The 144,179-nt window shown below is 30.7% G+C and overlaps 6 protein-coding genes across 17 annotated transcripts; 5 read left to right on the top strand and 1 right to left on the bottom strand.

The window, feature by feature from the left end:
• Nucleotides 1–30,424: 30,424 nt before the first annotated feature.
• LOC111018230 (uncharacterized) lies at nt 30,425–31,095 on the top strand. Its single transcript, XM_022294246.2, has one exon. The coding sequence runs from the start codon at nt 30,740–30,742 to the stop codon at nt 30,926–30,928; it is 189 nt and encodes a 62-aa protein (XP_022149938.1). The 5' UTR covers nt 30,425–30,739; the 3' UTR covers nt 30,929–31,095.
• Nucleotides 31,096–50,274: 19,179 nt separating this feature from the next.
• LOC111018208 (calcium-transporting ATPase 10, plasma membrane-type) lies at nt 50,275–87,555 on the top strand. Of its 7 annotated transcripts, none has more exons than XM_088127429.1 (36): nt 50,282–50,444; nt 56,304–56,371; nt 61,879–61,975; nt 64,322–64,577; nt 67,688–67,804; nt 67,901–67,940; nt 68,925–69,031; nt 69,132–69,263; nt 71,522–71,611; nt 71,761–71,830; nt 72,465–72,535; nt 74,167–74,250; nt 74,328–74,405; nt 74,499–74,570; nt 76,325–76,408; nt 76,487–76,569; nt 76,677–76,785; nt 76,972–77,027; nt 77,341–77,383; nt 77,496–77,579; nt 78,766–78,903; nt 79,115–79,180; nt 79,266–79,364; nt 80,505–80,615; nt 80,845–81,015; nt 81,483–81,542; nt 82,528–82,692; nt 82,821–82,937; nt 83,198–83,296; nt 84,000–84,137; nt 84,229–84,329; nt 85,517–85,562; nt 85,656–85,787; nt 86,479–86,586; nt 86,665–86,756; nt 86,959–87,555. In XM_088127429.1, exons 4-36 carry the CDS (start codon nt 64,425–64,427, stop codon nt 87,068–87,070), a joined length of 3,228 nt encoding a protein of 1,075 aa, XP_087983555.1. In that variant the 5' UTR covers nt 50,282–50,444; nt 56,304–56,371; nt 61,879–61,975; nt 64,322–64,424; the 3' UTR covers nt 87,071–87,555. The 7 variants fall into 7 exon arrangements, with proteins under 7 accessions (XP_087983556.1, XP_087983555.1, XP_087983553.1 ...); XM_088127427.1 differs by having other exon boundaries at nt 50,284–50,444; nt 64,408–64,577; nt 68,919–69,031; XM_088127424.1 differs by having other exon boundaries at nt 50,284–50,444; nt 68,919–69,031.
• A 5,500-nt stretch (nt 87,556–93,055) lies between these two features.
• On the top strand, nt 93,056–98,225 carry LOC111018211 (plant intracellular Ras-group-related LRR protein 6). Its single transcript, XM_088127860.1, has 3 exons — nt 93,056–93,424; nt 94,904–95,073; nt 97,156–98,225. The coding sequence occupies exons 1-3, from the start codon at nt 93,233–93,235 to the stop codon at nt 97,838–97,840; spliced, it is 1,047 nt and encodes a 348-aa protein (XP_087983986.1). The 5' UTR covers nt 93,056–93,232; the 3' UTR covers nt 97,841–98,225.
• A 5,005-nt stretch (nt 98,226–103,230) lies between these two features.
• Nucleotides 103,231–105,412, bottom strand: LOC111018204 (ribosomal RNA processing-like protein). 2 transcript variants are annotated; one of them, XM_088128218.1, is made up of 2 exons: nt 103,998–105,412; nt 103,780–103,920 (listed from the first exon to the last, which is right to left on the bottom strand). In XM_088128218.1, the coding sequence occupies exons 1-2, from the start codon at nt 105,166–105,168 to the stop codon at nt 103,910–103,912; spliced, it is 1,182 nt and encodes a 393-aa protein (XP_087984344.1). In that variant the 5' UTR covers nt 105,169–105,412; the 3' UTR covers nt 103,780–103,909. The 2 variants fall into 2 exon arrangements, with proteins under 2 accessions (XP_022149903.1, XP_087984344.1); XM_022294211.2 differs by having other exon boundaries at nt 103,231–105,410.
• Nucleotides 105,413–109,894: 4,482 nt separating this feature from the next.
• Nucleotides 109,895–114,561, top strand: TBL5 (TRICHOME BIREFRINGENCE-LIKE 5). The gene is made up of 5 exons (XM_022294112.2): nt 109,895–110,601; nt 111,823–112,015; nt 112,534–112,727; nt 113,279–113,437; nt 113,788–114,561. Exons 1-5 carry the CDS (start codon nt 110,096–110,098, stop codon nt 114,122–114,124), a joined length of 1,389 nt encoding a protein of 462 aa, XP_022149804.1. The 5' UTR covers nt 109,895–110,095; the 3' UTR covers nt 114,125–114,561.
• A 1,524-nt stretch (nt 114,562–116,085) lies between these two features.
• On the top strand, nt 116,086–121,744 carry LOC111018191 (methyl-CpG-binding domain-containing protein 2). 5 transcript variants are annotated; one of them, XM_088127937.1, is made up of 6 exons: nt 116,086–116,515; nt 116,809–116,897; nt 118,994–119,620; nt 120,252–120,305; nt 120,869–121,011; nt 121,313–121,744. In XM_088127937.1, exons 3-6 carry the CDS (start codon nt 119,043–119,045, stop codon nt 121,486–121,488), a joined length of 951 nt encoding a protein of 316 aa, XP_087984063.1. In that variant the 5' UTR covers nt 116,086–116,515; nt 116,809–116,897; nt 118,994–119,042; the 3' UTR covers nt 121,489–121,744. The 5 variants fall into 5 exon arrangements, with proteins under 5 accessions (XP_087984063.1, XP_087984062.1, XP_022149874.1 ...); XM_088127936.1 differs by having other exon boundaries at nt 116,809–117,759; XM_022294182.2 differs by having other exon boundaries at nt 116,809–117,759; nt 118,991–119,620.
• Nucleotides 121,745–144,179: the final 22,435 nt, after the last annotated feature.

The following is a 144,179-nucleotide window of genomic DNA, read 5'->3' as shown; positions in this document are numbered from 1 at the left end:
TTAAAGAAAAAAAATATTTATATTAAGACTATTTGATGGACATATTACGTGATTAAAATTATGGGTCCATATAAACTTATTGACATTAAGAAATGTGACTTACTTAAAAGATATCAATATTGTTCTCGTCGTATAAAAATTACGTTTTCAATACCATCATGATGTGACCTAGTGGTCAGTAAGGATCAATGTAAATAGCAAAGGGCGTAGAGGAATGAGTTCAAGCCATGGTAGTCACCTACCAAGGGTTTAATATTCTACGAATTACTTAGGCGGAAATGTAATAGGGTCAGGTGGTTGTCCCGTAAGATTAAATCGAAGTGCAAGCAAACTGGCACGAACACTCACGAATATAAAAAAAACTATAAATATAGAATTATAATTCTCAATATACCATATACGTTATATGAGTTATTTCTTGTCCATCGAATCCGGTAGACTAGGGTTTAGGACAACATTAGGTTAATAGACATAGGACAGTTTAATTCTTCTTTATTATTTTGATTCTTGCAATTATTACAAAGTGCATATTCTTAAGAGCTTTAGGTTTTAGAATCAAAATAACATCTAGTTTTTGCTTTCTCTTAAATATTAAAAAAAAAATTTGTAACACCATCATGATAATTACTAGCTTTCTAGTTTTTCAAAAAAAAAAAGATATATATATATATATATATATATATATATATATATATATTGTAAACATGTGTATAGTTAACTGATTCTAAAATTGGTTATTTCATATTTCATATTTAGTTTATTTTTATTGAAATGAACTTGTTTTCTAGCTAGAAGCTCAACCTTCCTTCTCATGTCATCCACATGTAAAATAGTGATTTTTCAATTGCAAAATAATGATACTAACATTTATATGCACTATTTGAAAGTTGTTTCAGCCACAAATCTTTTAGCTTTCTGAACTCATGCTTGATGGTAGAAAATCCAATAAGGATCTACACAGAGAAAAAACTCCAACGCTAAACTTAAGTTACAGTTTGAGCTATTCACCCTTCGAGATGAACAATCAAAATTACGTACCTACATATGGAGTGAGTCTCGAGATTTATAGGCGTATACTGGTGGGTCCCACCCTCCAATTGCTTTCCACGATCTCGAAATTTCTAGTGCATGATCTACGTTTACGGTTAGGGAGTGGTTACGAATGATTATGGGGTATATCTCGACTCGACCTTTAACAAAATCGGAGTTTGGTCGAGGTTTTGTCGTATTACTTGTGGTTGGTTGGAGTATGAGGAGTTTTATACTTGGGGTCCTGACAACTTCTTTTTTTCGTGCTACATGGAAATGTCGTTTCATGCCTCCAAACCATTGTTTGTTAAATTAGTCACTAATTTTTCTTTATCATTAGAAAAATAATCCTAATAAAAAAAAGTTTTTCTTCTGTGAAAACTTAGAGTATGTTAGAATGTATTAAAAATACAAAAAAGTCATATATAGGACACGATTTTTGAAGCTATAAATTTAGTGTACAAGTAATCTTTTGTTAAGGATCCTACGTTTATAAGATAAGAGACCTAATAAGCTATATTGGTATCAGAGTTTAAAATTCCAAAAATGCTAAAAAAGCAACTATGTTTGAGGGTCATGTTAAATTAGTTTTGTTGGCTACCTCTCGTTATATTATTTATATATAAATCTCATATTGAATCTTAAATCAATTTGGGGATCGTAAATTTACAAACATTAAGCATAAAAAACATATTTAACAAAATAAAGAAAATTCGTAAATAAATGAATTATGAGAAATTCATAATAAGTACTAAATCATAAGGGAAATAAATTAAGGTCAAAACGATCCTAGCTTACGGGGAAAGAAATTAAGAACATTGCTAAATAGAAATCTATTACTAATAACAACTTAATCAAAATTAATAACTAAAAAAAAGATTCAATATCAATATGCACAATAAAAAAATATTAAAAGAAAAAAACCTTAAGGCTAAATAGTAAGCCCTAGAAAGAAAAAAAAAATAAGAACATGAATAAGTTCTCATCTTTTGAACATTAATTAACAAATAGGATGTAATTAAAGAAAATTAAAATAGAAAAGGAGAAATAGGAAATATATATATACACACATACACACACACCAATACCTTTTCCATTCAAAAGCTATTCTTGTCACTCCTTTCAAATACACTTTTGTCATAAGATTATATGAGGAATAAAATCCATCTTCATAAGCTCCATTCTCCTTCCCACTTTGTTGCAAGAAATTGAAAGAAATTAGGGAATGACACCAAAATAGAAACTTGATAAATGAAAAAAAAAAGAAAGAAAAAAAGACAGAAAAGAAGTGATGAGGTAATGTTGAAAGCAATAGAAAAAAAGTTGATAGGAAATGATACTGAAATAGAAAATTGATAAAATAAAAAGGAGATTGAAACAAAGTGAGAAATGATATTGGAATTGAAATCCGATGAAGTAAAAGGAAATTGAAAAGGAGGTATATCATATGGACATCGTGGCATAGGTGAATAATTACTAAGACTCTCACTTATATACTAAGAAGCACAGATACGGACACAAGACATGACACGACACAGATACAGACACAGACACGAAGATACGTCAATTTCTAAAAATATAGGATACAAACACGTGGAAAACATGTTACTGTTATATATATTGGATAATATATGCATATGCATTGACATAGTAATGCTAAATGTGGTCGGTCGAAGAACAGTAGCGGTGGAAGGCCAGCTGGGAGGCTAAGCACGGCAGCGATTGGGGACTCTTGTTCTTCATAATACAAATTACGGCTAGGTTTTCTGTTAAAAAATTATAGCTTTCTTATCTACTTTTAGAATAAGAGGCGTACTTTTAACATGGGCTCTGCCGAAATTTATTTATTTTTTAAATAGCCTTAAGTTTCTTCGAGTTTTTTTAGATAGCAGCGTGTCTGAACCGTGTTCCATATTAGAAATAAAAATAAAATAAAAATAAGACACATTTTTCACGTATTTGGCGCATGTCCAACATAGACATCTTATAAAAAATGAAGTGTCCGTGCTTCCTAGCACATACATTTCTAAACAATGCTGGACCAAAAATACTTACCCTTTTTAAAGTATTTTAGAGGCTTATTCCAAACAACTCAAATATGATTTTTGCTAATACATAAATCAATTGACCGTATTAATTGTCAAAATAAGCATAACTCAGCAGTAATTAGTATATATCTCTAACTAAGAGATTGTGAGTTCGATCCCCTATCCGATATATTAAAAAAATTGACTGTATTAATTTTATAATTAAAGAATAAATCCAAAATTATTGCAATACACACCAGAATATATTGTATATAAAATATACAAAGAGAAACTCATGTACTGTCCTAATTATCTAATTGAATTGGAATGAGTTGAATTGTTATCTCCTTTTTTGCTCTTTTATAAAAGGTAGTGAAAATTTTAACTTTTTTTTTATCCTTACTCTATTTCCTACCAAATCATAAATGTCATCGAACATGATCTATAAACTCAGCGGTAATTGACATATATCTCCAATCAAATAAAGTTGTGCGTTCGATCCCTACTTAAAAAAACTAGCCTGATATATAAGCTCAAATACATTCAAATTTAGTAAACTTTTGGTCTAAAGAGTAACTAAAATTAATTAAGTATAAAGGAAATTTATCATAATACATCCTCAAATTTATGTAAATTTACTGCTCCTTGAGTTGAAAAAGACAGAATTGAACCACAAAAATAGCCAAAAATATGAACTTTCACACTAAAATTATACTCTAAACCTTAGAGATTAAAGTCTAAGTATAAGAAGAAATACAAAGCATAAAATAAGAAGTCAGTTAGCACATTCCCAAACTTTAGTGAGTGATCTACTTAATTAGTGTAAAGAGAATATTGATGGTTTTATTTTCCTAGGCCAAGTTTTCTAAAAAAAAAACGAAAACTTAAGGTTAATATTTGCAACTAAATAGTCCATTGGAATAGCGCAGTGGCAAGGACCTTGGGCCTTGTGGTATCACCTATTACGAGCCTTGTGGTATCCTCCATATTTCTCTTATCTTAATATCTTTCATAAAACTTTTATATATATATATATATATATATATATATATATATATAATACAACACGTAGGGATAAGGGTTATCGAACTCACAACCTCTTAGTTGAACATATATGTCAATTACCGTTGAACTTGCTCGCTTTAGCTATCTTCCTATTATATTTAATTCTATAATATCCTATTAGCAAATCAACCTATTTAGACCTTCCAAATAAAATATTCTTATATTTAAAATTTATTCAAAAAAGTTTATTCTACTTTATGTCTATAATTCATGTTATAGTCAATCGTAAGGCCACCTAGCTCCTCTCAATTAATTAATCTTCTCATGAGGGTTAGAAAGAGGTTGAATTGAAATTTGTTCAAATTTTCAGAATTGTTTTATTGGTTACTACTATATATATTATATATATACAAGGTCTTAACCAGCCTCTCACTAAATATATATACACCGTTATTTTTCTTTTGGTATATTATTAGAATTTTTCTTAGGTTACAACTTCGAAACGCTTACCTTTTCAAGAATTTATCACCAAAAAAAAAAAAAAAACTTCCTATACCTCTATCGGTATGGATTTTTTCAAGATAAATAATATAATTTGAAAAAGTCAAGAAAGTAGAAAAACACTCTAGAGAGATTTACACAAGTTCACTCACAGTAGAGCTATATATCTTTTCTTCTATAGGCTCTCAACATTCTAGTGATGATTATAGAAAAATTGACACTCCATCAAGAATGTCTTATCCATCTTTACAAAAGTCACACAAATGTTTTCCCTTTTTTGATTAGGCTCCACAATCTTAACAAGTTGAGAGAACATACATTGAGGTGTGTGTAGGAAACCTTTTCAAATGCAAAAGTCATCACTTAATCGAGAAAATAAGAGGATCTATGACGTGTAAAAAAAACGGTCTTTGATATCGTAAAAACCTTTTACGATTGGGAGAAGTGTTATTTTATTCAAGGTTCCCCTTTCTTATTCATGCCTATATAAATAGTTAATTAATGAATGTATAATGAAAGATTAACTTAAACAACTTAATGCTAACCAACCAAAATTAGGTCATAGCTACAAACTTTATATGATAGGCAAAAGAAAGTGATTGGTCAAATATGAAATAGAAATTGTGACACAAATATTAAGACTTTTAGCCTCTATTTTCAACATCTCTATTAAAAAAAAAAACCTAAAAAAGTAAATAAATGTTTGCAATAATAATCTTTTTGAAAAAAAAAATCGAGATTGGAATTAGGGTTGATATCGACCCATTCAAAAAAATGACGAAGAAAATTTTCTCCTATCCCAACTCCAATCGCTTCATTTGATTTTACATGAGGGGATCTTGTGAAGATTTTTCTCCTCGATAATTATTATATTATTAATGTCATTAAAAAGTAAAAGTGATGAACTCGATCTCAATAGCACCTTGAATTCTTATGAAAATGGAAACAAAACAAAACTAACCTACTGTGAACTTTTTGGATGGGGAATATCAAATATGAGAGCAAAACAAGAAAACTTTTTTTTATCTTTTTCTTTTTTTAACGTAAAGGAAAAAGAAGGAAAAAAAAAAAAAGAAGATAAGTAGGACCCACCTATTGGAGCCTTGAGATTTGTAGTGTGAAAACCTAAAATTGATATTTTTGTTATTTTTTATTTATTATTTTTTTGTGTGTGAGTTGAAGAAAAGTAGAGAGAGAGAAAGAGGAACTGAAAGAAAATTTTTGGGGGAACTCAAAAGAAAGCTTATAGCGTGCTACTTTATACATTCAATTTTCTCTGTTCCAAAAATTTTCATACCAATCTTTTGCTTTTTCTTCTCTCTGTTTTTTTTAATGCATTTGGTGAAACATTCCCGATCCCTTTATTGGGAAATCGGTTGGCTTCTACTCTTTGCTTTTCCGCTATAATCTCTCTCCTCCCCTGAGTTTTCTTATCCTTCTACTTCTTCGAGTTGTATTTTTTTTTATATCCATGAGTATCTGGACTAATTACTTATCCCATCTCCATTAATCTCACGGGATATTCATTTGACTCTACAACGTTTGGTATCAAGAAACACATAGGAATTAATTTCTAAGGTAGTGTCCATCATGAGATTCTAACCCTCCTTAAATTGTATTTATTTAGGTGAGAAATATAAAAAATGATTAATGAGAAAATGAATTTCAAAATAAAGGGATTGAAATGTAATCAATATTAAATAGAGATGAAGTGACATTGTAGGAATTCAAACATAATATCATCTTAAATCACCAATTGACCTAAAATTTTAAGCCAACGGGTTAGGATAAAGTTAAATATCTTAACATTTTAGTCTATTTTTTAATTAAACTTTTAATCGTTTAGTTATTGAATTTTAGATTAAAAAATATATGAGGCAATTACATGAATAACATATATTTTTAAACAGAGATATTACAAATCAAATTAAGATAAAACACGTCAAGAAAAGTTGATCGAAAATTTTCTTTAAATGAAAGGTTATGATATTGCGTATGAATTTACGTTATAGAGTGAAATTTTTTAAATGATTTTAGTTCAAGTTATTCACCTTCTTTTCATCAAGAATGTGACATTTTTTTTTATTGGTTTGTTAATTTGCTGATGAGTAGATGTTACCTGATGTAATATTAGCTTAGATGTTAAATTTAAAAATCGACCATGTTAAGGATCCTACGTTGATAAAATGAGGGACTTTACATAGGTTTATAATAGACATGGACTACTTCTCTCATCACCAATTGGTTTTGAGACGGAATCCCATGAATATTGATAAACCCGAATCTAATGATGAGTAACAATTTTTCTTTTCTAATGCAATAATCTATTCTTTAAACCCCGCATTAGAAAGAAAAACTGTTACTTATCATTAAATTTGGGTCGAGTTTTAAATTTAACATCTATATAATTATAACCATCATGGGTGACTCATTGGTTAAATGACTAAGGTTAATTAAGAGGAAATGGACTCAAATTTCCCGATAGCCACCTACTAAGTTGGTTTGGATACTCACGCAAATATTATTATTATTATTATGAAAAGTCAAAGGATAAAAGATAGATTTTTTATTTTTGATAGAATAAAAGATAGAACATTTAAACGTTTAGAGATTTAAACAAGGTAAATATAAAAGTTTAGGCCAAAAAACCATCTAGACCATATAGAAACTATTATGGAATTTGTCCAATAATTTGCTACTTTTTTTTTTCCCTTGGGGGTTCCATTAGAATGAACTAAAACTGTACTTTTTTCTACGATATATATGCAAAAGGAAGATTTCACTTACATGTCCATGAACTTTCAATCCTCTAATCATTTGGACAAATAATATAATGAATTCATAGCAAGAAAATTTGTGTAGGTCCCAAAGTTTTTCTTTTCTTCTTTGCTCACTTCTACCTGTCCATTTTTAATCATTAAAAAAAGAACTATTTTAGAGTAAAATACACTTTTGATATCTACGTTGAAATCGATTTTTACTCGTTTCCTTTAATTTCAAAGTTATTTATCAATTTATCCATCATGGTTTGAAAAATAGGCTCAAATTATCCATAATTATAATTTCTTTGACGATTAACTTTAATGCTATAAATAATGTATCATTCTATATTGTCAATTTATATTGAATAGCTCGTTGTAAAATAAAATTTATGCTGGGAGAGAGAAAGAAAAGGTAGGGTTATAAACATGAAAGAAAATCTCACCTCTGAAGTGAATTTTAGGAGATAAGAGATGTAGCATCATGGTATAAAGTTACAATAAATCCAAATAATACGTCTTCATTTCACATTTTTTTTATTTAAAATTGTGAAGAAAACACACCTGCTGACCAATTCCACAAATTTCATAATAAATATATATAAGGATATAGTCTCACGGAAAGTTAAAAGTAAAAAGGATCTTAGGTCATATTAATAAAGACAACAAAACAAGGGTTTTTTTAGTAAACTTTAAAATAATATAAAAATCAAGTCAAGTTTAGACCTAAAAAGCATATAATATCATAATATATTGTGATAATAATAAGATTATTACATAGTTTTGCATCATTTCTAGTTTAATCTCTAAATTTTATCACATGATTTTGTTTTCTTTTTGACATAAACAATTTGGTATACTCAAACTTCTTAATAACATTTTCTAATATTCATCTTAACTCATTCCCCTACTTTTCTAACTAATGATGATCAGCTTCACGTCCATAAGTTATTTTAATCATACTTATACTAATTAATCCACAATAAAACAAAACACAACAATAATAATGACTAAATCAAGACTTACTAAAATTAAATGACTGAAAAATAATGTCTTAAATGGTATTAAAATTTAGTAATAATTGTGTTGTGATGTCATCCACTAGTTATTTATGGCAACAAGCATAAGTGGTGCATAATTGAAAGTTTTTTTTTTTTCGGAAAGCGCATAATTGAAAGTTATGCAAAAGGAGAAGATACAGAGGGCTGCAGTTAGAGAGAGAGAGAGGCTTTTTGTTACTGAAATCTAAGAAAAAACTGATTAAAGTGAGTGATCGAAAAGCAAAGAAAGTGAAAGAAAATAGAAAAAAAAAAAGTGAGAGAAAAAAGAAAGGTAGGAAATTATGTTTGTTTCTCCATTGTATGCAAAACGATGACAATAAAACTCATGATTACTGTCACTCTTTCTTTTGCTCTCTCGAATCCCTATGAATATTAATCTTTTTTTTTCTTTTTCTCTGTCTTACTTTTGTGGGAGTGACTTATTTTCTCTCTCTTTTTAATTTTATTTTATTAGGAAAAGATGAGTTTTCTTTGAGTCGATCGACACAGCTCATAAAGTGAATATTAACACAAGCAGCCGTTGAAAACGAGAGAATATATGGAGACAAACAAGATCTTGAGACTAATTTTGATTACTATCAATGGTTTAATTAGTTAATTAAACACTTTTCCATTTGTGAGTTGTACATGCTTTTTCCCTTTTTTTTCTTCTTGAAATGGGGGATAATTTACTATTTTATCTCTGTAATGGTCTGATATTATCAACTTTGAGTATAACCACTACTTTACTTTTAAGCGAAGATAATTAGATTTTTTTGGGTGAAACCACAAGCAAAGTTGCGAAGGTTATGTCATACTATATTGTGGAGATGCTTGAGAGTACGAAGATACCGTTGTCCTTAACAATTTAAGTAATTTTAAGTAACTTTTTGTGGTACGTTCACAATATATTTCTCTTTATTGTATTCATACGACTAAAGATCGAGGAGAGTATTTGTTTCTTCCTCTTCTTCCTGAAACAATTATGGGAGAAACTTCAAGAGCATGAATTAATGCAGGTCCCACTCTTAAAAGGTATTATTTATAGATCGTTTAGGAATTTTCTATCCCTTTTTAGGAATAGGCCAACGACTTACAAGGTGACTTCAACTCTTTTAATAATAAAAAATATATATTCTTTAAAATTAATCTAATGATGGGTCAATGCAAGCATATGAAAATAAGATCCCGGGAATTATAAGATATTTGAGAATAAGATGTTTGGAAATCAGAATAAATGATTTTTGTATTTGATGTTGCATAATGTAGAGTAATGCTATCAAATTTACAAATAAATAAATGATTTTTTAGTTCGGTTCACTTTCAACTATTTTATGTAATTATAAAGCATTAAATTTAATGAAAATTAAGTCCTACCAATTAATTTACGTGGGTTAATTTTAAATAATTAATTGTGGTTAGCTAATTTATTTTGATTAAGTTAAATAATTAAAATAATTTCAAGCAATTAGATTTTAATTTAATTTTATTCATTAATAAACTTATTATAAATAACGTACCTTACATTTTAAGTTGTTAATTTTATTTATCCATCAATCTAAAAAGAAATAATAATTAACTTGGCAATAAATCTTTTAATGGTAGTTAGTTCATGAAAAAATAAATATATAAGAAGAATAATAATTGAGAAAGTGAAAGTGAAAGAAAATGAATGAGGAAATGTAAAATAGCGGAAAAAAAACAAGATTAAATATAGAAGAAGAAGAAGAAATTGAGGAAGAAATGAGAAATAGAAAGCGAAAAAAAAAAGGATGAGAAATATAAAATAGCATAAAATTTTTAAAAAGAAATAAATATATAAGAAGAAGAATAAATGAATTAATGAAGAAATGAGAAAAGAAAAGTGAAAAGAAAAAGAATGAGAAAATGCAAAATAGCATAAGCATAAAAATAAAATAATAAAAACAAAATTAAATATATAAGAAGAAGAAATGGAGGAAGAAATGAGAAAGAAAAAGAAAAAGAAAAGAATGAGGAAATGTAAAATAGTACAAAAATGAAAAAATAAAAAAACAAAGGAAGAAGAAGAACGTGAGGGGAGGGTTTTCAACAAATCGTGGGTTTATTAATTGTTTAAGAAAAATTTTCTAGGTAAATAATTGCAATCCTCTCACCACAAATGAGTTATTATTAATGTTAATTATTTGTAGTATGTCAGAATTTTTGTTATAAAGTATAAATTTTATTACCCACTTCAAATCATATTATATGGTCGGTTGATAATAAATCTTTGATTTAATAATAATTTTGGTGTTTTGAGGTATTTAAGGTGTACGGAGACTCGAAAGACGATTTCAACACTCCCCTTCAATCACCCAAATCAAAGTTATAGCCAAAAAGAGATTGGAAAGAAAAATATATTTGGTCAGATGACATGGTAAAGAGGACCGATCAACAACTAACATGTGGTTGGGTGTGCTGATGTGTGGCATCTGACATGGCGCTCCAACCATCATATTTCCAACAATCATAGTTGCTTGAGATTTTAGGAAAGTTATAGAAAGAGCAAATATAAATCAAATCCAAACTTTAAAATTGTGTATGTTATTCAATGTTTAAAATTGTAAATATTTATCATCCCATAATCCAAATAGCAACAAGAAATTAATTTGCTTCCTATATATGAAATTGGCAAAGGAATTTGAATCCGTCTGGAAATTATAACGATTTTTTTTTTTTTATGAAATTGTAAAATAACTATAATAAATTCTTTGCTTTGGAACTTTTCCTATACATAATACATGGTCAATACGGCCAAATGAAGCTTCTTTCCAAATGAATTTATTGAGATGTGGTAAATTGATTCTATCAATTATGCTATGCATGAATCGTGATCTTAAGACTAAAAACGTCTGCATTTTTTGCATAAAAGATTAAGCCTGAAAATATCAACCAAACAAATTCTTTAACTGTGCATTTTGTTTCCACTTTCATTTCTTTTATCTACCATCATTATTATTCCATCCCTTACAATCAACTTCACCCTCTCTTTCTCTCACTTTCTCTCTCTTCCTATTTAGTATATATAAATAATGAATGATAGAGAATATGAAATGATTGAGATTCCACCGCACAGGCAAATAGTGACGTAGTGGGCTTGTGGTCGAACGAGGATATTCCCCTCTCCAATTCGAGTTCTGCAGGGCACGTAGTTAGGATTTCTCTCCTCATTCAGGGACGAGTCCCGCAACATTGGTTACACGATTGCATGACTGTCGACATCACTTAGTTATAGAGATCCAACTGGTAAAGTCACACCACATTGATTCCGAGCTATAAAAAAAAAAAAAAAAAAGAGAGATCCGACCACACACTTGCATGCATAGGGTTGGAATCTCTAAAAACGTTCGAATTTATAGAAGGATGAATAATAGTATGAAGATGAGTGTGGTAGATGATGGGGGCAAAGGGTTTTTTCTGCAAAGACAGGTCTGGTTTATTCTCTTTTGGGGTCATTCTATTTCACCCTTTATTCTGATATATACGTATAACTCTGACAAACTCAAAAAGCAACTTCCTATTAACGCAAACCCCAGCCTCAGTCATGCTTGTCTCTCTGTCTCTGTCTCCCCTCTGCTGCCTTGTCCTCACATCCTAGAGATATCAGCTGATAATTGATGGACAAAAGCTTGACGAGAGACCCGAGCAGCTTCGGCTTGCTTCCGTGCGTCGTAATTAGCTCTTGTCTCCGATATGTAAACATAGTCCCACGTGGGTTAGAAGTTAATAAGTTCGTTTCTTTTTAATGTCTTAGTGTTTAATATTAGAGTGGTTTTTCAATTTCTTTCTTTCTTTTTAATTTTCTAGGATAAATGCCGTGTGCCTTATGTTAATGGATCTCTACAACCAAGATTCGTTGTCTTAGTTGAGTAACAGTGTGACTAGTGCATAGCTCGAACTTAAGAAAGGTGGTGCCTCGCAAGGACCCAAGTGCTTGAGACCTTCAATTTATTCTGATGAAGAGTTTTAATTAGTCTATTGTGTTTTGATATTTTTTAATTGGACTCATTCTATTGATAAATTTACCTGGCAATATACTAATTAGCCTGAGTCGACAGAAGTTTTGAAAAAGAATTAGGGCACACTTAAAAGAGGAAATTTCTAATTCTTCCAAATTTCTTGTAGATTTCTTACGAGTTTGCAGAATTACATTTCAACTCTTCCTCTTTAAGGTAGCTTAGTATGTTCTTTTTTTAAATTTGTGCCCAAATCATAAGTATTATGTCATATGTTTTTCACAAATAGGAAGAGTATAATTATGAAAAATGTTAAAATATATTTGATTAAATTGAAACTTTGTAAACATTGGAGAATAAATAATTGAAAACCCACTCAAACATCATATATTAAAACATTTACTTAACCTCTCTTTTCTAAACTAAAAGTAAAATCATGCCGAGATTTAAATTCGATTATGTGCAAATACGAAAAAGGACTCGTTCATATATAGTTTCCAACAGTCAAATAAAAACAGAAAACAAAACAAAACAGTGGTGGATGATGATGATCTTTGGTGCTGTTGGGTTTCAAATAGACCAATGAAGGGAGCATGTTGAATTATGAAGACCAAATGAGGGGTGTGGGTTAACAAGCTGTGGAAAAACAGTGCATTTTTTAGGGTTTGAAATTGACATGTCAATGGGATTGCTCAGCTAATCTTAAGGTGCATGTTTTTGTTTCTTAGCATGCTTTGCCTTGTTGTCGTGAAACATATATATATATATAAATATGTATTATTCAACTCTTTCCTATTTGTCCACTTTCTTGTGGGTTTGTATGTGCTTTGCCCCACAAACTCATTTGCCTTTCATAAACATATATCTTCAGACACAACTAAGTTTCCACTTTAGGAAAGTGGAAATGTTAGGATAAGGAATTAATAAAAGATGGGCAAATTTTTTTAGGGTGCGATAAAAGATTTGTGAGATTTAGAGTCAATTTGGTAATGTTTTCGTTTTATTATATCAATGTTTTTTTTATTTCTTTAACAAGAATAAATGTTTCGTATTTGAGTATAACATATATGGGGTGGAGGATCGAATTCACAACCCCATAGTTGAAGATATATGTTAATTACTGCTAAGCTATGCTTCATTCGGCTAAATGTTTCATATTTATTTTTTGTTTCTCAAGCCTGTTAAATGAACATTTCTCTTTTTAATTTTTTTTTGTGTTTTTATTTTTTTTTCTTGAAAAAAAATCATATACATTTGGTACTATTTTTCTTTTAATTGTGTTTGGCAACGGTTTTTTTTCCCAAAAATAGAGTCAATACATAAATATATCAGAGAGAAAAATATATGTACTAGAGAAAGGAAAATAAAATTTTAGAGGGTTGAAGAGAAATCTTTTATTCTCCCATTTGGAACTGATCAGAAATGATTTTAAATTACAACATTTTAAATGATTAGGTTGCACACATCCTTTAGATCGTTTTATTTGTACTTGAAAAGACCCATCGGTCCGCTCCTTTTAAGGGACATTCTTAACTGTCCTCCGAGAGTCAAAACATGGATTTCAAATTTCTAATACCATTTGGAACCAAATGAATTTCATATCATTGAAATTAAAATTTATTGTTTGATCAATGTTCACGAGGAATGAAAAAGTATAATATTTTTACTGTTGTGACCTTATTATAATTTTGATGATATTGTATTAATAATAATATTATATTTTGATATGAAATAGTAATGTCTAATTAACTACATTAAAAAAAGATCAATTAATCAATTCAAATTAATAATTTCAAATGAAACAAAAAAGACACAGAAAACGACGTGTAAACCTCTCCATTCAATACATTAAAAAAATTAAAAGTTAAATTATTTCAAATCTAGACTAAAAAAATAAATATGTTTATTATAACTAAAAAACTTAAACAATTACAAAACAAGTCTTCAACTAATAAAAATGTAAAAAAAAATATAATAATAAAGATAGTTACAAAAGAGATTTAAATGTATCAAAACTACCCATCTCTTTGCAATATTCATCTTATTTAGAACGAGATTTTTTTTACCAAAATTAATGTCATAAAAATTGAAATAAAAAGAAAAGAAAATGATCAGGAAGACAAAATTAACTTGGATTTTACTAAATGGTGATCCAAAAAGATCCAAAAAAACAGGTAAGAGAGGAAAAGAGAAAACTAACTGTGGAGTCTACTTGCTTGAATAACAATTTATGTAAAAGAAAATACAGAAAATGCTGTGGTGAGATTATATTAGGTGTAAGGTGGAGTGATATGAGTAAATTAAAAAGATGAAAGTTCTATTTTTTTCTCAGAATTTATTACGTTTTAATTTGGAATTAATTTTATACTATTGTTATGTAATCTTCAATCAAAATTAATGGAAATATCATTACTATAATAAATGGCAACAGATTGAAAAATTATTTTTGGACACTTATATTCCAACTTTTTAATTATTATAATTTCAATGGTCATTATTGTCATTTTTAATTCATAACTTATCTATAGGTTTAGATCCTTTACTATATTAAAAGTGAGACAAATGAGAATTATTTTAAAGATTTTTCGGTTCCATTATTTTTATTATAATTGAAATAACATTTATGTCGTTATGTTCCTTTCAACAAAAAAAAAAGTGTCGTTATATAATAAAAATGAATCAAACTGTTATTGAAATTTTAATTAAAATTCTAAAACGAAGAAAAAAAAAGTTTACCATGTGTTTATTTTTTGAAATTCCTAAGATTACAAAAAACAACGTAAAAAAAATTTAATCAAATGATGATTAGGGTATTAAATTTCCCTCCATTCGTTATTTCAATAACACTTCTACATGTCTATGAATTTCACGACAACATAAGAATTAGGACCTATATTTCGATATCATTGCAAAAAATATTAACAAAACATCAATTATTACTAATATAGACATAATATAATAATAGGAAATTTTAACTTGCTTAAAATGATTGAAATTTTTATTTATTAGTTTAAATACTTTTACAAATTTTTTATTTTTACAATTTTATCAGAAATATTTATCGACATTGACATTTTATCCATATTTTAAACTAAGCTCTTGTTGGATTTAGATCTCAACATTTCGATATTTCTATCGACATCATATTTAAAACGATACATATTTATGTTCTAAAACTCCAAAACAAACGAAAAAAAACATGTGTAAAAATACGTCACACTGAATTGTTCTTTCTCTGTCTCCTCATGTTCTCCTTTTTTTCTTTGTTCCCATATACAATATTTCCAAAACAGAAGCAACCTAGAGAATGTGACACATTCGTGTCATCTCAATCACAAAAAGATAGAAAAAGGAACACAGAAAACTTGCCAAAAGGAATTTTTGGTGAAGAACAGAACAGAATGAAGCTGTAAACAAGCAAAAAGATCATCAAAAGGACAACCATCTGAAAAAAAAGTAATAAAAAATAAAAAACCTGTAAAAGAGATGAACAAAACTCACATCAACTTCCATCAATCTCTCAATCACTCCCATGATTAATATTACTTTCACCAATAAAAACCCAAAATTATTGAACTTCCAACTGAAATTTTTGCTTAAAAAAGAAAGAGAAATATCAGCTGGAAAAGTTAAGAAAAACCCTTGAATAACTCTGATGTTCTGTACTTGTTTCCTAACACAAGCAACCTCTAGAATATTCTCTGCATGAATTTTTATTTTTGCCATCGATGAAATTCAATTTTATGGCATGAGTATGACGAAATCAAATTTTATTGGCAAAAATAACTTATGTCGTATGTCGGTGACAAAAGAGAAATTCTTTCACCATTATTCATGACGAAAGAAAATTAAAGGCGATAAAATTAGGGACATTTGTGGGGTTGAATTTTTCTTTCTTTTTTCTTTTGTTGGCAGAGGGGTTTAATAAAACATAGCGTTTAATAGAAAATGCGGTGCTCGGGAAGTTTTTCTCGACTAATTCACTTCGTCATGAAAAATCATTCCTTTTGTTAAGGATTCCATGAATATTGATACTTTTAACCTTGACATTTCTTTTTCCTTTCTATTTTGTGGGATTTTTCCTACCTTTCATTTCCTTCCATGTGTTTCCCTTCTTTTTTGTTTCTCCCTTCTCTAACGTAAAGGTCTCCACTCTCTTGTCTCTCCTCTATTCGGTGTGGTAATTTTAATCTCACCTATACCCAACATGATGTCTCCAATCTCCGGCGGGTTAATCACTTTGTTTTTATTTTCGTTTACCATTTTATGAAGATCAATTGATTGGTTAATAGGTGTTTTAAGTCTGTGCTTTACGCTGGGCACTTTCTAGGTTGATTGAGAATATAAATGGCACTTAGTCACGACCACTTAGAAATATTTTTGTATGAGTTTGTACTCGTCCAAGAGGTGCTGGTGCGCTTTATATGTACCTTAGGCACCAAGGTACGTTTAGGATTTAGGCACGTTTTTAGGTGAGCGCGTAGTGCGAGATAGCAGTCGTGTGCTTTACGTTCACCTTAAGTCTTTTTCAGATTTGATTTGAGAGCCGAAATAACACTTAGGCACGTTATAGGTTGGCCGATTGTCATTATGACATTTTAGATACTTCCAATAGATTTGGAACATTTAGGCAACTTTATAGCTACACGGAATAACTCTTTGAGCACTTTTTGTTTTTTGTTCTATTATTAACATCTCATATGATTTAGGTACACATGATATATATTATTCTCGAATGCTACATATACTAAAGATTACTGAGACTTGATTAAGACGGAAGGGAGCCTTCTAAATTTATTAGGTGTATTTTATATTTGTTGTTCTGAATGTTTTACTTTTATGTTCGAACTCAAAAGATGTAAGAAAGTTTTTTTTGTTTAATGTAAATATCTAATTCTATGGTAATTATTTTAGATGCATGGACGTACCATTGATTTTAGGTTTGAAGGAAGTTTCAGTTTTTAATTGAATTTAAATTATTTTGTACATTTCATTATTATTATTTTTTTTGGGAAAAAATTTACTTTCATGACAAAATCTATTTTTCATCAGCGAAGCTAACATATGCTTACGATAGGTCTATACTGATGAAAATGAAATTATATCAACATAAGTCTACATATGTCAACAATTTTTATTTAATCATCATATAATATCTCTGTCCATGAATGACAAAATCTTCGACATAACAGATTTATACCAACGATATATTTTTTTGGTTGGCAATAGTGACTCCTGATGGTCATATCACCGCGAAATTGTTGACAAAAGTTTTCACATCGAAAATAGGTTTTGTTGACATTTTTTTTGTTTGATGGAGACGAAAGCTTCGTCGGCGAAAATTAAATTTGTTGCAGTGTCTTTTATTTATTTATTTTCTTTCTACAGTCATTGTTTTATGAAAGTTTATGTATATTTTGGTCATGAAAATTGGAAAGAAAAATGTTAGGCTATGTAAAGATTCCCAAGAATATATTCACATTAATATAAGGTCAGAATGTGTAGGGAACATAACAAAATTATTGACCTTGAAGTTGAAGGGGTACCCTATATGTATCAAGAAAAAGAAAGGGTACCCTACCCTATAATATGCTTTGGGCTTTGGCTCCTTTGGGGAGACATTGACTCAGATTTGAGAGCTATTAAATAGTGTTCAACTTGGTATGTCATGTTGTGCCTTCTTTATATTCTTTTACACATTCAAAATGTTATTGAACTAGAAATAGCTCAATTATTTTTATTTTTTTCTTTGAAATTATAATATTATTTATAAATGAATTGTCTGAGGGCTAGATCATAAACTTCAGGTTGATAACTCTTACATCTATTAAGATACTGAATCTCTTAATAATTCTACAATTGAATGATATTGTACAGATGAGTTTCATCCTTATCTTTTCAAAATAGGATCTTTAATGTGCCCTTCAAGATGGTGGTTCTTTTGGGCTTGTTTTTAAATCGGATGCTCGTTTGAGTTTGTTGGGTTTCATCTCAAATTCAATTTACAATAAGAGGAGTAGATCATATGTGTTATAACCCTTTGCTAAGTCTCTTATCTTTTCAACGTGAGATACTTAACAAAACACATAGACCTAAGTTCGCATGGTTTTACTTTTGGTTTCACCGAGAAAGGCTTGAACCAATAAAGATAGTTATTGTTCTTCTCTATTCCCACCAATAGTAATTTTTAGAAATTAAAAAATAAATAGTATATTTTGTTTATGAAATTAGTCATGAACTTTTAAAATTAGTTGAGGAACTTTTTGACAAGTTTTTATCTTTATAATAATTGAATGCAAGTTGGTTAGGTTTGAGTTCGAAGTTGAAAACTACAATTCAATTTGCTAAAAGAAGGATTTCACACCTATGAGTGTTAATCTTGACCTTGAAAGTTTCAATGCAATGCTAGCGTACCAAAATAATTTCATATTTAATTCACTTTTAAACGTGAACCTCGAGGTCAAGATAATAAACTTCAACCTTCCTAAATCTTTTTTTTTTTTTTTTACAACTCAAAATATAGCGTGGATTCGAACCTCTGGTATTTTAATTAAAGATATATGCCTTTAACTTATTAAAGTATGTCCAAATTGACCAAAAATTCTAAATTTTAAAATAGGTCATGGTACTAGTTTGCGCCTTACGAATTATCGATTAATAAAAGAAAGCTTTTAAAGGCTTTGATTTCACCTAATTAATCTCTTTTAATTTTAATTACTTTATGTTGATAGTGAATTATCCAAAATAAATCATTAATTTTTCTCCAGCACTAGGAAAACAAATGAAAGTTGAATAAAGATTCATAAACATTTTTATTAAGTGAACATGTACAATGATTAAACATTTTTTTTATTATCTAGGAGTCGGTAGCCCTTTGGCCTTTATGTCCCGAAGTATGCGCATTGTCTCTATACCTGCACATATGCAAGGAGTCATTGCTTGGTGGAAGTTGCGTCCCATTAAACGGTGGCATCCCGAACTATGAGACAAAAATTCATAAACATTTTTGTTAAGTGAATATGTGGACTAAACATTAAACGACAGCATCGCACCAGTTCTAAATTTCTATGTGCAAGTGAATCTCAGGCTATGAGACAAAGACATATGTGGCATCCGTGGCACCATTCCAACATTGGCATCAAGCACTTAATATTTATCATTTGTTTAAGAGAAGAAAGTTCTAGTCAACCCTATGGTACGTAGGTTTTATTAGAAAGCATACAAGATTTTATTTGAAAAATGACTTTCTTTTTTAAGTACAATAAATTGGGGTATGAAGATTTGAACCGCCTATTTTAAGATAATGAGTAGATGCCAATTACTATTGAGTTATGTTCGTGTTAGTAAAAATGATGACGTTAAATAAATAAAACATAAAAAATACACACCAACCCCAACCTAACGTTAAGAAAATAATAATCATAAATATGAAGGACCTAAAATGCTGACTCTTGCTAAAAACAATTGAGTTGCCAGAAACACTTCATTTAATATTTATAGCTGGTCCTTTTTTTTTTTTTGGTTGAAACTATTGGACCTTTGTTTTTAACCAAGTTAGGAAACAAATTGAATTAATGGATAAGAATATAAAAACATAATAATGAAAAAATGGATAGCTAAAAATCACAATAAATAAAATAAATCTTTTTTAGTACAACATGTGGGGTGGGGTTTGAACTCACAACCTCTCGTGGTTGGAGATATATGCCAATTACCGCTGAATTATACTGGCTTTGACAAATAAAATAAGTTAAACAATGAAAAATAAATTAAAATCAAATTAATTATAGTAGATCTAATTAATATTAACAGTAAATTAGGTAGGAGAATACTTGATAGAAGTGAGAAAAAGAAAAGAAAAAAGTTAGTTATTTCACAAACATATAAGTGAAGAATAGAGTATCCTCTTCATATACATTGCTAATGCACTAATAATTACTAAAAACAAATTAAATATAAACCTATTCAATTTATTAATTAAAAATGTGCAAATGAATTAAATAAAGCAACAAGAAATAACAAAAATCGATTAAGAAAAGCTTAGAATTTTAATTTCACCAAACTAATATCTCTAAACAAATTAATTTGCTAAAAGCTAGTTTCAAAACAATTCCGAATTAGGGTAAATCATCTACAAATTAATTAGTACCTCTTCTTTTAAAGAGACAAAACCAAAAATCGACCCTCCAATCCAACGGACAATAGTATGGAGTAAAAGTACCATAATTTCTTACATCATTTTTAAGAAGTACATTAAAATTCAAAAGAAACCCATTATAACCCCTTAAAAAGTAATTGTATGTGTGGATGTATATTAGATCAAAAAGTAATCAAAATATAAATTTTTGGTTCTTTATTAAAACACATAATATATAAATATATAATTAACAAGTTACTAAGTATATCCGTTTTCCCATATTGTAAAGAAAAAGTATCTTTAAAGAGTTTTTTTTTTTTTTTTTTTTTTGGGGAGAATCACAAGAGTGGTTGGTTAAAAAAGAATAGAGAGTAGTACACAACTACAACATATTGCAATAACTTTGAGGCCAAAAGGGGTTTTAGAAAGTAGAGCATTAAATAATCAAGAGTGAAAAAGTTCTGTATTACAGTCAAAAAAAAGCTTTTTTTTTCCACCTTTTACTTCTTTTAATTGTAGCTCTCACTTTATTCACTTAAAATACTAAAATAAAAATTAAAACAAAAAAGGAGTTCTTAAATCTAAATCATTGGACTGGGGAAAACGAATCAACTAAAGCTTTTTTTCTTGGTTTCCCAGTTTTTTTTTTAATGTTCTTGAGGCTGTCTTTGTTTTGGAATTCATTATTTAATTAAAACTCAGCAACTGCAGATCAATAAAGAGATATTTTTAGCCTTTTTGCTTGTAAAGATGTAAAAGATTGTTTTATATGGTATAGTTTTTAAATCTATTTTGACACTGTCACTACAAAAATCGGGACTTTCAGCGATGAAAAAAAAAACATCGTTTAAAGTCATTTTTTAGTTTGTTTATTTTAAGCTATGAGTTTGCTAATAAAAATAGTTGCATAAATTTTTTATTGTCATAAAATCCATTTTTTAAAGTAATTAAATACTAAATTTTATAAATCATGAAGTCACACATCAAATACTAAGTTTTAGGTATTAAACCTTCGGTAAGAGTTTGCTTATTGCTAGTAATTTTTTTATTAAGTTATTCCCTTTTTAAAAATATATTAAAGTTCTTACATAAATTTCAAATAAAAAAAAAACTAGTCTTTCTAGTTTTAAAAGTTCGTCTAAAAACTTAAAATTTTTTGAAGTAGATTAGTGGAAATAAAAATAATAATAAAATTGAACCATCTTGATATTTTTAAAATTCAATTATAAACGTGTACTCATTTTTATATGAGCATTATGTCTAACAAATCTCTAAACTTTACAAAGTTTCATTTACATTATCACTAAACCTAAAATTACATTTTGATTTAGTTTTTTATTAACACTAACTGCTCTCATTGCATAAATTTAAATTTTAATTCAATTAATATGATGTGGTGATAATTAGACAAATTAAATTTGGTAAACATATCACACAAATATTTACATTGATCGCCTTAATAACAAGAACTAAAGTAGAAGGATTTATGATTCAAAACGCTAAGGGAAAATTAAAACTTTATAGAGTTAAAAACCAAATAGATACAAAAATTTTGGAAATAATCAAAAGGAGAAGAAAGGTGTTTTTTAATTTTGATTATGAGATTGATGATGAAGAGGCATGATTCATTTTTGTTTAAAAAATGAGAAAAATAAATATATAATAATAAAAGTAAAAAGTTAGAGAGAGAGTGATAAAAAGGAAAGAATTAGACTTGACACAAAGGAATAGAAGGGAATGTGGGAAAACTCCAAAAGCAAACAACACCCACTCCTCCCTTCCTCTTTAATTTAATCCTAACCTCGGTATGATATTCTCGATTTGATCTTTAAATTTTTAAATATTACGAGTTAATATTTGAATTTTACGTAAAAACAATCATCCATCTTGACCGGTAAATTATTTAGCAAAATTTAATATAGACATGAATTTTATTTATCTAAATATATCAATCATGAGACGATATCATAGATATATATATTCACATATGATAGGAGGGAGGGAGTTATTGAGTTTCCTAAGGATTTTGAATATTTGTCGAATAATTAATAAAAGAAATTAACAATAAAGATGAAAATAGATTTATTTACAAAAAATTCAACAACTCATAAAAAAATTTTACTACCCAAAAATCGTCTACCGTTTAACTTAACCCCTTTGTGAGGCACCTTATAAACTGATGGTATCTACAGCTACCACCAAATTACCTAACATAAGCGGAAGTAGGACTCAAACTTGGATACGGGATACCAACATCCAGTCCTGAGACCACTCCCCCACACCCGCAAGTGCTAAAACAACATAGCGATTAAGAGTTAAGAGTCGAAAAATGGATCAAAATGTAAGTTTGTTAACTCAAGTATAGCTCAACAAATATGGCACCGATTAACCTTTTCACATAGTCCGTGTTCAATCTCTTTATCCTATATTTATTGTATTTTTCTCTCTCCTATATTATCTCTCTTGGATGATGTTGGTGTGGCTCAGCTTTTGAAGCTCTCTCTCTCTCACCCAACATGGATTCCCTTTGCTAGAGCAAAACCCATCACTTGTCTCAAGAGATGGTACTAGATTCTGTGTTTCACAAACTTTTTCTCTCTCATAAATTCTAATTGTGAGTAGGAGAGAGAGAAAGAGAGAGGATTATTTAACCCTTTTTTATCATCAAAATGCATGAGCCCCACTTCCACTCTTATCATCATCATTGCCAAGCTCAGGTGGTGGGGATCAATGGGGGAATTTGCTTTGTTTTAAAAAATAAAAAAGAAAAAGAAAAACAATTCTCTGGTAGGGCTGAAGCTGAAGGGAATGTTTCTTTTCTTTCTAATGGTTTTTTTTTTTTTTTGCCTCTTTTTTCTTTTTCTTTCTGCCTCCACTTATCTTCAATTTGACCACTTTTTTGTCTGTGAATTTGAGGAATATTGTCACTCATCCCACACCCACATTTCTTTTCCACTCTATATACCGGTTACACATTTTGTAACGTTTTTGTTTTTCGTGATTGGTTCTTTTTTTAATGAATAAAAATAGAATGGTGTTTGATGACTATTTATTGTTTTCTAGTGTAGAAACAAACAAAAACATGTTTAGTACAGCGTAACTATTTTTTATTACTTGTTCTCTAGAATTGCAAATTAAATTAAAAAGAAAGAAGTCAATTTTTTACATGAAAATTAATTTTTTTTCATGTTAAAAATTCAACATTTTTATGTTATGTTAATTTTTTATTATTTTTATGCATTTTACAAGCAAAGAAGGGTAGAATAATGCTTTTGGTTTATGTTTTAAACAAAAATAGAGACGAAAAAAAGCAACAAACTCAATTTTGTTGTTTCCAAATTAAAACTTCAATACGATTTTTAAAACGTTTTTTAATAATAAAAAAATGAGAAAAAAAAGTTATTAAGTGCTTATGTTTCTTACTTAATGGGCGGGTATATTTCTATTTAAAAAAAAAAAGAAAAATCATGTATATTTCTCTTTTTTAAAAGAATTTGTGGTCGGTTCAATTTAATAATGATATGTTCGATTATAAATTCAACACAACACAAAATAAATTTATGTGGGATCGTTCCAAATCATTAAAGATACATTGTATATCCGTTTTGAGTTCTATGTTTTTCAAAATTTACTAGTAAAACCATTTTTTTGTTTGACAATCTATTTTGATTTTTGAGAATGTTGTTAAAACTATGACAATTTTAAGGACTAAATTAATAATAGTTTTTAGAAATCTATTTCTTTAAAAAAAATCTTGTTTAAGATTTTAAGAGTGTTATAAAAGTTAAATAAATAGTTTAATTTTTAAAAATGAAATTAACTATGAAGTCAATAACTACTACACGTATTTCTAAAAATAAAAAGAAAATAGCTTGTCTCTAAAAGAGATCAAGTTTAGGGTATGGTCATAATATAATCGCTATTATATATGATATTTTACGTACCTTTTTTTAGTAAGATTTGTGATTGAACCTTCAACTTTTAGAAAATGAGTAAAATGACTTAACCGTTGAGCTAAACTCATGTTGGCGTAAAATTTATTTAGATCTAAACTAACCATTGTACTTTAAACGATATCCAAATTGAACAAGATTTACATTAACACGAAGCTATATTGAGGCTCTGGGCCAAGACATGAAAAATGAGCCAAAATATTACATTAATATAGCTCATTAATTTATTCTTACAACAATTATTTGATAATAAAAGAGCTTATTTATTGACTGACAAGATTACTTGAGAAATTAACCTCAAAAAAAAAAAAAAAAAAGATTACTTGAGATATTTTTCTGATCTTGGGCTTTTCCAACTTAGACTCAGTAATCCTTGGCCCAACCTCTTGAGGAGCAGTACTGCATATTGGGCTCATACATGCTTGGCCCAAACACATATAACAGGGCCCATGAGTCCATCCTTAAGAATAAATTTGGATTGGACCTGGTTTGTTTTCATTGTGTGCGAGGACATCAAGACAATAAAATAGGATTATAACATTTATTGAGTCATTCACTCATAAAAAAAATAAAAGGGCATAGTTGGAAGTGCATTTAGAATAAATGATTTTAGCTTTATAAGTATTGATCATGTAAGAAGTGTTTGATAATAATTCATTTAATGTTTGGTTTTACACCTTTAAAAGTGATTTTGTTATAATTAAAGTGTTCTTGAGAAAAAATAATCAAATTAATAAAACGGAATTACATTTTAGAGGGGAAAAAAAGAGTAAAAGAGAGTAAGAGACATAAGTGATAAGGAGAGGGAATAAAATTTGAAGAGACAAAAATATTGGAGAAAAAAATCGAATTAGAGAGAAATAATTGAAAGAGAAAGAGCGACGAAATCGAAAGAGATAATGAAAATTTTTAGAGAGGAAAAAGAAGTCTAAAAAAATAAAAACAAACAAAAATCAGAGAGGAAAAAGTTAGAGAAATAGCTCCAAATTTTGAGAAGAAAAAAAATTGGATATAAATGTAGAAAAATCTTAGAGAACCTAACTAGACATCTTTGTTTTCTTTAACAATTATCTAAGAAGTTTTGAAGTTTTAATCTTCCACTCTAATGTAATACTCTTTAAAAAAAATAATAAAAAAGTGAGTAAGAATAAAGATATTTGATAAAATATTTAGTAGAGAGTATTGATCCAATGTTTTTAGTTATTAAAATTTTAGAGTTTAATTTTTATAATTAAAAATAGGTAAAATAATGAAAGTTTAGTAGGCAATATGAATTATGTTATCAAGTAAAATCACGGTGCCACACGTCGAAGTCCAACCACATGGACTGTGTCTAAGAAAGAACCATAAGAGACTGAGTGGTCGGGCCAATTTCAAGCACACCAACTACAAGGCTGAGCACACCTGCCCTCCTACTCTTTTTGCTCCATACCTATTTGCTTCCAACTTAAGCTCTAAGTTAATCATCAAAGTACATTTGGCAAAGCACCACGCTAGTATTAGGTTTTTTATGCAGGCAGGAAGAGCTTGGAGACCAAGGTATATGTGCACCAATGGGGTGCACCTAGAAATTGACATGAACAAATTTTGTTTATTGTTTTTATATACACTAAAATCAAATGAATTAATGAATATATGTTTGACATGTTTTTAATATTTTTTTTTCAAATTTTATGATCAAATAGTGAAAATTTTGAAAACTTCATTTTTTATATTTTCAATATTTTCAGGTTTGAAATTTAAACTTTAAGATGCATAATTAGATTTTTGTTTAAAAAAACAGTTAAAAACTTTGATAAATATAAAACAAGTATAATATGATATATTATAAATTATATAATATTGTAAAATAATAATTTTACAAATTTTATAACATATATGTTAATAAATTAATTAATATTATTAATTAGTTGTACCTACCACTCATTTATAACTATAATACCAAATACTTAGCATTTTTTAATTTGAGATTCAATTCTTAAATCTGTTAAAAAAAATAGGGTTGAAAATGCTAAAAACATAAATAATGTTATATTTTCTATTGAATATGTTGTTTTTAAATTACCAACCAAATGTACCAATCTCATTCCCAAAACAAAATCATATTTTACCAATCTCATTCCCAGACAAATATCTTATCTGACTTCGAACTAGCCCAAAACAGTAGGTCCAAACCAATGGGCCTAAGATATTGTTTGGGATAGGCTCTGTCCAAAACTCATAGATCAAATTTTGGATTCTCTATTTATTACTTGGTTTTGAAAAATGGTCAGATAGATTTTGTTAATAAAAAATGTCAATTTTGATTTTTCGAATTGTTTTAGAGATTTGATTTTGACTATCTTACCCTTTCTATTATTATTTTCAAAATCAAAATAATACCCTCCCTCACGTTCTCAAATCTGTTTCTTGTTATATTATCTTTCTTCCTATATTTTCTCTCCTAGATTTTAGAAATCATCTATCCCACCTTTTAAATATATATTTGACTATAACATACCATGACTCAGGGAGGACAACACACAAAGTGAGATAAGATCAAGGGGTATCGCGAGGGAGACAACAGGAATGGACAGGAATTGAGGGAATGGACGGAATTAAGCAAGTGAGACAACTGTGGAGGTGACAAATAATATATTCATTTAAAAATCATGGAAGGGTAATTTCGTATCTTAGAGATTTTCCTATTTTTACATTGGCCATCTTTCAAAACTAAAATTTGTTTGGCCATTTTTTGAAATGACTCATTTTAAATAGCCATATTTGTTATTATCCCAAGATTATACCTCTTGAAAAAACAGATTATTAAAACTTTTTTTTTTCCAAAATTTTCGGAATAATAAAATTTAATTGAAAAAACATATAAAAAATGATACCAAAATAGTCCTCTTGAAAACCAAATTAATATTAAAATGGTCTTTTTTCCTTCTTCAATTAAATTTTATTATTAAAAAAACATAAACTTACTCTAAAAGAAAAACTATTACTTTTTTTCCTAAAAACTCTTTAAAACTGAATAATTTACTTGAAAAGTTAAATTCTAATTTTAATTTTCGAAACAAATTTTGTCCAATAAATGTCGCTTGAGTTTGAGTTTTTTTTTTCTTTTTTCAACAACATACGAGACTAGGATTCAAACTTTTAACCTTTTCATTGATAATATATAATTTAACCCGTTAAAAGTTTGAGTTTTAGAACTTAAAATTTAGTCGGTCATTGAATATAGGGATAAAAAAAATTGTGGGAAAAAAGTACATATAGATGTATTTCCTAATTTATGTTCAATAGGATTTTATAAGTTGGATATTGGAGATAGGGCTACTTTTATCTTACGTATACCTAGGAAATTGTAAATTGTAATCATGTGAATACAATTTCCAACATTTTGTGTACAATGAATCTGGTAAGGAAAAAATATTATAAAATTAATAGATACCAAAACAAGCATAATTTAACAATAATTGATATATATCTTCAATCAACACATCGTGAACTCGATTTCCCACCCTCGTAAAATAATTTTAACATAAAATAATAATAATGTAAAAATATTCAACAAAAATCTAGCTATAATATATATATTTTTTTAACTTCATTAATTCGGTACCAAACATATGTCTTATATTAATTAAATGCATATCAGAATAATTTTTGGTTTACGAATTTTTAAATGAAATTTTTTTAGTGAGTAAATGCTGCAATACTTATTTAAGTTTTAGGTAAAAAAAATATATCACACTTACCAAATTTTGAGGTGCTAACTTAATAAAAATGAAAGTTTAGCGGAAAAATTATTGATGCATCTTACTCAGTTTGAGAAAATCTATTAACTTGCATCTACCAAGAGAATGACTCGCGTAATTGATTGGTCCGCTTCTTGTGTGGATTTCTAACCTATCACAAGATGGCCTAAAAGGACGTTGACAACCTTTGTATTATTTTTCTTAGAGTACTTTCACTTCTACGTGTGTTGGAAGTATAGTAGAGTACCGATCGATGTGGTGTTGGCCAAATATTACATGATGTCTACATGTTAGGCAAAATGCTAATTTCAAGTATAGAAGACTAAAAGTACACCTCATCAATCATCTTAAGCACTTTATTACGTACAGAAAGGAGAATGCTTATTACTTCATCTGTTTGATATGTGCCTAGTCTATTAAGAACAGTGTTGATTTGGTTCACATGTATTTTGTTGGTTAGTCGAAGGTGGATAACTTCTCTGAGGTAGGATTTCTAATTTAATTTAGAATATCGATCTTTCCAAGCATCCAACTAAAAGTAACTATTTTGAGAAGGATAACTTACCTCCCCACCTAGGCAATGAGGGTGGCACACCAAACATAGGATAAGCTGTCTAACCTTAGTGTGTGTTGCCTTGATGTGCTAATGGCAACATCCATGGATGGTTTTTGGTGTGTCTTCATATTCATGTTTCCTAGATTTTCATGTTAATATGATTCAAATTCATCAATGTTAGTTATTGGCACAAATGTAATTTAGCTATTCAACAAAAATGATTTTCTTTTATAGGAAACTAGGAGATGGGGAATTCTCATTTGAAATTGCATCGAGTTGGTTAAAATATTATTTTAGTCATTCTACTCTCAGCTTTGATCACATTTTAAAATATTCATTTTAGTCTATTTACTTTTAACTTTGATTCGTATCCATGTACTTTTAAAAAGTGATCATTTTAATCCAAAAGGTTAAAATTTTAACTTTAATTCTATACACAACAAGAACCCTTTAATATAAAGTTATGGTTATATTTCAAAAAAGATATTGAGTGTGATGCCGTATTGAAATTATGATTAAAAAATTAGATAAAAAGTAAAATGAACGGATCTGAAACAATCACAACTATTAAAAGTACAGGGACCAAAACAAACGTTTTAAAGATACATGGATTAAAATAAGCCCAAGGTTCAAAATGAACCAAGACTGAAAGTGGAGAGAAGAAAATAGTTTTTTTTAACCTTTTTTTTTTTTACTTGTTTCTAGAGATGTTAATTAGGAAATAAATTTATTGTTTTGTCTTGTAACTCTAATTCGTTTCCTAGCTAATTAATTGGTTCTCCTAGTATACAAAAAGCCAGCCACTACAAGTAACTTTTTGAGATCATGCTAGGTAGTATTATATATGAAAAATATTATTAGAATATTAAAGACATATTTGTAATTAGATGGTAAATTTGAAGAATTAGGTTGGCTATAAATAGAGTGAGAAACATGGGAATTAGGCATATGTTGGGAGTAATTTTGGTTTACTTTTTCCTTTTTATCTTTTTTGTTCTAAAAGAATAAAGTAAAAATAGTTTTCAGGGTTAGTTTTACCTTTTTTTCAAAAGCAAAAAAAAAAAAAATCATAATGATAGATGTTTCTTTTATACGTTATCTTGAACCAACCGCTAGTTTTGGATGATCACAGATTGCATGAATGCATGTTATATGTCAATGTGGTGAAATACAAGTGCTAAAAATTAGTCTCATTGAACCTCATACATATTTCGAACATCTGGTTTATAAACCTGTTTATCAAGTCTCGTCTTAGTTGAGTAATCATACAAATTACAACTCTCGTTAGTTACCTTATATTTTCACTTGGTTATTAAACTAGTATTTACCTAGTGTCAAGTATGATTTCATTATATCGAACACACATGCAATGTAACTCACTAACAATCCTAATTGTGCTTGGTAGCTCAATTACCAAGTACTTGGACACCAGCATACCATGTCTACGCCCTAATCGGATCATGTCAATAAGACCACATGAATTATTTTAAATAGTAATTAATACCAATAGCTCATTCATGAATGAACTTAATTACTATAAGAAATATACGTAGAGGACAATATCGTCAATCTATTACACAATCAAATATAGTCTAAAAATTAAATAAATATAAAATAATAAGTCAATATGCATGTTCAATTCTTTCTTTTTTTTTAATACAATAATAAATGAGATAGAGATTCAAATCTACTATTTTTTAACGAATTAAATTTTGCCCCATTCCGATCGAGGTAGGTACTCAATTCTCAAAACCATACACCCAAAGTCAATCATCTTTCCATTTCCAAATGACATAAAAAGCTTGGCAAATTTGTCTGCATACATACATATATATATATCTTCCACTCGAACATTCTAGTAGGATCTCAAACTTTGAACGGCCACGATCTTCCGATCTCATCCTCCCATCTGATCGGAGACAAAACGTCTATAAATACCTTTCCACCTGAGGAAAGCGGCAGAGATTTTCTTTTTTCTACTTTTCCGCCGCCGCCGCCGGCCGAGTGGGAAAATGATATTCTGCAAGGAGGAGGAGCTGGTTCGCCGGCAGGCCAGCGGCACGTGCCCGTCATGTGGGGGGAAAGTTGAGGCGGTGGACGTGGAGAGGAAATGGAGATTGTTTTCTGTTCCGCTGTGTTTCAAAATCAAGAGGAAGTATCTCTGTGTAATGTGTGGTCGTCGATTGGAGTTGAACCATTAGTTTTCTTCTTCTTCTTCTTGTCTTTCTTTTTTTTTTTTAGCATGGTGGAGATTGAAAATGTTTTTATGAAGATGGAGATTGAAATGTGAGGAATATTTTTAGAGAGGTAGATTGAAATTTGTTAAATCAGTTTGGAAGATGAAGAAGAAAACAAGTAATGTTTTTTATTTGAAATCTATTTTTCTTTTCAGTACAGGAGCTAACTACTACTAACTTTTTAACTAAACACAAATGTTAGTTGTTGATGACTATATTCGATAATTTTTTTCCTATCTGAAATGATCGAGAAGTCTCGCTCCCGTATCTTTGAATATAAAATGTGGTTGTACTTATTAATATTCGTGGAGACAACGAGAGTAGTACTCCATATTTATTGTAAATCTTTCTTTCAATTTTGGTTGGATCGTTTGAGTTTGTTGGACTCTGATACTATATTAATATTCATGGGTTCGATCTCAAAATCAATTAGCAACGAGAAGAATAATAATTTATGTCTATTATAAATGGTCAAGTAACAGTGCAATACAAATTCAAAATTTATATCTATAATTAATACAATCAAATATTGGTTTGAAATATATCGATTTTTTTTGGGTCTTCTCCAATAATATTTTTGGATGAGGATAGAAGGAGAGGGATGTGTAGGTGGATCCACATGGTGTTGACGTGGCGATTGATAGAGAGAGATGATATATAAACTCTCTCATGTCATATTCTTCGATTTGCATTCAACTTTTTACTCTTTAATTCTTTATGGAGCACCAAGGACTCGTTTTTCTTTCCATCTTATCTGTCCATTTTTCTCACAATATTATCATTTTCTAATTTTTCAACATAGAATTGTCCAAGCTTTGCAAACTTTCTTCAAATGAAAATAGAAAACACTTTTGGAAAAAAAAAATATTAAATTGAAAACCACGTCATCTTAGGTCACCTTAGGTCACGTTAAAAAAGTTTCTATTACTAAAGTTTGATTGTGTTCTTGGATAATTTTGATCTGAGTTTAATAGATAAAGTATCTATTATCTTTTTTTAAAGGTGAAGGTTAATTTAATTGTTGAAGCAGAATATAATACTATTTTAATATATATATATATATATATATAGTTTTTTTGTTTATATTTAACCACATATAAATTAATAAGGCGATATTTGGTTTTAGGATTCCAATCTTATTTTGTTCTCAAAATTTTTAAAATGTCTCTATTTTAATTATCTGAATTTTAAGAAAAAGGTCTGTCCTAATATTTTGCGTTTAAGCAAATAGAACATATTGGCTTACAAGTTTTATGTAATAGTGTGCTTAAGTGGACTTGTATTAATATTTTAGTCATATAGGTTAGTTGAGTTTGAGTGATGATATAATATCAAAGACTAAAATAGTTATTTTAAAAAAAAAATTATGGATCGATACGAGTAAATATAACTCAATAGTTAAAATGTCTACTTTCTTTGAAGTGTGAGGTAATCCCCCTCATCTTACCATTTTGTTACTCAAAAAAAAAAAAAAATAAAGACTCTACAAAAAAGAACATATATAAAAGTAACAACAAATAAAATCATGCAAATATTAACATAAGTTCTCGACGGTAAAAAATACTTAATTTTTTTTTCTTGACATCAGATGTTCAAATCTTGTACTACAAATAATAATAAAATCATTACTTTTTGAAAAAAAGCATCACTGAATCAGTGATCAAATTTTGATTTTATAGATATCATAATTCATCAAATCTCATAGAGTAGGAAAATTGATATCAGCAAAAGAGGAAATTTCAGACCATAAGAGAAAGTGAAATAAACTATAAAGTCCAAAAAGAAATATAATCCCAATTCTTTTCACTTTAATGAACTTTTAAAAAAATAGAAAATAATGTGCACACGATTATAGTCAATCACCCTAGCTAGCTAGGCTTGGCAGTTGGCACCAGCTTTAATTATTTACTAATAATACATAGTTTCGGTTGTTATTTTCTATATTTATAGCTTTAATTATTTACTAATTTGCTTAGGTGACATAATTTTATTTTATGGCAAATACTTCCAAAGTAATCCCTTTCTTTTTTTTAACCTTAAATTAGGCTGTGAATTTTTTAGTGCAATATTTGAAGTAGGAAGTCGAATTCAGTCAGAGATAGGTACCTTAAAAAGTTGAGCTATATTCAAATTAGCATCGTTCCTATTGATCAGAGATAGGTTTCTTAAAAAGTTGAGCTATATTCAAATTATTATTCAAGAGATGTGATTAGAGGTCCTTTATCCACTAAATTATGTTTGAATGAACATCTCTTCTCTATCTAGGTTCTCTCCCATCCTACTCTTAAATGTTATTTAATATAAATGTCATAATATAATTATTATTTTTATTAAAAATACTACTTTTTAACCATACATTGGCAAAATATTTTTTAACCATGCGTTATGAGATCATATTGATGGCTACATCGTAAATAATTTCTCGCTATGTTGTTGTACTAAAAAAAATTTCACTCTCCCTCTTTTTCTCCCTTCCTCTCTATTTCATCTTGCTTTCTTTCCACTGTCATTGATACTAAAATTATTGATCTTATTATAAGGAAAATATTTGGCTCTTTTCACCACCATTAAAAAATGACAACTCATTATTTAAAAAAAAAAAACTTTATGTTTTTGCATTTCTTTCTCTTGGTTGTCAAACATTTAATGGTGGTGAGCACAAAATTAGTTTTAAGTGAAAAAGAGCTAAATATTTTCCTTAGAGAATAAATTATAAATTTAGTCCCTAACCAAAATTTTGTCGAGTTTCCTTAACTTAAATAAAAAGTAGTTCCTAACTTCAAGTTAGATAGTTATGTCTCCAAACTTTTGATTTTGATTATAATTTAACCTATAATGTTTTTTTCCTTCTCTTTGAGTACATGAACTCACGACTTTTTAGTCGAGCATAAGTGTCTTAACTCACTGAATTATATCTGCTCAAGTTGGTACCTATGAGGTATAATTGAAGAATGTTATGAACAATGTTTAAAAGATTTTAAAATGGAAACATCCCTAAACCTTTGAAGAAAATAATAAATAAACATTTCAAAGTACCTATTTTTAATAATTTGTAAATTTTTAGTATTAGTATTTGAACATAAGTAATATGTTATATTAAAATTTATATATTTAGTCGATATTTTGACAGTGTAATAGAAAAAATTGATCAACACTTTGTATATGTGTAAAAACCTTAAATGTATGCAGAGCAAAATAGTCACCTGCATAACAGCTGTGAACTTCTTTTGTTTCTGTTAAATTTTTTACAAGTAGATAGAAATAACTATCGAGAGGAAGAGAGGAGAGGAATATTTTCCTTTTAAAAATACATAGTTGCCAAATATTTAGCTCAGTCACTAATTTATTATATATGAACAATACTTAGGGCTAAAAAAATAAAAAATAAAAACTCGTTTGGTAATGTTACCATTTTTTGTTTATCGTCTACAATTTTCTTAAGAAAATTAAGCATTTTACAGTTAACTTTGTTTTATGTTTCTACTTTTTTTGGACAATCTCACAATTGTATATAAATCTTGGAAACAATCGAAACAAATTTTTTCCATTTCCAATTTATTCCAAAATATAAATAAAAATATTATTTTATCATATTTAAATTTTTGGAGGGTTAAACCATGACATACATTTTTTTTCATAAACATAAACAAAAAACAGTAATGTTATCGAATAGATCCTTAGTTACCGGCCAGCACCATTCTCTTATATTTAAGTATTGTTTTTTCGACGAGACATGACATTTTGTTTTAAAACAAAAAGAGAAAAAATTGTGTCGTTTACGTTGGAGCGCCGTATTCGTCGACTGTATCCAACGAGTCATCGGATACGGTTTGGAGCGTAACGATCGAAATTCTCTCTCTCCTCCTTTCTAACAGTCAAAACTAAACAGAAACAGTCCATTATTATGGTCCATATGAGGGAAAACGCCGTTAGAAACGACACAATTTTCAATCACGTGCAGCTGCTGTTGCCCCGGCCATGGCTTTGGAAGGGCCGTTTTGGCTTTTATTTTGGAAAGTTGGCGGTTTCATTTTGAAGGTTCAGAAAAGTAAGCGATGGGGGACCGCGGTTGGCGCTTCAGAAGATCCATCAGTAGTAATAGAACAGCATGGTGCTGCTGCTTTCTTTATCTTTACTGCTGCTTAATGTATTTTTCGTCCAATTTCACAACTTGTCCTTAAATTTGGTGTAAAATAGATATATTGGTTATGCAAAATGGTTCGAAATAGTTTCTGAGTCAGTTTGAGACAACGGTTAATCCGATGGAAGGCGGCAGCAATAGCGATAGAGAGGAAGAAGATCACCTCATAGCCTACTCTCACACGTTGTTGAATTAAAAACAAGTTTAGGAACCATTTGAAAAAATCCCTTTTGAAATCTCTGGGACCAAATAGTGACCTTAATTATTCGAACTTCAAGAACTAAAAGTTTAGCTATTTTGTCATCTGAGTGAGTGGGCAGGCTACATGCAAAACATATATCAAATTAAGTTTCAATACTATTTTGATCCATATACTTTTTAACTTTAGTTCATTTTGATCGTTGATGTACTTTCAAAATGTACATTATGGTTCTTGTACATGAACAAGTTCGTTTTAGTACTTATATACTTTCAAAATGACAATTTTAGTCTTTGTATTTTCAAAATGACAATTTTGGTCTTCGTACTTTTAAAAAATGATCATTTTAGTTTCTATTTGCAAAATTTTAATATAAATTTTATACCCAACGTGAATCTTTTAATACAAAGTTATTGTTATTTTTCAAGAAATTTCTTTTTCGTATTGTCGTGTCGAAATTTGCAAAAGGCAAAATATATATATATATATATAGTGAAGGGACCAAAATTGGTCACTTTTTTAAAGGTAAGGGCTTGAATTGAACGTATGTCCAAAAATACATGAACTAAAATTGACAAAATCAAAAAATATATGAATCAAAATGAATATTTTAGAAATAGAGGAACCAAAATGAACAGACTAGTATAATAGTATTTAAACTTAAATCTTATTTTGGTCTCTACACTTTACATTTTTTTTACTTTTAAAACGTCTATTTTAGCTTTTTTTACTTTTTAAGAGTGTGTTATTTTTTCTGTCTTTTATCCACTTTCTTATCTCATTTTTTTTCCATAATTTTAACATAACATTGCATCGATAAATTTCCTAAAATATGATCATAGTTTTATATATTCAAGGGGCTTTATTGTGTATGAAATTCACAAAGACAAAAATGAATCTTTTAAAAATATTGAGATCAAAATAAATAAAAACTAAAAGTTTTTAGGGAAATTGATTGACCTGAATAATTTCCCCTTCCATAGAAAATATCCAACACAACCAATATTTGTATATGAAGAAAACAGTAAAGAACAAGAATACGACACATCAAATTATTCTCGTTCACTACTAAGGGCTACGTCCAGTCTTCTACTCAGATGTGGGTAATTCACTAATATAGTTTAAGATTGGATACAATAACTCTCCCCAAAATATCCCTAGAGGTCTCAACAAAAACCCCCTAGCTTCTAAGTATTTTACACAATTAATACTTAGGAACAGAAATGAAAAATCCACAATAATCAAGATCTAGTTACCCCAAATGTGTTGATCTTGATGAGCCTCAATGCCTCTGCCAATGCCCGAGCCTCTCCCTTGAAACTGCCACGAAACCCTCTGAAAAACGGCTCAAAATCAACTGGACAATAACCCTTTTCGGCTAAAAACCCCTAAACCCGAAACTGCATTTATATAGGCATCGAAATAGCGCCATGGCGTTGTGGACGGAAACAACGCCCGCCTTCCCCCATCTGGACAGCACTGCAGCACTGTCCCCTAGCGTCGCGGCGCTGCAGTGCCATGGTGCCCTGCAGCGGCACCGCAGCGCTGACTTCTCGGCCCAAGTGGCCTGTAGTGTCCCGCTTCTCTGTTTTTCATCCCCGCTCCGATCTCGACGTGTCCCAGCTCAATCCCCACTTTTCCCTAGCTCGTTCCGTCGTCGATTTGACTCCATCAATTCCAACAAAAGTATGGAGACCAAAATAAAATTTAAAACTTACTTTTGAGGAGGTAGATTCACTTCTTTGTGTCATGACTCGTAACACACCAAATCACTCAACTAGATATTAACAATGCGTCAACAAAGACTGGCTTGAATCAAAATCGATAATTTAAATATATAATTGAAACTTTTTAAAATTTGGGCGATTTAATAGGCACAATCATGTTCATGAATTAAATGTATAATTTAACCAAAACCAAAATAAAAAAACAGGAAAAGTTTATAGACCAAATAAAAATAAAGTTTAATTTAAATATGTGTTTAGTCCCTAAACTTTCAAAATATTAAAATTTCTATATATATATATAACGTGATTATTCTAGTATCATTTGTACTTGACGATGTAGCTTGAAATATGGTATATCAACGTGCTTAAAAAGTCATAAGTCATATTGAAGCCATATAAATTAGCTAAGATAAGTAGTAAGTAGGTCTAAATAGTAAATTATAGCAGAAAATTCAATTATATTAATTAGGATTAACTGTAAATAAACAAGAAAATAATAATAAAAAGAATAGAAAGCGAGGATATTGATGACTAAATGTAAATATACACTTCTCCTAAATATTTATTCACCTCTTCAAGCCTTAAATACTCTAACTAAAATAAAATAAATTTGAATGTTCTAAGATTACTTAAGCTCTTAAAAACATAGCGAAATTGAAAAACCACCCGCTGAAGTTATAATAATACCTCAAACTTTCAATTTGATAAATCGTAAACATAGTTCAACGATAATTCATATATACTTGGAACCTTTTCTCTCGTAAATAATATAGAATCATGGATCAGGTTGCTTTATACTGTTCCAATAATTTTTCTGTGACGAGAGTGTTTTGGCGATGGGCTAGAAGTAGGAGGATGTGGGTGGTCAGAGAGAGCAGACGCAACTTCCATAAAAGCTGCTGTGCTGCCTCAGTACTCCTGTGTTCTGGCGCTTGATAAAAGCTGTTGAATTGCAATCATGATGTCAATATGGACCATGAAAAAAGAAAGAAAATGTTTAACTACGATTTTGATCCATTTTAATTTTTATACATTAAAAACATTTGTTTAAATCTATATTTTACAATTTTTATTTAAACCAAAAAATATATATCATCCTCCTAGCACCCTTATCTGGACGTAGGTTCGAACTTGCGATCTTTTAGTTAAATATAAATGTCTTAAACAGCTAAGTTAGTCTCATGTTAGACTTTAAATATATTAAGTTATTTCTCTTTTACATGTCATGGTTGTGCATGGGTTATGTCGGATTAGGGTGAAATGTTTTTAAGTTTTGTTTAAATACTATTTTGATTTTTTTAATTTGAGTTTGGTTTATTTTGATCTCTATATTTTTATAATTTCTATTACGTTCTAGATACTTTTTAACGAGTGTAGTGTGTTGAAGTGCTATGATCAAAATTGACGTTATGGAAGTACAAGACCAAAATGTGAAACAAAACTAAAAGTACAATGATCGAAATAGTATTTAAACCTTGTGGATTCAATTTCATTGTTCGGGTTATACATTTTTCGAGTGAGATAGTTCTCAAATCAATTCATCAGTTGAATATTTGAGCTGAGTTGTTGGAGTAATTTATTTAGAAGTTTTGTAAATAATAATAATAATTATTGAAATTTTTATATAGAGAGGGAGGAATAGAATTACCGACCATTAAGCTTAAGCCATATTCGAGCAAACTACTTTTGTTGGCTTCAGTGACGCAACTTTTAATCAAAATACTATCTACTTCTAGCAATACACAATGTATTTGTATTATATTGTCTATCTCAATGTTGCTAATGTCTAGCACAATACAATCAGCGACTACTGAATTGATACTTTCATATATATCATGTATTTGTGTTATCGTCCATTTCAATATCGACGTGACATAATAAATGAAAAGTAGGATGGAGATGATAATATGGAAAATACCAACACCGTATCACCTTACCTCATAAATGAGTCTCTCCCATGAGGCAATAACGGGTTGCCTATCTTGATCAATCAATTGTCATCATCTCCCTCACCCTTCATCAAGTCAACTGTGGAGGTCGAGTTATTCTATGGCAATAATGGACATTTAGGGACATCTAGCAGTCGGTCAAGATTCATTGTATGGACGAAAACTAGTTGTTTGAGAATCTCTTGGTTTAAACCTCTAGAGGCTGATTTATGGTATAAATAAGCTAATTTCTCCTCACTAGAATTCGTTGGCAATCATCAAGCAAGTGATTGGAGAACAGAGGCAGAGAATTATAAGTGTGGACTTGTTGACAAATGTAAACAATCAAGAGGACGTGGTGAATAAAAAGTTTATTTTGATAAGTAAAATGGAGATAGAGCGTAAAAAAAATCAAAATCTATTAAAATGAATATAAAAAAAATCCAAAGGTCAAAAGCAAATGTACAAAATAGCGGGGAGAAAACGAAATGGATATTTATCATTAAACAGATATCAATTGGTTACTTTTTAGGATGGAGAGGTAAATAAGGACACCTACTGCGCGGATTTCTCGACTATTTAGAAGTTGGGATTGGGTTCGGCTCTTTAGGCCCACTTCACAATTGGGCCGTGGGCTTGTATGTATTTGGGTAAAATATTGCAACCCAAGGGCTTTTAAGCAGTAGTCGAACTAACCCCTACACCCCTCATCTTCTCTTACACACTCTACCATATACATTAGATCAAAACAAATTTTAATTTATTTGAACAAAGCCAATTACTGCTCCGCTTTGGAGCATTAGCACATTTAACTTTGGAGTGCACCTCGTGCGTATAAGATGTAGGGATTCGAATACAGGACCTCTCATTCTGATACCAGAATAAACCACCACTCAATCCAAAAATTTAAGCCGATGAGTTGGGTAAATTTAATTCATCTATGAATATCTTAACCATAAATGATCATGATTATTAACAAAGTTGTATAACTTAATTAATTGTAACTTCAACAAATACACAAACCACACCTACGATTAGACACTAAATTCTAAACACTAAACTACTTATAAATGTCACCAATAATATCCTTAAACGTATGAAATTGTTGCAATTAAACTCAACCACTATAACAAAGTTATTACAATAGAGTTAATAGCACCAATTTCATAACTTTAGGCGGTTATATTCAAACTAAAGTTTAAAAGTAGAAACCTAAAAACTATTATAACTCAAGAGTAATTTTTGCAACTTTTTATGTCATTTATATTCTAGTCACCATTAAAAGGAAAACAACAATAAAACTAATACTCTACACACTCCTAGATTTGGGGAGAATCAGAAATTTACGTCGAGTTGGGAAAGGTAAAATTTTACTTTCTAACTTTTTAAATATATATAATTTTTTTTGATGTATATAGAAAAAATCTTAGAATCTTGTTTTTTCTATATAATTTTTTACCATTGACAAGTTAAGAGAGAGACATTGTCCTCTCCTTTCTTCTACCTGCTTCTAGGTTAAGCCTCTTCCTATCAAATAAATATATCTTGATCGCTAAGAAACTTCAAGGAATTCTTTTTATTATTATTATTTCACCTCAAGGATTTCTTTTTTATAATTATTATTATTTTGGCATGAAAAAAGGAAGCCCAAAAGTCTTCATGTAAAAGCTCTTAATACCAAAGCTGTAACTATTTCCTTGTTTGTTCCATCATATTAGAGCCAACAATAAATGAATTAACTTTTTGAGAGGTTGAGCTCCTAACTCCAAGCTCATTGGACATGCAGCTAGGATTTGCTTTTACATGTCTCTACTTTTCTCCTTTGTTTTTTAACGAGCATTGAAGAAATATAAAGAGTCCCTCACTAAAAGATAGAACAAATCTTCTTAAGTAAATAATGTTAAGGATCTCACATTAAAAATAGAGGAGACCTAACAATGGTTTATAATAAACATAGGTTACTCTTTTCATTTTTAATTGGTTTTAAGATGAATCCCGATAAATATTGATAAATAATACAAACCCTAGCCACAAATTAAGAAAAAAGGTTCAATAAAAAGATTATTCACTAGACTTTATGTGTAACCAACTCCACCTCCATTAAATAAAAAGGTAAGATCATCCCCTCACTAACCACCATTATGTTTTCGACACCTATTATGAGAGAGGTAGAATGGAGAGAGGTTCCAGAGCAATTTTTTTATTTTTTCAACAAAAAAAAATAAATAGCTATCAAAACTTTTAGTGACCAGTAAGAAGATTTCTATATTGACTAATGAAGAGGTAAGTATCATTCTTTTTACTCTCTATCATTATACGCTTTACTTCGTGTCTTCTCACATAATCTCCTTTTTCTCTCTCCTCTCTTATTCCTAATAGTATGAACACATTTAAAATTCGGAATTGCATTAATTATCGATGAGACTTCTACGATAACGCGAAAAGTACTTTTCATTCATAGGTCTTTTTCTCTAACCTAATAATTATTATATCATCATATACTATTGACAGAGCTTTGAGAGACTATATAAAAATTGTTACATGTAGGACCAAGAGGAGACTATATAAATTTTGATTTAGAATATTTAGAACCACCTAGATCCCAATATTATGATAGAATTAAAGCTAGAAAATTCATTAGATTAGGAGCTTTCGAGGATCCAATGTGATTAATTAATAGCTTCTATGACTTCATCGTAATTATCATATTCATTTTTGGTGTCATTCTCTCTTTATTTACAAGAAGAGGTAAACTATATCACTCAAATACTTGAGAAATAATGATATTCCATCTCTATTATCTTTTTGCTTTCTTTTTGTACTCAAAACTTATCCTCATTTCATCTACCAAATAGATGATTTTTCTTATCCTTTATAATTGGGGCCGTACTAAATAAGAAATAAGGAAGTGCCTCATCTTTTACCCCAACTTCAAACCATAATTTCAATGATACCATTAATTTTTCTTTTATCTTTACTATTCTAAAATAGTAATTTCTATACTTGATTTACTCCATTGTTTTTATTAAAGTTAAAATCATATTTATGTTATAAAATTTAAAATGGCCTTAAAGATATATATATATATATTTGGTTTTAAAAGCCCGCGTTTGTTTTTCAAATTATAAAATTTCAAAAATATGTTTTTAAATAAAACATAAAATAATTAATTATCCAAATGAAGTTTTAGATGTTAAGGACACCATGTTGAAAAAAAAAATAAACTTTACATATGTTTATAATAGACCTGAGCTACTCCTCTCATTATCAATTAGTTTTGAGATGGAACTCATGAATATTAATATGGTATTAGAACTCAACAAGCTCAAATGAGCATCCGATAAAAAAATAGAATCTGACTAAAATCGATGAACCAAAAGAGCCACAATCTTGAAGGAATGGACTTTACACTCCACATCTAGTGTTGGACTGAAAAAGTGTTCTAATTCCCATCTTGAAAGAGAAGTCATCTTTAACATCACAATCATCAAAACTTGGACCCCAAGTTCTTCAAAAACCAAAAAAAAATGTTGGTTTCTCCTTGGAGAATAAAACATTATCCAAACCTAACTCTGATATATGCCCCAAAACCTATACAATTCCATATGCCAAACTTTGTGATGAGGCCAAAGGGAAATTACAATAGGTTTTCGGACCCCAAAATAGAAATATTTGCTCTAATATAAGCTTTTCTTCCTTAGCTGGTTTTCATTCGCATTAAACATTGTTTTCTACAAATGGTGGGAAGACCCATGTGAATCAAATGTCAGTCAAGCATATATAGAATGGAAAGAAATACTAAACTCACTCATTGCTCTCCCATGCAAGTTTCTTTTCTTTCCTTTTTGAGTTCAACCACATTTGAGCTTGAGATTATTAAACCTTTGATTTTTTAGTTGATGATACATGTCTTAGTTAAACTATGTTCAAATTGTCTTTAATACAAGCTTTTAATTAAATAGAGAGACAAACTTTAAGTATTTAGATAGAGGTCGATGGATACCCAGTTTATACATTTTCAAACTTCTAAACACTTTGGGAATGATGAAATTGAAAAGTTTTAGGTTTATACTCATCTTTATTTTATTGTGAGGATATAAAATATAGTTTTTCTGAAAATAAAATGACTAATTATACACCTACAAAGAACGTGTGCTCGTAATTGGAATGAGTTTGAGATTGACATTTGGGAGCGCAATGCCTTTTAAATTAGAGAATGTCCAAAGCCAAATTAAAAGCATTACCAAAATTACCAATACTAGCAAAAAATAATCTTGTATAACTATAAGTATGCTGCTCACGAGCCACTGTATATGTATCTCCACAATGATATGATAATGTCCGCTTTGAGCATAGCCCTCACGGCTTTGCTTTTGGTCTCACCCAAAAGGTCTCATACCATTGGAGATAATTATCCTTCCTTATATACCATGGATCACCCTTGGGATTTTATTTACACTCCTTACAAACCTAACAATCCTCCCCTCCCAAAACACCAGGGTCACTCTCAATCTCCTCCCCTCGAATAAAGCTACACCATTCTTCCAATCAGTCTACCCGACTGTGATAGGCTTCCTATTAATTTACCTCGACTTGATAGGACACATGTCTTGCTCGACACTCGAGCACAGAGCATGTCATTGCTCCCCATTATGAGCACTTTTTGTCTGATCTAGAGATTTATGCACAAGTTTCATAATGACTATTAGGCTAATCACTCTTGTTCAACCCCCCGAAGATTTCTCCCACATAGCTAGGTTTTCATGGCTTTAATACCACTTGTTAAGGACAACAGTACCCCAAGTACCACACGTATCTCCATAATGATATGATATTGTCCGTTTTGGGTATAGCTCTCATGGCTTTGCTTTTGGTTTCACCCAAAAGACCTCATATACCAATGGAGATAATTGTCATTCCTTATATACCATGGATCACCCCTTTCCATAACCAATGTAGGACTTTGTTTGCCCTCCTTACAAACCCAACACGAGGGTATTAAGACTGTTTTTTCATTGTAATCAAGAGTTTGAGATTAAAATTTACTCACTTAACAAAGTACCGAGCGTGAAAACTAAAAGTTTCCCTAACAAAAAGTTACGATCTCATTCAACTAAAGAAATGAGTTCAACGGTTATCGAAATATATGTTGTAGTTTATGGGACAAAATGAAGAGTAAAATGGGGGGCATTGATTTGGGAGCTAGGAAAATGAAATGGAAATTGGGCATCAAGAGAAATAATGCATGGATTCCATAATTAGGGTTTTGGTAGCCTAGGAAACGTGAAGACTTGGAAATTTGCATATTAAGGACAGAAAGCCATGTGGTGGGGTTTCATTTTCCTACAGCTATATGATCCAATTTTGTGTGTGGGGAACACAATTTAGAATTGGGAATTATTAGGGCAACACAATAATGCATTGTTAGCCTTATGCTGACTTCAAATATGTAAATATATTGACTAACCTTTTGCTTGTGGATGCAAATCAAGAAAGTTCTCTATAAATGAATTATAGTGGTCACCATGACTTTATTTCGTGCTGGGGATGTGGACATAGTCCGACGTTGGTTAAAAATGGGGAAGATTTTAGATATAGAAAAATAAGGAAGAGGAACGTGTCTCTATTATATGAAACTTTTTAAGGTGTAATTCGGTTTAGTCTAGAAGCAGACAATATTATACCATTTAGAAATAAACGTGGAGAGATGGAGAGATATATGTTAACCATTTTTATTATATAATTATGATAATTTCAGTCACATTTTGTTTTTGTTTTTCTTTTTTTTTTGAAAATCAAGCTGGTAAAGACTATTTTTATTTGGGTTTCTTTTGTTTTGTTATCCTACTAATTAAATCGTTATCAAACAAATTTTAACTTTTAACAACTTCTTTTTTAATTTAGTTATAAATTCATATGGTTTTAAAAAATGTAACAATTATATTGAAAAAATTGCGAAGAGCCAGCATAATTTTCAAAAGAAAGTTAAAAATTAAACATAAAATGATTATGAAATATGGTATTCATCATCCAATAACAATTTATTAAAAAAGAACTTTCTTTTGTAGGTTTGGAAAGTTTTGAAGAAAATTTATTTTTATTACTATTTTTTTTTCAGTGTTGGTCTCTTCCATGATGAAGAAATTCTGTATTTCTCTGCTTCCACTAAATGAATATATTAAATATTAAATATAAATACTTGATAGTATTTAGTAATAGTAGTATAGTATTTCATCCATATATATTTATGCATTAATTAATTTGAGTGTTAAGAGAACTGAAAAAAAATTTGTGTCAAAGTGAATTAGTTTTAGTGACATCTAAGATTCAAATTGAGCCCTCCTATGTCGAGGAGTCAAAAAAATATATATACATATATAATTTTAATGGCTGCTAACTAAAAACTTTTTAGAATCTCATTAGTTTTCTTCCTAACCCATTTGTTTCAATTTAATTGCTGAATTGATTTAAAGCTATCATTCAATTTTCTCAAAAAGTAAATAAGTAAAATAAAATAAAAAAGGCTAATCATTCAATATTTAGATATTCCAATCTTTATTTTAAAGAAAAAAAGCAGAAATTTTTGGAAGGAAATAAATTTTTGTTATGTGTTAAACTAAATCGTTTACCAAGAGAAAATTTGTATTACTAAACTTAGGTATAAAGTTTTATCGACATGTCGCTATTTCTATCCACAATTTCGTAGGTTCCATGGTGGAATAAGAGGTGACTCAGCATTTCATTATATTATTATAAAATTGATGTGCACATATAATATAGCAAATGTGAACTTAATATTAATAATTTTAACTTATTCAAAAATGGTAAATTTTTATGTTATTTTTTTTTTAGTATAATATGTTGGAGAGGGCATTTGAACTCACAACTTCTCGGTTGGAGATATACGCCAATTATAGTTGGCAAAATTTTATGTTAATTTAAATATTTTTATAAATTTCTTGATTTTTTAGAAATATCTACATCGACATTTTATTGATATTTCTACTAACGTTTCTATAAAATTGAGATCTCGACATTTTTTATCAATATTGACATTAAAATTATGATTATAACTATGTGAAACTATTTGTTACTCAAAGGAAAAAAAAACTCATATCAATGTCACAACTTATACCCAGACCTAATAGAGTACACATTAAATTTACTATGTTAGGTCAAAGTAAGTATCGCTCAACGATAATTGGCATATATCTCCAACTAAGAGGTTGTGAGTTCGATTCCCCCACCCCACATATTATACTAAAAAAATTTATGCTATGTCAGCTGTGAGAATTCATTTAAAGAAATTTTAACTTATTTAATTAAAAAAAAAAAGAAGAAGAAGAAGAAAGAAAGAAGATAGTATAGTCATAACTTTTCTTTCTTTTCTTCTTTCTTTCAAATATATTACAAAGTGTGTGCTTTTCTGAGTATATTTATATTACATTTGAATTTGAGATTGATTTAAACTATTTTATTTTTATAAAATTTTAAAGTTTCTACCCTATTTTGAAAATATAGTTTATTTTATGCTATTTATGTTGTAAAATATTCTAACAATGGAAATTTCTTTCTCCTTTTTTTTTTTTAAAGACCAATGCTTCTTTTTTTCTGGTGCATAAAACACTGTAAACTTTAGAAAGAAAATAAGTGGATGATAGTAAACACTTTAATTAAAGATAATTATAAACAACGGTTATGAGCATGGTTCAATAGTTAAAGGCATATCCCCTTTAATCTGAGTTTCAAATTTGAGTCCTCTGCTAATTGTAGCGTTACCAAATAAAATTATTATATCATTTTTAATCTTTCAAATATTTTTGCCACGTTTCATTGCGTCAAGAATATTAAAATAATATTTTAAAAAAAATAAAAACAAGAAATACCAAATAAAAGAATCCAAAAAATAGACAAAAACCAAAATGTACTATCACTAGATTGACGTACTAAAGGAAATTGTTAGGAAATTTCTTCTGGAGAAACTTGAATGAAAAAATAAATATAACCCATAACTCATTGACCTACTTTTTCTGCACTAAGTGAAGGACAAAGTGCATAAAATTTCAGTGGAAATTTCTAGGAATGCATTTTCCACACTCATAGCTTCCCCACGCCTGGCATGAAGCATGCACAATCAAAATCAAGTTTTTTCTTTTGATATTTTGTTTGAATTTAATTTTAATGATTCTAACCATTTCAATTTGATCTTTGATATAAATCTATTAAGACCTTCTCGCGAGATTGACTAAGTAATTATCGTTTTCTTACCTTATACGTCAATTTAGCATTTTTCTGCCATCTTTAAAGAAAATATGTTTAATTAGTTAAAATCAAATGACTAATTAAAATTAATGTTTTTCACTCTAGAGTGTAATTTATGAAAAAGTAATTAATTATTATATTAAAAGGTGGCCAACTTCTTTTATGGTCAATTTTAAATATCTAGTGGAAAAGTGTGGGTGGTTTTTTTGTTATTGGTGTGCGTTTTTTTTTTTAGTAAAGAAATGTGAGGAGGGTGAAGGGTGATTTGAACTACGTAATTAGTGTTTATTTTGGCCCGTTTTGGATTCGAACCTACGACCAATCGGTTAACAGCCGACCGCTCTACCACTGAGCTACTGAGGAACAACGGGAAATTTGGTCTCATAGAATTCAATTCCCGTTCTCAACCCATGACCAATATGAGCTCGAGGTTTCCTTCGTAACTCCCGGAACTTCTTCGTAGTGGCTCCGTTCCATGCCTCATTTCATAGAGAACCTCAAAGTGGCTCTATTTCATTATATTCAGATTCACTAGTCAAATGGATTCAAGAAATAGGGGTTCGCAGAATTTTTTATATTCGTTTTTTAAAACTGTTTTTGGATTTTGTGATTGAAACAGTAGAAATTCTGAAAACGATTTTTTTTATGTTTTCAGTGTTTTTAGATTCAGGATTTGAAATTTTTAACATGCAGAATTACATTAAAAAGATAAAAACTTTGATAACATATATTACTTCGTATTATAACTTGTTAAAATTGAAACATAAACATGTAAAATATAATGTATTCTAAATTATATAACCTTGTAAAATAACAATCCTACAAAATTCATAAAAAAATATTAATAAATTACTTAATATAAGTTTAGATTAAACTAAAATTTAGTTTGTAACTACTTTTAGTTTACAAATATATTGCTAAACAACCATTGAACAATTTTTTTAAATTCATATTCAATTACCAAATCTGCTACCAAACACATATCTGAAAACATTGAAAATAAATAATACAACTCTAGAATTTCAAGAACTTTGAATTGTAGTTCTATATAGTTCATGTTATTAACATAATTGACACTACCTCCACATATATGTTTTTTATTTTGTTATGTATTTTTAAAAAACGCTTTTAAAATTTAAGCGAAATTTACCTTTAAGAAAGATGAAAAATATATCAAATAAACTATAAAGAAGAATAATTTTGAAAAACAGAAACTAAATACGATTTTATTATCAAACGGGGCTATTAAGACAAATATTATTAGTGATTTATCACGATATAACAAATAAAAGTTTGAAAAAATAAAGTATTATGCATAGAGTTGTATCAAATATCTTTTATATATAGATCATGTCACTCAATCCTACACGAGATAGTCCATTTTTTTCTGTTTGATTTTGCTCCTGCCCATAGTTTGTGTATTGTCACAATTTATCACTCAAAACTTTTATTAACAAAATTCCAAGTTGCTGAACGACATTAATTATGCATATTTAAGATTTGAAAATTTTTACCACCTTGATGTTTCCTTTTAATTTCATTTATTATATTTATATATGCTAAATGTATGCTTTACGGCCTAATGTTTGGTATTTTTTCAATTTGTCTTTGTGTTTTACATTTTTCAATTTATTTCATAACCGTGGGTTAACGTTGAGATTGATTAATAATAAACTTATAAGAGATGATAACTTAGTAATTATTTGGCAAAATTTTTTTAGAAGAAAAATGGTCATTAGGAGGGGAAAAAACTTGAAATTTCTACCAATTTCTTAAAAACTTAGAGGAGGGATTAGAAATTTTCCTCTTCAATATGATCTTTTTCTTTCTTTAAATTTCTATTAATTCAATGTTGTATAATTTTTTTTCATTAGATCAATTTTAACATTTAAAACAATTACATTTAATTTTATTATATCTTTAATCAATTTTTTTTCTAAAATATGTCTTGATCACTTGAATTCTTATTCTTTTTATAGCAGTTAGAATTCTCATTACAATTACTTTGCTATGTTAATTATATTCAATATAGTTTTATTGATACACATTTTGTTTATGATATTTTTGCTACTTAATGTGAATCTGGTAACAATTTGTGTTGTTCCTATGAGGTTTTATCCTTTTTCCGAGTTGATTAATGACCATCGCCAAAGAAAAAAAATGTCAATGTCGATAGAAATATTGAGGTCTCAAGACATTTCAGAAAATATTATAAAATAAAAAATTATAACAAATATTTAAGTTATAAGAGAAGTACTATTTCATCAATTTCTAGATAAATTAATAATAATTAGTAATAATATTATATTCACCAAAACGAGCATAACTTAACGGTAATTGGCATATACCTCCAATCGACAGGGTGTGAATTCCATTCCCTCCACCTTACATGTTGTACCAAAAAAAGAAGTAATAATATTATATTCATATTCTAAAGATTACTTTTACAAACAAAAATAATCATGTTGTAAGCTTTTTATTAGTCATGGGTTAAATAAGTTTGGTTCCTTAAAGTTGAGGAATTCGACACTACTTTAGAACAGATAAAAATGACTTTTTTCTAATTAATTTTATTATTTTCATGTTGAAATAGCACAATTTTTAAGATAGCATGGCAAAGTTAATTCTTGTTTACCTCCTTTGGAAGACCATCAAAAGAAAATATATAATTACATCTCTCTCAAATGATTTTACGTGTAATTAACTTGTTTCTTTAACTCCACAACCTAAAACATAAACATAGTTCAACTGATCTCAAAGCAATCAATAATCTCCCTAATAGATTTAATGAAAGTTCACTTTGAGAAATTATTCAAGAGATTGGAACAATTATAGTAATTTAAACCATGAATCTCTATCTAATGGTTTAGACATTAGATAGGACCAGCCACCCATAATCTTGCTATCAACATTAAATAATTTCTCCAAAGTCTTTACCTCTAGCTTGAATAATAATACTTTTTAAGAAAAACTCGATATATATTTTAACCCTAGACGTGTTATTTAAACAAAATCGTTATGGAACCAGTATACGAGAGGGGTGTGGTTGGTATATTATAAATATAGAAGGGTAAGTGGGTTGGTTGTGGAATATCCAAAAGGAAAATTAAAGATGTGGTGTGGTTGGAGAGAAGAGATGGAGAATAGGTTGCTTGGTGAAATGAAAAGCAAAAGGATCAAAGTTTCTTGAAAGCTTCAAGGGAGAGATTTCTACCTCCACAAGGTAAGCATCTATATACAAATTTGTGTTGAATTTCCCTTTCTTCTTATTCTTCATATCCTTTTTTCTTTGTTTATATTTCTTCCATCTTTTTCTTCTACTCTTTTTTGCTTTCTCGTCTCCCGACCGATAGATGTAGAAACTTCAAACAAGGATAATAATCCAACGAATCCCTCTTTTTTAAAACTTGAACCACAAAACTACAAATGTGAGGATAGGTATCGAACTTTCAACTTTCAAAGAAGATGATAGATAATATTTTTTATCCACCGAATTATGTTCGAATTCACCGAAACTCCGCCGTCGTTGTTAGTTAAATAAATCAGGCAACCAATCTCTTTCTCTCTTTGTGCAAAGCTACATGGTTTAGAGAGCTCACCTTTTAATTTGTTTTGTTTTAATGTTGTTGAAGATACACTTTGACAAAGAAAGGAAATGGGGAGGAAATTTCCTCTTCATTTCCGGAGATTGCGTCTCCTTTAATGCAACGTTGTCATTATTTATAGTCTAAATAGTGCTACGTTGCGTCGTTCACAATCAAAATGACATGTTTTTTAGGCCCATTTACTAAATAACAAAGAATCAGAATGAAAAAAAAAAAAGAAATGAAATGAAATCGATCGGAATGAAAATTATTGAGTACAACATGTGGAGATGGGAGATCGAACTCACAATCTATTAGTTGGAGATATATGCCAATTACACTGAATTATGCTCACTTTGACATAAAACCATAAAAATGTTGATCGTTTGATGTTGTTTACTGGACAATATTAACCCAAATTAGAAATGGTTAAAAACCTACTTTTATGTATTTCATTTTAATTTTAATTTCTTCTATTTAGCCCTCAATTTTCAAATATGAATTATGCTTTAGTCCAGACAAATTGTCTTAGTCCATATTCTTATTTTCTTATTAATTATCTAACATCCGTAGAAATCCATCATTTTGAGATCTATTAAAGTAGTGAATTTGAATCTCCAACCAAAAATACTGCTGATGGCCTCATCTTCTACCAATAAAACTCAAGAATACATAATTTTTTTTATCTATAATAGTAGCTAGTTTTTATGAAACATAATTGATTTAATACGTAGGGGTGAGTTCACGGTTTCACACACCTAGTAGATTTCAGGTATCATTTTCTATTCTAGATGATACTTGAAAAAGACGTCCATGTATCCCAAGTTTTATTCGTGGAAGATAGAAAGAGGATGAGCTCCTTTATCCGATATTTCTAGTGTGATTTTTTGAGATAAATAGTGTATTGACTAATTTAGCTACCTCAGGTCAACTAGATCCAATATTTTGTTGAAAAAAATGTCTATATAAACATCTATTTATTAAACTAATTAATAAGCAAAACAAATAATGATAATAACTAAAATAGTTTAGATATATAAACTAATCGTTTAAGGGCTAAATTAGAATGTTTGAAAATCTAGCAACAAAAGAGTTTGGCTAAAACAATTTAAATATTTTTCTCATCAAAATTTTATTGGTAACCAAAATGTGGACATTACTAAAAAAAATGGTAATTTACAACTTACAATAGGCATTCTATCATCAAATAATTATAATGAGGCTTTGTTTTAGAATAAAATTAATTATAATGAGTTTTAGAAGCACATGGTATAATTTTTGGTATGCTATTATTTTGTTCATTAGTCTTTTTAATAAATTTTATGAAAATAAAAAAAGGCAATATTTATTCTATTTGTATATAAAATAATAAATTAACTATAATTTACATATATTTTTTTTTTTTTTTTACTTTTTCTTGGATTAAGAAAATCAAAATAGTTTTCAAATATAAACTAAAAATTTTCCAATATTTACTAAAACAAAATAGCTGATTATATTTTCAATAAAGTAATTTTTTTTATAAACTTAACGGTGGTTACAAATAATCTTTTCCATTATATGTTTTTTAGTTTTCCTAGAATTTTATATATTTTGAAGAATAAATTTTTTAACTAAAACATTCAAAAGCATCATGTCATTTAAAATTTCCATATTTATTATGTACTTTTAAGTACAAATTTAGAAAAAAAAAAAGTACAAATTTAGAATAATATTTTTATTCATAATTTTAAACCATGAACAAACAAACCAATTTTTTTCAAATTTGTGCCTCATTTCAAAATTTTCTTTTAATATAGAAATTAAGAAGAAAAAATTAGTTGCCGAACACATATATTTCTATCAAAAGAGTAAATGAAAAATAAGAAACTAGAGCTTGAGAAATTAGCCTAATATGCTTCAATAACTATCTAATACATTTTTTGAAAAATTAAAAATTAAGTTTAATTTGTTCGCGGCGAGTACGAAAATTATTATGGAGACGTAAAATCTTACTTTCACCCTCCAAATTTAAAAGATAATTAAAAAGATAATTTTTTATAAAGTTATATTTTTATATTTTTTTTTTCCATTTTAAACTTAAAATATCCAAGTCATATATCATGTAGAAGTCAAATTCCTTTTCCATTTTTTTGAAAATTTTTCATTTTTGTTTGTTGGGAGTTGGAAATTGATGATGCCTTAGTTGACTATGTCTCTCTCTCTTTTTTTTTTTCTAATTAACTTTTAACGTCATAAATTTGAGAAAAATTGTCAAAAAGATGCAATCTTGAAAGATCTTACAAGTTAAAAGAGGGAAAAACAAAGAAGAAATTAATATAATTTTTAAACTGTTTTAATAAATGTGATTCATGAAAAGTAGTTGAGAAGTTTGAGTTTTTGAAGTCTACCTAACCTAGCTGTACTAAATTGGTAGATTTATGAATTTTAAAGGTTAGTATGCCGACTTGAACATCGTTATATTCAATTATCAACGTTTTTAGTAGTTACTTATAAGTCGTTAGGTTTAAATCTATATCCTTTATTTTGACATGTAATACTACAAAAATAATAATAACAAGAAAAGTTTCATAAACTCCAATTTATTTAGCCTTGAGATTAATAAATTGGTGGAGGAGCAAAATTCTATATTCGTATTATAGAGTAGACTTCATAATTTCAAAGTATAAACTTAACCCGTGAACTAGCCGATACTTTCTAGGATCTCGAGTCTCCCTCTCCATTATAGTTGGTTGCAAATTTTTATCCTTATAAACAATTAAAAGATTAGTTAAACAAATAATTTCCTTTTTTTCCAACACATTGATAGAGTTGTATATGCCCATTGGATTTCAAATCCATGAGTTCAATACATTTGAAATATTAATAAATGAAATATTGGCTATTAATTAATCTCAAGTTCTCAACTTTTTTTTTTTTATTTACATTTATAAGCCAACTTGAAATCAGTTTACTGTTGAACTAATATATATATATATATATATTTATGTATGTATATTACATACATATTACTTAAAATTAAATGATTACTTGATACGGAAAAAAAGGAATAAAGTAGAAGTAAAAGTAAAAGTAAAGTTTTTTTTTTTTTTTAAGAAAAAGAAATCCAATGGGCAATTCTTTCTTTAATTTTTTTACTTTAATAATTCTATTTACATCTTTATAACTGTTAACGCAATTGAAAATGAATTCTTATAATTTTGATTATTTACATTATAACCCTCATTTATTTTCGTTGTTTCTTTTTAATTTTTGTTTAATCAAATACGTGAACAGTCATGTTTAGATCATCCTTAAAAATATGTCTAATACTAGTTTCTTACGATAATAAAAAAAAAAGTTATTATCTATTGGTTTAAATTGAAAAAAAAATATATATATATAGTGATCACTAAAGATGTAGGGAGGAAGAGAGGTTTCTAGTTTTTTTTTTTCAATTGTTTTTTAAACAAACTTCCATGGCCACCTAGATAACATTTAACATTTGAAGAAAAAAAAACGAGATTCATTCTTAAAACAAGTCAAAGGGAAAATTCAGACAACCACGAGATAGGGGCATTTATACAAATTTGATTCTCGACCTACAAGCACAAATATTACATGTTAAATAGTATAAAAAAATTTAAATCAACAACTCATAAAGAGAAATACAAATGTCTTTTGTCAATTAATGAAACAAATTTTTTTAAAAATGGAAATCTCATAATTACAATAATTAAGCTACAGGGTGACAAATGACAATGATCATTTCATTTTTCATACTATCTTTAGTTCCACCTCATTACAACTCCAACATTTTTAATTTGTAATTTGATTAAAATAAATCAATACAATAAAAACAAATTAAAATTGAAAATTTTAAAAGAATAAAACATAACTTGATAGCCACCTATATGTGTATTTAACCATTAATGAATAATTATTATCCTATATCATTTTTGATATCATTGTGTATCTCAAACTTTTTAAATGAAAATAAAATATCGATATAAATATTGAAAAAATATCAAGTAGATATTTTTAAAAACAAAATCAAAAAATATCAAATTCATAATAAATAGTTAAATTAACAAAATAAATCTTACACATTTTTTAAATTAGTTAAAAACTATTAATATACACACACACATATATATATATAATCTATATTAATGATATTATGTTATATATTGTTTAGTTTTTACTGAGATATAATTATTTTATTTAGTCCAACTTTAACTACTCTCTTTCAAATACTATATTATAACTAAAAAAAGATGTTTCGAACTTACATAAAGATATTAATACTATTAACTATTTATACTATGTTCGATTTGGAACATTGAATTAAGATTTTTGAAAAGTATTGCCACCTCACGAACATGGGCCTAAGTCTATGGCATCCGATCCTTGGTTGTAAAAATAAAACTAAAGCACCACTAAACTTTATGTGTTAAAAGAAAGAAAAAGAAAAGAAGAATAAGAAAAAAAAAATCTATATATTGCGCATATAAACACAACTTTGCCCTCCCCTTTGCTTCCTAGCTCCTTCTCTATTTCTTCTCCTTAGTCCAGGTTTGTTCCCACTATCTTAATATTTTTTTCTTCGCTAGACTTTTTTTAGTAAGAATAGAAATTTACTTTCGATAGGAGCAAGATGTCTTGACGTTGAACTATGCTCATATGTTTGACTTTTTCTTCGTAACCTGATTGTAAATAAACACTCTTTTTTAATTTTAATTTCCATTTGCATGTATTCGATTCTTGTAATCAATTTGATATCGCACAATTATTGTATGGTGATTTATTAAAAAAATATTATGGTTTAAATACTTTTTTATCCATGTACTTTTGAAACATTAATTTGGTACTTGTACTATTAATTTTTGTTCATTTTAATTTTTGTACTTTTGAAAGGTTTGTTTTGATCCATATACTTTTAAAATTTGACAATTTTGGTCCCTTCATTTTTATTTTTATCTCATTTATTTTGATCAAAATTTTAACATTATACTCCATATTCAATAATTTTTTGAAATGTACATAAATTTGTATTAAATGGTTTTTTTAACCCTTTCATTTATTGATATATTGAATAACATTATCTATATTTATTGAGAATTTGATATAGTTTTTTAACTAATAAATTTACCACAGCTATGGCTACGATGTGTCAAATTCTTATTGGTGGTTCCTTTTTATTTATCAAAATAATAAGTTGTCATGACATGAATAATAATAATAATAATAAAAACAATGAGCATTTTGTTTGCATTCTTTTTACATTGGATTTTTGCATCTTATACCCACAAACAATTGAAAAGTAAAATATACCCGAAAAAAAAATCTTATCTCTCTATTCTTTTTCTTTCTTAAAATTTAAAGGGAATATTAGCAACTTTTTTTTTTTTTTTGGTCCTTTCATGTTTTGGAATCAATCCCTCTTTTGGATTTTGATTATTTATACAAACTTAATTTGATTAATTTTTTTATGACTATTTTTGCAATTTCAAATGCAGAGAGAGGGTGGTCTTGGCTTCTTGTACTGAATTTATGTTATCAAGTTTTTCTACTTGGCTACTTCTTGGTAAGTTTCCCCTTCAATTATTTTCTTTCTTACATATTTGTGCCTCCATTTTTTTTTCCTTTCTTTGAAATGAACATTTTTTCGTATTTCGTCGATATTATTAAAAGAGTTAGGATACAGAAGTAGATAAAATATCAATGAAATATAACATCGATAAAGTATTCACCGTCAGTTGCAGTGATAGTTTTGAAAGAAATCTTAAATCATATATATATTTCTAATTAAGCTCTCATGCATGTTTTTTTTTTCCTCAAAACTTAAATCTATGTTCTAGTCCGTAAATTTTGCACTTACTCAATTTTGATTAGTGTTGTTAGTTTTTTATATATTATTTGATATTTGATAAATATCTAAAGTAAAAATGACATAATTTATTTTTCTCGTTCATATGATGAAAAAAATATTACGGTGGGCAAATATGCGAAGCCAAACGTGTTATTATTTAATAATCGAAATTTAGAAATGGTAAATATGTTAAGTAATTAATGATAAATGTTGAACTGATTTTTTATGCATATATGGACGTCAAATAAAAACTTGAAAGTGTTAGGAGGAAGAATTTTCCCCTTCAAAACTTGTAGTACTCAGTAGAAAAAAGAAGACTAAAATCTAGTAAATATGAAAATTAGAGATCAACACAAATTTTAAATTTTAAAAACTCTGTTTGAATTAATAGTTTAATCATTATTATCATTACCATTTATGATATCAATTTTTTTTTTCTTGTCAACATTTCTCTTTTTTTTTTCGAAAGGAAAAGGGAAAAAGATATTATCTTAAATTTTTTGAAAAGGTGGATTTGCCAGAAGATAGCTGACGTGTAAAATACTAGGACATGAACTTATCCTCAATATAGCTCAAAAAAATGAAAATAAAAATATTCACAAAACTTAAAAAGCAACCAAACCGAAATGGGATTCCCTTTAATTTTGGTCCTCTTTTGTAGAAACAACAAATTAGGAGAGGTTCCACTCGACCGAAAATTGTTAAGGACAACGGTACTCTTCTAAGTATGTCTCGAGTATCTCATTTTTCTAGTCAATGTAAACTTTGATTTTTGTTTGTATTTTCTCTTACAAGCCCAAAAAAAATTAACCAAAGTTCCCCAAGATTTAAAGAATAGAAAGATTTATAATATATAAATGAAACAACTATCTCAATCGATATAATGTCTTTTGGTAAAATAAAAAACAAAATGACGAGGACTTGTTCATGTTTTGACCATTTGGAGGTTAAGGTTAGTGTGAAAGCAAGCTCTCTCTTCCCTCAATTCTAGTAAAACGTCCGTAGTTGACATATTGTTGATATATCTTTTATAGATCAACGAATTCAACATCCAAATCAAAATGACAGCCTTGACATATTTTACACGTTAGACATTTAGTGTATTCTCTTAATTATCTGTTTTAGATTCTCCCACCCACATGCTTCTAACCTCTAGAAAATTTTTTTTTTAAGAAGTTATCTGCTCCCATCCGAATCCTAATTTTAGAGTTCCAATAATTGAGTCATACTAAAAAAGAAGGTGCATCTTGTTAATATAGGTATTAACTATCAACTATCTCGAATCTCTCTTGATCATACTTGCATAACACCTTCAAATTTCCTCCCTCTCATTCAGATTACATCAGTTTATTCACTCCTACTCGAGTGTCACACACCATACTTGTCAAAATTTTCTAAAACATAGAATCGAAAATAGTTAGTTAATTTGGTTTTGATAATTTTTTTTCTCGATTCGAGTTTGTTCATTTTAACTTGGTTAGTTTGCAGTCGATTTATCAATTCAATTTGAATAATTTTATGACAAAAGTTTTCATACCAAAACGATTGAATTCTGTATAATTTCAGAGTTTCAATATAAATCATTTATTTAACATTGTCTTATTTTACCTTTTGATTAAAATCAGTATTATTAAACTTTCTATTTCTTTTTACCTTTCCAGCGAACATTTATTTAAATTAATTTTTCTTTTCATTTCAAATCTTCCTCGATCCAGCCAAATTCAAACTCGATTTTGAAATCTCAACAGTATTTATAAATTTATAATCTTAGATTTTAGACAAAAAGAAAAACAAAAATATAACTTGGTAGACGAAATTAAAAAATGCTTTACTTTAAACGTGTAACGTGCCGATAATGTCACGTAACAGGTAACACCCAGAAGATTTTATAATATTTGTTTTTTTTATTAATTAAAAGAAAAAGAAAAAAATCACAACGGCCGATTTCTTACCCGTTTTGTTGACCCGCGGGTGACGTGACATTTTTTGACGGTTACATCCGTTTGCGCGCTTTCCAGGAACCTTCCTCCAACTTTCGTGTCCCTCGAGAAATATTTAGATCTCTCTTACACGTGTCGTGTTCTCCTTAACTTTCCCTGTACGACAATATTGTACGTCTCCATGTCCCCTTCAGTTCAGATGTTCTTTCTTAACCCTAATTTTATATCCCTAATTAAATTAATATGCTTTATATCGTATTTTACTTTTTTTTTTTTACTCACTCCACAAGTTTCGTACTACTCTATTTTTATATTCATTCTATTTTAAATGCTTTCTTTATATATATATATATATATATATTTTTTTTTTTTTTTTTGACAAAGATGGTAATATTTTTAATCTTTGAGGTTTTAGCTTAATTTATTTGGTACCTAAATTTTAAAAGAGATATTCTTAATTATTGAGGTTTGAGAGATTGTTTTAATTAGTTATGAACTCATTTGACTGTTAGTTGATTAACGAAATTAATGATCTGGCAGTTACTCCTAGATTGAACTTGTTGACTTGAAAAATTATATTCATATTTTGGTGGTTGGACAATGTGATCTAGTTGTCAATTCTTCCTATTTTATTCTCTATCTTCTTCTCGTTGATGACACTGTCCCCCTCCTCCCTCATCAACATTCGTCGCCTCCACGCCTTTGCTGTCGCTCGCAGTCGTCTCCATTGCTACTAATCTTCCAGTCTGGAAGAAATGGGAGCTCCACTTCGTTTCAGATATGAAGTTGTTTTCCCCTTTGATTCTGAAACGAAGAGGGAAGTGTCCACCCCCTTTGTTCCAAATCTGAAACGAGTGGGAGTTATCCTTCAACGGTAACGAAAATGGCAGTAGCGACGAGAATTTATCAGAGAGGAGGACGATTGCGAGCGATGGCAGAGGCGACGAGCGCTTAAGAGAGAGGAGGGAGACGACAATGCAAGCAGAGGTCGTCAAAGGGGGGAGAAGAAGGGAGAGGAAAGATGAAGAAGATTGCCAATTCGCATATCCAATCATAAAAAAATACATAAATAAATATAATTTGTGAAATTACCGAGCCTAATCATAATTACCTACGATATCATTTGTCCATTTGTCAGATGAGCTTCAAGACCTATTTGAACCATTTTTTTTCATACTTTAAGGACTAAAAATGTCTCCTTTAAAACCTTAAAACTAAATAGACATCAAACTTAAACCTAACAATACCAAAGGGGTATTTTACCCTCCAATATCTAAAGCTATATGTTTGATAATTCAATATTTATCATATTAAAATTATATGTTACTTTTAATATTTTTTCATATCATAATTTATGATTGTCTGGTAGTCATTAAACTAGTGAAAGAATAAATTATTTAGAGGGGATTAATAAAATCTATGGCGGAAAACTTTTTAAATTTTAATATTTTATAAGTTTTTTTTTTTAACAACAAAATATAGAAACGCTTAATCAAAGTACTATAAAAATATAACTTTGTTCTTGAAGTACTCCCAAAACCTACTCTTATTAGATTTATGTTATATGATTTATTGAAAAATAAAACATAAAAAATGATTAAAAAGTAAAACGTACAACATGTAGGGTTTGGGTTCGAACTCACAACCTCTTGATTGAAGTATCAATTATTACTGAATTATGCTCGTTTTGATAATTTTTTTTATAAGACGTTGGTAAACTAAAATTGAATATACTTAAAATAAAAAAAATGAAAAAAAAAGTTAAACTTTTTATTATTATTATTATTTTGGAATAGCATCCGGCTATTTTCAACTACTTTTAATTATGAATACATCAGTTTTCTTAATTTTTAAGATTAAGACTTATCTTAATCAGTTCAACCGAATGATACATTTTTTCTTAAATTAAAAAAAAAGGGAGTAGCATGTTTCGTGGAGTATTTTGAGTTGTAAAATTATTTTAAAAAATACGTATTATTATTATATTAAATTATCATTATAAAATTTCTAAAAATTTTTAGTAGGATCAAACTCACAATCCTTTGGTTTAATATATATGTTAATTACCATTGAGCTATGCTCACTTTCGCATAAAATTTTATAAATTTTATATGTCTTTCTTTTCAATTTAATCTCTATAATTTTAAAATTTTCCAAATAGAAAGGTCATGGTCACGTTCGGACAAAAAATAAATATTATGTTTAATAGATACGTAAATTTTAGAGAATGTCAAATAAGTCAGGATCTATTAGATTCAAAATTAAAAATTTACGACTTATTAAACACCTTTTTAAATTTAATAATTTATTAAACACAACCTGAAAATGAAGATTGGACAATGAAGTAGTCATTTCTTTCTTCTCCTTCCTATCTCATCTCTCCTCCAATGAACCAACTTGCTAGCGGTCGTTGTATCCGCCATCATATTCAGAGTATGTTTAGGAGTTGTATTATATTTTCAATAGAGGTGATTTTTGAAATGACAAAACCACTTTCAACTAATGTTAATGTTAGATCCTTTATTCTCATTCAAAATCATCTAAAAAGAGGGAAGCTCCTTATTAAGAGTGCAAATCAAACTGCAAGAGGAAAGAAGAGATCTATAATCTATGGGCGAGGATGATAATAATAATAATATGAAACCACACCCATCTTTACGATTTTTGGATTGAATTTTAATTTTCAACCCCTACGAACCCACCCGCCGATTGGCTTTTCCTTCTCAGTTTTCTCTCTGTCGCACGCAGGTGGCGAAAAAGTGAAATAACGCAAAAGTATTGGGCCACAATTCGAATTACGTAAAGTACATGGAGAAACAAATAATATATAATGTATAATTAATTAATGAATTTTGTAGTAACTTCTTAACTTTAAAATGCTGCAAATAAAGATAAAATTTATACTACCATCACGCTTCTTCCATGTTCTCTCCATCTGTCTCACGTCCTTTTTATCCCAAAAAAAAAAAAAAAAAGAACCCCATTCGTATTCCTTAAGCAACCGCCCATTAAAACGCGGCCACGCCACCCCTTGCTTTCCAGTTCATAAACTTCACACCTTTATTCTTCCTCGTAATAATATTAATTATTAATTAATTAATTATTAAATGCACCGTTTCGAGAACCCTCCGTTTAAACTGCGGATTTATTTCTCCTCTCGCTGTCCTTTTTCTGAGAATTTATTCTATTTTTGTTATCTACTTTACGTTATTTTGTGGGAGCGTGGGCCTATTTATTCTTCCATTTACCAACTTTGTGTGCTGTTGATAAATTGTCTCGCAGTTGGGGTCTGATTTTGGAGAAGGAAGCTGACGGTACGGCGGCGACGGCGACGGAGAGGCACGGCCACCGCGTTGCTTAAAACGCGCCGTTTTATCAGGTAACTCTAGAAACTTCATTGTAATTTATTACGCGGTTTGTTTAATATTTATAAATAAGAATAATATTATAAGAACCGACAGAGCGGGCGGGTTTTAGGTCGGTTAGGCCGGTGCGGCAGGACCGGCCGACAAAATGACGTGCCGACTTCAACTTTTTTTTTTTTCGGCGAGGTCTTCTCGTTCAAGGATCTTGAAAAATATCGCAAAAGTCGCCAAATTTTAACTATCATTAAGGACAAATCAAATTTATTGAATAAATTAATTTTATTTTATAACGATTCTGTCATCCTACTTTTAGTACGTAACAATTTAACTCCTACCACGAAAACTTCAAATCAAAATTACGTGTAGTTTTTTTATTATATAAAGATTTAGTCTTTATAACCTATATACACACTCAGTTCTTCATCCGTTTACGAATCAATATAAAATAATTCTATTAAATCTTAACGTTTATTAGGATAATTAAATTAGTTAAGGGGTTAAATTGACTAAATTGTTCCCATCTTAACAATAAAAATAAATAAATAAATTACTACGTACTAAAATTTATGGATTAAATAGTTACTTTGAACATTGAACATTAAAACTTATAAACTTGTTGAGATTAATATAGAAATGATTGTGCATTTAGAATGCGGCATGCATTTTTGTTCTTTTAACTATTTGTCGTTGTTCATTTTTACTTATGTTTTATGTTTATGTATGATATTGATACGTATTTTTAATTCTATTTCGGACTTATTTATTTATTATACTATGAATAATGTCTATTAAATTGATATAAATAAATTTAGATAGCATTATATAAAATTTCAATTTAGTACTCGGTGATACCCTATGCTAGATTGATATTGAATTATATTTACTGTCATTAGTGTGGTTAAATTGATATTCCAATTAATCTTGTACTGCTTTATATATTAATTGTGCTCTATACAAATTAACAAACTAAATATTTAATAATATTTCATATCAGCGTGAGAATCAACAAATTAAGCTCATAAAAAATTAAGTTGCAAAATTAGATTAAATATAGAATGAATGAGGGTGTGATAATCACCTAGATTTAGGCATGAGATCCAGGAATTTCAAGATTATTTAATATATGTTTCTATTTATATTTATACCATAGGCTCAAAATGAAAAGTTTTTGATTTATAAATGATCCTACGATGAAAAAAAAAACATTTACGATATTTATTTATTTTTTCAACTAGATAATCAATTACTAATTGAAAAATACTTAGCTTCTTAACAATTTTGTCATCGTTACTATTAAACATTTGACAATTTAGAGAAACGCAGACATAGAAACTGTTTTTTTTTTTTTAATTTAAGTTAATGCATTGTCAAATTTTAATGATGATAATGATAAGATTTGGTTGGAAGTCAAATATTTTCCTTATTAGTATAATTTTCCCTCAATGACGTGAGTAAATCTAAATAAATGTAAATTGCCGTTCTTAAGCCAAGTAAAAATATTGCATTGTAAAATTATAGATTTGGACTACTAGTCAATTATTGCTATACATATATTATATTTTAATTTTTTATTATTATTATTTTTCTTTTATAAATATCGTGATAATTTTCAATATTGTCTCCTCTTTTCTCCTTTTTGCAAAGTTTCAAATTGCCTTTTGTGTGATGGTGATTCTACTACTGACTTTGTTTTCTTTTTTGAATTTTAAACTCGTTTATTTTTAAAACTCGAAATTAAATTCTTTTAGCTTTTAAACTATATAATATAATATAGCATAATAAAATTCCAAAAGTGTATGCTTGAAAAACTGAAAAAAATCAAATTTTACAAAATTGATTTTTTAGAAACAGATAACTAAAGGTAAATTTCAATTTAAAAAATATATAAATAAAAAAAAACCTAAAACAATTCAAAACAAGATCACGGCAAAATTCCCAAAAGATCCCTAGTATTCTAGGTAGTTTTTCAATTTCAGTCTTAAATTATTCCTTAGAAAAATCTATTCATTTATGTCTTATTAAGTTACCGTATAATTAACAATTTTATATATGGGGCATTGCTGTAAAAAAACAGTTTTTTTTTTCTGGATTTAAATCCCCACCTATTTATTTGAGTTAATGAGGAAAAATATTTAATTATAGATTCAATTTTTTTTTAATTCCATAAATTGAAGAGGAGGGTAAAATTGGCCAACTAAAAAAAAAAAAGGAAAGTGAGCGGTAAAAAAATGGGTAAACAAAGCGCTACAAACAGAACTTGGTTCTAGTTGAATCGCCGTAGACTCTTTCGAGTGTTTCACAAGTTTCGAGTTCGTTCACCGTCTCAAACGAGTGTTTTTTTTTTTGACTTTCCGGCGAAGATTTGAGAAACTGTGATTCTCCGGCGAGTTGCGAACTGCGACTCGTTCGCCGAACAGCTTTGACGGTGCCATCTCTCCTGCGACAGATTTTTGTTTTGCAATCATGAGTCTATTCAAGGGCTCTCCGTACGGAAGACGGAGTGATGTGGAGTCCGGTAGCAGCAATTCCGGCGAGCCGGAGGAGGAGGACTCCTCTAATCCTTTCGATATTTCCAGGACTAAGAATGCCTCTGTCGACAGACTTCGCCGCTGGAGAGTATGCTTCTCTTTTGCTCTCATTTTCCTTTTTTACTCAATACTGCTGAATTAATCATCTACTGTTTTCGTTTTTGTTTCTCAATTGTTTGGAATTTGTCTTTAGGATGGTTTTCGTTTTGGATTCCTGATATGTTTTCGGCCTTCTATTTTGTTTGCCGTTGCGTGTTCGTATTTTGGTTGTGTGTATTGTTACGTTATGCTTTAATGTGTACAATATCAAATTGTACTACCGAGTTATCTCTTTAGTAGTAGTTTGAAGATTATATCCATGGAAAAATGTTTAATAATCCTGTGTTTTGAGAACTACTTCATTCTAAACAACGGATAAGTGTTGCACTAGAAATCTAAGAAAGGAATAACGAGACCTATTAACCTAACTAAGCTGCAAAGTTCATTTAAAGTATAACGTTAATTGTGCTAATTTGGTTTAATTCATGGAAATGTTCCAGATGATAATTTAGTCAATTCTTAATTGGCCAGTTGAACCATAGATAAAATAACTGGCATTTTTGATAGGGCTTCGTAACTTTTTGATTAGAAGGGGGAAACAATATTTCAAATGTTAGAAAAATTGGTTGACCTCATGAAGGTCTAGAAGAGGGAATTGACATTTTCCATTCATTTTTAAAACATACTTGGGTGCTGACCACCAATAAAAATTTGATAGTTTTTTAGTTTTTTGAAAAACAGAACAATTATCTTTTTTTTTTTTTTTGTATTTTTCTCTCTGCTAATTTTTTTTTAGTGGTGGTTAGCAAAAGATGATTACTTTTAAGTATTGTTCTTTAGTTCTTTCATATATGGTTTTAATGATATTTTTCTTTATTGAAGATGGCTAACAAAATTGAAATTGAAGATTAAAAAAAAAAAGAAATATAAGAAGAAAGAAATGACCAGGAAAATGTTACAAATAGAGGTTTGCAAATGAGGGGTTCTCATTTCCAAGGTTTGAGTATTATTCTCAGCTGTATTGATGGTGATAATGTTTGTGCCTTTGTGGTGTTGATTCGGTTAAACCTATGGGCTTGTTGGGGAAGCAGCTGATGAAGAATAGGAAGGAGTCTTAGACCTGGATTATTTAACGATTTTGCATTAGTACCGTGAAAATGATGGTTGAATTACCCGATTTTTTTCTTGAGTAATTTTGGCCAAAACGAAAAACAAATTGATAATTTAATGGTTTTGAATATCCTTATTCTCATGAAGGATGAGCAGTTGGAGAGGTGATTATTGGGTACTTTTCCTGTATATGTTCTCTTCATGGCACCATGTCTTCCTTTGAGTCCTAAAGAATTAATATCGAGTTTTTAAATACATGATTGTTGATCTAGGATTTCTGATTGTTTAATTAGTAGGATTGCCACTTCTAACGGCTAATTAGGTCATGTAGAAACAAACATTACTAGTTAGCTTTTTGAAGATGAAAGAGTTCAAAATAACCGTAAGAAAAATAATAGGAATATAAGGCAAAATTTTAGTAAAATAGAAAATGTACAGCTGAGAGAATACAAAGAAAGCTCCCACATTGGACGCTTTCCCCTTCGTTTTGTGGTCTCTGCCTAAGAAATTCAGATTCGGTGGTCATATTTTCATCCACTGTTATTTTGCCACTCGGGCTTGGAACTATGTGGCTTCGCTTTTGGATTTTTCCTTCTATCTTCCCAAACATATAGATGACTTCATAGCGGAAGGATTTTGTGGGGTGGCGCTCAAAGGCAAAGCTGCTGTCCTATGGCACTGTGCAGCGTGGGCTCTTCTTTGGCATCCTTGGAAAGAGAGAAATAGTAGACTTTTTGAGGACAAATCAGTCCCTTTAGATTCTTTTTCTGTGAATACAAAGCATACAGCTTCTTGGTGGGCAAAAATCCACAAGAAGGTTTTTGGAAACTACAGTCTATTTTTGATTTCATAGGATTGGAAGAATGCGATTGTTTAGTTCTCTTTGGGGAGGGTTCTCTCTACCCTTCGCCTTTAGGTTGTTCTCGCCTTTTTGGGCTCTTTTGATTTGAATGCATTCCCTTTGTTTCTATCAAATTAGAAATAAATGGTATATTAGATCCAGGGATCCCAATTCAAAAAATACTATGGACAAATTAGTAGAGGTTTGATTATCTTTGCCATCTCACTCACTCCCCCTGCCATCCTAACTCTTATGATCAACAAGACCTCCAATGTCCCTAATGAGGTGAGTGTTGGAAAATACTCAGCAGGAACAATAATTCATAAAAAAAATGCAAGCATAAACTACTAATCTAATCATTTTAGATGCCAACGCCAATTATCTATTAGTGCCCTTTGTGTCCTAGTTAACCCATCCCAAAGAATCTGGACCCGCATGATATAGCATGCATACAATTGAACACATGATATAAAGGCTATGGGAAAAGCTATCCACATTGAAATTATGTGCACCCCGACCTAGGAAAAGATATGAATTTTGCTCTTACTTGAACATGAGCGGGAGGGAGGGATACTAGTATATCAATGTATGGGTGATACTAATCATTGACATGAGGTGATCACCATAATCCCAATGACATGCTTCAATGATGAATATATCATAGTTGAGTAATGCATGTTTTTATTTTATAAAAATGTAAGACACGGGTAAAATGACATATCAAACATGCATCATTAACAATTATTGTTCTCTCACGCTCCTGGTTGCGGTGACTTGTCTCTAAAAGAAAAAACAATTATTGTTTAGCCACTTGGCATAGTTTTGAAAATCATGCTCATGTGTGCTTCGGCCTGAGTGCTACTTACATGAGACTAGACAATGCCAGTAAGGTGCACACCTTTTTGTTGTTCTTTAATCAATCTCTAGAAAAAGTCCCAATGTCTTTATTTTTCATCATTGCATTACTCTTAATATTATAGCTCTCATGTACAATTTTTTTCTTTCTAAATTTTATATTCTGCGCTTCATTAAAAATGCTCTCACTTTTTCTTTGCACTTACACACCAGAAGGTTAAGTACGCTTTGAGCTTAATACACTTTCTATAGATATATTCTCACTATTAGATTCTTGAATTCACTTTGACATTGACATTGTTTATTTCTTGAAACCTAACAGTTTGAATTGTTTTACTGTGTCTCTTTTATAGCAAGCTGCGCTAGTGTTAAATGCTTCTCGTCGATTTCGGTATACCTTAGACTTGAAAAAGGAAGAAGAGAAGAAAGAAGCTTTGAGAAAGATTAGAGCACATGCACAAGCCATACGAGTAACATATTACCGAACTCAAGTCTTTTCTGTTCATTTTAATGTGTTTTGAATCTCTCTCTCTCTCTCTCTCTCTCTCTCTCTCTCTCTCTCTTAGGCTGCATATCTCTTCAAAGAGGCTGGGGATCGTCTAATTGGTATGCCATTCTTCCCTTTTAATATTATCTATGTAATTAATGTTGGAGTAAATTTTATGAGGAACTTCTGATCGGAAGTTATAGTAGATGCTTGAGTTTGCAGACTTTTTTGATGAAGTTTGTTCTGTCTTTTCCTTTCCTTCTCTTTTGGAGTTCTCTTCTAGTCTGTAGGTGTGTACTTCCATCTGCCATTAGTATTCATAGTCCAAAGAATGGGTCAAGATTATTTATTTATTTATATAACAAGAAATTGATTAATAAAACATGAAAAGAAACAATTATAATTATAAAAGGATAAAAAACCCATTGGGAGGGAGAACAGAAGAAACCCAAAGAAACAACACAACCTAAAAATAAGAGATAAAAGCCTCAAATTCCTACAAATGTCATTGCAAGAGTAATTTGCAAATAAATGAAACAGAGAACACCAATTTGAAGATAAATGAGAAAGAGTACACCAATATGAAGGTTATTGACTAAATCAAATCGTTCACGTGAAACTAAGTGCTTCTTTTAAAAAATCCTCTAATTCTGTTCAAACTAAATCTCTGAAATGGTAGCTTTGAAAGCATTAATCAAAATCAATTGAGCTTGAGCTTGCAAGAAAGGTCCATAGAGCAGCTGTATATTTTTTTCTCTAAGAAATCGTAGTGAAAAACCCACTGTAAGTTGAATAATACTAAGAGAAACTGCAAAAAATCCACACTGATAGTGGGAGAACAAATAATTTTGATCTTCGTTGGCCAGATTAAACATGAAGAACAAACATTAGCTTTGCAAAGCTGTGAGTGGCAACCTTTTCTGGATGATAATATCATCTGTATTAACCCCTTATCCACTATCCATATAAGGTTATTGATCTTGTCCAACATTGAACGATGCACTTGTTTTTTTTATTGCATTTCGTGTTGTATGGTTATTGTCTTTAAATGATTGCTGCAAACTGCTTTGCTTTCTGATTGAATGAGGTTTCTTTAGTTCCAGGACCTACAACAGCAGGACCTCTGAATGGTGATTTTTCTGTTGCGCCAGAACAACTGGCTGTGTTGGTAAAAGATCGTAATGTTGAAGCTCTGGAACAATATGGAGGGGTAAGTGTTGTTTGTTTTTTGTTTTTTTTTTTTGGAGAACTTTATCCTTTCAATAATGTCCTTCGAATAAATATTCTAATCATGGACGTGATCTCATCAGGTTAAAGGGGTAGCAGATATGTTACAATCGAATGTAGAGAAGGGGATAAGTGGTGATGATTCTGATTTACTGAATCGGAGAAATGCATATGGTTCAAACACATATCCTCAGAAACCAGGAAGGAGTTTTTGGGTACTTTTCATACTACTATTTATATTGACTTGTGGAACCAATAAAGTTTATCTATTATTATTATTGTTCCCTAACGTTTGACTTCCTAACTCTCCGAGGGTTCCATGACAAGTGACATTTAAAGCTTTCTTTTTCTTTATGTGATTATCTAATAAAACAATTATAGATTTTGTGGTGTAATAGCTAATTATTCATAATCTTTATTAATATGTTTTATATTGGGAGAAATGCACTTTTGGTTAGGTTGTCATAAATTGTCACTCAGTGTTTTGAGTCTTAAAACTCAGCATGTCGACTTCTATTCTATGGTTTAATAAGTCTAAGGCTAAGCTTTGGTCTCTGCCTTCTGTTTTCTGTTAGCTATAGGTTTTCTTCCCAGTTTTCAAGGCTGATGTGATATTTGTTTATTAATTTTCTATTTCTTGCAGTACTTGCATGGCAGAAAATTGAACTCATATTTTTAATTAATACAATTTAAATATTAAAAAAACCAATAATTTACTACATTTTGAAAATTTTACAACTTCCACAATTTGAATATTAAACAAAATAATTAATGAGCTTCTTTCATTGTGGGATTTGTGACCTGTGAGGAATGGTAGATTTTTTAAATGGGTGGAGAGGTCCTTGGAAAAGGTGTGGAAAATTGTTAGGTTTAATACCTCTTCATGGACTTAGGTTAATAAACCGTTTTATCAGGTAGGTTTTTTCTTTTGTATTGGAGTCCGTTTGTTAATTTGGATTCCTTTTCAAGGGCTGATTTTTTGTACCCCTTGTATTTTCTTTCAGCTTTCTCAATGAAAGCTTGGTTCATCATAAAAAAAAATTAGAACTGTTAAATCTTGTTTTACTTCCTCTCATCCTCAAGGATTAAATCATCGTTGGCTTCATCTGCACTAGATTTCCCCCATTTCATCAAGTAGATTAGCATTGCAATTTTTTCTTCTTCCCCTTCTAGTTTCAATCAGATGACTTCATAGTATCCCTATTTTATTTAGTAGATTAACATTTGCAATTTCCATTTTTCCTCTTCTCATTTCAATCAGATTACTTCGTACTATCCTATTTCATTAAGTAGATTAGAATTGCAATTCCTTTTTCTTCCTCTTCTAGTTTCAAATCCTTATTTCATTAAGTAGGTTAGCAAAGCAATTCCATCTTCGTCTTCTTCATTCTCTTATTATAGTTTGATGAGATTATCCTGTCCGTTCCTCCTCATTGACCTCCTCCTAGTTTCAACACCCCTAGCAGCCCTATTCCTTCTTGTTTCAATATGATTACCCGTAGTATTCCTAATTCATAATGTAGACAGCAAAACAATCCTCCTCTGGAATTGAAAGTATTGCTGGGAATGCAGCAAGAAAATGACTATGGCATGGCTAGAGGTGTGACAAAGTGGATGGGTTTATTGTTGTTTGAGAATATCTGGGAGGATTATGTTACATTTGGCAATTCCTGAAAGTTAACATAGATGGCATGCATTTCTAGTTTTAAATTTTATTTCAAGCAGTGAGAAATTTCAGTTTTAATAAGTAATTGAAAAGAAACGAACTTTTTTTTTTAATGATAAGATTGTAAAGAAACAGACAAAAATTTGTTTAAATAAGATATGAAGTCTCCTTTGGAGCTTTAGATAGTGGTGCTATTGAGATTATTGTGCCCTTATGGTATTCCATACACATTTCAACAATTTGCTGACCGAATAAGTCAACCTCAAAGTGAATTTGTTTCGAAGATCAATACATCTCAATCTAAAAGGCATTAAATCTAAATATCTTGAAAAACAGTGCGCGTAGAAAATTTTTTTTGTTGGCGTTCTTTTGTTTAAGATGGAAACTCAACAGTTGTTGCTCGGGGTAGGGATAAGCTTGCCAAACGTGCATGATAAGGAGCATTGTTCCTTGTTGAAAATCCTTTACTATAATCGGTTGTCCTGTCCTATTCTATCCATTGTTTCTTTCCCTACTTAAATTGAAAAGGCTGTCTCACACCAAGATGCCCATTCGTTTATCGCTCCCAATGAGATGCGTACTGTCCTGCGCCTGTTAAGGCTAGTCAACATACCTCTGGCTTTCTAGCTGCTTTGATTGCTTTGCTGTAAATTGGCTTGTGTGCAACCCCGCCTCGTTATATTATAGATGGCTGCTAGCTTATTTTTTTCCTCTCAGTGTCTGTGTTTCTTGAATATGCATATATGTTTCTTCCACTCAATTGAAAAAATTGCTTAATTAATATATACATTTTTTATTCTCTTATAGAGGTTTCTCTGGGAAGCTTGGCAAGATCTTACATTGATTATATTGATGATAGCTGCTGTTGCTTCTTTGGTACTAGGCATAAAGACTGAGGTGAGATTTCTTTTCATTTCTCATGTCGTAGTAGTGATTCTGTGTAATCTCATTGGGTTGGTGCATGTTCTATTTTTCAAATGACGTTTGAACTTGCATTTATTTTAACTGACGAGTGAATATATGAAAATTTTTGGTCCTCTAAACAGGGTATCAAGGAAGGCTGGTACGATGGTGGAAGCATTGCTTTTGCAGTTATTCTTGTCATTGTTGTAACAGGTGCTATACGTTGGTTGCTTCTTATTGTTCTTATGTTGTGTGTCATGTGTTTGGTATTCTTTCTCGTTTGCATTCTATTTGAGTTTGGGGTATTCATGGGTCAGTGTTTTGCTCGATTTAGAGTTGCACCTCTTTTTACTATTTTATTTTTTAAATTAAAGAAAATTGAGCCAACTGATAGATGGATATAAACCAAGCCGATGGTTTGATTTGTTAGTTTGATGGTTAATCAACTTAGTTGGTCATTACGTGTCACCTAGCTTTAATGTAGCACACAGAGCTTCCATGAGTATCTTTCCTCCCTGCCACAAAATCGATCTCTTCCTCTTTGAGGGAATGCTAAATGAAAATCCCTCTAGAAAAAACCACCATTTCTTTCCTTTGACAAGGGAGCATACCTACCTTTGACAAAGAATTTCTTGTGGTTTTAGCACCGCACCATTTTCATATATAGTTTTGCAAAAATCTCCAAGCCTGAAAACAGTTTTGAAAATTTATTTAAATTATTATTATTTTTCTATATATAATTGTGATTTAATCTTTCATCACCCATTGCTTTTACAACTGTTTCTAAATCGTTTCACTGACAAATTTATTATTTTCTATTTTTGGTTTTCTTTTTTTTTTCTTCCAGCTATTAGTGACTACCGACAATCTCTTCAATTTCAGAACTTGAATAAGGAGAAGAGGAACATACAAGTGGAGGTATGTTCTATGTAGTAAAGGTTTGAAGTAATAGTTTTAGTCGCTTTCACCACATGCCTGCGCTGGTGTTTAATTTTTCTTTGAAATCTGATGGTGAAGTAGTGTCCTATTTTGGGGCAAATATCTAGAAGGTTGAATCACAATAGTTCTTTTTGGACAAGAAAATGTCTTCGTAATTATTTTGTTAATATAGGATTCTTTTTGGTTATCTTCAGCTACTAGGTTTCTTGCTTATAGAACAGTTTCCTAAGCTTGCATCGGGTGGTAGCTGTGAATAGGTTGAGGTCGGATGCATATGATAGAATCTAAACTAGAAATATATTGAAATATAAATGACAGAAGAACTTACAAAATAACCCAAGTATTCGAGGTACTTGGAACCTCGATCCTCTAGAGATATCACTCAAGCCTAAACCAACTAAATTAATGTCTATCTCAATCGCTTTTCACTTACTCTATTTATGACAAATTCTCCTAACCACACTTTCCTAACTAATTACTAATATACTCTTTTACCCTAATCGATCCCTAATTCTATCCTAATGGCATTCCTATTAGAATAAGTAGGAAAAGAAAAGCATGAAAATAATGACGAACATGGGATGCACAAGCACAAGGAAAATACAATTAAAAAACTAGGTGGACAGCTTGGTAAATAGGCAGTCGGTTTAGTTTAGTTGGTTGGCTCAGTTGTTTTATTTTATCGGTTGGCTTGGTTTAGGGTTTTGCTTTTTGAACCCCAATTGAAATGGACTGATTTTGGATGGTTTCTATGAGGCACAAATTGAATTGACCCGATTTGGGGCCAAATTTACGGACGGATTTCAGTCCGCCTAGGTTTTGTCGATTTTTCAATTATATCTTGCCCCTAGGTGGCAGAGAGGTTCAAGGGCCAAGAGCAAGAGCCTAGTTGGTTGGATGTGGGGCAACCCCTAATTCTGCTCACAAGCAATAACCATTCTACTAATTCTTGATTGTTCTATCCATGCAAGGAGGTCATCGGTCCTTAGTTGAACTATAGGCTTTTGAGGATAAACAGAGTTAAAGATGGAGTATAGGCTGGGGTAAAGGGCACGAAGACAGATTTCTGTTTCTAGGATCTTCCCAAAGTTTTATTGCCCATTATGATTGTTGAAAGTTGAGGTTGATGTTTATTTTTTGACTTAGGTAAATAACAGTACAGGAATCATTAGTGTATATAACCAGGGGCCTAGGTGAGTGTCTAGGTATGCTTTCCAGAAAAGCTGGAAAGCTAGGCAAAGATGCTTCGCATCAAGAACTGCCTGGAGACAACCTTAAGGAAATGGCACGCCTCTGTGTTTTAAACCCCTTGTACGTATGTATGCTGTTTTTTGTTTTTAACTATTTTTATAAATAAATCAAATAAATACTTTTAAACATTGTTAATTTCTCTCAATAGTACTTGTGCTTTCTATATTTTTAGTTATTTTGTGGACTTGTCTCATGATTTTGTTTATTCTTCTCGTAAATTCTTAATATTGAAGTTCTCTCATTTCTTTCCAAAATGGTAATCTCTGCTTTTTTTGTGACAAATATTAATTGTTCTACTAATACCACAAAGGTTGCATTTTTATTTTGATTAAATTAATAGTTGATATTGCTATAAATAGGTAGTTAGAGGTGGTCGACGAATTGAGGTCTCAATTTATGACATTGTTGTTGGTGATGTTATACCCCTCAATATTGGTGATCAGGTCTGCAGTTCATTCTTTCCTATTTGTATTTTATCACATTTTGATGATGAAATGTTGTGCTGATAGATCTTTGTTAGGTCCCTGCTGATGGCATCTTAATTTCTGGACACTCACTTGCTATTGATGAATCGAGCATGACTGGAGAGAGCAAGATTGTCAGTATTTGTGTTTCTTTGACGCGTCAGATTAAATTAAATGTTCTTAAGTTCTTTTTTCTTTATCTGAAAAAAGGTTGCTTCTCTTTGCAGGTTCAAAAGCATGCTAAGGAACCTTTCCTGATGTCTGGATGCAAAGTAGCTGATGGTAGTGGCACCATGCTGGTAAAAGTTTCTTTTGGTCCTTTCTTTAGTGAATTGTATTCTCTTTTGATATTTATATTTAGATATCAATTTTTTTACCATATCAATATATATCAATATTTGTTGAAATATGCACACATATTTTTACAATATCAATATTTTGACCACATTATTTGGAGACATCAATTTGTCCAGTCTATTTGGGCGTGCGTTTTTTGAATTCTTTTGGAGTTTCGTGTTTTTTGAATTCTTTTGAGGTTTGGTTGGCACTTAGTAGGGATTGTTAGGCGATGGTATAGAAGGTGATGTTTTTTGGGATAAGAGAAATGTTCTTTCACAGTCTTGTTTTTTGCTATTTTCTAGGGTATTTGACTGGAGAGAAATAATAGAGTTGTAAGAGGGGTTGAGAGGTCATAGGGGAAGGAGAGTTTTGGGACATCATTAGATGTAATACCTCTCTTTAGGCACCTATTCTTTTGGATTTGGAGACCTTTTTCAAAGGCTTGGGTTCCTCTTGGTGGGTTGTTTTTTTCTGCTCCCTTGTATATTCTTTAACTGAACATGAAAGCTTGGTTTCTTAAAAAAGGTGCAGATGGTATTGATGGAAATTTGAGTTTTTGTGTTTGAATGTGCGAGAGAGATTTTTTTTGTATATTGTTTAGGATTGCAAGGAGTAATGTTTTAAAAGGCTTAAGGTGGCCTCGAGGCTTTTTCGAAGTGGATTCGAACCACCGACACAAGGATGACTCCAAAGCCATAATGTCTCAAAACGAGGAGGCTCTTCACTCTCAAGAACTAGTATGCCCGGTTCTCGAAAGCAGAAAAACAGCTAAACTAAGCAACTTGAAAAGGTGAGGCGTAAGCCTCGAGGCGGTATGGGGCGTAGGCCTCATTTTAAATAAGGAATCATAAAAATTTTGAACTTTGTATTATATGAGTATAAAACATACTTGAAAATTCTAACAACAAAAAGAAACATCTCAATAATCCATCGATGTACATTAGTACATCTAAGCTTCAGTATCATTATCACTAAAAAAATAAAAAATAAACCAAGGAAATTTTTTGAAAACAAATTCAGGTGAAAAAAGAGAGGAAAGAAAGGAGAAAGAAAACTAAAAGAAAAAGAAGAAGAAAACTTTCTACCCTTAATACAGTATGTAATAACCAAAATAAAAAAGAAAAAACAAATCAAAACAGAGTAGTAGGAGGGAGAGAAGGAAAAGAAATTTTAATGCACTGTTACTTGCCGTCAATCTACTGGTTTACATTTTTATTCAATGTACAAATGAAAACAGACTAGGTTTGTCTTTTATTTTTCTCTAGGTTGCTATTTAATTATAGAATAATAAGATTTTAAGTTTAAAATAATATATCAAACAAATGTCCAAGGCAATTATTTTTGTCACTAAACCACCAAATTAATTACACCACCCTATTAATTTTGCCGAACCACCGCCAAACACCATTTCTATTTGAGGCTGACGCCTTTTAAGCTTCAAAGGCTTAAGCACATAGGCTAAGGCGTAAGTCTCTTTTTATTTGTCACCGGCGTAAGCCGTGAGGCATGATATAGCTGCCTCGCCTCAAGGCGTACGATTTCTAAAACATTGGCAAGGAGTTGCAACAGTAACTTGGCAACTACTCATGTCACAAATAGCTATTAACTAAGATTACCTTAACTAAAATAACAAATATGAAAGTAGTAGAAAATTACCGAGAGCCACAGTAAATTCTTGAATCTTGATGCATAAAACTTCACTACATTATTTCAGGTTACGAGTGTTGGAGTTAATACTGAATGGGGGTTGCTTATGGCAAGTATCTCTGAAGACAATGGCGAGGAAACTCCTTTGCAGGTCTGATCCCGACTAATTTTTTTGTTATTGATGGTATATCTGCTGTAATTCTTATTTACAGTTGATGGATTTTAATAGGTTCGTTTAAATGGTGTGGCAACTTTAATTGGTATTGTTGGACTCACAGTAGCGCTTGCTGTCTTGGTTGTGCTTGTCGCAAGGTAAATGAGAGCCTGGCTAACTATTTATTTCCTTTTCAATTTACAGGTGATGCTTTTTTTTAAAATTTTTTTTATTTTAGCCTCATTTCTTTCTAAAATTTGAGCAGGTATTTCACTGGTCACACCAAAAATCCAGATGGAAGTCCTCAGTTTGTTGCAGGTCAGACAAAAGTTGGTCGTGCTGTGGATGGGGCCATCAAAATTATTACCATCGCAGTATGTGTGAAAATAAAAAAAAAACAGTTGGAGGATTTGATTGATGGATAATGATGATAAACTCCTTAAAATTTAAAGAGCATGTGTGGAAAATTGATATGATGGATGAATGATGTGTATATGTCTGGTTGTATGTATATTTACCGCTTTTATAATGCTCTTTTGCTTTCAATGTTTGTCATGTAGGTTACCATTGTTGTGGTTGCTGTGCCTGAAGGGCTTCCACTAGCTGTAACCTTAACGTAAGTATACCTCTATTTGCTATCAAGATTTTGCATATTTTTGTGTACCAAAAGCATGTTTTTTCCTATACACGATTTCTACTGCCATCAAATCTCCTATCTTGAGTGTCTTGTAGTTATCACCCTATGGTACATTGGTTGCTTTTATTTCCTCATGGTCTTCCTGCTTTCCCAATACTGAAGATTTTTTGTTTGTAATTTGTTAGTAAACTACTTCAAGGCAATATGTACCAGAGATTCTCTGTAGGTTACCATTATTTATAATTGGTCTTCAGTGACATTTCATCTGAAAATATTTTGACTCATCTTACAGTCTTGCATACTCAATGAGAAAGATGATGGCAGACAAAGCATTGGTATGTACAGCGGTTTATTCCATGACCGTACTTGGGTTGAATTTTGTGATTAATAGATATTGCAGGTTTTATTAATAATATGTTTACATACTTTGATGGGACTTAAATCAAGGTGCGGAGGCTATCTGCATGCGAGACGATGGGGTCTGCTACAACTATTTGTAGTGACAAGACTGGAACCTTAACTTTAAATAAAGTAAGTTTCACAAATTTGTTTTTTTATTTTTAAGCTTTAATTTTATTCTGGCGATAACTTAGGGTGCTTTTGGTTGGTAATCAGAAAACATAAATATGAAAACAAGGGATTCAATGAAGACCGGAATTGTATTTGTTTTCAGTGTTTTCAGATATGTGTTGGTTAGCAGATTTGGTAATTGAATCTTAATTTAAAAAATTGTTCAAGGTGTGTTTAGTAATATATTTGTAAACTAGAAGTAGTTACAAATTAAATATTTAGTTTAATAAAAAGTTATATTAATTAATTTATTAACAGTTTTTTTTTTATGAATTTTGTATAAGTATAATTTTACAATGTTATATAATTTAGAATACATTATATTTTACATGTTTTAATTTTAATAAACATAAAATAAATTTATAATATGAAGTAATATATTTATCAAAGTTTTTCATTTTTAATGTCCTGCATCTTAAAAATTTCAAATTCGAAATCTGAAAACACTAAAAACATTAAAAAGTCGTTTTCAGAATTTCTACTATTTGAATCACATAATTTTAAAACAGGTTTAAAAAACGAATCTTCCAAATCTTGCCAAACGCGTATTCATTGAATCCATTTGATTTAGCAATTTTGAAAACAAAAATCAGAATTTGAGTTTCTAACCAAACAGGCCTTTAGTCACTTGTCTCTTGATTTGGATCTTGAAAATTCTCTTTTATGTGATATTAAATTGATAGTAATTTTTTTTATAAGGAACTGATTTTACTAATAAGAAAGGAAGAACAACCTAACCTAAGTACAGGGATGAGGAAGCCCCCTCCCAAGAGAACTAGTGTAGTATAGTGTAGTATAGCGTTTCAATCTTTTCTAATAATTGTTAAAACAGAAGAACTGATTTGTATACAATTACAAGAAATGTCAAAGGGCTAGCTATAATGTTAAAAAATTATTGATTTCTTTCCTTCCATAAGCATCAAAAGAGAGTTCTTGCGGCACAACTCCATAGAACTTTTTTCTTTTCTTTAAAACACCACCCTTGGAGCACTTCAAGTAACCAATCATGAACTATTTTGGGCAAGTAAGAAGAAATACCCAAATCTATCATAAAAAAGGACCAGTTTGGAAGCAAAAGGGCAATGTAGAAAGATGTTATCAATATGTTATCAATGTAGGAACCTAATCTTGTTGATTAATTTTGTAGATGACCATTGTTGAGGCATATGTTGGTGGGAAGAAGATTGATCCGCCAGAGAATAAGTCAGAGTTGTCTCCCATATTATACTCCTTACTTGTCGAAGGCATTACTCTGAACTCAAATGGCAGTGTATATGTGCCTGAGGTATGCCAAAAAGAATCAGTGATCATATATTACTCATGAAATTAATCAGATATTCCTTGTAAATCTATTGAAATTTCCATTGAGCCTCGAGTTTTTTGTGTTACTACAGTTGATAATAGATTCAAATTTATATCCAGATCTGTCATCCTCAAATATGTATAATTGTCTAGCAGCATGTTGAAGTTCTAGTGTTTGTCTCGTATTTTGTCAGAGTGGCGGAGAGGAAGAAGTTACTGGATCACCTACAGAAAAGGCTATTCTTAATTGGGGTATCAAGGTGCTTTTTTATTGCGTTCATCCTTTTTTCTCCTACAATAGTTATGTGAAACGTACAATATTCATTAATAATACTACGGCTACAGCTGGGAATGAACTTTGAAGCAATTAGATCAGAATCTGCAATTCTCCATGTTTTCCCCTTCAGCTCGGAGAAAAAACGTGGTGGTGTCGCAGGTCAACGGGTAATCAGAAGCTCTATCACTTGTAATTCACTTTGTTTGTGAATATTTTTCCTGTTTTTTTTTGCTATGGAATTGTTTCTCTGAATGAAAAATGAAGAAATGTTTGGATAGCTTTTCTTTAAGTCCCTTTTCATTCATTTCACCAAAGGCAATCAGTTTTTTCCGAGTGATCTTACCTGAACTATCTGGAAAGAGAAGTATCCTTGAAAAGTTGACTTCCTTCTTTGGGGCCTACTTCGGGGAGCAATTCAGCTTACCCCTAGCTGGTGCTGCTTGTGTGAAAAGAATTTTAAAATATTAAAAGTTTGCTCTTGCATCTGTCATGTTTTGGTGGCTTGTGCTAACTGTTGTCTCTTCTGATAAATTTGATCTATATTTCTGTTTTCTCCAGGTACTTTAAAGATATTGTGAGCAAGTTGTTTGAGGTCTTTATTAGGGAGAACCAATGTTTTGGATAACTGCTAGTAAAGCTTTATCTTTAGATTGTTTGGAAAAACCATCAAAATTTATCAGGGGTTGAAGGAAGACTTTTGGGATTGAGTTTGCTGCTCAGCATTCATTTTGAGATCTGTATCTGAACACTTTTGTTATTACTCTCTGGCACTTTGCATGCTGATTGTAGTGCCTTCTTTAAGTTCTAGCACACGAGGTCCGAGAAATGCCCCCCAATTTCTCGTTTCTTTCGTTCCCCTCTTGTATTTATCTTGGTTTCAGTGAGATTGTCGTTTCCTACCAAAGAAAATGAAAATAGAAGAGAAAATATCTATATCCAAGTCAGTAAATGTACCAACGATATGAATTTTTTGGGGCCTTGTTTATTTTTGTTCTTTTTTGAAGAATTTCTTGTTTATGTTTCACCGACTTCTAAGAAAACTCATGGTGGGTATGACAAAGTGAGAACCACTTTTACTTCGTCCAAATCCTTAGTGCATTTTGGCCAATGTAATCTTTTATATCAATAATTTACTTCACCTTTTTTTAGTAGGGTGGAATTCATTAGTAAAATTATATGGATAGAAGAGAGTAGAAACAGTTATCCTACTTCAATCATTGATCAATATGTGGTTTTGAAGTATTACGTTGTGTTACTTGAACTAGTTGTCATAATTTTGTCTCAAGTACTACTTGCTTTCTTTACAGCCTGATGATCAAGTCCATATACATTGGAAAGGTGCTGCTGAAATAGTATTAGCATCATGCACACAGTACATGGATGAACATGATCACTCTGTCAAATTGGATGAAGATAAGGTGAACGAACACCTTTATGCTTTTAGCAATGAATGGTTTTGTGAAACGTTGGCATAAAAGTTATTTCATAACTTGGCATGTGAATTTAATTTCTTATTTTTAGTTTGTATATATATCATGACAGGAAAATTAGTGACCTGCTACCATTGTTGAGATGTTTTTGATGTCGCTCATTTGTACCAATCTTCTGGTTTCTATTTGGCACTTTAATATTTGTTATTTTTTGCAGACTAAGTTTTTCAAGAGAGCCATTGAGGATATGGCGTCTCGTAGTTTACGTTGTGTTGCAATTGCATATAGATCTTTTGAACCTGATAAAGTTCCTGATGGTGAAGAACAGTTGAGTAAGTGGGCTCTACCAGAAGACGACCTTGTTTTGTTGGCTATTGTTGGTATAAAGGTGGGCTTTTGTTGTAACACTTGATAATGTACTGCATTTTCAATTTTAATAGATTTGGCTTATAAATTGTGTTAGTTTCTAGTGAAATTTCCTGATGGAAATTGCAGCTTTGATATTTTCAGTAATCCTGTTTGCTTTTTAATTTGTTAATTTTCCTCATTTTATTGAATATTTTTGTAGCATTCATCTGTCTTGAATCATGGCTATTCAATTACGAGAAAATCAGTATCATGCTTTTGTTCTTGGTTATGTTGCTGCATGTAATGAAGCACTTTAAGCAAATGAGAATGTGCAAACTTGTTTGAGTTTGCCCTTTTTGCCCCTCAATTTCCTGTTTAATTTTGTGGGATGGGCTTGTTCTGCTTTAAGCTTGTCTTGCTTAGTTGTCTCTCAATCTAGAAGTTGGGCGCATGTTTAATTTCTTATGCATGTTTTCTCTTAACTTACTCATACACTCTGGATTCTAGGATCCCTGTCGACCAGGAGTAAAAGATGCAGTGCGACTTTGCCAAAATGCTGGTGTTAAGGTACTTTCTGGTAAATATTTTGTTTTCATTATGTAGTTTTTCGAACTACTTGTATGTTTGTGCTCAAAACGTTAGTGTTAAAATTACCTCCTTCATAGAGGCGGTTACATCAAATTTATGAAGCCAGCACATTTATTATTATTTTTTTTATTTTTTGCTTTGTATGCACATACATTATTTTGTAAGATGCAACCTTTTCTCTGTGGGTTATTTTGCCTTGGTTGCTCGTGTCCCTTAATAGCAACTTATGAGGTGTTATGTTTAAGCTTGAGTTTTAGGAACTTTGATATGGGGTTTTGCGACTAAAGAAATCTGAAAAATAAAAGCAATTTCAAATATAGCAGAAGGAAACTGGAGAGTTCCCTACAACACCTCAGGATATAACGGTGATCTTAGATATAAATTCACTAGCCTTAATAGATAATATTTTGCTTGGACTTGATTAAAATTGTATTTCACTGTTCCTCTATTGCTTGCAAAAATTATACTGCAGCTGTGCTTGAAAGAAAAAAACTAATTCAACCAAGAAACCTATTCCTAAATCCTAAACTAGGACCCAGAGACATGCTTGAAATCAAGAAATATATTTGTAATTTGATTTCATTATAATGTTTTCAAGATGGTCATTTTCCGTTGACTTGTTTAAATATGTAATTTATTCCCGGCTTTAATTCTCTTTTAGTTGCTTTCATTTTGAAAACACATTCTCTCAATATGAACTATCCACGTTTGATTTTGTCTCTTTCCACACATCTCTTGTATGATTTAAATGCTGTGGTACTAGTTGTTTCTTTATTAGTCTAGTATACTTCATATTTATACGTTAGCTCCCTATAGCTGTACGCCTTTTCATTGGCTTCTTTTTTTTCTTTCTTAGTCCTTAGTTATTGTAAGCAGTATAACTGCACTGAGTTGTTCTACTGGTATTTTGAACTGTAGAAGGTGTTGTAAAATTAGCAAATGTATTATTATTTTTCATGCATAGGTACGCATGGTCACTGGTGATAATGTTCAAACTGCTAGAGCTATTGCCTTGGAATGTGGAATACTTGCTTCAGATTCAGATGCTACTGAACCAAATCTGATTGAAGGAAGAGCGTTCCGAGTCTTAACTGATGCACAAAGAGAAGAAGTTGCTGAGAAAATATCGGTACATATTTTGCATCTTATAACCCGACCTAAAAATAATAATAATAATAATAATAATTTTGAGAATGTGCTTGCTTCTGTTAAGAGCAGGAATTGAGATTGACTTTTAACTTACTTGATCATTCTAAGGTGATGGGCCGGTCGTCTCCCAATGATAAGCTTCTCCTTGTGCAAGCATTGAGAAAGAGAGGACATGTAGTTGCTGTAACTGGAGATGGTACAAATGATGCTCCTGCATTACATGAGGTTCTGCTACTATCTGTAGTCACTATTTTCCAATAATTATGATGTAAAATCAGTGTTAACCGTCATTAATAATAACAATAATGTCATTTTTCTAAGTTGATCCATTGATGCATGTTATAATTAACTTTATTAAAAGCTGCTTGGTATCGATACATTACAAACAATTTGATCTTGGAATTTTATGTCTAATATTTATATTTCTGTCTTGATTTTTCAATTACATTCTTTATTGTTTTAAATGATACTCTTTCGAAGTGTAGGCAGATATTGGACTTGCAATGGGTATTCAGGGGACAGAAGTTGCAAAAGAAAGCTCAGATATTATTATTTTGGATGACAACTTTGCTTCCGTTGTCAAGGTCAGCCTTATTATTCAAACCCTTTCTTTCTTTTTTCTTATTATTAATTTTGGAAAAATGATAGCACTATTGTTTGCCTCATCGTATAACTTATGTAGCCTTTGATGCATGGTTGAAGGATAAGTTCCACTAGCTACTTCTGAGTTTGCCTTTTTGGCAGTACACTGAATTACTATGTTGTATTTGTGTCATTGTCTATTCTTTCTTGCGTAATGAAAGCTTGGTTTCTTAGAAAAAAGAAAAAAAGGCTTCCAATCCACAAGAATAACACCTAATAGATAATTACCGAACTCTCTTGTAACCGAGGCCCACAGAGAAGTATTCAATCTAATAAACTCCAAGACAGCCTCTCCTGACCTCTCAACCTCTCCGAAAACTCTTTTGTTTCTATCAAATTCAAATACTCCACAAGGTGGCAAAAAAACACAATGGTCAAAAAATTGCATTTTATCTTTTAACTTTGTTAATAGCCTTTACATATTTTGTCTATGGATTAAATTAGATTTTTTTCATCTGATTAGTGCCTCGTGTTTTTATATATAATGATGAAAAATAAATTAACACGGATATGAAAGCTTATTTCGTAGAGCATTTTGCTTGACCTTAGCAACTTGGTGTTGAATGAGATGACAGATGAAATTTGCTTAGATTTTTAAAGAAGGGGGAAAAGAGATAAAACAGCATATGTATTGTTCTGTTTCAGGTTGTAAGGTGGGGCAGATCAGTTTATGCAAATATTCAGAAATTCATCCAGTTTCAGCTCACTGTTAATGTTGCAGCACTCGTTATCAATGTTGTGGCAGCAATATCCTCTGGTGATGTCCCACTAAATGCAGTGCAGGTTTGTACACTTTCTTCCTCTGTTGGGCATACCTTTTGTGTATATACATGACAATAACGTGTTGATTCACATCTGTCTATACATTGGACAGCTTTTGTGGGTTAATCTTATTATGGACACTCTCGGGGCATTAGCGTTGGCTACTGAACCACCAACCAATCATCTCATGCAGAGGTCACCAGTTGGTAGAAGGTACATAAATTTCTACAGATATTTGCGGACTAACTAGGTTCAAGTTTGATGATTGTTTATATTTTTTTGGATGAGGCCTAAATTTCGTTAATATAATTGAGAAGGTTAGCTAGATTTATTATTTAGGGTTAAATTATAAGTTTAGTCCCTAAATTTTAAAATGTCTTTTCTAAAAAAAGATTTTTTTTTGTTTAATAGGTTCATGAAGTTTACAAGTGTCTAATAGGTCTCTATCATATTTAGCATTTTTCTGAACTTTCAAATTGAAAGACCATGATTTTTACAAGACACACAATTGTTTGTATCTAATAGGGCCATGAATTTAAAAAATATCAAATATCACAAGGATTTATTAAACAAAAAATTGAAGCTAAGGAACCTATTAGACATTATTAAACTTGAGGGGTCTATTAGACACCTTTTAAAGTTGAGGGACCTATTACACATTGTCTTGAAAGTTGAAAGATGAACTTGTAACTTAACCTTAGTTTATTTCTCGAGACACCAAACTTTTATCATGGTAAATGAAAGGACGACATAGGCTAATCCAGAATGAAGGGAAGCCTGATCCAAAGTTTGTGAATGTTAATCTGAAGTTGCAGATTTTGAGGGGCTGGGTAAGCATAATGTTTACACATGTTCCTGGTTTAGCTACATGAACTATTCCAAAGTCCAAACATAAATATCTTGGCTTGACTTTTCCATTTCTGATTTTACTTTAGTTGGAATATCTTGTATTATATATTTAGGGTGTGTTTGGGAGTGATGGTAGAATTAGTGATTTTGAAAAAGGAGATTTAAGTATAATTGATTTTTCAAAATCACCTGATACCTTAAAAATCAATTTAAAGTGATGATATACTTTCCTAAAATAAATTTTTTAATTTTCCAAACATGATCAATGGAAATGGAAGTGATTTTTGTCCTGCCAAAATCACTCTCAAACACACATTTATCTCTTTTTAGAGTGGTACCCAGCAACTTTGGACTATTCTTTTGTTATCTCACTTAACAGAAGCAATACTCCAGAATTTATCATCTTCATCCTCCTTGCACATAATTTTCTCTAAGAAATTGTCTGAACTAGGGCATGCACTTTCTCTTCTTCTCGTTATTAGATAAAAATGAAGTCCGATCCTGTTATTGATATGCAATACAGCAGTATACTAATCTGTCGTATGTTTCAGAGAACCTCTTATCACAAATATCATGTGGAGAAACTTGCTGATACAGGTAATTTCTCGTGGCTCACCTTTTATGCTTTTCTAAATTTTCATTTTTGAGGGTTTTACAATTTGTAAAGTCCCCTTTATTGTGTATCTTCAGGCATTTTATCAAGTTGCTGTGTTGCTTGTCCTCAATTTTCGTGGTCGAAGTTTGCTACATTTGAACCACTCTGCTGCAGAAGCTAATAAAGTGAAGAATACACTGATCTTCAATGCATTTGTGCTTTGCCAAGTAAGCCCTTACACGAGTAATAATTAAAGAGAGTCTGGGGTCTATTTGATATGTAATTTGGATTATGTTCTTTGTTTTTAATATTTGTTTGATAGATTTGTTTTTTAAAACTGTTGAAGTTTGGAATGTTTTTCGATTTTAAATTTGAAACTCTAAAATGCAGAATTACATTAAAATGTATAAAATTTTTGTTGTGACCTTATTAATAAACATGTAAAACATAATATCCTACAAATTATATAATAATATGAAATAATAATTATACAAAATTTATAACATATATGTTCATAAATTAATTAATAATATTTTAGATTGTAATAAATATTTAGTTGGTAACTACCATTAGTTTATTAATATATTACTAAATGCAGATTGAACAATTTTTTAAATTGAAATTCAATTGTCAAATATGCTATCAAATACATATTCGAAAATATTGAAAACATGGAATACAACTTTGTTTTCGTTCAATCTCGTTTTCAGATTTTTCAGATCACTAACCAAATACATTCTTATTTACTGAATTTTGTTGAATATTTTAAAATTTTTGGATCTTATGTAAGAAATTTATGGAGTCGTGGAATATAAAGAAAATGGTCATGAATTTGGTGTCTCTATGTTTAATTAAGTTTGGGGCTTGTCTCATATTTAGGTAAATTTACTGACTTCTATCCGGCTCCTTGAACTACAGATTTTCAATGAATTTAATGCTCGAAAACCCGATGAGAAGAATATATTCAAAGGAGTCACGAAAAACTTTCTCTTTATTGGAATAGTTGGAATTACTCTTGTGCTTCAGGTGAGACTCGTTCTTCATTGCTTCAGTAAATGGAGATTAGCCGGTTCGCCAAATTCTCACATTTTATTTTCTTTTTAGGTGGTAATAATCGAGTTTCTTGGAAAATTCACTTCTACGGTCAGGCTTAATTGGAAATATTGGATCATTTCTGTAATCATTGGTTTCATCAGGTATGTTTGTATCTAACCACGTACTCTGAGCATCAAATGTCGAAAAAATCTCGAATTCTTATATTGTTCTTGATGAGACAAATTTCAGTAGTATACGAGCAGTTCTCTCCTTTAGTCTTCGATGTGTTTTATTATTTAACATACCCTAAAGTTGCTCGATTTTTGGTTTCTGGCTAAAAAATAACCTCTTCTTTTGTCTCAGTTGGCCTCTAGCTCTCGTTGGGAAATTCATACCTGTTCCTGAAACTCCCTTGCATGAGTTGATTATCAGAATTTTCTGTAAACGACGTCGTTCCCAACACGGGGGAGCTTAATTTTTCCCATCTGCCAACCAACCGTTTTTATTATACATGTTTCAATACGACGACTGGAGGATCCTTGTTTAAGTTTTTGCTGGATCTGCAGCAGCATGGTCTTTTCTTTTTCAGATTGTAGGATGGCAGTTTTTAGGAACCGCGTGACGGTCAGCCTCGACGCCAAGATGGAATATATGTGTGGAGATTGGTTTTGTTGTTCTTCTAAAGAACAATCGCCGTTCTGAGGGATCGGAGAGGTTCTTCAGATGAGAATAGTTGGCTTGACTAACTAATGGCTAACCCAATACCAAAAAATGCTGCAAATAGATGTCCCCTGTTAAATATATATATCATAATATCTTACTTGTTACAATTTCTGTTCAGGTTGTGTCAATAACTTTGTGCTTTGGGGTTGCGTTTGGTTTGAAATTAATGTGATTTGAAATACACAAACTATATACTAAAATTATATGCGTCCAAAATTTGATTACATTCTTTTTTCAGTTGGAGAGCATTGTCTTAATTTAAACTGTCTTCTTTGAGTTATGAGAAAAATTGAGGAATAAAAATAACTGTCATAAACGGTTGTTACTAGCATGGCTTACAGCCACGTTTATGGTCTGTTCTTTCAATTTTTCTTTAAAATAATTATTGGATCATTGTGTTTTTTAATTGATAGTTAATCATTATATCTTATTTTTTGATGGTTATGAAATATTTTAATCGATAATGATTATATATTTTGAGAAATTATGCTAAAAAAATCTCACCAACTTTTTTTTGGATAACACTCGTCGCCCAAAAACATGTCTAGAAGGGAAAAAGATGTCTTCGTTTTTTAAGTTATCCAGAATTTTGAAAATGTTTCAAATTGGAATGTTTTACTTTTACCGATTAACCTAATAAACGAAAACAAAAGTTAATTTATAACCAAAAGTGGATGGCATTGCATGAACATGCTCGATCATTAAGGGTAAAATTATTTTGTTATAGTCGGATGTTTAATGTGTCCATTCTTTTTCATAATCAAATATCCTCACCAATCATGTGTTACGTTCATTTAAAATGGCTCAAGGTAGGTGTGTTCTTGCATCGGGTTAGAGGAATATTTTGGATCAATTCTAAAGTTCAAGTTAACTTGAAAGACCTAAATGAAGTTCGCAACCTAAAGCCGACTTGAATGATTTCTTGAATATTGATAAATAAAATCTATTGGTTGGATAGAGAAGGAGATGAGCGGAGGGAGAGGAGAGGGAGATGAGCGAGCGGAAGGCGTACGAATGGAGCGAGGTAGGGAAGTAGTGTTAGGATTTTGGTGGCTGCAACAAAAGGACTGTGTTTTCTTTTTATATTGCAAACTGAATTAAATTCTCTGTTTGAGGAGAGTCTTACTTGTCTTGGTCGTTTGTGTTACTAGGTTTTCTAAACACTCCTAACTCGGGTGATTTAGTTTAATTATTTTATTTTTCAAATGTTTTCTTTTAAATATATTTTTCTTTTTTCGACTCAATATTGCTTACTATACAAGCCACCATTACGTGATAACCGTGTTGCGTAATTTCTAGACCCACTAACAAAGTGCAATTGTGAAAAGTGCTATCACAATGAATAATGTGAGCTTTTGTGGTTGTTATGCAAAGAAGAAGTCATGATTATATCAAAAGTAATCCCACAAGATCTATAAAGGAATTACCTATCAAACTCAAGAAAGATATTGAGTTTCTAGGGAATATATGTTCAAAATTTGTGTACCTAGAAATTTAAACGTGTTATTTTTATGAAGAATTGATATTTCAATTACATCGGTAAGTTAACTACCTTAGGAATTAGTAATTCCCGTGTATTTTAAGCACCAAATATTTTATAGAATCAGACGGTTGCCCCCGAGATTAGTCGAGGTATGCGTAAGTTGGCCCGAACACTCACGGATATAAAAAAAAATTAAATTTGCGAGTTAAGTAAAATCAATGTGAATTTAAATTGTACAAAATTAAAATAATATGTAAATAAATAATATTTTAATTACTAAAAATTAATACATGATCATATTCCTCTCACTAAGGCTTGGTAGGGTTTCATATTCTTTTGAAATTGTGGCCACTCCCTCCTCTTGATTCTCCTCCCTCTCAATCTCCATTTTCATCCTTTTCAATCCTCATTTTTGTCATTCTAATTCTCTCATGTCTTATATATTTTTATGGTTGATATTAGCACTGCCTTAACTGGTGGCTGATCATTGGACTTTTTCTTAGATCAAACCAGATCAGTTTACCCTTCTTGTTATCCAAAAATCTGTCGAATCGGGAGGGTGGCTGGATTTTGATCTCTTTCGACAACACTTTTTTGATATCTCTATCCCTAAGTAAAATCCGCCCAAGAACGACCAATCTCGTACGTGGTAGTACATAAGGCTGGACTCTGCGAACATCACCCTTTACTAATAAAGGAATGAATATCGTACCTCAACTAGAACCACATTCCTTTTGCGTGCGGACGTAGCTAACTTTGTCTGACTCTATTGGTTTTACATGCGAGAAATCTCCAATGATCAATTTCTCTCTTCTACACACTACACTTCTCTCTTCAAATCTTTCTCTCTTCAAGTTCTCTAAACGTCTAGCTAGTCAATTCACCACTCTGATATTCTCATTAATCCATTTCTCTCATTGTTTAGCAACCTTATAATTCAAGGTTAAGTGTCGGGTGTCATATTCAGTTCATTCGAGTTGGTGAATTGATTCGAGTTGATCCATAAAATGTCCTAAAACCGATCCGATCCAACAACCCGTGTACCACATCCTACTTCAAACAAGGATGTAACTTAGTTGACTTAAGAGTGCCCGTTGAAGTGCTAGAAGAATTTATCTTCCACTTTGAACAGCACTTTTGAGACGTCAATATAGAATTATCATTTGGGCAAATAAGTCTGTATCTTGTTCCTTGACGTGAAAGTTTGGTGGATGTTACGAAATATAATAATGGTAATACTTGAACCCACAAATAATCCTAAGAAAATTATGGAAAACTCCATAACCAACCTTATATATTTTATATTCAAGTTACTTTCATCGTTTATTCAAAATTTCCGTGGACACATTTTTAAATGATATCGACACAAGGACATTTAGTTAGTATTACAAAAATCACAAAATATGTAATGTGTATATATATATATCACTAACATAAGCATGACATTAATATTAAGGTAAAAATACTATTTTGACCTCTGTACTTTCAACTTTGTTCATTAACGTTAAATATTTGTTATAATTATCTGTGAGTGTTCGGCCAACTTACGTACGTACACCTCGACTTAAGTGGCTACCGTTGTTTGAACTCACTCTATAAATTCTTTAGAATTTACTTTAGCCATATTATGGGAAAAAAACCATCCTGTAGCCACGTGTTAGACGTCCGGGGATGCGTAGGCTTGGTGTCACAACCATACTAGTAGAGAGTAGGTTGTGACGCCCACGTAGTGTGCAAGTGTCAGCGACAAGCATATGTCGCCCATCGGGCCATGACGAGGGCCGAGAGAGAAGGGTCGTGATGCGACCAAGGAGGATGGTGCGTCACCTAACACACCATATGGATGTGCTCAAGAATGCCTAGAGAAGGCGTATGCAGAATGCAAGGCGAAGGCGATGTCAGTGGTGTCAGTGACAAGCTCAACGGGGGCCAGTTGGGGCCCCGGGCTACGACCCTAGAAGTCGGGGTTCCGTCGAGAGTCTGGACGAGCGGCTTTAGAGTTAGATACATATTAGTGAAATATGTAAGCACGCCAAGTTTCGTGTCAATCGGAGTTCAGACGTGCGTTCTACGTTGGCGAGTGACTCCTCGCCACTTTCGACATACATGCCTGTCAGACCAAGTTTGCCTTAGAATGTACTTTAGGGGGAGGCATGGTGTTGGCTCTCCACCACCCCTGGGCCATGTCAGGGCTTAAGTGAGCCACCCCATGGCACATGCGTGTGTCATGGCGAGGGCGAGCGTCTACAAGACGAGTGTCTTGGGCGACTTCCGTCGAAGATAGAAAACTCGAGGACAGTGTCGGGCGGCACGGGTGTGCCGGCATTGCGCCTCGATCCGTGTGTCGGAGGTTGCACCACGGGGGTCCCTATGCGGTACGGTATGCTCGAACGACACGACACGAGCGCAAGAGTCGTCGTGCCACGATAGTGTCCGGATGGCTGGATGTCCGGAACGTCCCGATCATTAACACAAGCACATGGGTCAGTTCTCGGTGTGCGTGCCCAATTGAGCAGCGAAGCCCGATGACATCCCGATGCTCGGGGTGACATCTTAAAGTACCGGTGGGTACCCGGTAAGTGAGAAAAAGCTAGTCTTGGCCCGGTAAGCGGCAAGACTCATCCCGGTTGCCAAGTTTAGTTATTCCTTGTCCGGAAGTCGACAGGAATCATCCCGGCAGTACCCGGTGAGGCCGTTTAGCCCGTTATTGACTAGTTTCTCGGCAGGAATGGTCTTAGAGGCGTCCGTTGGGCCCGATAAGCTAGTTCTGACATAGTTAAGCGGCAGGAATCTCCCGGTTGTACCCGGTTGGCGTTTTGAGCTCGTTCTAGCCCCGTTATAGGTCAGAACTCATCCCGGTAAGGTCCTGGCTCATCGTAGGAGCGGGACGGTCGAGTGACCGAGAACCAAGATAGTTGAAAACAAGTTGCGACGTCGCGTTCAGAAGACCTTGGCCTAGAGTAGAGGCAAGGTAGAGTCGTGGGGCTTGGCCTAGTGTAGAGGCAAGCCGGCTAAAGTCGCGTTAGAGTTTAAATGCACGTACGGGCGACGTGCATTGCCGAGTCAAGTGAGAATTTCGCTGCAAGTGAAGCTCGGTCGAGGGAGAAAGAACCTCGCCTAAGGTCCGACGAAGCCACAAAGGGGCGCGAAAAGTGGATTGGAGCTAGAGTTCCTCGTAAGGCTGGCCATGGTCGAGCTTAGATCATGGCGCCGCACGGTTGAAAAATGTACGACCGTGACACTTGGCAGCACCAGATCAGTCAAGGAAACAAATGCCCATGCCACACTAACCCTTGCGAGATTGAATGCTAGAATCTCGACCCTCTTACCTAACTAATTCAACGCCTGTCACTTATAAAAGAAGAGGGTAACCATTCACTCTGATATATTCGTGTCTCTTTTGAGATATACAATATACTAACTTAAGCATCTGAGTGCTAACCTCTATTTTTCATGACACTAGCTACCTAGCATAAGGGATAAGCTATTTTACTTGGATAGGGCAAATCTAGGCACAAAAACAAACTCCTTGGATCAGGACACTAGCTACCTAGCAGAAGGGATAAGCTATTTTACTTGGATAGAGCAAATCTATGCACAAAGACAAACTCCTTGGATCAATAGGCCCAACCAATGATGGTTCTATCAACATCAACTTTTATCTGATATTTTCATTATCAACATTTTCAACTTTTATATGATATTTTAATTATCAACATTTCTATAAAAATTGATACTTCGACGTTTTCATCGACATCAACTTTTAAAATAATCTTGTAGTGGCGGGTGATGTTGAAGCAGAGACCAAAAGAAGCCAACGTTAGACAAATGGATTAAGGTTTTCATTGTTTATGATAGTTACCCTAACAAAAGACTATATGGCCTGAAAACAAAGCAGCAATTCCCTTTTTGTCGCTTCTGCAAATTACTTCCAAACCAAATTTAGTCAAAAACAAAAGGCAAACAAGACACAGGAAATCAAAAGATAGTGCAGTCGTGCAGTAAAAGAAAGAATTTTATTTATTTATTTGTTCCCCCTTTTATTTTTTATTTAATGATCAAATAAGAAAAATTGAAAATGGAAAGGGTTGACTTTATCAAATGGAACGAAAAAGGAACTAGAAGTAGCAAACTTCCCTATGAATACGGCCATTGTACTTTCATTTTGTTCCATTAAAAAAAAAAAAGAAAAGTTGTTTCACACGTGGTAGGACTGTAGTTTTGTTGTGTTTATATATTCATAGAAATCCAATAATTTTCTCACCATTTTTCTCTCCATCCAAACACACCCTTATAACTACAACCAAACATTACACAAATTAGAACACCCCAAAATCTATTCTATTATTTGTTCTTGTTTTGTTTTGTTTGGTTTGGTTTTGTCAGAATATATTATTGTTGTTGTCGTTGTGGGGATCGGATCGGAGAGTCATGGAGATGTTGTTTGAGGTGCGGCAGCCGGCGGAGGAGACCACGGCGGAGAGGAATATGGGGTGGACGGCGGAGGAAGATCAGAGGCTTGAGATTGTGGATTTGAGTGGCATTTCTTTGAACTGTTTGCCAAATCCTTCTATCAATTTGGCCACCATTTGCAAGTTAGATCTCTCTAACAATAATCTTCAGGTACTCTCTCAAAAAAAAAAAAAAAAAAACTTTGACGAATGATTTATTTTTATTATTGTTATTATTTTGTTTCGATACTATTTTAAAGAACTACGGCGTGATTGGTTCGTGAAGATAACTAACACCATTTATAAATGTACCTTAATTTTGAATGAAAGATAATTTTCATTTTATGAAGATTTTTTTTTTCAATACTTTATAATGAACTATGATCCTCTTATTGATTCATAAAGATAATTGCATCATGTAAGTACGTAGTAATTTTGAGCAAATAAAATTTTCATTCTTTGGAAAACAATATTTTTTGTTTTCAATACCTTTTTATGAACTATGATGATACTTTGATTCATAAAAATAATTACACCATTTTGTAAGAAAGGAAAGAAAATCTTTTTAGAAATAGTTATTTTATGTATATTCAACATTTTTTTAATTAAGGATTTATTTGACATGTCTTTGGGAGGAAAAGTATTTTTATAAATGAAACACTTATATATAAATACTTTTGGAAGAAAATTAGTTAAATGTTTTGTCCAAAAATACTTTTTATCTATTTTTAGAATTTTTGACCACTGAAATTTTAAAATAGGACTTTTTACTACTTTTTAAAATTTTAACCCAACACAGTCAATTTCTTAATTTATATTTTTTTTTCGGAAGGCTTAATTTGTATTTTTAGTCATCTATAAATACTTAAAAATCTATTCCAAATATGTTCGGAAAGTATCTTAAAAACAATATTCAAACAAGCCCTTAAAATTATATTTTCATTTATTTAAGAAAAATAAAAGACATAAATACTTAAAAATCTATTTTTGACAAAAAATAAAATTCTTGAATTAATAGCTCTTTGAGATTTTATAAAATAATTATATTTTTTGTGTTATAAACCTTAAAAATACATACTATATTTAATATTTTTACAAAAATGGGCTTCCAAGATAAGGTCTTTTTTGTTTTTTTGTTTTTTTAAATTTTAACAATAGAGAAGCTTTTGTAAGATAGAAAATAAAATATAGGAAATAGGAAATAAAAAAGGTGATGGGAATATGGGTTTTAAGCCCATCTTAAACATGCCTTGTTTGGTTAAGATATATATTGATGTCTTCTACGTTCGAATTTCATCCTCACATATTATTGTACTAAAAAATTGTTATGTGGTAATGTTTTTTCTTTTACTATTTTTCTATTTCTCAAGTTTAAGAAAAACGTTTTTAAAATTATATATGAACTTATTTTAGAAACATATCTCTAAAAAAAACATGGATCAAAAAATTTATTAGTAAAATAATTAGTATCGTTCTCGGTTCTCGTTTCTTAAAAAATAAAAAAGAGAACAAAAAACAAGAAACGAAAGCCAAAAATAAAAGCAAAAACGTCATCCACCAAATCATAATTTGATTCTTAATATATAAAAATGCCCTAGACAAAGATAATTTACTAATTAATTTCTAACAATAGATGGTATAATTTTTACAGAGCATCCCAGAATCTCTAACAGCAAGATTACTAAACATCATCGTATTAGATGTACACTCAAATCAGCTGAAATGTCTTCCTCACTCTATTGGTTGTTTGACTAAGCTCAAGATTTTAAATGTCTCTGGAAATCTCATCTCTATGCTTCCTAAAACTCTTGAGAGTTGCAGGTTCGTTTTTCTCCCTAAACATGTCCTAATATTCATGCTTTAATTGTTTCTAAAATTTCAACATCTTAAAAAAAATATATACATTTTACTAAATTTTATTATATATTTTTTTATCAAGTTAGTTGCGATGAAATTGTTTTTTTTTTTTCTCTTCTAAGCATGGTGTTGTATTTTCAAATTAAAATAGATAAGGAATAAATGGGGAAAAAAGATGTTTCTAGATAGGTTATAAAATTAACAAACCAAAAAATAGTTTTAAGAAGTTAATCTATAAAATAAAAGTTTCAATAATATTTAGAAAATACACCCACAAAAATTCAAAGTTGGATTTTTCCCCCTTTTGAAAAATATTTAACAAAACATGATTTTAAATCTTGGTGATTATTTTGGGAGGGGAAGAAAAGAAGGAAAAGAAAATAGTGATAATTGAGAAGTAATTAAATGCATCAATTGACATAGGAAAAAGTAACAAAAAAGTAAATGTGACATAAGCATTGACCTCAACATGAGCAAAAAAATAGTGGAATATTAAACTAATTAAGGCCTTACAAAAATTAGGTCAAGTGGGTGTAAAATTATATGAAAAGCAAATAAAGATAATGGCATACATCATGATTAAACTTTGACATTAAAATTATAAAAAAAAAAAAGAAAAAAAAAAACTTAAAGTTAGTGTATGGTGGGAGCATATGCCATATGCCTCTCATCATTTCCCCTTAGAATACATAAAAATGTTTATAAATTATAATGGTCCTAACATAAATAAAATGTTGTGATTTGTATACAATGAATATTAAATTTTGTCAAAAATATTATATGTTGAATAAAAGTATAGGGGTTTGTACTTATCAACCTAACTCTAAAAAATATTTATATAGAAAGTCAAATTTTCAAAATAGTTATAATAATAGTTGGGATTCTACGATCCCACGTTGTTGTCTTTAAAAAATTTTATGTTTTTGTCTTTGTACAAGTAATAGCAATATATCTTTAAAAAAAGAGCGAGAAGTAGTGGGAAAAAGCCTTGTTTTGAGAGGAAAAAAATGGAGAATTATAGGGTTGAATTTAGTTCACAGCAAAATAGAAAGGAAATATTCTTGATCAACAAATATGTAACTAAAGAGAGATATAATTATGATAATTTACACTTTTATTTTCGGGTCGATTTGTTCTTTTGAGTTGTCTGATGATTTAACCTCTTATATGAATCTGACATTACTTTTTCTTAGTAGTTTATAAAGTCCTTTGTAAACGTTTTTTGTTTTTTGTTTCTGATTATTTATTTTAGTTTCTTGTTTTTGGTTTTCTCTTTTTTAATAAATAGAAACCGAACTGTGTTGTGTAGCTATTTTTTTTCTTTATTTTTTTTAAAAACATAAATATGTTTTTGTTGATTTTTTGCTCCGTGTTATCTAAAATTTTAAAATAAAATACTTTAATTTTTTATATGAAACTTAGTTTTTCTAAATTAAGTATTCAAAATTTTATGTTATATTTATTTTTTAAAATATTTATTATGCATTTTATACGTCAGTAATAATAAAATAACGCTTTTATTTATGATTTGAAAAGATCGGGAAAGAAATTTGATTTTGTTGTTTCTAAAAATTTATACACAATTTTGAAAATATTTATTAAAAATGAGAAATTAGAAATAAGAACAACTACGCTTAAATCTCAAAGACTAGAAACGAGAAAACAATAATGTTACCGAATGATTCTAATGGTAAAGTGCTAAATATTTTAAATTTTTTAAATATCACCCACAAAAAATAAATCATTATTGATACTTATGTTCATGTTAGAGATACTTCTGATTTTTTATTAATATTAATTAATAAATAACACTTCTCAACCAAAGTTTATGAATCTCATGATTATTAGTAAATAAACTCTAAAGCTTACTATTAGTTTTTAACATATAGGTGATACACCTGATATTTTATTAATGCCAACCCTCTCATAGAAATATGATCTAAAATTTAAATTTTGATCGTAGTCTCTATAATTTGACACGTTTTGAAAGTAGAAGAACCATAACGAACGGGACTTAAACAAGTTTTGTGGTTGATTTTGATGCAGATCCTTGGAGGAACTTAATGCAAATTTCAACAAGCTAACAAAGCTATCAGACACATTAGGGTTTGAATTAACAAACCTAAAGAAGCTGTCTGTAAACTCCAACAAGCTTGTTTATTTGCCACACTCCATTTCCCACATCACTTCCCTTAGAATCCTTGATGCTCGTTTGAACTGCCTCACCTCTCTCCCTGATGACCTTGAAAACCTAATCAAGCTTGAAGTCTTGAATGTCAGCCAAAACTTCCACCACCTTCAAGCTTTGCCCTATTCCATTGGCCTCCTCTTCTCTCTCGTGGAGCTCGACATTAGCTACAATGGAATAACCTCCCTCCCCGACTCCATTGGCTGCCTAAAGAGGCTCCACAAGCTTTGCGTCGACGGCAACCCCTTGTCGTCCCCGCCCCCGCTCGTGTTCCAGCAGGGCCTGCATGCAGTCAAGGAGTATCTGAGCGAGAAGATGAATGCGGGGCACCGGAGCCCGCGGAAGAAGAAGTCGTGGGTCGGGAGGTTGGTTCGTTATGGAACCTTTAGCGGTGGATATGGCTACTTCAAAACTAGTGAGCCGCGTGAGGATCGGGAAGCCTTCATGTTGTCTCAGTATCGCTCCATCGATGGCCTCACTTCACCGAGGTACATGGCGCCAGGAATGTTCTCCCCACGTCGCCTCTTCTCTTCTCGAGGTTAATTATTTCACTAGATGAGGTCAAGAGTACAGTGGAGCGCAGGACAGGAGTCAGGAGTAATAGCCCCTTTTAGTTCGTCTTAGATTTTTAAAGCTAATTACTTTCTAATTTGCTCCCTTAGAATGTAAAATTTTGTGTCTCTTTTATGAAAGTTTTTGGCCTCTCCCTCCTATAGGGCTCTTACATGTATCAAAGCATGTTACTTTAGGAAGAGAGATTAATCTTCATGTTATCATCTTCTGATGTGAAGTCTATATAGCTAGAGGAAGTTATTGCTAAAGTATAAGTTGTGTATCAGACTATGGATTCTAAGATATGTTTGTAGCCTTCTTTACATATATTGTAGTTCATATTATAGATGTAGCTAACCATATGAAATTCTAGTAGTGAATTGAAATTTTAAATCTTTTGGATACGTGAACTTTTCTAATTCACAAATATTTAAAACCCGCAAAATTCAATTGGGTACAACCTTAAGGAAGAGTTAGAATAAAATTACCTTGTTAATCAAATACCAAGAGGTAAAAGAGAATTAATTCCCTACTAGTTAACACTCCACAAAAGGGGTCGATAAAACCCAATAATTTGAATTCTTACCAGCGCACTCTTAACTGGCTTGAAAGAAACAGTTTAAAAGACAAAAAAAAAAAAAATAATAATAATAATATCAATTAAAATTGATCTATCCGCTTTACCACCTAAATGATAAGCTTATATATGATATATCAATATCCTAATTTAGTTGGTTGGTTAAAAATAAGAAAAATAACGAATTAAAATAATTTAATTAAATAATATTAATGCAATTACAATCCAAAAAAAAATAAAGAAACTCAGGCTCTCATTGGCCAAGCCTTAACTAAAAAGAAAAATAAAACATCAAAATTCAAATATAAAAAGACCCTATTCGAAGGTATATGTCAATTATTGCTGGCTAAAAAAAAAAGACCCTATTCCACGTGTGAATAAGTCCTAATAGTCTCATGTGCAAAAGATAGAATGTTAAATTGACATCATCATCAAGATTTATATCTCTAGTGGAAGTTTGATGGCGGAGTTTGATAGAGGCTTCTTGATTCATATCATAATGATGAAAATGGATGACGAATATTTTTATAATTTTTTTTTTTTACAATATGTGGGGTGGATGATCGAACGTATCATCTCTTAGTTTGAGATATATGTCAATTACCGCTGCGATATGCTCACTTTGACTTATAAAATTAATCTTTTGGTTAATTAAATTAATGTCTTAATTAGATGTCAATAGTTTTTCTTTAAAGTCACAAAGAAAAACAATGAGCTAACAAAAAAAATTTCCTAGAGCTACTACCTTTTATTCACAAAGTCGCTTTCCAAATTCTTCAATCTAATCTTCAAAATCTAGAGAGATGAAATGTAAACCAAAAGAATCAATGGGAGTTTTATTTTAGTCATTTTTTTTAGCTTTTTGATAAAACCCTTTTAGCCAAACATATAGCCTAAAGAATAATTGAAAGTTTTAGACTCTCTTTTGGCTAATGGTTCTAAAAGGCCAATGTTTCCCTTCTCAATCATCCATGAACTCATACACAAGAAAAATTCCTTTTTTTTTACTCAATGAGAAGTAGCATATAATTCAAGGAAGATAACTTATTATAATAATAATAATAATACCTAAAAAGGAGAGTTGGTTTGGTGGGGATTCTAAAATAAGTTTAATTTGGAGGGAATTCACTTTCAAAATATTGCTATTCCAAAATCCTTACGAAGATTGAGAACAGATGATACTCAAAGGTTGGCAATTTCATAACATTTTAGGAAAATACATATGTAGTTAAATTTAGGTTTAAATATTAGTTTGGTCGGTATACTTTCAATTTTTGGTTTGTTTTAGTCTTGATATTTTTTAAATTTTCATTTTGGTTAATGTAATTTCAATTTTGGTCTATTTTAGTCATTGTATTTTGCAAACATCTATTTTGATCTCGATACTTTTAAAAAGTGGTCATTTTGGGCCTTATTTGAAAGTTTTTAACACAAATTCTATACCATACAAAGTTTGGCTACATGTCAAGAAATTTATCAAGTGTAGTTTCATGCTAAAAATTGTGATAAAAAAAATGAAGGGACCAAAATAGTCATTTTTTAAAAAATACAAAGGACTCAAACGGACATTTACAAAGTATATGGACTAAAACGGACAAAAATTAGAAGTGCAAGAATCAAAATGAACATTTTAAAAATCCAAAAACCAAAACAAACTAAAATGGAAAGTACTAGACTAAAATAGTATTTAAACCTTTAATTTAACTATGTTGTAACTTGGAAATACTTTTTTCTTCTTTTTTTTTCTAACATACAAGAAATTGAGAGTATGCAATTCGAAGCTCCAACTTCAAGAGAAGGAGTAAATGCCAATTAAAACCGGACAGTTGGAAATACTCTTGTAAGAAGGTATCACAAATGAAGGTATTACATCTAAGTCATATCTTATTTGGAACTTGTGGAAAATTTATGAAATTTTAAAAAGAACCCAATACGTCGAAGGTTTTTGTTATGGATGAGAAAGTTCCTATTTTCTACCATTCAAATTCGCTTTATTTAAGTGATTCAAAAGGGGAGGATATAGATTTGGGAGAAGATATCTTATACTGATGGCCTCAAGATTCCCATTAGTTCCTCTATAAATAGAAGGAAAACACTCATAGTTTAGGGGACACTACAAGAGCCACACCGGTTTTAGTGTTCTTATTTTTTAGGTCTTATCGATCCCTTTTATTCTAGAAGATTGATGCAAATTTGACGAAATCCCAAGAGGCCAAATTTCTGCATCTAACCGTTTTATTTTTTCATTTTTCTTCCTTTTGGAAGGCTTTTTTACAATGTTCTTCTTCTAACTAATTCCAAACTTGGAAATGAAAGGTGTGCCTAAAGTAGAGAGCTATAGTTATTATTTTCTTATGAACATCCTTTTAATTATTTTACAATCAAAGTGAGTATACTATTTGTTTTTGTTAAATTATAAATTTTAACCCTCAAAGTTTTCAACATGTTAATTTAATTCTTGATTTAAAAAAAGAAATTGACTATGCCCCTAAATTTTCTTATGTTTCTATTTAGTTCAGGTTAGTTGATATCATTCTCAGACTTAATATATATAATTATGCTATTATATTAGTAATAGTTAAGTTGAAGTGACGACGAAATAGATAGCTAGTTAGCATGTCACGTTATGATATTGGTGATCGTGAATAAAATAATTTTTTAAAAAATTATGATGTAATTTAAATTAAAATTTTACAGACGAAATAAATAAAAGGTTCAAAATTCATTGTACATTTGTTTTTACATGAGTCTGAGGGATTTCAACTATAGATAAAGATTTCAAATGAAAAATAATAATAATAAAATAAAATAAATATGCAAACTAAAATAGTTCGAATGTTTGCATAATTGCTTATTTAACTGTCTTTAAACTTTTTATTTTCCCTTTTTTTCCCACTAACATCCAAATAAATTTTTTTAATTACGATCGTTCAAATTTTTTTCAAAATAAAGCATTTAAAATCAGTTACAGTATTTACTAAATTTGAAATCATTTCCAATATTTTAAATTACAATTAAAATTATTTCTGCAACTTTCTTAATTTCAAACATAGGGTCAAATGTTACATTTCTCATTATTATCCATTTGTATCCCATTTTAGTTTGGACTAGGAGTGTAGGTCAAATAAATAAAAACCAACCAAATCAAATTGATTTAGACTCTTTAGTTAGAGTAGGAGTATAAATCAAAGTTAAAAAGTAAAAACCAACCAAATCAAATCAATTTGAACTATGCTTATCTATCAATTAAAACATACGATATTTAGGTAACCAACATTGCAAAACTCGTCCTCGGATGGGAAGAGGGGAGAAACCCAGCTATGCACCCCACGAGGCTCAAACCGGAGAGGGATATCTCCATTGGACCACAAGCCGTCCACCGGTGGTATCCATTTTTCTTATAATGATAGATATCATAACCAACACACTTACACCTCATAATAATACTCTTTGTGCAAGATATTGATGCAATTTGATTTACTTACATAGTTCAGTCGATTTTTTTGGCATCCCTTTTTTCTTTTTCTTTTTTGTTCTTCTCTTTTTGAGTACAAGGCATCCATTTTTCTTATTGATATGTAGCATCTAATTTTTGTTAAAAGAGTGATCAAACCCAACCACACAATAATACTCTTTACAACAAAATGCACAAGAACATGATTTGAACTCGAAGGTAGGTGTCATCCTATCATGAGAAATGAGATGCATACTTCTCGTGTTGTCCACCACTAAATTTTGTTGAGTAGGAAGAGAGAGGAACACAGATAGAGGAATGACACGATGTGAAAGTAGGCATAATCCTATCTTCGAGAAATGAGATGCATACTTCTCTGGCTACCCACCACAATTTTCAAAAATTTGTTGGTTAGGAAGAGGGAGGAACACAGAGGAGAGGGAGAAGAGATTTTCCGTTTTTGTCAACAAAAGAAAAATCTTTCATAAAAGAATTTAGTGGTTCCTGCTGAATCAGAAGGGAATTTTTTTCTACCAGAAATATCGAAGCCAAGCCAGAAACAGAAACAGAAGCTTTTCCCATTCCAAAGACAGAACTAAAATATGTTGGGTGCGGCTTAGCTCTCTTCTTAAGGCAAAGCTGATATTAGAATCATAGTCAAGGACAGAAAAGCTGATATGAAGAAATCTCAAACCACCCTTCCCCGAACCAAACAAGAGCTACAGAGATCAGTTCCAACCAAACCGAACCAACCGACCAACCCAACCATAACTGCACCAAACCAGTTCAGTTCAGTTCTATTCTGCCTTGCACAGATTAAGATAAAACCAAGGCCCACAATGAGAAAACGCAGATTATAATTGGCATTTCCAGTCACTCGTCCAGAAGAATACTACTTGGCAAAAGAAAAATAAATGCTTATTCGCCTTATTATCCTCTCAGTAGTTAACTAGAAGCAATTATTTGGTATACAAGGAACAACAAGTACCAAATAACAAATACCAAAGACTACTTCGCATGATGAAGAAACTAAGAAACTGAGGTATAGCCATATTTCAGTCATTACCAATCCTTCATCCCATATCTCAGTTCCCAACTTATAACACCACTATTTGGCATTCCTGCTCTATGGACCAACTTATACCAAAGACTGAACCTTGCATATTAAACCACAAAATGGTAAATAAAAGAAAAAATAAAAACGTCAGCTGTTACACTCTCCCTCACCACCGAAACTCTGCCTCGGCGCTCTTTCACTCATGCTGAGAAACCATCTTCTTCCACAGCCATGTACCACCGGAACCCTTGGGAAGGAAAACAAGAAAAAGGACCAGGCACAAAACTTCATAATGAAAGCGTAAAAATGAAAACTGATCATTTAAGCTAGAATGCAATTGGGGCATCAATTTCAAGTTCTCAACTCAATGCATCAGAATCTTCATTCTTTTTCAATGGTTGAGTTCATGAAAGTCAATATGACAGCAAAGCCCAAACGAAGCAAAGTAATTAAGAAAAATCATTCAATGACAAAAATTTGTAGGCCTTGGCACTGCAACTTCATTACCCTATGGCAAAAAGCTTCTAAGTAGTAGTCTTAGATTTCAACTTCTTCAAACGCTTGACAGGCAAGCTTCTTACTCCTTTCTTTGACCTCATTGCAACAGCTCTCCTTTTTGTCCTTTTAGTTGCAACGGGGAATTCCAAGATAGGACCTGGAGGTATTCCTTTCTTAAGTGCACTTCCCCTTGGAGTAACAGTGGGGGGAAGTCTCAAACTTTCAGGTGGCAAGGGATTATGGGGTTTCCACACTAAGTTATTTTTCATGGAAAACCTTACCTTTTTTACGCTCTTCTCTCCACTCTTTGCAGCTGCATTTTCTTCAGCATCAACTTGGCTGGGAAGTACTAAACCATGTGTTTGTTGTTGTCCATCGGCATTCTTAGCTCTCTTTCTCTTCTTAACCGAACCATTGGCTGATACTACAGGGCCTACAACACTGTCTTCAAAATCAGCTTCCGCAGCAACCCTCTCAAATTGCATCTGAAGGTTTGATATCACAGATTCATCAAAGTTTATCATATTTCCATCACTAATCTGTTCATTATTAGAATTCTCACCGTTAGCAACTATATTCTCGTTGTCCTTATTCATAGGAGTATTTTCAGAAACAAGATCAGAAATACCATTCATGGTCTTCTTCGCCTTCTTTGCCTTCTTAGCCTTCTTCTTCTTGCCACTGACATCAGTGGCCTTTTTATTCTTCTTTTGCTTTTTAAGCGCCTTATCAGTAGATTCCTCAGTGACATCTACGTCAACCATGGAAATATCTGAAGGAGCCTCTTCTTCACTGGAAACAGGAACCAAAGTGGGTACTTCATCCCCATCTTGCTCATGAAGATCTGGAATTGAAATCTCAATCCCCGATGAAATAAAATCCTTCTCCAACTTCTGATACTCTTCATGCAGGGCAAACAGTACCTTTCTATTCCCTTGACAGCACTCAGGTGAAGAACCCAATTCATAAAATGTACTTGAGAATAGATTTGTCAATGAAAGTGTTCCATAAACAACAATATCATCACCAGAATCAACGTCATCTCCACATTTTCGATGCTCGAGTAACTGCTTCCCCATTTTCAGTAATACGTCAAAAAGATTAGACTTAATTTTTCCCATCAACACTTTATCCGGCAGTTTGGCCATGGAAAGAAGGAATGGCTTGAACAGGACATCAACAACCTCCTTCCGAAGAGGAAGAAACGGCCTAAGTTCCTCAAGGAACACAGAAGCAATATGGTAATTAACACCGTTTCCATGAAACTTATCATCGGTGAAAAACACCCTTTCTTCCAAAACTTGAATCAAACGACGACACAGTTCCAAATCCCACGAATGCTTCTTCATCAAAGCAAAAAACTGGTGCAAAAATCTGCGAATCAAAAGGTAAAACTTATCTAACCTGAGCGCATCAATGCCGGCCCATTCCCGACGCATGGTAAGAAGAAAAACAGAGAAGTATTGAACAGCAAGCGGGAGGTCAAGATGGAGGAGCAGAGCAGAGAGGCGATTAATAAGCTCGGACTGAACAGGAAACTTATCGGCATGCCAAACGCAGTAGAAGAGACCCTTCCATAGCTTCTTCATATCGCCATCGGAGAGGCTCGTTTGAATCGGAAGCCATGTCTTTACAATCAAACGGAGGGTCTTGTCTCTGGTCGCCTTGTTGGAGGACGCCAAATGCTTAATCAGTGAAGTAAAATCTTGATCTCCTTCAACCAACTCCTCCATTTTTTCACAACAAGCTCGCTCCCAGATTCACAAACTGGGGAGGAAATCGGAACAAAAACCCAAAATTGGCTCCAAAGACGAGATGGGTGTGAGGAAAAAGGATTGAATTCGGTGAAATTGGAATTTCCCAGAGCGGCGAACGGCGGCGGTTTGAGAATTTTCTCTCCCCGTGTTGCTGAATACAGGCGTTGAGAGAACCCTAGATAGTGTTTGGGGGAGGTTTAACTCAGTCGTTTATCGTATTCCCCAACCAAAAAAATAAATAAATAAATAATAATAATAATAACAACAACATTAAAGAAAAAGTGTTAAAAAGGTATAAAATTATATTATGGTATAAATACTTAAAAGAAAAAACTTCGCTCTTTTTTTACAAGACACGTGAGGGGAAGGAGCTCAATAATACTTTAACCGAGTGAAGTTTTCTCCAAATTCTTAATTCGGAAAAGGAGTGAAAAGTGTACATAATTACAATTTAATTTCTATGATTTAGGCTTAGTCTCATAAATCAATTTGATTTTTGATAATATAATAAAAATAAAACTACAATTTTATCATGGTCGTGGATGCTGATTTTTGGGCAATTGCTACGTTAGTGTCGCGAATGCCTTCGTCTTCAAGGTCTTGGTTGTCTGCATATAGAAATTTAACACATGTGTAGTGTTCTCTCAAATGCACTCTCATGCTTAAATTAGAACTAGTTTTCAAAATCTCGATGTCCATGAAAATGTCGAGGTCCCGATTTAGAGACATGTCGATGTCGATGGATATTTCGGGAAAAATAATGGAAATTGTGGAAATTGATAGAAATTTTTTGAATTAACAAATAAAACTCGAATGGTAGCTTAATTAGCCTATAATTGATCACCTTTAACCATTAAATGTAAGAATATGACCATTTTACTTATGAAAATGTCGATGTCGATGAAAATATCGAAAAAAGATTTTTTGATTTAATGAAGATGGATGGAAATTATTTGAATATATAAAGTAAACTTTAATTCTAAACTTTTGACTAATTCTTTGGTGTTTTTTCATAATAGGATTCATTTAGAAATGAGATAATTACCGACTTGGTTTCCAAACACATTTCTAAATTCTAATGAACTCATACCTATTTACTTTTTACCTACTTCTCTTTTCAAATTTGAATTTACACATTTTTCGAACATATTTTCAAATCAATCATCAATCCAACTTTCCAATAAATTTACACAATTTTCAAATACCTCAACTTCGTGATTGTGTCATTCATCCAAATTATCTACCAATGGGATTCATATATGCTTTCATATTCTGCTCATTTGAGCAACTACCTTCAAAATTTTCAGTGTAGGATGACCGGGGAGAACTATTGTAATTTATATCAAAGTTATCAAGATAGTGCACTAGATCCTCCGAGATCATCTTTTTTGTATTAATTAAGTTACCTATTCTACTTCATGTTTCACCACTATTTGTATATAATAATATTTTATTTTTAAAAAATTCTAAGATTATTTCAATCTTTATATATGTCAATATTTCACATATATTGTTCAATTGTGTAGGTAAGGACTAGATTAGATTAGAAATTATCAATAAAGTAAATTACAAATCTTATTAGTTATACTTTATACAGTATTAAAATTCGAATGTTTCATTGAACAGACTAAAATTACAATCATCGAGGTTGTGATAAATTATAGATTATAGTGGCATAGTAAAAAGAGAATGAAAATAAAATAACCTTAAAGAAGAAGAGGAAAAAAAAAAGACATGTCGACATTTTGTCTACATTTCGATGTGTCCACGACATGGGGGGAACTCTGGTTAGAACTCAAATTGTGAGCAAATGAAGTAGGAAGTCATGCAATAAACTTGAGGGTGAGAGTGGGTGATGAATTCTCACGATAAGTTGTGTAAGAAAAGACGACTCACCTTGATTAGGGTTGCTATTCTCCTTGTATATAGAGAGAAAGAGGGGTTTCGCATGTGTTATCCAAACACGAGGGAGTGGTATGTCGCGCCTGGGGTTCATGGGGACCATGACATCCTATTTTCCCCTATGTACCGCAGATCGGGGGTGTGGCGGCACCCTAGGTGATTCTCTAAGGCGTATCGTAGTTTTGGTGTATAAGGTATCGGCACCCTTTCCCGCTAGCTATCCTTCGTATGGGAGGTCCAAGTGCACTCAGGATTGGTCTGGTGCGCTCGATCTCTCATGGTTCTTCTTTGACCCTGCCACATCTTTGAATGGGCTTATAACACGTGGCATCTACTGAACTGTTGGATTTCAGCTTTCCAGATATTTACACATGTGAGATCAATCTCCACATCATTCAGTAGATGGATCATTGCTTCATGACAATTTGATTCCACCACAATGTAGGTATTGAAGTTTGGGTGAATGACTCTCAAACCCTCTAAATTCACCAACATTTCAAGAAATTCAACACTCTAATACTTGAAGTTTTTATTCTCGTTTTGATTAAAGATCCCACAAATTTGAAGTCATTCAAAATCCTGAAGTATCGAATAGATCGTTGAAGGAAACTTCTTTGTGCATCCGCTTTCATTATTTCCTCTCCAATTAATTTCCACCCTTCATTCCCTCAAACCTCGATCTAGGGGTCCTTATTAAAATTAACAGTCCTTAGATCTGCTTGAGCCAAAAATTCCCAGCCATCATTCCCTCCATTCTTACATCCTTAAGCTTGCTAAAATCACTCTAAAAGAGAACCTCCATTATTGCATATGTTCGTTTTGTTCCATTTTCCAATGAGCGATAATTTAATTTTGAGAGATTAGATTATTGCTGTGAGTGCAAAATTTGAATCTTGGCTCCGGACCAGCTATCACAAGACAATTACCTAACCCTTATAAAGATTCATGGGGTTCCATCTCAAAATCAATTAGCAATGAGAGGAGTAGCCCATGTCTATTATAAACCATTGTTAGGTCTCTTCTTTTATCAACGTGGGATCCTTTAACAACCCTACACCCTAGAATTTAGGTTGGCCCATTTAGATTAGCCATGATTGTTATTTTATTGGGATTTTGTAATAAGGTGTGGGAGCATGTTCAGTAATTTAATGCTGAACTAGAAAAAAGATTTGTATTGGTTGATCATGGATTGATGAAAAAGGTCGCAGTAGTTTGATCTTAAATAAGTGAAAAATATCGGTATAGATTGGATTATGAACATGCAAAAAAAAAGTTCGTTCTTCAAGAAAAAAAGGGTGATCGATCGATTTGATTCTCACCAACAAAATTGTTGTCGTAGTAAAATATTTGAGAAGAAATCTTGGACGGTGAAGTAGGGATTTTCAAATCAGAACTACTGATATCATCTCTCTTATCTACACATTTTTATTTCTATTGCACAATTATTTTCAGTTGTTAGATTGCAGGCTAGTTATTTTAAAGTTCAAAATAGAATTAGCATTGATTAAGTTCCAAAAAATTTTAATTTAGTAACAACTTTGTTTATCCTCCCTAGTCTTTGCAATTCTCCCAGAACAGGAATCCAAGTAGAGAACACTCAAAAATATCAAGACTAAAATAGGTCTATAATTAAACTAATTACATATGTGTAGCTTTAATTTACCGATGCTAACTTGAATGTAAGTCAACTAATTAAGATAACAATTATCTCTTTCTTAAAGCTGTATATTAAAATTTTCACACCATTGTTTTATTTGTAATACCCTTCTGGCTAGAATGAGTGTTTTTTTTTAGGCAAAATATATTTTTGATCCTCTAATACTTTTGGTCCTTGAGGTTTGAGGTAGGTGTCTAATTGGTCTCTGAAGGATCAAGGTTTCAAAATGAACACTTTTGATCCTTCAGGTTTAAAGTATGTGTCAACTTGGTCCCTCAAGTTTTAAGATGAACACTTTTAATCCCTAAAGTGTGAGAAATAGTTCTAAATGATTTTTTTTTACTGTTAATTAACTAATATTAAAATGATGTGACAAATTGTAATTAAATTGTTTATTGTAGTTGCTGATGTGACAAATTATATTAATTAAATAATATATGCGTACGTGATAGTACTTTCTGCCTCATTTCCTCATCTTTTCCTCTCTCTTTCTCTTACCATTTTCTGGCGACCACCACGTCTTTATGCTGCTACCATCCGCCATTCATACCGGACATATATCATTTAATTAATATAATTTATCACATCAGCAACTACAATAAACAATTTAATTGCAATTTGCCACGTCGTTATAATATTAGTTAATTAACAGTAAAAAAAAATCAGGGACCATTTAAAACTATTTTTCAAAGTTCAGGGACAAAAAATGTTTATTTTAAAACTTCAAGGACCAAGTTGACATCTACTTTAAACCTCAAAGACTAAACATGTTCATTTTGAAATTTCAGGGACCAATTAGACACCTACCTCAAACGTCAGTGACCAAAAGTGTTCATTTTGCTTTCTAACTCATATGAGTATGAGAATATTTATTTCAACAAATTGTCAAACAAAAATTTATGGAAGGGTAAAATTCGCGACACATATGAAAATTACAATATTTTTCGGATAAGTGTAAGGTTTTATACATTCCTAATTTTAGATTTAAAAATGATATTTCCCATTCATTTGTGCGTCGGTAGCCACTGCATACAAATCAGAAATTGCAACTGAGAATTGGAAATCATTCCATCATTTAAAACTCTTGAAATTTGCCTAAAGAAAAGTAATGGCAACATATAAGGTTGATTTTCGGCAATAAGAACAAGTGTTAAAATAATAATTATTGTTGAGATACTTGTGCTTAGATCGAACCGAAAAAGGAAAAATGGAGGAATCAATGCCCGAAGAGAGAATGTTGATGTTGTATTAAAAATTCCCATATTTCTAAAAGTGTTTGCCCATGATCAAAGCTTCGTTTCCATTCCACTGCCCACTGCTTCTTCTTTCTCTCTCTCGCCTCCAATGGCCGGCTCCTCTCTCCCCACCAATCCATTAGCCTTCGCCCCCATTTTCTTCCTCCTCGTCCTCTCTACATTCATCTTCTTCACCAAGCGAAACGCCGAGGTTTTTTCCCTCTCTCTCTTCCGAGATCTCTCCTTCCAGACCCCATTTACCGTCTCTCTCGTTTCTCCCCCTCCGACGGCCCAACCCCACATTTCCTTTTCTGATTTGGGTGCTGATTCTTCTGCCCTGAAGTCTTTACGCAACTCGTCTTCGCGGGAATCGGTGCTTGAGGATAAGCGCTCGGTTTCTGCTGTGGGAGCTGGCGGTGAAGCTGATTTGCCCATGGAGGGATTGAAGAAGTGTGATCTTTACATGGGGACTTGGGTTAAAGATGAGCGCTACCCGATTTATGGAGTGGGTTCTTGTCCGTATGTTGATGAGGCTTATGACTGTGGGAACAATGGGAGGGCTGATTCTGAGTATACCAAATGGCGGTGGAAGCCTTATGGCTGTGATCTCCCGAGGTAGATGCTTCTATGGTTGGTAAATGCAAATACGAGGACTGTGGCTTTGATTGATTTTAATTTTGTCAGTTACTTTAGTTGCTTTTGAGTGGATGCATCTTCCTTTGAATGGCTTATTTGATGTGCAACTTATGGTAGACCAGCATGTTGATATAAGCTAAGGAAGAATGGATTTCAAGGACGAAAAGTATAGGAAGTTTAAACGCTATTGAATGTAAGTTTCGTGGTGTGGGAGATGAGATTTCAATGGTGGAAGTGATGGGGTCTCATCTCATTGTGTGCAAGGCTAAATGCCAAAGAAGGTTAAAGCTTTTACGTGATCGTTATTTTTGAAGGATTAATATAGGTGATATAATTCCAAAATCCCCCTTGCCTGGGTGGTTTTGTCTTTGTAAAAGGAATCTAGAATTACTTAGTGCCCCTTTACTGGGTATTGCAGGACTATACTCCTGGAATGCTTCCACATAACAATTCTCTTTCCTAGAAACACTAACGGCTCTTTTCTTCACATGCTTTGTTGGACTTCTTTCAATGTTTTTTTTTTTTCTTAATAACTGGGGGTCAGAGCTCACCTATATTCAGAAGCACCTGCTCTAAGGCCCAGACTCGGGAGACATCAAAGGTTTTTGGTATTAAGCTAACTGAAAGGTTCGAACTCGAGACCTCTAAACCAGTATGACCAAAAGATCCCAAGTCCTTACCAATCGAGCTGCCCCTTGGAGGCTTGTTAAACTTCTTTCGGTTGGAAGGAGATTTTATGGATTAATGTTTTTTTAACAATTATTTAGAAGCTTCTGGTCTCAAATGAGTGGAAGATATTCCAAGATGTACACATAGGCTAGTTGGATAATTATGGGATCATATTATTCTTTTTGTTAGCCTCCTTTTGGAGTGGCCTCTCTAGAGACTTTTTCTTTTCTTTTTTTTTTATCTATTTTTTTCCCTTCAATAGTTGCCAATCCCCCCTCTTGTGTACGAGATTTCTTATGCCTTGGGTTTGTTGGATGACTTGTCTTCGCCCCATAGATGTTGTACCTATGTTTGTTTACTTTTTTATTTTTCCTTTTTATTTATTTATTTATTTTAAATGAAGCTTGGTTTCTTATATATATGTATATATAAGAAACCAGTATGAGTTAATTCTTGTGATTGAGTATTTTACAGCAGTGTAGATTTTGCATGTCTACTAAGAAACGTATCATCTTTTCACTTGTAGCTCAGATTTAATGCAACAGACTTTTTGGTGAGACTGAGAGGCAAAAGATTGATGCTCGTTGGAGATTCTATGAACCGAAACCAGTATGAGTCAATTCTTTGTCTCCTTAGAGAAGGACTTCAAGATAAGAGGAGAATGTTTGAGACCCATGGCTATAAAATAACTAAGGGAAGGGGTTACTTCGTCTTCAAGTTTAAGGTAATAAAAAAACTTGCAATGATATGTCTTCTGCAGGTTAATATATATTTCTTGTCATGTTTCAAAAGAAAATGTAGATTTCCTCTCGTGAATATATTCTTCCGTGGCAGAATGATTTGTGTTACTATGATTATCATTATGTATTATATTAAAATCTTGCGTGCTAGAGGTCTTCATATTTAAGAGAAAAATGGATTAGGATTAGTTTTTGCAGGGGTATGGGTTTCACATAGCCAATGTTTTGTTTGGGAAATGGTTCGTTTGCATTTTCAGAACTTTATACAACTTATAGAAAGAACACTAAATGTTCTTGATTTCGAATCTGCTCGTTTTATCGTGCTTGTTCCTAAACATGTATTCTTAAGTGGTTGTAGGCACCATACTTGGTAAATATTTCCTTACATCCTTTATTCTTGACAAGTTTGACTGCAAATAAAGAAGTGCTATCATTTCATTCAAGTCTGCTTTTGCTGCTACTGATAAGTAAAATGACTACTTTTTTTGGAAACATTTGGCAGGATTATGACTGTACGGTGGAATTTGTGAGATCACATTTCCTTGTGAGGGAGGGAATTCGTATAAATGCTCAAGGAAACTCAAACCCTACTCTATCAATTGATCGAATTGACAAGAATTCTGGACGCTGGAAGCGAGCTGACATTCTTGTGTTCAATACTGGCCACTGGTGGACTCATGGAAAGACTGCTCGTGGGTAAGAATTTAACTTCTAATTGCATAAACGCTACCTCCTATTTTGTTGGATTTTTCCTTAAATGATCATATGGAGATCTGTTGTGCTTGCGAACAAACTGACAAACACAATACTACATTGCCATGAAATGGACTTTTATATGGTGTTATAACACATAAAAAGACCAAATCTTATCTTGGGCCCTAAACTTCCCTGCTTATTCTATTTTAGTATCTAAACTTTTAAACCTTCCATTTTAGTACCCCAACTTTGCACTGAAATGGTCTTAGTCCTTATTAACTTTTTGATACATTATTTTAACAAACAAACATGCCTGATGCTTTTTATGGAAAAAATTAATAGACAAGACTTTTTATTCAAAGTTAAGTGACAAAAATAGAACATTTGAAAGTTTGAGAACTTATATAGAATGTTTGGAAATTTATGGACCACAATAGAGTAAGCATGAAAATCGAGGGACCAAAATAGAATTTGAACTTGCTTAAAATTTGTAATAAAAATAGGAAAACTGATGCTTCAGTGTAGTTTATTGATACAATTTGATGATGCAGGGTAAATTATTATAAAGAAGGTAATTTTCTTTACCCGCAGTTCGATGCTGTCGAGGCTTATAGACGGGCGCTCAAGACATGGGGAAACTGGATTGATAACAACATAAATCCAGCTAAGCAGTTGGTCTTCTATAGAGGATACTCTTCTGCCCATTTCAGGTGAAAATTTCATTTTCCTGTTTTTATGAAAACAGCTTTGGATAGATGGATATTTTGATGAAATGCTGGAAAGATATGGTATGGTGGGAGAAAGGTTGTTTGTGATTATGCCTTGAAAACTGACAAAGTAACTTAAAAAGTTAATAATATAGTATTCAACTTAAACTTTTGAGTTCAACGATAGTTTAGCATGGTATTAGCGTGGAAGAGATCGTGAGCTTAATTGATATTAATAATTCATGAATCACACTCATACCAGAGCCTTAAGCTTTTGATGATTAAAAAATTTTGTGTGAACATTCTGATTCTATGTCTACTTGTATATTTATGTGTTGAACTCTGCAAAACAGAGGTGGAGACTGGGATTCAGGAGGATCATGTAACGGCGAAACTGAACCAGTCTTAAGTGGTGCCATCATCGACAACTTTCCTCTGAAAATGAAGATAGTCGAGGAAACGATCAAGGGAATGAGGGTTCCGGTCGTACTTTTGAACGTTACGAGGTTAACCAATTTTCGCAAAGACGGTCACCCGTCAGTCTATGGTAAGAATCGGACCGCTGCAAGAAAGGTTTCAACGAGACGGCAGGACTGCAGCCATTGGTGTCTCCCTGGAGTTCCCGACGCCTGGAACGAACTTATTTACGGCACTCTAGTTTCTCTGTCAAAAAGATCCAAGTCCATCTAGTTGAGCAACAGCAACATTCCTCTCTCATTTGGGAAAGAATCCAAAATGGTTTCCCAGAAGAAGTTTCACCTGGTGAGGCTGCAGCTTGAAGGCCAGTCACAGCTCCTTGAATGTTAGTCATGTCTTATTTGCTTTCTCCTAGCTGCTCTCTTCCTATATTTATATTACTTTTACCCCCCAAAGCAAATGTTTTGGTATAATTTTATATATTAGATATGCAAGGCAGGAAGGCTTTCTGAAGATCTGTTTTGGTATAATTTATACATTATATATATGTAATGCAGTTGGTAGGAAGGCTTTCGGAAGACGTTCAAATGATAGTGATAACTTTCAGACGACCTTACTTGAACAGGATCTGTTCTATGGATTGTAAAACTATGTTCTTGAATTCTAAAGATAGTGATTACTTTGCATAATACACACCTTTCAGTGTCCAAGTGAGGTCATAGTTAAATAATATTCTAATTCTACAAAGAAGTTAAACTTATGACCCAGAGTTATTTTATTACTATGAGCTAAGTTTAGATAAACATGTTATCGTAGGTATTATTTTGATTTTTCTTTTCGAGTACAACAAACGTGGGGGGGAGATGAAACTTTCCACTTCTAATCTATGCGTGATCCTAGGATCAGATTGTCGTTATTATTTGGGAAGATGCATTTGTAGTGTGTACCCAAATTTCCAACATTGATATCACTAGGTACATGGTATTGTATCGAAACAACAATCAACTAATAATTTCTTTTTTTCAACGGGGGCTATATTTCAAACCATAGCGAGATGATAATAAAATACAAATTTAAGCTCTGAATTTTAATTGAATGATGTATTTCGTGATACATGTTACTTTATTTTGTTAGATATCAACTTCTTTTATGTTATTTGTTTGTTATGAAGATATTTTAAGCGTGTGTTTGGGAATGATGGTAAAACGAGTTATTTTAAAATAAGATATTTTAATATAATTGATTTTCAAAAATTACATCATAGAAGTGATAAAAATTAATTTTTTTATAATTTGTCAAACATGTTCGATTTGAGATAAAATTAATTTTTGGCATGAAAATTAGGTGCCTCTTGCTATCAAATTTTCAATTTTATCCTTTAACAAATTTAATATCGATTTCATATTCACCCAACCAAATTCCATCTCATATTTTTTCAAATTGATTAGTATAATGCAACCGTTTTTTACAAATACAATGTGTTATAACAATTGTTTCCTCTGATATTTAACAAATATTTTGGAGTAAATGAGATTATAAATTTAAATTGAGAGCATGTAAAATTTAAAATAATCATCTTAAAAAAATTTATAAATTATCAATAATAAATTGCGTAAATTTTAATTGTATATCTATTTTAGTCCTTATAACTAAATCACAACAATTTAGTATTAATTTAACAAATATTATAACCTACATTTTCATATTTAAAATAAGATAAACTTGAAATTTACTAAGCACTAATTTGCTCCTTGTTATACTTAATTTTTCTAAAAGAATAGTTGAGAATAATTATTTAAAAAGCTATAACAATTCCAAACTAAAGTCTTATTTGGAGTATTTTATTTAAGTTAATAATAATGACTTTGTAGCCTTAATGACATATTTAGTTTTAGTTAATGAAATTATAATCACACATCTAACCAAACTAAAGTGACATTCTCAAAGAAAAAAAAAATCCTCAATTTGATTTGATTACATCCTCACATGTCGTTCCAACTAAAAAAGATTTTTTTTTTCAATAAATATTGTTTTGATTGGATTAAAATAAAAAAATTTAATTTATTATCTTAATTTAAAAAATATCTGATCAATTATCTTCTTTCTAAAAATGAAAGAAAGAAATTATTCAAACATGGACCTGCCGAAATAGCAAAATCCTTGAGCAAAAATATTAATCGAGAGAGAGATTGAAGTAGTTGAATAGTAATTGTCATCAAATGAAGAAAAGTGAGTGAACTTGAAGATCAACAATGGCAGTAACGTAAAATGGAAGCAGATTCAGAGAGTTAAGAGTCAGAAGTTTAATCCAAACCATAAACAATTCAACGAAAATCAATAATCCAATCCAACAATAATACAATAAAGTATCGATTTTTGTTTCCAAATTCCAAATTCCAACTACACCCATTTCTTCTCTTCATTCCACCAACGAATAATCCTGCCCTCTCAAACGTCTATCTGCCAAAGCCTTCCCCTGCTCTCTTCTCCTTTTGGTCTTCCCGAGGCCCTGCGTCCATTTCCACTCCAAATTTTTGCAGACCCATCTTCCATTTGCCCCCTTCACTGCCGCATTTCGGACTATTTGATCCTCGAAATCAACGCATTTCATCTCTCGCCGCTGATCTCTGTCTTTCTCTCTCTCTCGCATGGATTATAAATCGTGTAAAGTCTCTTTCTCCTCTGCTTTCTTTTTCGTTTCTGGTTGTCTCGATGTTTTTTGCTGGATCTTGTTTCTCTTTTCTCATCCTGTTTGTTTGTTTGTCTGGTTATTTGATCAATTAGTTGCAGGGGATGATGTTCTGGGGATTGGGGTAGAGAAGATTAAGTGGGGTTGAAGGATTAGATAATATTTTGGATGTTTTTGTTTTCATTTTCCCTTTTTGATGATGGGAGAAGGTGGGGATTGATGAGGAAGCTGGGTTTCTGATTTGGGTAAAGACCATTTTTAATCTCAGGTTTCGATAGACAAGATTCCCATGTGTTTGGAGAGGCAACACTTTTTATGGAACTCTGCTAATCAGAGCCTGTTTCTTCTCTCATGGCGGTCGATCTTGCTGTCTGGACCACTTTTTTGTTGTGGGGGTTTTCTGTTTTTAGATGATCTTGCTGGCTTGCTCTATTGGCTTCAAATCTGTCTCGTTCTTCTTCATGATGATCTCTTCACTGCATTGTTGTTTTACAGCTCGAAGTTCTGTTGTTTTATCAGTGTTGTGAGAGAAATTCTTGATACAAAGTATTTGTTTATAGCAAGGAGATGCAAAATCCTCTAGTTTATTTCTTGAGATATGGGGCACTCTTATGTTGCTTGTAAACATTATGCATGATCATTATGTTAACTGCAAAACTCCTTAGGAACAAACACCTGCAAAGAGGCATTGAACCTAGCTAAATACCAAACCTCCCTCAAATTACTCATCACATCTAGAAGTTCTCCTAAGAAAGACACAAAAAACAAAAAAGCCATGCATAATCATTATGTTACAATGAGAAATTTTAAGGGTTTTGTTGGCTTCCTATCTGCTATAGTTAGTGGATGGATTGGGATGTCTGTGTCTTCTGGTAATTAAGCATTGTTTAGATTTTTAAATTTTATCGTAATGATAGACGAATGAAAGACGTGTTCATGATGGTGTAGAAACTTGGAGTGTGTTGTGCTAAATTTTTCATGTAATTCACCAACATAATAGCCTTCTCTTCCTGGAAAAAAAGGACAAAAAGGAAAATAATTTAGACCTTCTATATTATGTATCTTGTTTTGGGGGGAAAATTCAGTGTTTACCTGAGTGACTCAAATTTAATTTATAGTTTTAATTTCATCAAATTGAACTTTGAAGTTAAATACATAAGACAAGGGACAGGATCAAAGATCCATAGAGCATCAACACACAAGACAAGATCCAAAAAAGGTACCCATCAAGGCTAGGTCTTTCCTCTCCTTTTTGTAATATTTTATACCATCAATGAAATATTGGTTACCTTTTTATTATTATTTTTCTAATTGTGGGTGGGTATCTGTGGCCTGTGGGTGTTACGTAGCTAGCTTGTCCTTTGCCTTGATGGGACTATTTCTGTGGATCTTGCTTCTTCTGGTTGTTGGATACTTCTTAACTGGGTTTGGGTGGTTTGATGTCAGGTTTCGGGATTTTTGACTGGTTTGAGCTTGTGAATAAGTTCTCTTATTTTCATGACTGGGTTGGGGTATTTTTGTGGATTTTGTTGGTTGAATTTTGTTTGATTTCTTCGTTGGTTCAAGGGAAGTTTTCTAGAATATATCCCTCTAACCACCTCCCAAAGCAGGGATCAATCTTTGCAGTTTGTATAGGCTACTTGTGCCAAGATAAACTTTTTTTTTTTTGGTTATGGAGAGATACACTTTTTAGATACTTTGAGTTTACTGTTGAATTAATATTCTTTGTTATATTGCCAACATGAGCATAGCTAAAATGGTTAAAGCATATATCCTGACTAAATGGCAGAGGTTCCCTTCATATTGTTTAGCTCAAAAGAAAATATCCCTTGTGTTCCTCTCCCTTTTCTTCTTTTGGAACCATTATCAACTCTTAACAAACTTCTACTAACTCATGTACAAACCAACTAACCCAATGCCCAACAACTAAGTCCCTTGCCTTACTGACACGTAGATTTTGAAGAATTTGTGGATTATATCATTTTTTCATAGCTTCTAGATGGTATTCTCTTCATAAATCTTCTTGTAATTACACTAAGTTTGTTACGCAGACCAATTGGAAGGGGTTTCCTCTTTAACCCATTCACTTAGCAAGAATATCCTATCATCCCCCGTCTGTAATATCTTTTCTTCTTTAGGTACTTGAGTTTTCCATAAAAAGAAAACTAAGCTAAGAAAACCAATACCGTTTCTTCTTTCCTCTTCTAGAATTATGAAGTACCAACAATGAGCTGGTCATGACGTAAATTTTCAAGTTATTTTCATCTTTAAGAAAATATTTTATGAGACTATCATTTCTGTATTGTAAAGTTTCTTTTGTAGTCTCTTTAGGCTTTGGGAGTGGGAGGAAATTTTATCTTCACTCTTTCCTCTTTTTAGTAATAAATTTTACTTTATTACATATAAAAAGTTCATAATCTGTATTTGTAATCTATTTCTTTTGTCTATAGCAGGATTTGGGACCTTGGTATGATGTGGTTAGAGCGTTGATAGATTACCAGTATGGTTGGTGTTGAAGAAAATGACTTGAGTGAATCAAGTTTGTTAAACCACCAAGGAACTCCGCGCCAAGATGTTATAGCTGTTTCTTCTTCTTCTTCATCTTCTTTGTCGTCTTCTTCGTCTGAGAACGAGTTACAATCCCGATCTAATGAAAATGCCTCTCGTGAACTGGTACTATACAACCCATCTGCTAATGATGGAGGTGCAGACGAACCTGTATCCGCACGACCTATAGAGCGCCCTCACCCCCCATTTCATGGACACTCGACTCCCAATTCTTCCAGAGCTTTGCCATCTGTAGGGGCCTTTACTGTCCAGTGTGCAAGCTGTTTTAAATGGAGGCTCATTCCAACAAAGGAAAAATACGAGGAAATACGCGAACATCTGTTGGAGCAACCTTTTCACTGTGAAACTGCTCGGGAGTGGCGGCCTGATATCTCTTGTGACGATCCTGCTGACATTACTCAAGATGGCAGTAGGCTTTGGGCAATTGACAAGCCTAATATAGCACAGCCCCCTCCTGGTTGGCAAAGGCTACTACACATCAGAGGTGAAGGAAGCACCAAGTTTGCTGATGTGTATGTACTTTAAATTCTATATTATCACTACTTTTTTGTGGGTTTCATTGTCAATACCTCCAGTCATCAGTTAGGTTCGGTCTACCACCATCTCTCTTAAAGTCTCGTTTGATAACCATTTGATTTTTAGTTTTTGGTTTTGAAAATTAAGGTTACAAATTCTACTTTTACTTACGTGTTTCTTTGCTTTGTTATCTGCTTTTTGAAAACATTTCAAAATTTAAGCTAAATTTTGAGACCTAAAAAGAATAGTTTCTAAAAATTTGTTCTTGTTTTGAAAATTTGGCTAATAATTCACGACATACACCCAATAATCTATGAGGAGGCTTTGCCCACCTCAAGTCTAGTTTCAATAGACAAAAGAGTTCTAAATTATTAAAGCTTTTTGGGGCTCGAACCCATGACCTTCGAGGTTATCTCCAAACATCTCTGGTTCTTACCACTAGGTCACTCGGGGTCAGGGATATAAAAGTAAATATCTTTGTGTTGCCTTCAACATATAAAATGTCTCCTTCCATATATAACCATTTACGTTTTCTTACTTTCAGTTTAGCCACAAAGTAAGTTGTAATTTGTAGCATGTAACATAAACTGTAGATTTTATTAAATTTTATCTTTTACTGCTTTTCAGGTATTATGTTGCGCCATCGGGCAAGAAGCTTCGTTCCATGGTGGATATCCAAAAGTATGTTGGTGTATATCATATGCTTCAGAATTTGTTTAATGATGTTAGGTTTAAATACTATTTTGGTTTTTGTATTTTCAAAACGGCTATTTTGATCCTTGTAATTTCAACTTTGGTTCATTTTGGTCTCCATTTACAAAATTTTAACATAAATTTTATACAAAATGGAAATCCTTTGATGCAATCTTATGGCCACATTTCAAGAAATTTTTAGTGAATTGTGATGCTAATATTGTGATAGAAAGAAATGAGATGAAAATGAAAATGAAGACACTATGATAGTAACTTTTTAAAGTACAGGGACCAGAATAAACTTTCTTAAAATACAGTGACTAAAATGAACAAAAGTAAAAGTTTAAAGTATAGACCATAATAGATGTTTTGAAAGTACATGAACCAAAGCCAAACTATAGAGAGACTAAAATAGTATTTAAACTATAATTTTATTTCCTATACTTGATGGAATTCTGGTAAATAATCCATGGCCTACCATAAGTGTGTTAAATATTTATCTCCTTTCAGTATTTCCTTTGCACCCTCTGATGCTTCATTTGGTTCTCTAGATACCTGGTTGAACATCCAGAATACCAAACAGAAGGTGTATCCATGACACGGTTTTCATTTCAAATCCCAAAGCCTCTGCAGGAAAATTACGTGAGAAAGCGTCGTGCCAATATCGACGGTTCTAGGCTTGAATCTGGTGAAGGTACTTGTTTATATTCGTTTCTTATCCCGCCCCCAATGCCCCTATTTAGCAAGCAATCCATTGACTCTAGATTTCCATTTCTAGAGGTGGGTTTTCTGAAAGTTGTTTGTAGAAACTGATTCTAGTCTAGTTTCCTAAAACTGTTTCTAATTTAAAGATGAACAATTCTGTTAGGAACCAACCAGAAAAACAGATCAATACGTCAAAATATTGTTTATATCATTGGTAGGTTCATAGTCTGCAGTGACCGCACGTTAAACAGTAAATGCTATAACAGTATATTCTCCCATGTTTTGTGCAGTGAATCCAATATCATGGGCTCGTCCAGGCGATTCTACTGCATTGCAGCTTGGAAGACCCAGACTCCCGGGACTGCCCTCAACTGAAACCGTTATCGACACCATCACTCGGTCAGGAAAGAAGGTGAAAAGAAAGGAGATGCACAGAAATTCCCTATTTGATGAATATGAAAAGTAATGGTCATAAACTGGAACTGGTGTTGGTTCTGTGATTGTATTTTGTTCCTTGTTTTGTTGCAGCATTACATACCATATCAATATGGTTCCATCAAAAAGGGAAAAGATGCAACTCCAAAAAAAGAGATGGCAGGAGGAATTTTGGAAAGAAAATGATGACACAAAAATGTAATTAATTGTTATAACCTTATAGGGATGTTTTTGGTGTGCAATCAATGGGGGGTGTCAAAATCACAAGACTTGAAATGTTTTTTTAACATAGTGGTGCTTTTGTTATGAATTTGAAGAAAATTTGTTTTGCACAAAACCAGAAATGGCAATAATAGTTAGTAGATTCGGTTTTTATGGAAATGTCAAAACGTCGATGTCATAGTGAGTACTATGTTTACTCAAAGGTAATTTGCTTCTGGCTTTTTCTTTTAGTTGAACCTATTGCACGATTGAGTTCTAGTGTTCGAGACCTAGAGAGTTTCATATCTTCTCTTCGCTAGAGAGACTCGTTGAGATCGAGCAGGTTCCTTGTTGTGCTCATTTTAGAAATAAAACTACATCGATGTAAATTTAGTATAAAATATCATTGAAATGCAAAGATGAAAGATGTAATAAAAATTACCGTAATCGTTCTACTTGACCAACAATGGTTCCATGCCCTAAACAGAGCAATGAAGTTCAATTTAAAATTAAAATTGAGATCTCTTAAAAAAACCGACCATTTTTTTTCCAGAAAAAAAGCACTAAAAATTTTTTGTAGGAAAGAGCAGACTTTAATGTTTTGGTTTACTCAAAAAAATGAGCTCCATTACTCATGGGGAGGTGAATTCAGAGGGAGATGATTGAAAAATATACAATCTCTAAAGTTGTTTTTTTTTTCCTTTTATTGTCTTCTCTAAAATTCTCTCCTAATCATTTTTAGCCCTTTCACTAACAATCCAAACGGGACCTAGATCAAATAATTTTTTTAAACAAATAAAATACTTTGACTATCAATCAAACCGTTACACATACACTAACACAATTAATTAATTATGAAACCACACCATTAAGCCAAATAGATTCTTTAAAAGATCTATGTTTATCTATTTTTATAAATGATGATATTTGTTGTAGTGATTCATGGACGTCCTAGGTTTTCCTTCTTGTCCTATCTCTAGATAGAGGGTAATCAACTACGTTTTGGTCATTACTTATATCCTTCTCTTGATTATCCTATCTCTCTATTAAGTATTTGTTATATAATAGGTGTAGTATCGTATGTTCTAAAAGTAATCCATCTATTGGATCAACTTAAAGAGATGATTGAGGAACGATTATAATAGATGTAGTATCATGTTCTAAAGAGATTTATGTTGAGCACACGCTTGCCCTTAGGCAATTTTGTCGATCCATTGAATTCTCGAGAATTGAAGCTATTTTTTCTTTTTTTTACCATATTTAAAACTCTCCGATTGCTTTTTCTGTGAAAAAAAAAATGCCCCCATAACTATTTGTGACTTTTTTTTTTTTGGTTCTCTTTTCTTTACTTATAGTAGGCGTTATGAAAACCCAAAAGTGTAGCAGTGCTTAATTACCGAATGAATCAAGCATGGGTGAGTTTTTGATAACATATATTATATTTAATATTAATTTTTCTAAAATTATTAAATTAAAATTACTTTTATAAAAACAAATATTTATAAATATTTTGGAAAAATAACTATGCAATCAAACTTCCCCTGAAATTTCTCTATAATTTTTCAAGCACAAATGGTTTAATTACTAAAGCTGGGCCCAAATTCATTCATTAGACAAAACAGGTCCAGTCCTGCAACAAAATATTATAAATATGTTTTCTTAATATAAAAAATAACTATTAATATAATATTTTAAAGATCAAATTGCAAATATAAAGTCTTTTCTAAATTTATGAATATCGATTTTGGCAGTAATAACAAGTTACGTGGTGATCTAGATAATTGATGATTGACTCGTAATTAATTAACTTAAATATAATCATAGTATTCACTGAATTATATGTATTATATATTTCATTATATTATATCTATTTGTTTTTCAATTGGTAATTTATTATATTTTATCTCAATTATTCTGATTTTTTTTTCTCTCCCTCCCTTCACATGCATAGGTTAGAAGGTGCAATCATGGAATTGGAATTCAATGAATATACTCAAGGGGACACTACTATATTATATCATTTAATATTATAAATATTACCAAAATACTATTCTAATTCTTGTCATTAATTTTTCTTTTTATAGATTATCTAAGAAAAAATTTGATATAGAGTCTAGAGTCTTGACATACATTTTGTTTATTTACTCAAGTAGATGTCTTTTTGAACCAATATTGAAAACCATGTGTAATAGATTAAATTTTGAGCTCTAAAACATGTTTACATTAATGTTAAATAATTAATAAAAGAAATTAACTTGTGTAGTTTAAGCTTTTATTTATTTTCTCTTTATACTTTTAAAATATATATATTTGGTCACATTACTTTTAACTTTTTCTTATTTTAATCAATACACTTCTAAAATGTTCATTCCGATCTCAATACTTACTACTTTCTGGTTTTAATCTTGTTTGTAAAATCCTAACACAATTTTTATATATTATGAAAACTCTTTTAATAAGAAGCTGTGAGAAACTTTAAAGAAATCTATTGAGGACAATATTATGCTGAAATTATGATGAAAATAATAAAATACAAATATCAAAATAACTATTTTTTAAAAAAATATAAATACCAAAATAGAAAAAAATTGATAAATTATGAAAGTTTTGAGACTACAATCATGTAAATATAAAAGGAATCAAAATAGGATCTAAACCAAAAGAAAAAGAAAAAAAATTGATTATTTAATATTGTTGTTTTTTTTTAATTGTTATAATTAGATATTATTATCAATCATACACCCTTTGTCTTATTTGTAAAGCCATGATTCTCTCTAGTAGTGGTTTCCACTCGATTATTGAGAGCACTATACGATATACCACATGGTCTAGAACTTCATTGAGATTTAGAGGGAAAAAAGTATGAGATTTAGAGATTTTTTTTTTTTTTTATAAATTTTCTTAGGTCAATTTGGATCTTTGATTATTTGGAACTCTATGAATGTTTATATTTAATGGAGAAACAACCCAACATTGAAATATAATTCGAGAGAGAATTGAAAGAAATATTAGAAAGCTAAACTAGATCCGGAGATTATAACATTTTAATTTTCATCCAATAAATTTAATATTGAGAGAAGAAAAAAAAAAGAATAGGTTAGGATATATTTGTGATACTTCGAGTAGGGAGAGACACATGATTGAATCCATATTGTATTTGAATGAGAGAGATTTGTTGTGGAGGAAAACTGCCACGTGTAACAATAGAAGCTATAGAACGTGCAGGTTGCCCTCACCAAGTAACAATAGGCCCAATATGTGAGTCTCGCATGTACGAGGATCTCACCGTGCTATGTGTTCCTGCGAGGCTAGCCATTAGACATCGACTATAAAGATGAGGTGCTTGTACCCCTAGAGGTATCTTTGAATATGGAATACGAAACTACAAACTATCAATTCAACTTCTTATTAACTTGAACGTCAGAGTGCTCACTCTTCTTCTTGCAGTCTGGTGGCTAGCGAGTTCTCTTTAAAATTCGATGAAGATTTTGGATTCAATAAGGTCTTGAGACTATCAATATAGTCCATTTGCTAAAACCTTCAAAGATAAGCGTAATTGGCCTCATAATCAAATTTGTATTTGGCCTAAAAATCAAATTTGAATTCTACGTCTTGGGTTTGAAGTGTTACAATATTAAATAATTTAAATCTTTTCTCCATGAAGAAAATCGTTATCACTGAGAGTTGGATATAAATATGATGTTATTTTCACTAAATTAGAATATGAAAAATCTAACAGAATGAAAAAAAATATAAATATATTAGTAATTTAGCAAATTTTAAATTCATTCGACGTGTAAGAATATTAAACTTTAAAAACTTTAGCTTTCGAGTCCAGATTTGGAATCATTTGATATCAAACTTTTCGTATTGAAATACTTCTGTCCAAATCTTTGAGATTATGACTAAATCTTCGTACTTTGAAGATATATACTTAAAAATATCGCAAACAAACAAAAAAAAAGTTTGCATTGTTTTAAGAAATCATTATTTAGTTATGGCCAAGTATCTAAAACTTTTAAATGTAGATGAAAATGTCAGGAAAAATTAATAGAAATATCAATAAAATACAAACGTCACATATTTTTAGAAAAATTATAATAAATATTTAAATTAACAAATAAATATTTGACTCTTTTTTGAATAAATTAAAAATTATTAATATTAATAAGTTTGTCGACTAATATGACCAGAAGTTTTTAATATATTTGATACTATACAATATCAATAATAATAATAAATATTATTTTGACTTTTTTAGTAGGATAAATTGGGATTTGAACCTCCACTTTGATGAAGAAGTAGGTATCAATTGCCATTGAACTATACTCAACTTGACATTATTTTAACTATCTATACTCGCTCTCTCACTAAACTTTAAAAAAGTTTAATCTATGGTTGATATTGAAGAATTATTACAAACTACACAACACAATTATGTTCATATTAACTTGAACGTTGTTCTGTAAAAAAAGTACCAAAATATTTCATGTGGTACTAAAAATTGATATTCTCAATTCCTAACCACAAGAATCACAACTTCAATAATTACATATTAACTTATATATATATTATACTATAAATAATAAAAATTCCAAGATAAAACATCTCAATCATTCCTTCAAATTAAGAGGGAAAATAATGGAGTTTATTTATTTAAAGAAAAAAGGACAAAAATAGTAGAGTTGAAAATGCTATAATAAAAGTACTGTTTTTTTTTTTAAATTTAATCTTAATGGGCATTGTTGATTGAGTGATTCCTATGGAGGGATCTAATAAACGGTAGGGAACACATATAGTTGGGTGTTGGGTTGGCAATTATTTAATGTTTTTGGCATTCTCTTGCTAGTAATTCTGTATTCATTTATTTGCTGATTTGGCTTCTTTCATATCCAAATCATTTCATATCTATGGTAGTATATATAATAGGCAAAAATCACTCGGGGTCCCTTCGATAATGTTTTTGTTTCCTATTTCTTATTTTTATAATCACTTACGGTCTACGATAACACGCTGCGATTCTCAAGGCTTGTAAGAAGCCCAACCTATAACCTAATTCTCTCAAGTTTAGATCGGACGACTATTAACTTAAGCATTGAAGTGCTAATTCTATTTTGCAGGTCCCTACTCACTCTTCCACTCTTCGATTATGACCTTTGCGACCTTGATCACTTTTCGAATCAAACATACTAGATTTGACAAAAATAGGATAATAAACATGAAAAAAAAATATATGGATAAATTCAATGAATATAACATTTTAATCCCATCTCAATATTGGATCATCTTAATTGTTAAACTAAAAAAGAACAAAAATAATAATTATAAAGGAACTGAAAAAAAAGGTCAAATGTCTTTGGAAAAGATAAAGATTTTTGAAGTTCCATCTAGCGATGGGTACATACTTGTTTTTCTGATGTTGTGTAAAGTCTCATTCTTATTCCCTTCAATAAGTGAGGCAATTGGGTTGTAAAATCAAGCAAAAGGGGAATTTTTTATCTTTTATCTTTTATTTTTTTGGGAACTGGCCAAAGTTTGATTTAACCTTATATAGGGCATAAGAATATTTTATGGACCACTAACAAAATTACCCTGTAAAAACTATTTAATTTTCACATCAAATCTTTTGAGATTTATATTTTTTTTCTTTAGAGATAATGATTTGACACCATAAAAACTCTGGATTTCTCCTCTCTAATTATTGGTTTCTTTAATTTTGGAGTTCAAGAAAATCATATACGAGGTATTTAACTTTTTATATGTCTAATACTCTCTCTAAATTATTTAAAGTAATTTACGTATATTAAGTTTTGAAAACAACCCTCACTCTTTATTTTTTAGACTGTTACATTATCAACTAATGAGATCATAAAGAGAAATATAGATATATGATTACTCAAATTATAATTATTGATTATGGATCAATCACTATTTGAAAAATCAACTGTGATTCTTTAGAAAATGATTATAAACTAATTTAATTATTATAAAAGTGATTTTTACTTATTACCAAACACTCGGAATTTTTCAAAACATATTTTTGACTATCGAAAATCATTTAAGAAGTTAATTCAAACGAACTCTAAGTCGGCATAAATTGAGAGAAGATTCTTGATAGCCACATGTCACACCATCAACAAGTCCATGTCATGCATATTTGGGAACATCTTATACACCCATCAATAGAATTCCCCAATAGTAACTTTCTGGGTCCCACAAATTTAGGTCAATACCTCCTCCTCCAATCGATCGCTGCCAAGTGGCACTCCTTCAAACAATTGGGAGACAGCGGTGGACCCCACTTGGAAGACAGTTGAGACATGTTGCCTTGTTCTTTGCCTACAGTTTGAGCCCCCATTGGAATTTTGTTTAATAACCATTTCCCAAGCCCTAACATACCAATTTGGACTTTTATTTTATTTTTTAATATATACATAGCAAAAACATTTTCACATATTTTCTAATACTCTTTTTTATTTTGCAAATGTAACAAAATTTTTTAAAATTAGACTTTCTTCCTTTTATTACGATTTTGCCATCATTATTTTAGGTATATCATTGATATAAATGATACACATTTTTCTTTTATATTCTTAAGTATTCGAATTAACTCACGTGCACCTCGATTAATCTCACAAGACTACTGTTTGAAATTGACTCTACTACAAGTAGTTGTCAAAGAAATTCATAAGATATTAAATCTTAGGTAGGTTAAATAATATACTTTTTTAGAAATTAGGTATTCTCTTTAGAAAACTGCTCATTTTAAAGGTATAATCGATTTTTCTATTATTATTTTTTTTTTTTGAGTTCGGCCTCCATTTATTACTATATTTACGAAATAAAATTATAAAAATGTTGTTGCTATATTTAAATTTTGCTTTATTTGCAAGCGGTCTATACGTATATATTTTGCCATGGAAGTTTCTTTTAAGGAGACAATTTATGGCCTTTTATTGGAGGCTCTTACTTCTCACACACCCTATGGATATATATTTTCTTTTAAATAATTATTGTGTTGCATTAAATATAGTTGGTAGAAATTTGAATCAATGTCCCAACAAGTTGGTGAAAAATAAAATTTAGGATGGAAATTGTGATAAACACTTTCGTTTATCTTTTATGTACATGAATCAAATTAATTGAGATGAGAGTTAAGTGATAATGAGAGTGAAGATATGAGGATCAAGATCCTCTTTTAGTCTTGTTTGCTATTTCAATCAAGTTGGCAAGTCGAATATAATATCAAATTTATAGACCTTTTGATTTTTTAGATTTCTTTTCATAAAAATATTAGTAATTTGATATATATCACCCCGTATTTCTCTTTGAGTGATATATGAACAACCACATTCATGTATAAACTATTCTATAGATAATACGTATAGAATTTTCTATTTTAAAACGAATACTAACATGTTAAAAATAAATTAGACAATGTAGCATATTTGTCTTATACTTCTTCAAAATCTTATATTAAATTTATAGACACGAATTAATTATCATTCTATATAGTTATAGAAATCTAGAATAATCATATAATTTATCGTCAAAAAATAAATGAGACTTTATTGACGTTCAAAATTCATTAAATTTACTTTCTTCTTATTCTTTATTAAGTAATTTATTTCTTCTTTTTCGCAAAAATCTATCATATCATAGAAACTAGAGAGAAATGACTACTTCCCCCTTCTACTTTTCTTTTAAAAAATCAATCAATTCTAATATACTTTTTAATGTGATAAAATATGGGGGAGATCCTATGTGTAGAACAAATTTTAAGAAAGATACTCTTAACCAAGATCATCAATGTGTCAATATGTTCATCGTTTCTTCATGCTCATGGATTCAACATCTACACGAGGGATCATCTATATTTCCAAAGTATGACCAAAAAAAATTTACAAAAAAGTATTACAAAATATCGACAATTTGGACATAATATTAATACTAATAAATTTTAACTTATTTAAAAAATAAAATATTTATTTGTTATTTTAAATATTTATTATGATTTTTTTAAAAATAATTTTCCATAATATCCATCAACGTCAACATTTTATTGATGTTTTTACCATCATTGACATTTAAAACCTTGGTCTTAGTTTTTTTTGGTATCCCATTTTATGAATATTAAACAATGGAATGTGAATATTGATCCAATCTACCTGTATTTGATTTAGTTAAGTGGCCCTGACTAATGTAAATAAATAGAAAGTAACGTGTGAACAAGCATGCATGAAGCGTTCTATGAAGTATGTTTCTAAATAACATAATGTTTTGATAGTTAACTCTATAACTTTTAATATTAAAGAACGAAGTTTATGAAAATGTGTGAATTCACGAATTACACAAAAAGAGAGTGATTTTAAAGATATAACTATATGTTCTTGTTAGATATTAGTTGGAGGAAGATATGTTAGAGACCTTTTCGTTTTTTTTAACAGTAAGACATTTACCTAAATAGTATAATATATATTTGCAAATATGTTAAAGAGTTTCAATTTTTATAAAAATAACAGTCTAATTAAAATCTTAACTCAAATTTGAATATAGTATAAACCACAATTATGAAACTATAAGTTATGCAAGAGTTTAAAACTTTTTCTAAAGTGCATACTAAGATTACAATTTTAAAAATATTTTTCAAAATTTAAACACTAAAAACTAATATATATATATATATATATATATATATATATTATTAAACAGCTTTATTTTTTAAAAGTCCAAAACAAAACCTCGATGGAGACATTGGTAGCAAAAAAACAAAATGTATTCTAATTCCATCGATATTTCTTGAAAAAGTTATAAAAATAAAAAAATTTGTAAAAAAATATTTAAATTAACAAAAATCATTTCACCCTTTTAAATAAGTTAAAAATGATAAATATTAACATTTGGTCTATATTAGTGATATTTTCATATTTTGTCAATTTTTTTACAATAGTATAAAAATGTCGATTATCTCCTTATATTGATGTCGAACTCATAGACGTATGAAAATACCAAATATAAATATTGACGTAGCAATACAAATTTAATATTTTGTTTTAACATTCTAAACACTAACTTACTTTTATTATTAAAAAAATAAAAGGAAAAAAAGAAAGAAAAATCTCTTCCATTCCACTAAATGGAACAGTTGGTGATTTACTTTACTGACTGAAAAAACCAAAAAAATAATGCTTGAACCCCTTCAAAAAATTTGATTGATATAGATTTGACATATATATATATATATATATATAATTTAATTTCTGTCACAAGAGGACTAAACAAATCTAATAAAATAAATGGATGAAAAGACAAGTCTTGAACCCTCTGGTAGCTCATAAATTTGGTTGTCCTACCAGCTGCTGGCTTGTTTTAGCCCAAACAGTTGATTTCTTAATCAATTCTATCTAATAATGCAATCTTTATTTGCTTTAGGAACCATATCATACCTTAAATTGGTTAGGAAGAAGATGGCTAAAGATTTATTTATTGATTTTTTAAAAATATGTTTTACGAAATCGATAGAAGATATACATATGTTGTAAAATCGCGAATGACACTCAAATTCTAATCTTAGCAATTCACTAGGAGATGTCAGGTGTTGAGAAATTTAGATCTTATTTTATTGATTTTAATCTCGACCCATCCTCCTTACTTTCTTACAAATCTTCCATAATATTTATGAGTGAAAAGTTCATCTCATGTGTTCTTATTTTTATAAATCTTTGGAAATAAAAGTTTCACCATGACTTAAAATTCTCCGATAATTTAAGAATTATAAAAATTATTTTCTAAAATAAATGAGTTATTTCTTCCCTAATATGTTTCGATGGATCACCAAGGCCACCCTATTTAGCAAGGCTTCACTGAGTATTCTCTTATTTCCTAATTCATTGTAAATCCAATTCATTATTAATTTAAAGTTTAATTAAATATAATTATTTTTCAATGTCTATTTTAATATTCTTCCAGTAAAATAAATTTGTTATGATGAATATTGTAGGAGGAGCTAATAAAGAGACCTAAGAGACTATAGATTTTTTTAGTACATTCTCTAGTAACCTTAAATTATTTCATCCAAACTCATTAAATGTAAATAATTTATTGTTCAAGGATACAATATAATTGCTTGTAAATTTAACCTTAACAAAATGATTCATAATTATAGTTTGGTAAATTTGTTGTTTTATTCCAACTAAACATCTATTTTCGTGACTCTCATTATTCCTCTAATGAACAATCTTTTACGTTTAGATCATGTATTATTTGAAAAATCTAGGTATGTTAACGTCCTTTGCATTGAATTTTATAATTTACAAGAATTGTGTATAGATGGTTCTAGTATACTTGCACTTATCATAATTAGGAAAGTTTTGAATTTCATTGTAAGAAGTCATTGTCTTGCCATAAGAATCCATCACATGTTCAAGGTCCAACAAGCTTCAACCAGCTAATTCATGACTTAAAAAACAACTAATTAATAACCCTTCAAGATTCAAGAATCAAAGGTACTTAGAATAATTACTTTTAGAATATCTTATCCTTTGAAAGAGATTTATGCATAAAATTTCAAGGACCGTTTGTTTTTTGAGAATACAGATGCCTCACATCTTTAGATGCCTGAAATTTCAGATGTCCGGAATTTTAGATGTCCGATATCTTCAGATTGTCACGTTTGTTTCGTAGGAAAATATATAAGGATGTCCAGGAATATCTGGATAACCACATTTGTTTTGTAGGATTTATTCATGGGAATGTTTTAAATTTAATTATATAATGTTCCAAAAACGCCCTTACGAATATTCATATAATTTATACACTAATCTAATTTGCATTTATATAATATATTTTCTTAAAATTAATTTAATATTTTAGGTTTTTTATATTAATTACGTATATGTATTAATTTTTGTATGTTATTAGGTAGAATTCATATTAATATAAGACTTTTTTTTAAATAATTAGTATTTAATATAAATTTCATTTTCAACTTTAATATTTTTTAAAAATACAATTATATAATTAATGTTATATGGAGTAAAATTCATTTATTATATTATCAAAATATATTATTTTAAGAAGAAAAATATCAAAGGTAAGCTGGTCGTTAAAAAAATTTTAAAATTAAATAGAGATATTATATAATTTAATTAAAGTTTATTTTATATGTATATATAATATATGAATATACTCAATTGCTTATTAGTCAATGAGTATATTAATTTATTTAAACTATAAAATTACAAATAAAACCAAAAAATTTTGATAAAAGAAAATATATGAAAAAATAACGAAGGATAAAAAGTCAATATTGGATGCCCTCAACATAGGAATCATGGAAACCCATGTTTCAAAAGGACATCCAAATCAACTCGGATGTCTTCCAAATGAGTATCCTAGGATACCCAAGCATCTCGAGATCGATACCCGAATATCTTACGTTACCATAAAATAAAGGTGAGAATCCAGATGTCCGTCTCACGGAAATCTTGGATTCCCACAGAACAAACGACCCTTAAAAGAGATTCAAGAATGTCTTATCCTTTATGCAATTTATGCATAAAACATTTTCATTCAAATAATCTCAAGCATAAATATGCAAGAGAATTGTAAGGCTTTTTTTCCTGGGGAAGAATTATGAAAATAAGCACAATAAAGATATGTATTTATATATAACATTAGGTTAAAAATTTTACAAAAATAACATAAATTACAAACTTATACAATAACCTGAGACCAACCAAAAGTAACTTATGTGACATTTATGAAAAAAAAAACGTAATGATATTTTTATGAATACATATTTATTTTAAGCGATTTAGAATATAATTTTTTTTTATGATAAAAAGATTTTTAAGTTGGTAAGGGAAGAGATAATATTTAAATCTACTACTGATTTAAGCATATAGTGCCAGCTAAAATTGGCTAGAGTTGACTGATAATTTTATTATAAGAATAATTGATATTATTTTACTCAAAAGATATGAATGGGGGTATTTAAGCATATCATAATTATCATCACATGCCATAGAATACAAAATTGTAAGCAAAGATATTCTCATGATCTTTTATAAATGATCATGGAATCATCATTAACTTACCCAAAAATAGAAAAATTACTCATTTTTTAATCACTCTTATACTCTTATAGAGAGAATTAAATATAATTGAATTTTTTTTTTTTTTTTTGGGAGGGGTTTGGATGAAAGATTGGAATTTTCATACCACTAATCTTTTTGGGGGGAAAAAATTAAATTTACCCTTAATCTTGAGATATATATGTGTCAATTTTTGTTCTTAATTTTATATTTCGCTAAATCAAGTCTGACTTTGACAAATGTTGCAATTTTTATTTATATTTACCAACTAATTTCAACCAAAAGAAAAGGTAAAAATCTACCAAAAACTCACCAAATTTAAAAAATCAACACTAACAAACCCACAAAATCAAGTATTAGCAAATAAATGCACAAGATTGATCATTAAATAAACGTTCCAAAAAAATTAATCAATGTTAACAAAAATATAGCCTTACGTCACGTCGTCTATCCATGAAGTTCGTGTTGAGTTTGTAAAGAGTGAAAAAAAAAATCTCACATTAATTAGGTAAAAGAAGATAATTAGTATATATGTAAGAGATAATATCTTATTTTGAGTGAAACCAAAAGCAAATCGTGAGACTTATATCCAAAATGGATAATATCATTCCCTTATTCGAATCCGCTCACATCAGTTTTGTACAAAGCATTTGTTTTTTTAAGTTCCAAATCAAGATTTGTATAAGTTAATTTTTTCACAATCCAAACATATATTATACAAATCATGTCTTCCCATCTCAAGCTTCATAAAACTTAAATTTGTTAAATTATAAGCCAAAACATTCCTTATCTCTTCATTTGATCAATAACAATGAAGAAGTAATTTTAAAAAATAGATATCCATAAATTTTGATGGGTCTAAATTTACATTGTTTGCTCTTCTAAATAATTTCTAATAAATTAAAGTAGATAGGTTTCAAACTTATAAAAGAAACCAAGCACCAAGGACTTTTCTTCTCTATCCTCTTTTGAATCTTGTTTTTGTTCTAAATTATTAAAAAATACCATATTATTTTTTAAAAGGGAAAAATAGAAAAAAAAAAAAAAGTTTGTGGAATTGGTACCAGGAATCATGCAATGTGATTGATTGCAATACATGTGCAAATTGGTGAATAATGAAGCACAACCAAAAATCCCACCTTTGGGATACTCTTTCCCTTTCCAATAAAAGAAAAATTATTATTAAATTCAAGACCTAGTTGTCCCAACATCTAAAAAAAGGTATATTTATTCAATGTTTTTTAAATTTATTTTGCCAAATAAAAAATTATATAAAAATCATTATTTTTAAGTACATAAAACTATTTCTAAGCCTTAGGCCTAGGGTTCAAATAGGCCCCAAGAGTGTAGGGTAGTTTTAGAAGCTATATTCAAAATAGGTTTTTTATTAATTCTATTTTAGTTCATTTACTTCCGACTTTATTGATGTATTTTCGACTTTTGTTAATTTTATTTCATGTAGATTTTGATCTTCATACTTTTTATTTATAAAAAAAAAAATGTTCATTTTGGTTCATTTATTTTCATTTTTATCTCACTTCTTAATCGCTGAACTTTTTGAGATGTAGCTATAAATTTATATGGAAGGTGAGTGCGCATAAAATTTTACAAATACAAACTAGAATGGTAATTTTTAAAAAATATAAAGACCAAAACAGACATATGGAAACTACAACTAAAATGAACAAAAAGTTAAAACACAATAACCAAAATGAAGTCAACGTGAGCATAGTTCAACAGTCATTTGCATCTATCTCCAACCGAGGAGTTGTAAGTTCGATCCCCCACTCTTACCGATTGAAAAAAAAATACTAAAATGAAATTTTGAAAGCAAAGAGACTAAAATAAATCAAAATCAAAAGTAGAACTAGTATTTTTTTTTTGATAAAGAAATATAAAAGCGTGTTTGAACAACTATTTTCTAACTTTTAAGTGCACTTTCACAAAAAACATATTCTTTAAAAAAAATATTTAAAAATCTGAATGGTAGAAAATAACATTAATCTGTACCAGCTTTATTCAATAAAAAATTTTCAAAAGCAATTTTGGGAAAAAGAAAAAAAAAGAGAGAAAGAAAGTTTGTTTCTAAAGTATGCTTTTCAAATACATACATTGTTTTTTCCTCTATAACTCAACCAATTTATTTTTACCTTTTTTTTAGTATAACAAACGTAGGGATCGACATTAAACTTTCAACCTCTAAAAAAAGAGTAAGATGTCTTAACCGTTAGCCAGCTATGCTAGCCATAATTTTTATTTAAACCTTATTATAGAGATCCAATTTTAATTATGCCATATTTAATTAATAGTTTAAATATTTGACCAATTCTCTTATAAATATCAATGCCACCCACTCATGAAAATAAATTGATTCATTTTTACAAAGTGCATTTATTCAATGCATGGAGTGCTTTCTTTGTTTTGACTTGCACATGGGCAACATATTATACATATATATAGAGAGAGAGACAAGTTGACATTTGAAATATTTGGTATTTTCTTGATTTTTTATTTTTCCAAAACTTATGCATTACCTAAACCATTATTGTAAATTGTCTAAAAAATTAATAATAAAATAAACAATTATTGTAAATAGTGAGCTATTGAACTCATTTATTTTTCTTTGTAATTTGTCATTTTTGTCATCTCTTTCCACATATTTAAAATGTCTATCGTCATCCTCTCAAAATTTTTATGTTCTTTTTCTATTTCTTACATTTTATTTTAAAATTATCGCTATTTTCTGATTTCTTCTCTTCACTGTCTTGCGTTTATATATATATATATATATGTAGACAAATGTGAGTTAAATCTTATTCAACAGAATGAATGGAAACATAGAATATATACAGCAGAGAACAAAAAACTATGGAAAGAAAAAAAGGAACTGGGATGACGGCTATGGGATCTTCCTCAAGCCACACCTTATTAACGCGCTGCACTAGAGTAGCTCTAGTTAAATGGTGCGTATCACCATTACTCTCCCAAAAAGTAAAGCAAAAATTAATAGAATTTGACAGATTGCAGAGACATCGAATATCAGAAAGAAGCCTCCCCACTTTCGATATATCCTCAATATCAACTGTCAAAAGACAAAAGCATAATATATTTATAATAACTCATTTTTGGAATTTAAAAAAATGTCAAATCATAAGTTTAGTTTATGAAAAATTTGGATTTAATAGGTTTCTAAAATTTGAAAAATATCTATTAGGTCCTCTAAGTTTTCACTTTTGTGTTCGATAGATTCATGAACTTTCAATTTTCATGTCTAATAAATCCATGACCTATTCAATGTTTTTTAAAATTCATAAATCTAGTAGAACAAAAATTGAATTTGTTGTCTATTACCATTTTGGTCGTCTCAATTTTGTGTCTAATTGATTCATGAATTTTAAAAATATATAATCCGCCGGAGATTTCATATTAGACCTTTGATAAAGTTCAAAGATCTAGTTTTTATATTTTAAAAATGTAATAAGTAAGTTATTGACTTAAAATCTTTAATTAAAAATTTGATCGAATACTAATCCATATCTAAAATGTGGGCGGGTTAATTATACTTCTTACCATCCCAACCAAAAGGAGTTCAATTATTAACTACTCATTTATTTGCCTCAATTGCAATTTGCAATAGAATTTTTAAATATTAGAGATTAAATTATTAAAAAAAAATAGAAGGGAAGAATCAAAATATTATGAGATTCAAAATATAAGGATTAAAAAGTATATTTTAATTAAAAAAAAATTAGACAATTACAGGCATTAAACTATATAGATAGACCTATCTTGTCAAGGGGAAGCAACAATACGCCACGTGGAATTGCCTCGTAGGAACATGTCAATCCCTCTACTTGTAAAGTGATTAAGCAGAGTACATTATGTCGAGCGCATTGAAAGAAGGGTTGAGCGTACTTGAAAGAGAAGGTTGAGTGCATTGTACGGACGCCCCCTAGGCGGTTAGAGGTACCGACAAACCCACCCAATAGACATCTGACACAGTGTTAGGAACGTACCTTAGGCGTTGCTGCACCACACTGCAATGACAGGAAAATGGCTATCCCCACACTCTCCATTGGCTTTCTATCATACTTCGCTTGACTCGCTCCCTCTCCATATATAAGGAGAAGAGCAACTGTAATCCAGGTAAGTTGTCTTTCCTTACACAAATGATTGTGAGAATTTGAAATACACTCCAAGTAGATTCGCATTCTCATGATTACTACCCTCAACTCTATTTCCTCTCCATACTATTTGCGCCCAACTTGCTACTTAAGTATCGACATAACTCCACACTGGTACTAGATTTCTGCATGCAGATAACCAAGACTTTTGAGACGAAGGCGTTCATGGCACTTAAGTTGACGCGGTAGTTGCCCATCAATATATAAAATGTATATGTATCTATGTATGTATATCTATATATACATACGTATATATGTATGTATATATAAAATATCTCAAGATGGGGGACTTTTCTAATTAATTACATTTTGATTGATAACTATTAATTTATTAATAAATAAATTGACGAAAATTCTGCATTTACACGTGGGCTTGCGTGTCCATTACCTGGCATGGCCCCACCCAATCCTTCTCATTTATCAATCATTTTTAATCCCTTTTTTTAAACAATTTTTAGCAAATTTATCATTTGAATTTTTTTCCTAAAAGAAATTTATCATTTAACTTATTAGCGACAATATCGTAATTTATATATATATTTTTTATCACATATAATTAATACAATATTACAAAAACGACAGCCAAAAAGATAATTACAAATATAATAAAAATTATAATCCACATAAAAATAAGTAATTGCTGATATTATAATCAGGCCATTCTTCAACAAACACGCGATTTTGAGAGTAAAAATCACTTTTGCCATTTTCTAAAATCACTTAAAACTTATTTGATAATAATTTCGTTTTTATTATTATGTTTTTAAAAGATTATATTTGTTTTCTTTACCATCTTTTTAGTATGAATTCTTAGTAAAATTTTAAAAATAAAAAATATATATTTTGTAAACTACTTTTTTCTTGTCTTTTTTTCAAAAAATTGTCTCAATTTTTTAAAAATTGATAACAAAATAAAAGAGTGATAGTTTTAAGATGATATACAAGTAATTTTCTTTATACCAAAAATTGTCCAACATGCCATTAATTATATAAGTGATTGCTTCAAAATCATAGTTCAAAATATCTAATTTAATGACTATCATTTAAAATAAAAATATATTGATTATATCTTTTAATAAATTTTTTGAAAGTGTCATATTATATTTGCAATTATTTTAAAAGACTTAATAATTAACTTTATAAATATACATATTTGTAAATATTTTAGAAATAATATATAGGAGGTAAATTATCACCTATCAAGTGTCAACATCAGAGACTATCAATCGCCATGATGAAGAGAAGAACCTGATGGATCTTTTCATTCAGGCAACTCTAGATGTCGAGCTAGATCTTACCTTTCGGTTGACCTTCGTTAGGGACAAACCGACATTAAAGAGCACCTGCAAGCACAAAGGGCACCAAACATATTCTCAGATAAGGCACCGCGATTATTGGGCAGTTGAAGAGTCGCTTGAGCGCTGTCAAAAGTCCCGTCGGGAGTTCACCTCTATCTCTCATGCAAGATACGGCCGAAACTACATTCTCTCGAGTATAGATCAGATCAGTACAGTACTGACTAGAGCGTCAAAGTGCTATATAGATTCATCGTACATCGGTATTCACATTCCAAACTCCGTGGATAGAAACTTTGATCATTTTTCTTCATCAAACATGGTCCATTCAAAATTTTCATTTCTGTTTCGTTCTTCTCATTTCAACTTTAAATTAAAATAATATATAGAAAATAACATAACTGAAATTGCCATGATTTTTTTAATGTCAATTCAAAAAAATATCTTTGAAAATTTTGTTAACATTTTCTTATTCTTTTCTTTCGACCTTTCGCACGAGTCATTTTCAACTATATTTTAAATCGAATGGCCAAATTAGACTACTCTTTTTCGAAAATCTGTTTTTCATTTTAGGTCATTTTCTTCCTATTATTTACTTCTAGACAATGAAAATCTAGCAAATCCTTGGCCGAAGCTAGACAATATAATTATAACTCTATACATTTTAGGTGTGAAAATGATCCGATTAAAATTTGAAAAGAAAATGAAAAGACATAAAATAGTATACTAATTTATCGTAAAAAAAACACTCAAATAAATAGTTAATAAAAAAAATGTGTTTGCTCATTTAAATATAGTTGAACGAGTTAAGATACTTTTATATGATTAAAAAGTTGTGAGTTCGAATCTGCTCACCTCACATGTTGTAAAAAAAAAATGAGCTTAAGAGGATAAATATAATTTACCCGACTAAATTTACAGCATTAGGTAGACTAAGACATTTTAAATATTTCATTTAGAAATTTTTAACTTTTAATGGATTTTTAATATAATTTGAATAGTCTTTCTTGCTCAAAAATAAAAAGAGAATTGGAGTTGAAAATTTAATTAAAAGAAAATTTAGTGGGCTTTGCATTTAAAGTATGAAATAAATGAAAAAGGGAAAAAGTTCATCATGCAATGTATCAATCAATTATTGAATAGTGTGTGCTGAGGTCCTTTTGGGACCAATATTTGGAGAGATAATGTTGTTGCATGTGACCAAATGTTTAATTAATGTATATCTTTATCCATTGCTTTCAATATTTTCTAAAAATAATATATATATATATATATATAAAAGATTAAGGTTAATACTTTAAACTTAATTTTAATTATCCACGTGAACCTAGATCAACTGATTAGGCATATATCATCAACGTTAAAAAGATTTCGTTTCTACCTACCATGTTGTTAAAAAACAAGAAGAAAAAAGAAATTAATTTCAATTTAGTTTTATAACTCACTGACAACAAAAAAACTCAAATCTAAAAAAAAAATCCAATGGTCACTAAATTTTTTAAACATTATTTTGCTTGAAAAATAGAAAATTGTTAAAGTTAGAACCTTCAATTTATGTAGTTTTTAACCATTTGGATAATTAATTATCTCTTGAGTGTTTCCAAAAGAAAATTTTAAATGCAAACATGAGTATAGATCAGTAATTGCCATCAATTCTTTTCCACGAGGTCGAAGATTCAAACCTTCGTACCCACAATTTGTTGTACAAAGAAAAAGAGTTTTTTAAATAAAAAAAATTCATTTGAATTTTAAAAAAAATGATTTATTATGTATATTTTCTAATAAACACTTTTAGCCCCTTAAAATCACTTAAGAAGCTATATTAGACACAATCCCATTAGTAATTTTTTCAAAAAATGCTAATAATTAAAACAATTGTTTTATTTAAACAGCAACCTCTGAAGAAGAGCAAAATACATTAACCACTTAATTATATACTCATGTTGGTTCAAATACACACTTAATGTTATTTTAGGATACAACATAAACAAAGATCTGTTACGTTTCTGTTAATCCTTTTCTAATATAATTGGGAATATAAATGTCGGTCTCACATACAATAGAAGAGTGAAAAATTAATGGTATGTAAATAAATGGTAATATATACAAGACTTTTTTGATGATGTCAAGAGCAAAGTTATATGAGTTTAAATCAAAGGTTAAAAAAATAAAAAAGAAATGTAATATAAATTAATTTATTATTTTACATGATAAAATATTGAGATTTTAACTTTAGGTGTTTCGAGACATTTATAAACTAAAATTAAATAAGCTTAAGATAATTCATGTTTGAAAATATTAAAACGAGTATAGTTCAGCGATAATTGGCATATACATCCAACTAAGAGGTCGTGAGTTCGAATCTCCTCCCCAGTATGTTGTACTCTACAAAAATAAAAAACTTAGGATTGAAAATGAATTTTGAAATATATATAAAAAAGAATATTAATAATGATTCGTATCTCCTATTAGTAGCCACTAGCCACCAATTGTACAGTGCAATGTTGGGGCCAAATAAAGCCAATGTTAAAAGTTGCTTTTGAAATTATGTCTCACCCAAAGGTTCGAAAAGTTAAGTTGGTATAAAAATTAAAAATCAAAAAATCAAACAAAATTGACAAAATTAACATCTATGGTATATCAATCTAGATTAATTGAAAGTTGACTCACTTTTTTTTAAGTTGAATAATATTGGGTCGTGGATTCGAACTTTCAATCTTTAGATCAATAGATACTTTAGCTGATTGAGGTATGCTTAGATTAATTTTCAACTGTGCAGAATTGACCAATCCGTCGAATTAAAATTAATAAAAAAGAGAAAAACAAATAGTAAGAAGAGAAAACTATACTATTACCTTCTCTTTAAGTCTTACCCTATAAATTTAAAAACTAAATTCTATGATTTGAAATTGAAGAAAGGATTTTAAATGTTTAACCTTCGAAGAATTTTAAATGAATATTGTTAAACTTATCGCTGTTATTATTATTATTATTATTTGGATGTTTGCTGGAAAGGAAAAGGAAAAAAATACTAATAAAGTTGGTAATCTTAATTTATTAATTAAAAATTAAAATATGACATTTTGAAATAAGTAATTTATTTTAAAGTTCTATAAACTTCGCAGTGGTGGAGGAACTGGATCGGAAAAAAGAGGGATTCCAGGGATTCCAGTTGTAAGATTGGACGGGAGAAGAGGCTTTGATGACGAAACGAAGGTACAAAGTGGATTTCTCATGGGCTGTTTGTTTAAGCCTCCCTATCATTTAAAGACAGATAGCGGAAAATCTTAAAATCTAAAAATATTTATCATAAAATTTTTATAAGGGAATTCATTTGAAATTTGCGAATATTTGAATTCACCTCTTAGTTGAACGTTTTCGACTAATTGATCAATACACCAATTTCTTTATTTAAATTTCTCGATCTTTTAAGCGATAGCTATTCAACTAAACAACATTCACATTCACTAACTTAAGCTAAAATTTATCTAAATTGGTATATAGAAACCCTAATCCAAATTTGAAATTTTTTTAATAGAATTGAGTTTATAATCAAACCATAATAATTAATATGGAATAGTATTTGGTGAAAGCTTGCTTTTCATGTTTGTTGGTTGGCCTAGTTTATTGAATCCATACATATTTTGAACTTTTCAAGTTTATTAGAATTGGTTGTGCCATAGTCCAATCGTCCCTTAATGGCTTCACTAAACAACAATGGATCAGTAATAATTGATATGATTGGGTTGACAAATAAATAAAATGTGTCTATATAAATATATAAATGAGAATGCGATTGATATCTCAGTCTGAATCTTATTTTAGTTCTCCTATTTTTCATATTTATTTTGTTTTATCTTTAAATTTTTGAATGTCTTCTTCTAGATCCTAGATTCTCAGATTTTTGTATGGATCCTAAATATTGTCAAAAGCTTATTTCAACGTTTGCTATTCATTTTGAAAAAAATATTACACATCATATTTATGTTAAATGTTATTTCATTAAAAAATTAAGGTTACTTCGCTACTCGCTTGGCAGTACATTGAAGGATGATGAATTGTCCACTTTTTTTTTTTTTTAAACTAACGATTATTTTTACAAATCTTAGATCACTTGAATATTTAATTTTTTTTTATAAGATAGATCTCTCATTTAATAAGAATTTCTCAAATTTAAATTACATCTTAGCAATTCCAATAGGTAATTTTTGTTAATGGGTGGAATCTTAGCATGCCATATGTGGCTCTCTTGCCATGAAATACATATTCAAGCCTCAATGTAAATAGGTCTGAGGACGAGATGTCCATGTAAAGTTAACTCTGACTAACCTAGGGGAAGTCTACCTCGACGTCGACATGAAAATTACAAAGATGTCACGGATGTAAAATCAGCCACACCAGTTACGGAGCATCGAAATTGCAAGGCAACGTTTTCTAAAGCTCCTCTATATATATAAGTCGAGGTCCATTCCTCATAACAGTATGCAATTTTTACGAGACCTTACTAAGCTCAGTTCAATATCAACTCAACTTTAAAGTGTACGTGGTCGAACACCACATATGTACAATATTCATTATCACCTTTATCACCTTACGACTGATTGGATGTATACCCCCGACCTTTCACCTCGTCCTTGCATCTTGCATCAATAGTTGTTATTAGTCATGAGGTGCTTTCCACATGATACAAACAATTTCGCTATTCCTTTTCCTCTCCCTTATCATCACTTTTTAGTTGGTTAAAGAGTCATCTTGACAAGCAATATATGGGTATTAGTTGGACCCTCCAAATCACTTTATGTATTTTGTGACTATCAAAGGTCCACGATTAAATTTGGTATCCATAATAACAAACAACTTAATAGAATGATTTATTCAATAGATGATAGCAATGGAGGTTTTTTTTTTCCTTAAAAAAATCTTCAAACTTATCTAGTTAGTTCTTTT

Source organism: Momordica charantia (assembly GCF_013281855.1).
Source record: "Momordica charantia cultivar OHB3-1 chromosome 8 unlocalized genomic scaffold, Mcharantia_2.0 BLBB01000008.1, whole genome shotgun sequence".
Lineage (NCBI taxonomy): Eukaryota > Viridiplantae > Streptophyta > Magnoliopsida > Cucurbitales > Cucurbitaceae > Momordica > Momordica charantia.
This window is presented reverse-complemented; position numbering and strand designations above follow the sequence as displayed.

Coding starts and splice junctions, on each gene's coding strand:
- LOC111018230 (XM_022294246.2), top strand. CDS start 30,740: ATGATATTCTGCAAGGAGGAGGAGCTGGTTCGCCGGCAGGCCAGCGGC.
- LOC111018208 (XM_088127427.1), top strand. CDS start 64,425: ATGAGTCTATTCAAGGGCTCTCCGTACGGAAGACGGAGTGATGTGGAG. Junction 77,384..77,495: donor TGATGGCAGACAAAGCATTG/GTATGTACAGCG, acceptor ACTTAAATCAAG/GTGCGGAGGCTATCTGCATG. Junction 77,580..78,765: donor GAACCTTAACTTTAAATAAA/GTAAGTTTCACA, acceptor TTAATTTTGTAG/ATGACCATTGTTGAGGCATA.
- LOC111018211 (XM_088127860.1), top strand. CDS start 93,233: ATGGAGATGTTGTTTGAGGTGCGGCAGCCGGCGGAGGAGACCACGGCG. Junction 93,425..94,903: donor TCTCTAACAATAATCTTCAG/GTACTCTCTCAA, acceptor TAATTTTTACAG/AGCATCCCAGAATCTCTAAC. Junction 95,074..97,155: donor AAAACTCTTGAGAGTTGCAG/GTTCGTTTTTCT, acceptor ATTTTGATGCAG/ATCCTTGGAGGAACTTAATG.
- LOC111018204 (XM_022294211.2), bottom strand. CDS start 105,168: ATGGAGGAGTTGGTTGAAGGAGATCAAGATTTTACTTCACTGATTAAG.
- TBL5 (XM_022294112.2), top strand. CDS start 110,096: ATGGCCGGCTCCTCTCTCCCCACCAATCCATTAGCCTTCGCCCCCATT. Junction 112,728..113,278: donor CATGGAAAGACTGCTCGTGG/GTAAGAATTTAA, acceptor TTGATGATGCAG/GGTAAATTATTATAAAGAAG. Junction 113,438..113,787: donor TACTCTTCTGCCCATTTCAG/GTGAAAATTTCA, acceptor TCTGCAAAACAG/AGGTGGAGACTGGGATTCAG.
- LOC111018191 (XM_022294183.2), top strand. CDS start 119,043: ATGGTTGGTGTTGAAGAAAATGACTTGAGTGAATCAAGTTTGTTAAAC. Junction 120,306..120,868: donor TCCATGGTGGATATCCAAAA/GTATGTTGGTGT, acceptor TTGGTTCTCTAG/ATACCTGGTTGAACATCCAG. Junction 121,012..121,312: donor TAGGCTTGAATCTGGTGAAG/GTACTTGTTTAT, acceptor TGTTTTGTGCAG/TGAATCCAATATCATGGGCT.